Raw genomic sequence first — 114,908 nt, 5'->3', positions numbered from 1 at the left:
AAACTTCATTGTAGCCATTTTCAATCTGTAGGTATTTACCTTATTAGTCCTCTAAATGCTGTGGACTCAACAATTAATATGAAGCATGTTGTAAACAACTTACCTATCAGTCTGTTGAGTCTGGGCCTACAGATACTGGAGCTGGTGGTGATTTAAAATCGAGCCGGCTGTTTGTGTGGAGTGGCTCCTGGTTGGTCTGCTGAACTGACGTGAGCTCCACCTGGCTCACCAGTGTCTGCAGCACTGGGCTCTCTGACAGCTAGTGTTATTTAGCTTGGTGCTTCGGGACATCAGAATGAATATCCTTGTTGGTAGAAAAAGTATCCCTTCCTGCACATAGACTACAACTCATCTCTATATTTGTGTTGTTTAACTCAAGCAGGGAAAAATAATGTCAGTAATTCCAAGTCAGAAAGCTCATAGCCTGAATGATCATCAGCATGTTTGTCTGTTTACGGGGCGTGATATTTTTATTCCCAGGATGCTAATGTTCTGACATAAGTGCAACCTTGGCTGCAGAATTGATATCAATAAATCTTTATCCTATGTTGTTGTCAGCTATATAGCGTAAAATAACAAGTGCTTTTTTAATGTGATAGTAATGGAGTTATTGAATCTCTAAAGTAACTCGATACTCTGCTAGTTACTGCAAACAGTAATAAGTTACTTACAACTAATGTTGTATTCAAGACCACTAACCAAGACCAGAGGGCTCCAAGGCCGATACAAGAGGAAGACGTTTAGGGATCGAGATCAAGTTGAGTCGAAGACCAGGGCAGAGCGAGACCGTGACGAGACAAGAACAAGGCAGTAAATATCAAAGGGGTGCTACCTTCTATTCACAGCGTTGACGTGGAAAAATAACTTATCAGTGGTGGTCTTGACCATTCTTGATTTAAAAACTGGAGTCCGCCCAGTCTTAGTCTGAGACAAGACCAAGTAAAAATGTTTTCGGTTGATAAAGTGGTCTGGAGACCAAAACCGATTTCAACTCTCCTACTCACAACACTGTGAAGCACACAGCACATTTCCACAGCAATGCACAACAAAGTGGGAGGAAGGAAGGTTCATGGTGACTTAAACCCAATCATTCAGACTAAACACGATTTTGCAGTCCAAGTACGATGAGATTCACAACAATCATATTTAAGATCCAATATTTGAGTTGTTGATTCTTGCTGCATTTGTCACAGGTTTCCATCTAGATATGTATCAATAACTGTAATATACCCAAAGATAATCTCCTTCCCATCTTTGGCTCTCTCCGTCTGTATTAGCTAAGTAAGCCACATTGCGTACTCTGCATTGATTATGGGAGGATTTTTCCGATGTCCCTCTTGCCTCTATTTCTTCCTAATGCTTCGCGATGAGGCTTGGCAGAAGCATTAAGAACGTGTAGACTAAAAATGGATCTCACAGCGACTGAGCTGCTTTTCATCTGGCTGAAAGAACGAGGGGAGAGCAGGGGGGGGGGGCAGACTTGGTTTAAAAGAGGAGGGGAAGAGGCTTCTTTATTTACTTCATTAGTCATGTTGTTGAAGCCTGTGGCAGGCAGCAAATGAGGAGTGGAGCAGTGTATTGACGGCGTGTATACATATAGTCCCAGCAGGAGACTTTTAGAGCAATGAAATGAGACGTGTCAAAACAAAACAAAAAGGAAGCAGCTCTAGACAGATGTACATGATTCATAGGGATTATTTCAGTTTTTAACCCCATATCCTGTAAGTGATACAAGTGTTTTGCAACTCTAAGCAATATCTAAGAATTTATGAATTAAAAATCATGCAGGAATAAATTAATTACTAAAGGTCTATGAAATCTTGCATCTGTTTACATCATATCTGTTTTTGTTCTTTTCCTCTCAAAAATGTTTCCACGTCATGTTTTCTATGTTTATTTGTTTTTCGGCCTCCCTCTGGTGTGAACTGTGCTCTGATTCAGACTGCAGGGAGCAGCAGTTATTATTTCCAGCTTACAGAGAGATTACTCTGCGTCAGATCCAACTATGGGATGTCTTGTTTGATTTAATAACAGATAGTCCTCATAGGCAAAGTCCACAGCAATGAAGCGAGTAATGTTTCTTCCTGACCGCCAGCTCCGTTGAGACAGATATTATTGATATGAGACAAGCCCTGCATAGGAGAGCTCTCAATGCAACATAAGACTTTGTTTTTGCAGTAAGGTCAGCCACGAGGCTGGAGATAGATGTGTGTTTGATAGATTTGCTTTGTCTGCACAGCTTTTGTTAAAGAGAAACACAGGGGAGGGGCAGTTAACACTCAGGGAACCTTGACAGTTCTAAGAGTCACTGAAAGTCATCAGCTGACGCTAACCAACATTATATGTGTTTTATAATAATACATAATGACTGAAGATTATCAGACCATGCCTTGAAAACTTGTTGAACTGGTTAATGTCATCATGACGTTATCTTAACAGCTGAAGACTTAACAATACCTGTAGCCATTAATCTTGCAATAAACAAAACTAACGAGAGCATCAATACATTTGTTTTGGTCTAGTGTAGTCATAGACTGTATATACATGGACGTACTCTCAGTGAGGTTTCTGAAGTGCATTTTTGAAGCCAAACAATGACAGTTTCCATATTGGAAATGCTCTCTCAAGCTAACCTTCGTATAACCCATAATAACAGGAAAAGAGAAGGAGCTGAGGCAGGACTCTAGCCTCCTGAAAAACTACAACAAGCCTTCCTGTAAGTCAGATGAGCCACGCCCCTTCATATGAAAAACTGTTATTCTATGTCAAATCCAATTGGATAAGTTTTACAACAATTCACTGTCCATACAGTGTGAGCAAATAAAGAATTTACACCAAAATCCTTCTTTTTACCAGACTGTACATATTTATCTTGATTAGCAACCCTTGGTGCCTTCCCAAAATCCTCAACTATGATTGGCCACTGGCCTTGTCTTAGACCGATGTCAAATCTACTTTTTGGGCATGTTGCAAGAGGTATTGGAGATACATTTTTTTTTTATTTAGCTGAGCATCTTCACACATCCTCGTGTTTTTTCAGCCGCTTATAGTTTGAAAATATAAATACAGGAATATGGCATCACTAATACACTTTAATGTCAGTTAAATAAGATATGATTAGTGTGCCTTAAAGGGTACATCAGTGGTTTAGATTTGTGTATGTGTGCAAACATACTTCATGCTATCGCTGCATAAGTACATGACCTAGATTGGCCAACATGGTTAATAAAGTCTATGCACACGCCTACCTTGGTGCAGAGAAACCAGCCTTACTGAGATTGCCAAAGGGCTCTGCGTTCTCCCTGCATCATGTTCTGCAAAATATGCCCAATTGGATGCAGCCCATCCAGATATTTCTGGCTTTTACAATCGCTTTTAATCCAAACAATAAGAGGTTACTTTTGTCTACAATGAATGTCAAAAAGGACAACTTACGTTTCAGCTCAATTTCAAATTTCCTGTGTTTGGATAGATCAGAGTATGCAAAGACATGACTGTGTGTGGCTTTTAGGTGCAATTCCTTCCGAAGCCATCAGTTGCTCAAATCTATGCTGTCAATGTGAAATGCTTCACTCACCGAGACAATCTTCAAAGAATGCTGGATTGCATGATGATCCTGAACCCATTATTCTCAATATGAATTCATCAGCAGATGGGTCACAGCCCATTACATCTTTCCGCCTTGGGTCCATGCAGACAAAGCTTAGACAGTCAAGAGAAGAAGAGAGATGATTAAAATGGGTTTAAAGCGTTGGCTTTGCATTGCATGATGGGATTGCATCACCTCTGAAGGAGCATATTATTTGTGCAGCGGAGCAGAATAGCTTGTTAGGGTGAATCACAGCAATTTGGCAAAATTTGTTGAGAAGATGGCCTGTAATTTCAGACTGTAATGTAATCATTTCAGCATAGCTCTGTCAGCATAGCCCTCCTGACTGTAAACGTGGACTGGTTAATGTTCCCTCACAGGCCCTGACACGTGAACCAGCTGCATCAATTTAATTTTGTCATCCCTGAATCTGTGACATGGAGACTGTACCTGAGGATTTAGCTCTTCAGGAGCTGCTATCAGGGAGAGAAAGTTCAAAATGTGGAACTTTTTTCAAGGTTTTCCTGTCACTGCATTTCAATTTAGAGGGGAAATCAGATTTATATTCAGAGGTACAGGTGAATGAATCTTCCAATGCAAACTTTTATGAGCTGTGATCATTGAATTGCCAATAAACTCAAGGAAATTGGCAGCAGACGTACAACAGCTGTTGCAGAAAGCACTTCAAGGAGACAATATATCCAAACTGTCTGCAAATATGAAATAAAACCTTATGTGAATGTTAAAAGCACAGCCTGTCATTCTACTACCAGAACAAAGTCATCCATAAGCAAGAATGGCAATAATACAGCACAAAACCTTAAATCACTGTTTTAGCTCTCACTCTCTCTCTCTCTCCCTCTCTCTCTCTCTCAAGGCCTAAACAGCGATCCTTCAGCACAGAAATATAGGTCATATAGGTCTGTACATTAGGAGGATGAACAGAAAATAGAAAATTAAACGGAAACCAAAACAAAACTGAGCTACAACATAAAAAGCAAAGAGCTGCTGGTACATCAGGAACATCAGAGACATTTGTTTACTGGGAGAATGAACGCAGACGATAAAGGTGCATGAAAAATAATTACAAAAAACAGAGTTACAATTAGTGTTGTTGTTTGCATTTTATCAAATGATCAAATTTGTTTCTACAGTGTTCTACAGAGTCAAGTGTTGGAGTGACATTGTGCTTCCCTCATTGATTGTAAACATTCATGGATGAAGCCTGTGACGTCACCCCTCGGAGTCACATCGATGGTGGTTGGCAGGTGGGTAGATCTTAAATCAGCGTTTCAGAAAGATGTCTAAAGACATCAATACTTAGAGTTAAACACAATAAGATGCAAAATAAGAACTTGTGCATGCACTTTTAGGCCCGTGACTCAGTTAAGAAGCTTAAGTCTGATTATGTATGCTTTTAAATGAACAATCCTCTCAGAGAGACGCTGCCTTAAAACTTGCCAGAATATGCAAAGACTTCATGAATGTCTTTATCATGTCTGTTCTTTTTTCATTTCCTGCTTTAAATATTGCAGTGTTACCACAATCATAACTAGAAATGGAACACAGGCCTTAATTGCATATTAAAGCCTTTGTACTCTTTTTCTACATGAAGTAATTGTGTTAGCTGGAAATCCCCCGAGGCACCTTTGGTTGATATTAACCCAAGGACGCAAATCCATTTTAATTGAGTTTCACTGGAATGTTCCTGTAATGTTTTCATGCAGTCTGACACATTCATGCTGAGTGCCCATCTTTTTTTTCAACAAAGAGAAAGTGCACCGCCTATAAAGTGTGCCATAAGTGAATTTAAGTGTCACACTTCTTCCAAACCAGCTGGGTAAGAAGGAGGCAGTTATGTTTCTAACAGTTGTATTCACGTGTGTTTACATCTTGGTGAAGGAGGGGGAAAAAAAACATCACATAGGCTATGATGCTAAAAGCACAGCAATGTTTAGTGAATTCTGAAGAGCTCTTTGAAATTAATCAAGCATGTTCAATGAGCTGACATTGGAGGAAAGATTCATAAAAGAAAACATAGAAAGTAGGAGGATACTTGACATCATTGCATATGATTTAGGGGATAAGTTTAATTATAAATGGTTTGATTTAGAGAAAAAAGGGTGTTTTTTTTGTTTAAATCAATTCAGTTCTAGGAAACTTGATCAAAGAAATAATTCTCTAAAAGATGAGGGCTAATCTAAGAGCTTCTCACTGTCCAATTAGTGTGAGCTCGATGGGTTTTTGCAAACTACATTTTAATTTACCACTTTTTTTCAAAGTGGTAAATGGACTTGAGCTTGTAGGCTGCTTTTTTAGACTTCATCTGGTGACTCAAATCACTTTTAAAACCCACACCTACACATTAACACACTGACAGAAGAGGCTGCTGTGTAAAATAGCTAACCCCATTCATACGCTGCGGGAGATATTCTGAGTGTCTTTTCCAGCAACATCGGACATGTTGCTGCAGGAACTGGGATTGAACCCAAGACCTTCCGGTTGAGAGCACAGCCACCCCGATCATGAGGCTCCATTAATATGAATGTGTTACTTGAAGCTATGTCCTTACTGTTTCCTCCTCTCTAGGCCCTTGCTTATGTTGTACTTATAGTACACATATACAACCCTTTGTACAGTCATTACTCAGGTAACGGATGCAGGCTATAAACAGTGATGTGCAGTCTAATGTTGTGTTATTTCCTCTGGATATCCAAGCAACAGCAGTTAATATTTCAGCCCCAGGTAAGGGAGCGTTGCTATATTCCTCTCTGTCAGAGTTCACAACAGATTCAACGTTTCAAACATGTCAGCAGGAGGGGTGTGCCGCAGCGAAAGACTTAACTGTTTGGGCATTGCAGATGGTGTGATTGGTGAGGGTAATTGTTGTGAACGTTACTGTGGCACTACTTCACATCAAAGTGCGCTGGTCATTGAGAGACCCCCGAGCCCTGGGAAAGTGCAAAAACATTGTTCAGAGGCGGATAATGAATTCACCAGGTGGTTACAGAATCCAGCTGGACAGTTTCACATTAAAAGCAACAGGTGTTACCGCTTTGACTCATGCTCTGTACTGTAATTTATGTCACCACATATTTTAACCTGTACTATCTGCTCTCTTTTGACCCTCATACAGTTGCAGCCTTTGACAAACTTCTACTGCTGACTCATTACGTTAATTATTAATCTGAAAGTTAACTTACTAACTGGAATATTGTGTAAATCGTTGCCTGTTTTGTTAAATTTCATACTCACACTATTTGAATTTTCCAAAGGGGCAGTGTTATTTGAGAAAGTATTCAAAGACAGATGGAAAGCCTGTGGCAAAACAATTAGCTTCATCACTTTTCTTGCTGAACCAAACGTACCGAGTTGTGACACCTACCGTAAGTCAAGAGAAATGTTTTCATTTTAACTGGAGACTGCAGCAGAGGATTTCTATTTGACGCAAGTAACTGCAAGTGTGTTATAAGAGGCAAACAGGGTATGACAGGATGGAGTGGTCTTAAAGAGGGCTTAATCCAAGTCTTTAGGGGAAACAGGACAGAGAATGATGGCTTTAAAACCTACATTTAGCAACTGTGTGCACTTCTTTTACTATTCATGAGTTTATGGATTAGAAGTAGGATCATTTATACAAGGATGAGCTGTAGGAGTCAGTCCATAAACAATGTGTATTTATATAACAGTAAATCAAAAAGTTCTTGTATGACACTTTCCTCAGTTCGATAAAAGGCAAACAGAACTAAGGCAGGCCTTGAGCTTCCTGACTAACAACTGAAACACACCCACCTGTCAGTCAACTACGCCATGCCCTAATTATGAACATGTTCTCACAGTGAACAAATAAATATACATGTTATTTTTACCTTTTTGAGCCAGGCTGGAAAAAAGTGTACTTCTGTTTCTAAATCTGGAATTTTAATAGAGGACTTTATGGAGACTCCTCAGCTTTGCTGCCAGCCTCAAAGGGATAGTAGAGTATCTGCAGTATTTTGCTCTTCATTTTTTAAACTCTGGAGGTTGTTGCTTGGATTTAGCCTGTACTGCAAATCATTCTTAGAGACCCAAACTAAACCAACAACATGTAAGTGCGGCAAGAAAACAAATCTGTTTTTACTTCATTGCACTCATTGGTGGACAACCATCAACCATGACCAGCTTGGCCCATCGGTCTGTAAAATTAGAGGCAGTTCAGACCTGATGTAAACATGTTGTTGTGACCCCCCCCCCCCCCCCCCCCCCCCCCCCCAGCTGCTGTGGTTGTTAACCTTTGTATTCAACTGATCTTAGAATCAATAAACTTTTGTCTGGCGATATCAGAGTCTTTGGGAGTGATGGCTTATTTTCAGGGCTTCTTTTGTGTAACCATCAGTTATCAATAACATACACTGAACATAACTCTTTCAATCTATTCACTGAGTTTACAGTCTGACAAACAACTTTGTTGTAGAGAGAAAATGCCAAAGAGTGTATTTTTATCTGAACTTGCTGAAGATAGCTGCTGGCTATCATTAATTCATGCTAAATTGTAATTGAAAGACCATTAATAGCCAACAGGATTACATCACAGAAGATTTCTTTCCACCTGTTTTGCCCTTCAGCATTTCTTTTTTAATGATATGCCTGCTAAAGGCATATAAAGGCTATTGACGGAGATTATTCTAACAAGCGAATAACCAAAACACTTCAAACGTTGTCTTGCACAGATCCTCAAATCTGTAAATAGGAATAAATACTTATCCACATGAAATGTTAACATAATTCACTGGCTTAATTCAGTATTTCTGTATTTCTTTTACATGTATCTTTCATAAAAATGTTAAATATTTGATGACTTATTCTGTACTCAGGGGGGGGTTTAATAATTTTTTGAGCATTAAAAACCTTTTACGAAGCTTATAATCAATAATTGACAAAGAGTTAATACAAGTGGGGTTTGCCTTCAGCATGTTGGACTTAGTTATACTGTATTATAGACCACATAAAATGTGACACATAAAGTCTCCAAAGCCAATGTAGAAATCTTGTGTTTCATTTTGGCGCCTGATTCTGATATCGATATTGTAGATATCTTCATTTCCTGGACTCTAATGAAGTCATGAAACCCCCATTTGTCTCTTAGGTTACTGTGCAGCCAGCTGTTCGGAGGACATCTCCTCCAACACATTGCTTTTATAATATTGAGGACAGGATTTCATGGGAAAATTAGCACACAGGAAATTCCATCAGAGCTTTACTGTGCATTTGACCATGTGACTCGGTCTTTCTTTAAATGTTTCCATGTAGAAGGTGGCAGACCACCAAGACAACGTTTCCCTGAAAACGGTGAGTAATAACACTTAACACTTAAGTCTCACAGACAGGCACATTCCTGTTCACTGACAACACACACTTTCAGGAATCATGGCCTTTTCTTTTCTTTTCACTTGACCTAATGTGCTCATCCCCATTTTTAAACTCATACTGTATAGTGTTACAATGCTGGATGCCTATTCATAACATGGGCATAGTTTCAGCTCATGAGGTAAACGTATGTTTGAGTACTCTCACGATGAGTCTGCAGAGGGCAGTAAACGACTTGTTCTGCATGTCGTGTGATAGTTTCCCGATATGACCAAAAATTTCACCTTAAAGCATACTCCTTTGAAACCTCTTACATAAACTATATTCTCCAAGACCGGAAGAGCAGCCCACCCATGGCAGCCCTGAAGCCTGCTACCCACCCAGCAGGTCTAAGAGAGCTGCCCAATCAGAAGAACGTTGGCATGTAGTAGGCGGGCCTTATAGAGACAGCACCTAAAACAAAGTGTTTCAGCCAGGGGCTGAAATGAGGGATTCTACTAAGTCCAGTATACTAAGATAAATCAGGGTTTTTTGCAGCAAATCATGCACAGCTACTCTATAAATTTTACACAATGACAACAATAAATGTGAAGTTTTAAGATTAACTCACTGATTTAAGAGCTGGCTTGTAAACCATTGCATTATTGATGTAACACAACAGTATATACAACATACTGCTGAAGGTTTGTCCTCTTCAGACTCTACCTTCCCCATGCTACTTGAAAGTAGGTTAAGTTGTGTCACAAATCCCTGCTTCTTGTACACCGCAGGATATCAAACCTTGATCAACAATGACACACTATTGCTCAAGCAAAGTATTTCTCAGGTAGATTCTGGATCATGCTTATAAAGTAGTCATAGTTTACTCAAGGCGGATTTTTGTGATTTTTCTGACTAATGCAGGTAATTGCAGCTCCATGGAAGTATCTGGATCGATTGTTTTGATAACATATTGACAGATATGTCACACATATCTAATAAATCAATGTATTTCTAAATCTCTGTTCTTCAAAGGAAGGCCCAGAGTATCTGTTTTCATTTCCTACTCCGCCTCACACTTTAAAGTCCCACTTGGTCCACCCTTGGAGGTGACCAACATGACCACAGTCTTCTGCTGCTGGCTGCTTACGAGCGCCAAGAGAGCAATTTTGGCTTTGGGAGGCTGGCTTCATGACATCTCAGCGTTACATCACATCACATATTCATTTTCCCTGCTCAGATTTTACCAGATGTTCTGGACCGTTAGACCATGACCAACTGTCTCACTCTGGTCCAGACAGAGAGAGAACTGTGGCAGAAAAAGCGTGACTGTGGGCATCCGATTTGGAACAATGTCAATTTGTAATACCTTTTTATTAATCTTTCATTTATTTGAATTACTTTCACTTTCTCTGTTACTTTAGACAGATACAAACAGACTAAACCCCATACAAGCATTTTAGAATCAATTGGACATCTCTATGAGTTGCTTTGATTTAAAGCCAAAAAGCTATTTGAGACCAAATTAACTTGTTATACGGTACAGTCTTGAACTGTTTAGATAAAAGAAATAAAAACCTTCACATACCAGTGCATGGTAAAGGAAAAATTTGGAACTATAAAACATTGTTATTGAATCACTTTTTCCAAAAGTAGTCCACAAAACGCTTCAACTGGGCTGCAGGAATTTACTCCAATTTAGCCACGGAAGGATTAGTGGGGTTATGCCGTTTTGTTGGGAGCTAATCCCTGACTCAAGGGGATCCTTTTTTCTTATTAGATGTGGGATATAAGGTCTGGGCTGTGTGAAGGTCATTTGAGTTCTCCCCTGGCTGAATTATAAAGAGCAGTTCTTTAAGGTGCTGCTCTTTGCTCTGATAAACTATCATGTTCTGTAAAGAGTTGTCTGTGTTGTTACCATTACAATAAATACAACTAGAAGCACAGCCAACATTTATTAAAAGATTCAAATGACAACATAGATACAAGTTTTAACCCTGTGAATTAATTATAAAGGCACCACTAACTTTAACGAAGGTTTGGTATTTTTTTAAAAAACAGCATGATATTGAAAGTAGCATTCCTGCAGTGCTCTGTCTACACCATAGACTGTAAATATGAATGCCTGAGTGATGTCAGCCATCTTTTATGGCAGGGTGCTCTGGAGGCTAATCCATCGCCACTTTCAGAGAGCTGTCTTTTTTTTTTTTACCAGGCTGTGAACAAGTTTATTTATGCTGTAAATGTGTCATATGTAAGTGATTTCAGGTGTTCCTGCCTGAGTCAGCCAACACTCAACAAAATGCAAGATTTTGCACATCTGACTTTGCTTTATATTTCAAGACCAGAGGTTCCTGCTTGGTCTACACCCGCCCCCATCCACTCTGTTCTCCACAATAAGCCACGCCCCTCCATTACATGCACAAGAGTTGTGCTCCTGAAGTGAACCTCAGCTTACAGCTTGCACTGTGTAGAAACTGTGTTGTCTCATTTCTCATTCACCGTTAAGTAAACTCTAAACCCTATCATAATAGATGTAAAAAAAACAACAACACATGACTTAATGAAAAACTCACAGTATAAACTAAGTCATCCTTCGATGAGGCATGATTGGTTCATCAAATTGGTCCCTTGTGACAGACAATGGTCGAAGTGTTTACGTGTTTACAACTGCTACAGATGAAAGATCTCTTCTTTTCTTTTTCAGAGCACATGAGTTATTTATTTTCTGTGAGGACCAAAAGACAATTTCAACCAAAATCTTAATTTATTTATTTTATCTATTTAAACTTTATTTAACCAGGCTGGTCCCATTGAGATTAAACAACTATTTTCCAAGGGAGACCTGGCCAAGACAGGCAGCAGCCAAAAAAAAAAAAAACCCCACAAAGTTACAGACGGAGACACAGAGAGATACAAAAGTACAGTTCGCAAAAGCACAGCACCGTGGATTAAATTAGAGCCATATGAATCATAAAAGAGCTAACCCAGTTTTAAGCTCAGCTTTTTTTTTCTCTTTTCTTTTTTTTTTTTTTACCAGCGCCAGAACATGTGGTTTAAAATTGAGGGAGTCATCAATCAATATGCCCAGGTATTTGTGACAGTGAACAACCTCAAGTACCTGTTTGTGACCCACTTTCAGTAAAGGGAGGACAAAGGCAGACTTCCAAATCCTTGGAATTTCTTTGGAGATCACTGTGAGGTTAAAAAGATATGCAAGTGGCTCTGCTACAAAATGCACAGCGAGCTTTAAGAAATAAAGATCCAACAAGTCTGGTCCTTATGTTTTTCTGGGATCTCGCTTGTTTAAGGCAGTTTGAACATAATGCACAGAGAAAGGGCACAAAATTGAAAGTCGGGGCGGTACACACTGACACATCAGTACTGGGTTTTGCCGCATTAGAGCAAGATGAATCAAATATGGATCCAGAAGAAACAAAATGGTTGTTAAAACAATTCATTAATTCCATTTTGTCATCAATAGCAACAGAATCCCTCATATCAAAAGTGGGCAAAGCTGGAGAATTGTTGCTGACAGAAAGTGATTTTATAACTTTCCAAAATCTTTGTGGATCATTTAAATGTTTTCTAGTGACAGACAAATAACATTCAGATGTGTGTTATCTGACTAACAGCTCTAAATGATAAAAACGTACATCCAATAACTTACTGGTTTAAGCTTTAGAGAAAAACTGTTAAATGTTACATCTTGAATGGATAATGAGATAAGATGTGTGTTGTTTTGACCTATAACTTCTTCTGGTCTTTGTAATTTGAGCGGCTGGTGGTGTTTGTGTGCAGCTATATGTTTTAGGATACTGAGGTTTGGATTGTCTTAGCTCTGTCGTGGACATGGGGGGTCTCTAAGAACTACAGTAGTTTCCTCTGCGCGTTCTACCTTTGACTTTTCTTTCATCACAAAACCTGAAGACTCACTATTAATTATAAATCCTAATCACTAAACTGTCTCAGTGAACTTCTTCCTTCTGTACAAACAGATAACCATCTTTAATCAGAGAGAGGCAGATTTTTATATGCTGGTCAATCCCCAGCTGTGTGTCAACCCATGCAGTATTTAACAGAATGTAATGAATCCATTCAATTCATAAAAGTATAGGGGTGTGAAACTGCTGGGAGTCTATAATTTCAGCGTATATCTACCAGCGTGAAGCACAATTACAGCACGTGTCAGAGGCAAAGACCTGAATCAGTTCAAACCTCCCCAAAGGTTATAACTCAGGTAAGAGTTTCCTGAATGAAACAGACAGTGGAGTGTGGGTAAATGGCTCCACAAGAACATTTCTCATCACTTGGAGATGAATTGCTGCAGATTAAAGTGTCATTGAGGGGCTGAAATAAAAAGCTAAGAGGTTCAAGTTTTCTGCTGGGATGTGGATGTACTTTTTGTCTACAAACCTCTTAAATAAAAATATAGGTTATAAAAACAAAGAGGTTTCAAATGAACATTCTTGAAGGTTAAATTCTTGGTTTAATAGACAGGAAACTATCACAACTAAAAAAGCATGCAAGGAAACCACTAGTGAGATAACAAATAAAAAATAGTATTTCTGATTCAATGTAATTCCTTGGAAAACGTAAGGGGAAGGGGAATTTTATATCGTTGAAATTTTAGGGAATTTCAATTTCATTACGCCTGCTGAATGGCAAAGTGTTATCAGGAAGTACGCACCCACACACACAGACACACGCGCACACACCACACACCCAAAAACACACGCTCACAAATATACACTTCAGCCATTCAACCCAAGAGTGTATAAGTTTCCCTCTAAACTTCACTCACACACACAAACGGATCAGCCCCCCGTTAAGCAGCAGCAGCAGCAGCAGCAATGGCTCTTTTCAACAAGTGGTGGATTTTGTGCGCCGTTTCGCTCTCCTATTTCGCTCGTTTTGGGTCTTGCAGACAACATGGGCAAGGTAAGATGACTGAAAAAGTTCGACATGTGTATATTCATTTTTAGTTTTACAGAGTTCACTCGTCCTTAAAGCTCGCTTCGTCGTTGAACGGCAGAGAAAGTGGAAAGTTTTCATCACGGAATTCGTGCGTAAAGTTGGAGAGTTGTTACAGTTTGGACGAATGTGTCACATCTATAAAGTGTAATGTTATCTGTATAATTCACATGATATTTAGAGTGTTTTGTTGTCATTATTGCTTTGATTTAATTTTGTGTAAAACAACTTTGGACGCGTATCATTTGCGCTTTAGAAGGACTCTTGGGCAGTTTTGCTAAAAACAAAAAAATAAATAACGAAAAAACCCCATGTAATATATTGTGCTCTGTCACAACACCGTGGTTTACGCTACACTGAGATTGTTGTGTTGTGTTGGAATCCTGTTTAAATCATTATTAGTGAGAAGAGTGTGTGTGGCGTCAGGCAGGGCCAAAGTCCAAACCAACAGCAGTTCCTACACCTGATCCGCCTGGCACCTCCTCTAGTCCTGTCATGTTGCAACCACTCTCTTGCAGGCGTTAATGAGGCTGTTGGGATTGGATGTCAGATAGTCTGCAGGCTGAGAAAGGTCTTTAGAAGAGACAGGTCTGGGTAGAAATTGTATTAGTTGCTCTTCTACTCCTCCTATCCTGAGACCAAAAGAAGAGCCGGTCAGACTTCACTAAAGAAAGCCCCATAGTTCAGAGGAAAGTCCAGAGAGATCATTCTAAATCTGTCAGGTCAGACATTGGCCTAAAGGCAGTTGAGAGGTTCAGTGATGAACTAAAACATTTAATGTCAATGTCAGCCATCTCTTATCTCTAAGAGACATACAGCTGCTTCTATGCATCATTTCCCCTCATTGATGGAACATTTAGAATCTGTGAGCCAAGTTTGTACAAAAGCATAAAAACTGGAAACTTAATATTGCCATAGTGTTATCTATGTGTTACATACTTTCCTGTCATTTAAGCTGGGATGTCCATACTGTAAATGACCGTATTTGTCTCAGAAAGTTTAGTCATTGTAGCATATCTGTTGTCTGTGCTGTGTCCCATATGTGACTGGCCTATGTACACAAATTGTGTTGTGCATGGCCCAGAGTACAATACATTGATGGGAAATAAGTTTTATTTTCCTGATTACTTACTGTATGTTTTTATGATTAGTAGAAACATGTTACCTTGACATACAGTATATGAGTCCTTTATCAACAGCTAGTTCTTGATGAGTGTATAAGAGATGTATTAACCCAAGCTGTTGTGTATGCTGCACATATGGTTCAGATGCACTTTAATCCAGAATTGTTTTTTTGCTTACACATGGTGTAATGCCAAATGCTATATTTGCTTAGGTTACAGAAAATGGTGTGTCTTAAGTTGGAAAAGTACATGTGGTAGGTTACTCCAACTGTTCAAATGAAAATACTCAAATGAAAAGCAGTATGAGTTGTTTGAAAGTCATTCTTTTACACAGCCTTGAAATAATTCTGAAGATTGCAAAGTGATTCGGTTGTATTGTGTTGTTGGAGGATGCATCACGTGTTTATTCATTGTGAGTTATAATAAACTTGATAATAATCCGCTTCAGCATTTATTTTCCAAGTTTTATATCTTTTCCTTAACTAAACAGTTAACATTGGTTTTTTTTTAAGATGCTTAGGTTCCCAATAAGCCACATTTAGCCTTTTTAACCTTAAAGCAAATTAGGAAATATACATATTTTAATGTTCTTGTACAATAATCAAGTCTCCTGGCAGTTTCAAAAACACATTACGATTTGGAAATTAAACTGTGCATCCATCAAAGAGGCATTCATACAATCCATGGGTAAATACAAAGAGGCAATTTGAGCTACTTTACAGCGGCCTTTCAATTGTTTTTTTACCCACAAAAGAACATTAGCTCTTAGCATTTGCATTTAATTTAGGTATGTGTGAGAAGGAAAACAATAATGGACTCCTCAAGCCTCTGTGAGACCTAGCATCAGTATCAGTATTACACGGTCTTGCTAGCTTCACTAATCGTGTCGCAGAGGCGTAAACATTGTGTCTCATTAATTTGCGGAGAAATTTAATTAGATGCTCATTTGCTGTTTGAAGTGGTCCTTTTATTAGGGAGCCTAGGGCCATGGATAGACAGGAAAGTGTGGAGTGTGTGCCATCTTAATTAGCAGTTGCAATGAAGAGAAGACTTAAGAATAGTATTCTCCTAAACTGTCACTAAAAACCATTTGAGTCCATTAGATCAATACACCTTTAAATGGAAGGTGTAGACACTTCCCTGACTTCGTAAATTAGATGGTACCTAATGTTTTTCTGCACCACTATGAAGGCCTTTGGTTTTTTAATGATAATGTCTGTTGGGTCTGAACATGAATCTAAACTTAAGACAGTTTCACTGCAGCAAAAGTAGCAGTTTTTGTTTGAGGCAACACAAGCATAATAATACAGCTAATGAATGAACTAACAATGTAAAAATGTTCTTGAATGATGTAATCCTTACCAAGTGTCATTGCCGTTGCAGTAGTATAGTTCATGCTGACATCATGGAACGCCTTTTATCCTAAGAGTCAGCACAATTTGTTTTGAATTAAAAATTGAATTGTGAGGTTGTGGATGATACCCAGCTCTATGGACATGGTGCTTTATGTGACTCTATGCTGATGCTATGCACATGTTATCCTATGTATGTACTGTATATTTAATAAATCAGTTAATATTATTGAAAGTTGACTTCAGGTTTGAGAAGGGAAATGAACCCTCTCTGACTGACTTACACTCTGTGGCCCTATAAGCCTTGTAGAGAACTTTGTAGTTGCAGAAAATAAATAAATACTTTAAAATTCTGGGTAGTCATGTATCTCTGTCTACACTCTTTGTTAATGGCCGAATGTTTTTCCTCAGTGACATGTTGAACAATCCTGCTTTTTCTGGCTCTGGTTGAAGACTACATGGATTAAATTTAAATTGCCAGTAATTAACATGAGTTGTTTTTATGAGTCATAAAACCAACAAGAAACACATCATCTTCACTTCAACAGAGCTGCAAATGTGGCCACAAATTAGAGCCTCCTTCAGTCATCATCTTTCTCACCATTACTGCCTTGCACATTACTTAGAACCTCAACATGTGACATTGTTTTCAAATTCAAAAGTAAAACTTTTATTAATCCCATCGTTGCATCTGGCCTTGTATTGACATCCCCAGCTTGCTTCCAACACAGCACGGCTGACGCCTCTAGCTAATGGGCGTCTTGTCTCATTATCTTGTGTTTGTGTCCGTCGTTTCTACCCACTGTCTCGTTTTATTACTGTGACAGTACAGTGGATACTCGGATGTAGCTGATTTAGAATAAGTGAGCTGATACTGTACTGAGTAAAGATGCCCCCCAGCTGAGTTGGATCCATGAACTCATCATGACTCCCTCCCTCATTATGTAATGTGAGTGACTGTGAACAACTTGTGATTTCGTGCGACTTAAACAATTATAGAGTGCTGCAGAGTTCAAAAGTCCAAGCTGAATCATCTGCCTGAGAGTAGGAAACAAAAGTCACTGTGGTATATAACTGGACAGAGGGAGTGCTGCTTTAGTGTTGTCATAGTTTTTGGGCGGGAGTAGTGAAACAAAGAGCGGAATATGAAGCCTGCTAATTTAGCCAGTGAACTCCCGACAATTTACTGAACCATACAGAGTAAACAATAGACCATGACCATCCCCATGTTAACTGTATTATAATCTCGAACAAAGACTTTTCTCTGGGGAAATTGGTCTTGATTGTTGAACCGCTGAATCACTATACAGTTCAAGATAAGGAGGTGGCTACATAGCAGCATGGTGAAGCTATCTGCCTCGTGTGAGTAAACGCCTGTCTGATGGAGGTTGACACAGCACTTGAGATGACAAATGTGGTCGCAGGAGTATGAGCCATAGGTTAAGATGTGTGTCCTGTGCACTTCCACCAAAGGAAACATCCCTGGCTCTAAACTTCACGAAAACAAGCTTCATCTTCAGTTTATTTTGACTCTAACTTGATATGATAGATATATGAAGTAAGCCTTTTTGTGCAGCAACAGGCAGTGTAACCAAAGAAATCAGCGCAGTTCAATAGCAAACTTGTTTCCGAAACTGAGAGCCAAGAAATCTTTGTGCTATCTTATTTGCTTATAGTAGAAGAAGAAAGCACAGCTCCCAGGCCGTTGGCTAATATGTTTTCGTTTGAAAGTGGTTTGCTGATATGATGGCTCTGTTGGAATAGTATGGCCGTACACTTGTTTTTTTTGTTTTTGAACGTCTAAAATGTCAGAAAAGATCATTTAGCATTTTCAGCTTTCCTTCCTGTCACATCCATTGGCGGCAACATCTCCCAAAATAGAAATCTGGATTGAGTTTGGTTTGCTTTAGCAGCATGCCAAAACATTTCAAGAATGTGATGGAAAGTTGTGTTTGAAGAAACTTGTGTACAGTTAAAGCACCTTCCCTGTCCACTAATCAAATATCCTCTTTATGAGAAAACTTTTTGGTAGCTCTGAAATCAGCGGTAAATTACATTTTTGGCTCCCTCGGATTCATTATTATGTTGGGCCAGAAAAAGAAAGCACACAAAGTCATTTCTCGGGTAAATACACAGAGCACGGTGTTGTTTCAGCTTCTGCAATGTGGGGATTTGCTGCATTTGTTTTTTAATACCTCCTTGCTGGTGATGATCATAGCTGGAGGCATTTTGTTTGGGAGCGAGAGTAAGAGTGTTTCATAAACTGGAATGGTTCGTGGAGGCATATAACCTCAAGACAGTCATTTTAAGATTCTCTTATCATCGGTAATTCAATATGTATATTTGGGTTTCTGGCTGTTAGAGCATTGATGAATCACTTTAGATTCCACATTTCCATTTTTCAATAGTCTGGCACTTTTTATTAAATAATTCATTTCTGAAAGTAGTTGATTGAAAAAACTCAACACATTTTGGGAGCATAGATATCTTGTGTTGTTTTGTTTTGTGGTCTTGATCAAGTTTCTCCATAGAAATAAAACAAACCAAACCAAGAATAAGATTTGAATGAGTAAAACATTTAGTGCTCATAGAGGAAATTGATTTGAACTGAAAGCATAAAAACACAATACAAGTGAGAAAAGAGGTGGAAAACATACAGGACAGCACATAACGACAATGTAATTAAAAAAAGAAAAACATTCAAAGTGTCACATGGTGGAATTTCAAGTAGCTAGTTCAGTAAAGTGCACTCTGCACGACGCTAACGAGAGATCAGAGCTTGTGATGTTCAAACTCTTACTGTACACTTTCTCACAAGAAGAAGAGATTTGCTTCTTTTATAAATCCATGCCAGACTTTGTCAGATGTCTACAGAAGAGGATCAGGGCTTTCTTCTTCTTCCTTTCAACTGACTGACCAATGAGGATTTCCTAAAGTGATAAGCGTTATACCAGTTACACACGTCTTTTTGAACTTGTGTTTAATATTCCACTGATACTACACTGCTACTGCTATAAAGTTTCACATTTTAATGAACTTAAACTGTTGGGGTTGTTTTGTTGGATGCATTGTCTCCTGTGGTGCCTGTGTAACCTATACTGTCTTTTTTTAAAGTTATGTTGCTTCATTATTCCAGCAGCACAAACAGAGAGTGCATGTCTGCCTGCATGCACTGTGTCGTTCCTTAATGGACAGTGTCTGCAGCTAATGAAACATTGTTAGTGTGTTTACACGAAACTCTAATCTCTTTATGTTGCCACATAATTGGATAAATATTTCACATTTTGTACAGAGTTGAATGACACGGCAAGGACACTAATTAGGGATATGGCCCTGTGTTATTTCAGTTTCCTTGCTAACTGAAAAAAGATACTGATATCTTGTCTGAGCCTGGGAAATTCAACCGTCCATCTGCAGATGGATAAGACTATGTTAGTTTTTCCTGTGAGTTGCACTTGTGATAATTGTAAGGTTTATTTTAGGTGGAGAGTTCAGGAAGTGATGTGTTTTAACAGAATGCTGAACTTGTGGAAAATAACTGGGAGTCACTTGGAAAAGAGAAATGTTGAGGTGCTTAAAAAAAGAAACATACGTTTCTTTTCTAGTGTAATCACTTACTTTTATACGTACAGTATATGTAAGTTCAGGAAAGAAAAACTGAGGATTTCTGATGAAATTCAGTGGAATAATTCTCGATATCATTCAGCAGAAAGCACCTACCTGCTGTCAGAAGAGGGTGTGCAGACTAATTGTAAGCTTTGCACTCAACCATGGCAGCTACTGTCAGCGGAGTGAACAAAAGGTTTAGGGAAGAATAGCAAGAGGTAAGCTAAGTCTGAACTTGTTGAAGGAGTGCTCAGAGAAAGTGTGTGATGAAAGAGTGAACATTTTGTCTTAGCTTCGTGCCAGTTCAGAAGAGGTGGGAGTGGATTTTTTTATATATATAGTTTGCTGTTGATTGTCCTTGACGTTGGGATTTCTGCTATGCTGTGCTTCAGAATTAATTGATTTGCTGAAAATCAAGCATAAAGGACTTGTGCTAGATGGATGAAACCCAACACGTTGAGGTTGAGTTAATATATCAAGTGTAACTGACAAACATCTGACAACATCTGTATGGGATGCAAATGGTTTGATACTGCATTTTGATGACGAGTTGTTTCAGGGTTTTTTTTTTTCCTGTGCACAATGTTTTGTTTACTTAAAGGCAACATAATTGTGCAAAATACACTTTACCATGTTTTTCTAACACTTCTAACCACATGTGTCCATAGTCTGTAAACTATGAGAGAAGTCCATCCTCTCCATCGTTTGCCTGCTCCAAAATGTCTGCTGAAGATGCTAAACACATATAAAGCATAGAGCAACCTGTTTAACTAATTTGATCACCTAGCTGAAAGGTTACAGCTACAGCTTACAGAGTTGCCACGGCAGAGGGTCAACACGTTTATCAAAAACCACTCATGTGCTGAAAAGAGTATTCAACTATTTGCTTTATTCAGAAAAATTGCCAAAGTAGCAAAGGTACTGTAGCTGTAAGCTAGCGAGAAATGGCCACCGATTGTTTTTGTGAGAATGAATGTTTTTACTTTCCATTAGTCTGACCTTAATTTGAACTCACATGAACTTTAGCTTGTCTTCCTTTTGCCCTTCTTCTCTGTATGTATGAGGCAGATGTATACGTTTGTGGCAGCTCTGCAAACTTTATACTTTGGTTGAAACATTTTCAACTCGCACTCACGCATCTTCCCATCAATTTGTGTCACCTCGGGCAAATTCTCATCCTCCCATTGAAGTTTCAAGCAATCGCACCGCCTATAAAATTCACATCTTGTACTGTCAGAACACATGATAAGTCCTTTTTATCTGTAACAATGATTTGCCCCTCAGGTGTGATCCAGGCAGCAGACGCAGGGTTAATCCCTCTCATGAAAACCCACGTTCAATCTCAATTTACTCAGTCTTATGAAAGCTCACCAACTGCCAATGAAAAAAAACCCCACACCTTTTCTCATTTATGTTGTTTGAATGATAGCCTGCTTTGCAGAAAAGGACCGCTGTATTGATCTGCTCATCTAATCAAGAGTGCATCTACAGTACAATCGAACGAGGATGACATTTGCACAGAGGAGGGAAATGAGCCACTTGCTCTTACTTTCTCTCTGTGTCGCATTGATTCAGCAGTGTAATCACATCCACAGCATGGGGGAGGAGGATAAGACACAAACATCCATGTCTGCAACCTGTAGAGACTTTGAGGGCCCATTCAATGCTTGACAATTGATGGCTTTATTGTATGTGAGGTATTGATGATGCCTTTTGAAGAATAGGCTTTTAGCTTCTCAGGCTGCACAGAATAGCAAATGCCACACTGCACTGCGCAACACAACAGGTACTGTTGTCAACATGGTAAAAGCTCTGAGAGGTGGTTCAAAGGCCACTGACATGGTCTCATCTTGTAGGGCTGCAACCAAAGATTGTTTTTTATGTCGACTAATCTATTGATTACCCTAACCCTAAGATAAAATGTTCCCAAACTTTGGAAGCCGTGGGTTGTCACTTTCTATCATCTGTGCTTTCCACTAATATTAAACTTTTTCGTCTCTGTTTTTGTGAAAATTGTAAGCAGTGGGAGCGGTGCTGCCCCCACCACTTCCTGTAGTGAACTGCAAGTACAGATGTGTTTTTATCAGCCAGTATTTGATTTTACTAATGAAGAAAACAATAATAGGACAACTCATTTTTATAGTCCTCTTAATCGATTATGTCATTTAATTGTTGCAGCACTATCAACAAGTGAAAATTATTGGCTTGCAAAAGTGATTTTCTGAAAGCAGATAAAGGCGAGTCGGGGCAGCGCTCTGGAAACACTGCTCACACTGATCACAGTGGTGTGATAGTGTAGATAGAGAGAAGGCCTTCATCAAATTCAAGATATTGCAATATGTGATAACCCAATATCACAGCATTGCAGTCCATATTGCAATGCTGCAAAATATACACTTTAAAATTCCTGTTTCAATGAATTCTGATGAAAAACGTAAACCTCAGGAAAAAAAAACAAACAGATCTTACAATGTGTCTCACTGGGAGCGTAATAGCCTTTCTATCACACCTCCCTCACAATCTTATTAAGTCAACAATCACTGTATGCATTTTGTGTTGTTTGCCTGCATTTCAAGTACTGCTTATAGGTTTGTTTTGGCTCCAGGGAAAATCAGAGAGCAAGCATTTGTTTGGGGATTGTATCTTTAGATTTTTTATTTTACCCTGAACAGCTCTTTGAAACTGACTTTGTGCAGCATTAATAATGTATGCAACAGTTAGGTTGAACCAAGCAATTTGATTGGACAAAGGCAATCCCTCCTTCGAAGCTATCAGTTCTGACTAGCCTTAATTTACAGGTGACAGAGATTTAGAAGGCATCACTTTGTAACAGGCTTTTGTAACAGCAGAAATTAAAGTGATTTAGTTGCCACATAGCAGATTAATTTGCTTAAGTTTTGCCCTGTTGCATGCACATTTTGACAAATTTGCTCTCCACCCTGCATCTGATCCCTGATCTGATGGGGAGCTACAGAGGGCGGGATCGTCCGAGTATAGCTCCTGATGGCACAGTGGTACAGTACATGGGGGTGAGCCACCTGCAATGCTTTAAGCTGAACTGGGGATCACAAAGTTGTAATTCCTTGCCATCCTTTCTTTCAATGATTTAGACTCAGCAATTCAAATTTTAGAGGAGTTTACTGTGACTCAAGTCTCTGTTTTAAAGATATGGGACATTTGCTAGGTGAACAGTACCAAGAAACCTGAGCAGAAGCAAGTAGGTGGAGAAAAATCCCAAATGATCCCGAAGCAGATAATACTCAGAGGCTTCATAGACCCTGTAAGAAAACCAGAGTAAAATATTTTAGAAACTGTCAAAGATTTTACTGCCTGAAGTCTTGAAAGTAGTTCTTAAAAGTCTGTCAGCCTGGCTGGCCAGGGACTGAATCCCATTGAGGCTTTTCTCTAATCTGTTTCATCTATTCCTCATAGCTCTCGTCTGTGCCCATTTGAAATCGATCTTTGTTTTGTGGGACCAGGATTTTGTTTAGACATGCTTCTGGCCTACATTTCTAAATGTGACACTAATTAAATTAACCACTGAATTGTAAAGTTGTTTAAAAATACACTACTGTGCTGACAGAACACATTCTTGATACATATAATTTGAATCTTGATATATATATATATATATATATAAATGTTTTTGCCTCATTGCTGTAACTTACAAACAAGCAGCTGCTCACAAATTGTTACTTTCCCGTATTGTGTAGGAATTGAATTCATGTAGTTAGATTTTATGCAACATTAGAATTTCTTAATTAAAATCACAGTTCTTCAGAGCCCTTGTAGCACTGCAGGCAGCTGCTGAAAAATTAATTTAATCACATTGCAATACACTTGCACTCTTTGTATTCAAAGCCTTTTTTCCCATCCTTGAACATTTTCTATTACTGGTTTGAACACCTCCACTCTTGTGAATCATTGCACTGTTATTGCATGTGACGTGATGAATAATTCACGGAGTGTTTTGTAATTGGGATCTTCCCAAATTGGCAGATGGTGTCTTGGTACTTTATCCCCCTTCAGGCTTGTGCAACTTATGGCAAACTTATTCACACATCATTGCTTGCCATATGCTTCTTTTGGGCTGACAAATCGCCATCTTTTGTACAAATCAAAGGGCTAAACATTTCGCTACTACAGATGCATGCCTGATTTCTTCTGAACGCATGGCTGGTTTTCAGGATATGGGTTCCCAACCTGCAGCTTAGCTAGTCTGATACGCTTCCATTAACGTGCAGTCTGGAAACAAGTTTCGTCCAATCGATTGTCTGAGAATCAGTCGAGACAAACTTTAATTGGCACTGAGTAGGATTGTTCGGTTCACCAGCTCCCGGACTTTGCAAATGTCAGTGCCGGATTTGGAAGAATCACTGAAGCAAAAAGGGATTGAAGGTTCCCACTGTTGTTTTGTTATCCAGACCGGGTGGGAAACAGGTAGGGGCTCAACTTAGATATTGCCAGGAAAAGATAATGCCATCAAAAGGGGAGAGTGTACAGATTTACTTCACTGCGCAGAAATAATGTTAGCTGATGAAAGCAGCTACTCAGGTTTGCTACTACTCAGCTGCTCGGAAGGTGAGTCGAAAAAATGAAAAGGCAGACTGAAAATTGGATTTATTTTTGTTCAAACATCCAGAGCCTCCTGTTTGAAGGAGCAAAATGAGAAACCCTTCAGGTATGGGTTGGAATGAAAAAGTTGAAACAAATGTTTAATCAATTTTAGCAAAGACTAATAGGTCTACAAAAGCTATCGAGTTGTGGAGCCACAATTAACTTGCTAGTTGCATCGCTCCACCCTCATCAGCTGCCATGCCAACATGCAGTCTCTGATTAAAAATGTATAGGTCTCACAAGCCTTTTATATAATTAAGAAGGTTTCTTTGCAGTGCTAGAAAGCAACAACAGGAACACAATCAGTAATGGCTTCTGTAAAGACCTGAAAGCTAATTGTATGGTACTAGAGTGTTATTATTCATGGAACTGTACAACAAGTGCAAAGTTGTTCCATTTTGCTGGCTCCGGCAGCAATTAAACCAGTGGTCATTGTTTATTGCATGCTTTATGTACTGAGCCATACAGCACTAATTTTACAGTAGATTATTCCTAATCTCAAACACATTCACTAACCACCCAGTAACCCCAGTCTGTTAAAGTATGAGCTCCCATTGCTCTCAGTGGCAACAGATTTGTCCTGCCGGCACAGTAACTCAGTGTTTCAGGGGGATTCCTTTGAAGTGCTTGAGAAAGTGCTTGGGCAAGTGCTTAAATCCCACTTTGATCTGCCATCTTCACGAGCTACAGGAAGTGCTGTCCTTGTTTGTAATATTGCTACAGGAAGGAGGTCTATCGCTCTATCTTGCCTTAATGAGCTGCATTTAGGGGTGGACTGCACAACTGTCCTGTTATTGTGTATTTAGAATCTCGGTATAACACCCTGTATTCAGGTTCACCCTTGTAAAGATGATCATTTTTCTGTCTCGTTTAAGGTACCAAACGTCCCAGCTGATCCCAAGTCTCAAAAAACTTGTGTACATGTAGAAGGACGTACGAGGAAAAAGGCTGTTTTTTAAAAAGGCTCTGAGAGGGTTCTTACTCACTGACTCCACAATGTCTATTCGTTCAGTACCCTGCAGTGAGAAGGCGTTTATTGTATCCGTTGCGTGGAAAAGAACTCTGAGGGGTGTTAAGCACTCAGTTAAATGTCCTGCATCCTGATAAAATTCCTTCACTGCGTTCAAGAGCAAACACATGAGCACATGCAAGTACAATAAGGGTCCTAGCTTAAATGTTTAAGGGTAAGGCCACCCAAGGATGAAGACACAGTTTTTACTTTTGCTGCCCATGGCAGGTGACCGACCTTTGCCTGAATGGATGTGATGGTATATTTAAATGGGGGGCTCCGGTGCATAGGTGGTGAATCCCTATCTTGAGGTATCAGAAAAAAGGGTGATGTCTTTGCCCAACAAAAACCTTGGCCTTTAACCACAATGATGCATACATTTAACATGTTGCTCCTTTTCCCAGATATTAAGGTTTGAGGATAAGTCAACTAAATGATTAAAAACATTGTGATCCTTCAGCAGCAGAATTATTAGTCGGCTAAGCTCATTTTAAATATTATTTAAATGCCTGCAATTCCAGTGGATCTTGCGATATTGTAATATATGTAAGATGTAGCAGCGTCCTCCCACTATGGTAGCCAGGGTGGAGCCTAGATTGATGGGCCTGCACTCCTCACTTTACAGGCCCAGACGTAAACCAGCACAGTGGCAGGATGGTATCTCCTAGGAGCAGCTGTGTCAGGTTAAACGGGCATATAATCAGTCACATGCTCGCACTCCTAACCTGCTTGGTTTAAAAAGATAACACAGCTTATCACGACAATGACTACTCAAGATAGATGGTGTTTTCTCACTGTTGTTAACTGGTCTGAATTTAAATTTCTGTTTAATCGACTGAAATTAGTCACGAGACACATCTTTAATGAATATTAGTGCATCTTCTGGTGTTTAGTTAAACCCATCTCCTGGGATCATTTTACTGATCTGTTCTTTTGATGCCAAAGTATAACAGGCCCCCTGCCTCCTCTTTCTTCACCTGGTTCACCACAGGAAGACCCTTCTCTCTCTCCCGCCTGGCCAAAAACTTAAGCTTGAGACAGAGACCAAGCTCTCCCTGAGGAACTATCTCTCTGATGCTCACACAAAAACAAAGACATTTTTAACACATTGTTGTTATTTTGTTTCAAGATTGAAGGATTTTGTGCTTTGAGTGCCTCCGTCAGAGAGAGAGAGAGGACAGTGGGTGGAGTTGGTCAATGGTCAAAATTCAAATTTGAACCCATGCTGCCGGTGATGAGTACTACAGCCTTTGTCAATGGGGTGTGCAAACTCACCCCTCGGCTACAGGCGGCCTGATGACATTGTTTCTCAGTAAAAAGTTAATGTGAGATATCCACCTTCTTGCTTTGGTGGGCATTCTTTCCTTTTCATCCTTTTTTCCCAGCCACATACTTGCTCTCCTGACCACTCTCCATCATTTCTTGAGCAAGGAACAATCTGACAGACTTCCCCGGTGAGCCTGCCAACCTCTAACATGACATACAGTAACACAGTATTGGGACTCTTGACAGGTGAAATAGCTGCAGTAATAAGGTTGGGACACTGTCCAGTTTTATGGATACTTTTTTCATTCACTGGACCTTGAGCCACCAAGTAACTGAACTTAGAGTTTACGTTCTGAAAAGACTCAGAAACAGAAATGCATTAGTGCATAAACAGATGGAAACGAGTAAGCTGAGCAACATTAATGCTATAAATAACTTTTATTCCACCACTATTTCAAAGGAAGGTCACTCAATAACAAAGGAGTTTTTTGTGCTTTCTTAATTAAAATGTTGCAGAGAAAAATATCTAGTCCTTGAATTCAATAAAAGCTTTTCAACTCGTCAAAGAATAAACAAAGAAAAAAGAGAAAATGGTGTGTTCCATTAAGGGCTCTTTCTGTACAAAACAGACTGTACACCTTTTTCCTCCTTCATACAAATCAGACAAATAGAGCTGCAGTTTCAAAATCCCACACTGAAATTCATATAAGGGTGGCTTCATTGGTTCAGTTGTTTAACCTTGGGACAGGCCGTGACCCACCCTCTGCCTTTCGTTACTAATTCCTACATTACAGGCCTGACATGGATGATGCACGCTCACTGCGCAAAACAAGCTTTTCAACCCTGCTTACTTTTATTTGATGAAGCTTGTACTTATTGTTTCATAAACCTTTTAGTAAAGTGACTAAAGACATTTTAGTAACGATTAATATATAACTAAGGGATACAATTCATCTCTGAGTTGTTCAATGCCATTGTGTTGGCAAATTGATCCATGTTTTTACTGTCTCCCTTCTCGACATGTCAACGAAGTCACTGATTTGGGATTGTTGAATAATGATGTTTGAAATGTTGGTGATATACAAACCGTTTTAAATTTAAAGGTTTTAACAATTCCCGCTTAACAGAATGTGACCGTATTCTAAAACAACACATGGCTATGACCTAATGAGGCAGAAAAGCTTTTCAAAAATGTCTGTGCCGTCTTGTATCCAGCATTTGCAATACACAATGAATGTTGGCATGGTTTCTGCCTTGTCGGCTCATGTTTCAGCTTTTTATACTGGTGTATTGGCCGTGCCACTGTTTAGGACGCAGCCATCATGCAAATTAAAAGTGCATCTTAAACACCAAAGTTTACTTTTCATTATTTCTATAAACACTGTTGTCTGAATAAGGGCACTTATTATACTTCTTCAACTTCGTCCGCATTATATTTTTGCTAACACGCGTACTTTTTTCCACCGTTTTTTTGTGCTCAGTTTTTCCCTTTCATTTATACAGCATGGGAAATGGGGAGAAGGACACCCTTAAGAAGCAAAGAAAGAATGTGAAGTCATAAGTTCAGACTGCACATGACAAGAGCACTTTGAGCCGTCAGACTCTGGCATTTCTCTATTCCTTTTCTCTGTTTCTGTCTGAATGTGTCTCACTTTCTCTTGCTGTTGTATCGTGCTTAACTGTCAATCTGATAACACTGTGTGCTCTTTGGTGTTTTCTTTTTCCCTGAGTCCTACATAATAGATAGTTTTTTGGTTCTCTTCTAATCCCTGGCTGCTGTGCATTTATCTTTTTAATTCTCTTTCACTAAAACAGCTAGAAATGGAGCTACAGGATTATCCTCTGGTGCAAGAAACGTGCCAGGACTGGGCCTCCGTCTGACTCAACCTGCCCATCTCGGGAATTACAGAGAGGCTTGGCATGGTTCACATGTTGGGCAACTCAGATCTTTATCCAAATGTGTGAGTTTGTGTGCAAAACTTGGCATAGCTGAGCCCGTCACAAATACTCTGATTTTAGGTGCGTCACAGTTCCATTGGCAGCTAGCCTCCTGTTTTCACCATTCAGCAGTGATTTTTTTTGTCTGTTTCCAGGTCATTGTCTGAGTAGGAATGTATTACCTTGTATCCAACAACATGCAGGAGTACTGTTGTCGGTTTGACTGACTGTTTGACTTGCTTTGACTCAGCATTGTGGTTTGGGTTCAGAGTTGTTGCAGAAGTCTTACATACTATTTTATTTTTAACTTTAAAGACTAATTTCTCATTGGTCTGCAAACCTAATTATTACTGTTTGAACGAGCTGTGGTTCATGCAGACGAACTTAACTGCATGGGAACAAAGTGTTTCAGCTTAAACGTCTGTCCTTTCCTGGAGAAGTGAAGGTTTTACTGAAAAGTGGACTTGTGTGTGCGCAAGATTTCTTGAGGGTGCATGTTTGCGTGCGTCTGGATTGTTTCTACAAGGTTTGTTTCTATGCTTTAATTTGACTGACTCACAATGCCTTTGTGGGGATATTGGACACACAAGGGGTCGGTCTCAATAAAGACAAGCAGAAATCAATAGAGTGAACATTTTCTTCTCTTTCCTTTGTTGACCCAGTGATGGCTTAATAAACGATGTTATTTTTAAGATTCACATAAAAGAACTCAACAACATGTCTGTATGTTTTATCCTGAAGGAGGATGGCTCTGTTCGTTGCCATGGTAGCCTTAGGCATCTACTAACAAAGAAAAGAGCCAACGATCTGAATGTGTAAATGAAACTCCCTGAAGTTTGTTCAGTGAGCTTCACAAAAGGAGTCTGTGTGTTAGGAGGGTCGGGTACTAGTTGGAGAGCCAGATTGCCTGTGTCGCTGTGTAATATGTCCCCTGCCAGACAACCCAATCTTCTCCTGCTTATCAGAGACGCCAGAAAGAACATGAATAAAAATACAGCAAGTCTCCACTGCCCTCACTTTACCTCACACTTGCTTTAGCAATAGCACATATTGGCGGGAAGGAAGTAGATTGGGAGAATCTGATTGGAGTCTCAAATTCCTGGCAATAAGAGTGGAGGGGGTGGAGGTAATGGTGAGCTGCTGCCCTTATTACCTCACCTGGCACTGGGACTGTTTACTGACTGCTGTGCTGAAAGAACAGTTCAGGGTGATTCCCATCAGAATATGGGCTTTACTGAACTTTGAACCTTTCTGGAAAGGGAGAAGGCATTATGATTTCCAATCACACCAAAAAAACCAAATAGAATTACATAATGATTGAACTGCCTCGAAGCAAATGATAAAAACGTAAAAAAAAAGGATTATCTAATCTTAGCTTGACTTACGCAAAGAGCTGCTTTGAGCTATATGCTCATCTTATCATTTTAACATCTCCTGTTAGCTTGTTAAAAGTCTCATGTTTACCCAAGTGCAAAATTTAAATGTCTGTAATGGCTAATATTAATTAATTCTGATGTATGCAGTTTGTCTATCAACAGAAAAAGAAAGAAAGAAATTCCAAACGAGGTTGAAGGTGATAAAGAAACATCTTCACTTTATCCATCAGACAGCACTTTCAGTTTTGAATCCTGTCTATAAAATGTTCTGTTTGGTTTGTCTGTTTCCTCTTTTAATGTTTCCATTTTACATGGATTTAAATTTTCAATGGGGATTTTTTTTGGCCCTGAGAATGGAGCTTTTCTTAGGATGTTCTTGCTTCTTGTTATTTCTTCATCGCAATTTGCAAACGTTTGATTTTCTCTTTTTTTTAAAAAAAGGTTACAATCAGTTAGATTTATAGTGAAACATTTTATGTCAATCATTTCCTCATATTTTGAGTCAAATCGAGTGAAACATCCGGAGGGTATTAAACTAATTTAGCAACGTATTCAATCAGCAGCAGAAGAAAAATAAAGGCTGAGGTGAACACAGCAGTCAGAAGGTTTCTCCATCTGTGAAACATGTACCATCAAATCAACAATACAAGTGACACAGGTATATAAGACACTGTCTCTCCTACTGTGGTCTTAAAAGTGCATTGTATTTTATGTTAAATCAGCACAAATAGATTAGTTGTATCATATTGCATATAATGCATGTGGTTGACTGATTGACTGATGGACAATCGCTGCTTCACAGAGACTCATTAACCTTTCTAAAAAAAGACCACATTAACAGTCAGCTCATCACATTGTTAAAACTATTCCTTCTACACTCCTTTTATGTGCCTTTTCACGACGCACTGGGAAGTCAAGCTCTTGAAACATTTGATTGCTGGAGTGGAATTAAAACCAAGGTTATTAAATATTTACTGGTGCCATGCAGAACGACATGTTTAGAAACTGTCAGTCTTGTTCTGACTATCTGCGAATCCTAGTGGAGAGAGATCCCTCTCTTCTCACTGGGTTTCAAAGTAACTGCACTGCCAAAAGCGTACACTACAGAGTCCTGACCTGAAAAACAGCAGGGATGAGGGCAGAGAAAGCCATTTCCCAGCAGCACACTGAAACAGTAATGTAACACTGGCAACAGTAGTAAGAGAAACTCAAAGAATGTTTTTGTCCCCTTTTTCCTGGATTTCACCAAGGCAGCTTTTGTGAATGATAATGTCTTTCTGTGATCCTTTGTCCACAGCTGTATCTGATCCTAACAATGGAAAATGGTGGGAGTACTGTCTTTGTCCTGCAGAGTAATAACCATAAAACCAAGCAGGCAAACTGTTAAAAAAAACATTGATTGTTGAGACACAGTGTGCAATAGGAGCACGCTCTCCCAGAGTGTCAGATACAGCTTGGTCAGTGGCCCAGCACATCAAAATATGACTCCTTTGGTTCCCCTTTCAGAGTCAACTCTGGGTGGATTATCTTTGAGTTTTGATCATGAGATGAGGAAGTTGAGGTGTAAAAGTTCAGTCAATCACACATTTATTCAGAATACTGTGAATGGGGTGTATATGTGAGCCCAAGAGGACACTCGACGGACTGCAGCATTTTTCCATTCTGCATCAGTTTCATTTTTCAACTACGGAGCTTGTAACCTGTTTCGGGCCTGTGTGTGTGAAGTGTGTCTCACAAAACCAGAGTGAAAATGTAGAGTTCCCTCAGATTTAATAAAGACTAAAGAATGAAATAAATCAATTCAAGTGACTGCATAGTTTGAGTGGATGTATAAATTACGTTCAAAAACGTAACTTGACTACTGAGCCCTGCACATGCCTAACTGATGTAAAAGTGGTGTAGTGGTGATATTTTGAAGCTTTGGGCCACAGACCGGCTCTATTTGAAGAGCTGGGAGTGAAAATATGTTGACTTTATATTTCCTTATCTTGCTGAGGTTCAAACTATTGCTGTGTGCTGCATTCTGTGAGATTTCCCCTGTTTTCACTCGCTCTTTTCCTGCTAGCTACCACCTACCTGCATCTGCTTTTGTGTACCGGGGGGATTTGGGAGCTCCCTGATGGTTCCGTATGCTTCGGGCAAGAACAAAAAAAAAAAAAAACACCTGTAGGCCTAAAACAGAAGCTATTTATTAAGTTATATGAAAATGTGTAAAAAAAGTTGAAAATCTTAACTTTTAAAATGTCATATTTGTAACTACATGTAAAGGTTCAGGCAGGTCGCAGAGTTCCTCATACTTTGCAGCTAATAAATCCATCACACAGTCTTCCTCTGCAGCAGAGCCTCTCAAAACAGTGAGCTGTCAAACTTTTCACTGAAGTCTTATGGAAATTATACAGCAATGCAACTTTACCTTATCGCAAAGCCCTGGGTTAGAGTTTGATGCTTTGACCTAATTTCTCCCACTCACACACTGAAGCAAAAAAAAAAAAAAAAAATCCCTTTGAACAAATGCCAGAAAAAGCACAGCACTAACACTTGTCTCTTTCTCTTCGACCTCCGCAGATGGAGCACAATCCGAGCCCTTAATCTTCGACGAGCTGTGCGCCCTGAAGGACGAGCCGGGGCCCTGCAAGGCCATTAAGGAGCGATTCTTCTTCAACGTTAACACAGGGTTGTGTGAGCTATTTGAATATGGAGGATGTGGGGGAAACGCCAACAATTTCCTGACCTTAGACGATTGCGAGGAGAAGTGCGTGGTCTCAGGTGGGTGCCAATCTTTGGCCGACGCACTCAAAACACACACTCTTGGAGAAGTCCCCCTTGACATCGTCAATATAAGTTAACAGCAAAAGTCATGACTTTTCTCATGAGAAGGCTCAAGACATACGTAGATGTATTTTTCATTGCTTTACATTGTTATGTTGTTAACAAATGATAAGTTTTGTTTTCAAGGACGGCTGTTCCTCGTTAGACTTTATTGCCACCTTGGGCATAAAATCCTATTACAAAGTCATTCTGTTGTTGTGCAGCTAAAATGGAACAATGCCAACACATTAATTCTCAACAGTTTTCCTGGAGGCAACTACTTAATGGAAAAATATGGCTCTTTTAAGGAGGGAGGCTGCTATTGTATTATTTATCAGCTGCATTTACTAAACTGATGATAAACTGAAGATATGAAATTAGCTGATCATGATGAATAACAGAGTCTTCAAACAATTTGATTTCCCATTTCTCTTTTCCCAGCCCAAGAACGGAATTTCAGATCATTAAAAGAACTAACAAGATATCGTATAATGTGAAATTCTAAGTGAATCAAAACAACCCATAATAGATTTGGATGTGTGGAGCCCTGTGGACACCCACCGTGGTGTTTAAGCTCATTTGAATGTTATGGCTTTAGTCTTGACTACTGAAAACGTCACACTGTCAGAAGTAGAATCAAAGTGATGCCACCAAGGGAAAGACACTCGTCTGGCAAATTTAAGCTACTTTGCAAAAGTACTTCAAACTTCAATTATTGTTCTCCATAACCAAGGAAAAATATCTATCTAGAGAATGCAGAAAATTACACGATGTCCATTATTTAGGCTGGCTACACCTTACCAACACAATTTTTAAATGTCAACCGATTTTAACCCAGCACAAGGACAGTTTCAACCGATGTTTAACATTATAGCTGTAAAAGTATGTAACAAATGGTTGGTGATGCTCCATGATCCGCTCGCTCTGATTGGCGTTTGAAGGTATTCCGTTGGAGACAGTCTGATCTGGAAGTCGAAAATATCGAATATGTTTGATATGAATGATTTGAGATCATACATCCTCTGACTCCATCAGGAGCAGTAAAATGATATTGACACCACACACTTGAAGATTATTCGGACAAATAATCAAGACAAATCAACCCCCCCCCCCCCCCCCCCATCAGCTCCATTTGATCTTTAAAAGGAGCTCATTCCATGTTAACTTCAAACAGATTTTGGGCAGTTCAAATTGAAGATTCTGAGTTACATGTTGGGAAAATGTGTGAACTTAGTGCCAGTGGTGCTCGGTTTAACTTCACAGTGTGCAGTGATGGACACCTGGATTCTTATTGATTGGCAAAGTTGCAGAAAGTAAGCTTCCTGCATCCCAGTCTCCCACAGGGAGGTGCATTTTTTTATGAAAGTCTGCATCATACATGTTCATGATCACACTGTCCAAATCTGAAGCCCCAGTTTGTCTTTAGGAAGGGGAGCGGTAGCTGGAGCAGGCAATTTCAGTGCATTAAGGGATTTGTATTATCCGTGGTGTGCATGTTTTATACTGGATAAAAGGCAGTTATGAGATAAATACGATATTATCTCACCTATCATCGGCCTTGATTTTATCGCCCGTGTTTTATAGCCCACACCTGCAACACAAGTACGGGACTGAAACGAGCATCTCTGTTACATTTCATATTCATCTAATCATATCTTGCTTCATAGGTTCTCTTTTGATCCATGCAAAACAAAGATGAATACCTCAGTGAAGTTCAAACATGTCATGTGGCAGCTGTAAAAGTTTTTTGTTGAGAAAAAAAACAGATCAGCCAAAAAAAGCTCAATCCTACACTACGCCCCTCACAAAAATGTGATATTTTCAACGACACAAAAAGCCCCTGAAAAGAATCGACAGGATAGAGTCAGGATTGTTTGTCCACATTTTGAAGGGACAGATTTTAAAAGAAGTTTGCAACATCTTCTCAACCAGTCAGTGGGAACGCAAGGGTGATTTCTACTTTGATAGAGTGTATGTGACTCACTATGCAGCATTTTACTTTTGTTCAGCAGGATTTCAGGGACATAATAGAAACGCTACCCCTTAAAAAGCAATCAAAAAAGCAATAACTTGACCTTTTAGCGCTGGTATCGGTATATGCAAAGTAAGAGGACTGACTGGATTGTCAGTTCAAAAGCACTCGAGGTGAGCCGAGAGGAGCAAAGAGATGGAGAAGGAAGAGAAAAAAAATAGACAGCATGTCGACAGCAGGAAAAGAAGAGAAGAAGGTAGAAAGGTAGAAAAACACCTTTCATGTTGCGTAACAGCTGCACAGATCCTGTAATGGGATCTGTCATCTGGAGCAGGAAAACAATACATCTTTAATTCTCTGTGCAACATGAAATATGCCCTCACATATAGAACCACTGCACATCGATCAATGTATCTACTGTACATGGCGGGGTATTCTGTGCTGTGACTAAGTGCTTTCTCCCACTGGCAAAGAATAACCTTCACCTCTTTATTGCATGCCATGGGATACATTATGCAGTCAGACAAGGAGATCATAAATACATTTGCATCCTGAAGGCACTGTCATATACAGTGGGAGCATCCATTTTTTAAAGTCACTATTCTGTTTGCACACAAACAAATCTGCACTTCAAAGAGAAGAGGTGTTTCCAGCTCTCACGCATCCACAGAGGCCTTCAAGTGAATGCTAACAGTGTCTCGTTTTAAGGATGCTCCATTTGAAGCTTTTCTATATGTACAACATTACTCATATGTAAACTTGCTGCTTTTTCATTGCTTTTATGAATCACACAAACAGCAGGTGGGGATTGGCTTAATGACTACAATAATGAATCAGCAAAAAAAAACTTCAAATGCATTGCTGTAGTTACCTGATAGCTGCGTTAGCCCTGAGTGTGTTCACGTCGACGGTAACTCAATTGAACATACCATGTGGAGTTCTGGCCACTTTGAGACCTATTGAGAATTGTTTTAATGAGCCAGTGCCTGCTTGTTTTATGCTCACACAGTATGGGAAAGTGCAGATGCATGTGCATGAGCTTGTGAGGAACACAATAAATCTTCCTTCCTCCAGCTGCTGCTGATTTGATTCAACATAACAGTCTGTGGTAACTTGCAGAGAGTTGTTGCAATAAGGCAGCAAGGGGAAGAGAACAGCCTCAACCTGGATTCTTTTTTTTTAAGATATGAAAATGATTGTTAAAAAAAGGATTTTTTTTGCATGTTTTAAGGATACACATACTGTCTCTGCCGAGAATCACTGAATATAAACCGATTTGGACAGTATTGTTCATAAAGCACAAAGAAACAAGGGCTTCTCGCAGTTATAAAAAAGTCAAACAGAATGTAGATGGTAGGTCTGACTCAGAGGAACAAAACTCGGTTGTGTATAACAGCCTTCTGGCTGTGACTGATTTATTATATTTGAATTACTCGTGCACACAAATGCCCAACCCTCAATTGGTTACAAGTCACCAGAAATATAGTTTTAGTGGTCCAACAATGCAATCCAAGTCAGCGCTAAGTTCCTTTTATAGCTCGGCATGCCACAGAAAAATGTTTCCTCTTTCAAAACACAGCAACATGTTCTGCATAGTCACAGAAACTGAAGAAATCAACATGAATGTAAAACATATTTCTGAAGTGTACCTCCCTTTTGTCATCATAGGTGGAACGGTTTAACATGAGAGTGAATTTATTCTCATTTTCACCTCACTCCCACATTAAACACACTCCTCTGCAGTGGCATTAAACCTGCTGATCCTTAAAGTAAATTAAATTGCAACTTCTGGATTAAGACATTATGCACACTGGCGCAACTTGTATTCTTCTTACTCACAATCATTTAAAAAGTAAGCAGCTACATTGCATACAAAAACATGATCATCCCAAACACCCCAAAGTAACCCCTTTCATCAGCATGTAATGCATTTGCTCGTAGTTGTAGGAGTTGTATAATTTAGTCATTTTATTCCCTGCCTACATACAGGGAGCCCACAGAAAGTCAGACAGTTCTGCCAGTGGAGTCTTGGGTGTGCATGCTCTAAATTAGCTCTGCAGGAAGGGGAGCTACATAACACACCCATGGGTGATAGAGTGAAGCAAAGTTCTTTAGAGAAATATAATAGAAGAGGAAATGTATCTGTCTTTATTGATAGTTTTGCTAAAGTGTAAAGTACAACATGTATGTGCCTAAAATGGTTAACTAAATGATTTGGTGTACTCAAACTGAATAGACAGTGAACCCGACTATTTGAAGAGGGTTTTTTTTTTTTTTTAGCAGCTACAGACATTTAAAAATATCACCACATTTCTAACCGACAGAAAGGACTGATCTTTTGCAGGAGGGCTGATTAAATCAGTGACATTTTATTTCTTTTAAAAGGAATCTGAAAAAAAAAATCAGCTTGTTATCACACACTCTTATTTGATATATGCCACCAATCTTTAGTTGTATCTGTTCATGTTTTGTACACATGATGTCACGACCACTGACAACTTAACACCAATGTTTTTGGAAACCAATGTGAAAATAAAGTGGCTTACTGTCAGGAAGGCTTTCGATCTCTGAGACTGTAGACGTGCAGACTTGGACTCAAACTCCTCCTCTGATGTCCCTTTTACAGCTCGGCCTGCAGAGGTCTGACACAAACACAGGACTTCTCTGGGACCCTTTTTTGTCCTGAGCTCTGCTTGTCTTCTTCCCAGTCTGATAGTGCTAAAAAGAAAGTCGGAGTAGAAAAACAAAGTTTTTGCTGTTTTCCTGCCAAAATAGAGTTAACATTTACTGAAGTTGTTTCAAGTTGCATTTGAACAAAAACAAGTATATACCTCGGGCATTGATAATCAACATGATATGCAGCTTTCAGAGTAGATGCCAACGTCCCACTTCAGTGTTAGTCTTTCAGACCAAAACAGAACTTCTCTTTGGCTGTGTCTCCACTGTCCCTCAGCGCTAACGCTGGCTGTAGCAGTGACTAATGGGTTATAATATATTGCCCCCTGTTTATTTACGTGCTGATTGCGAGGGTTCAGGCTAATAAATTTAAACTGGTGTTCAAAATAACAGTTAAAATAACAGTCGATGCAGATGTTTTCATGACTTATTTTGGTGTTCCACTCCCACAATGCCAACTTTTTCTCTCATGTTTGATCATAAAAAAGACTTTAACCAACAGTTACTGTCGGCCAGTAAAACATGCTCTTCTCTGAATCAGTAGTTAGTGAGGACAAAACAGATACACACCATCTCCAGACATTGGTCCATGCTAAATTGAATCCCTGCTTATAATATGGAGTACAGCTATGGTTCAGTCACATCCTTGATAACCTATAATGTATTGAATAAATGTGCCCTTAAGTTATCCTTTCAATAACTCCAATAATGGAGATCATAACAGGCTGTGATATTAAACTTGTTGTTTAGCGCCCACCAGAGGGAAGAGGGGACAACCCTGAAAAGGTAGCGCAGTAATCTGAAATAAAACAGTCCTTTGATTATACCTGCTCAGGATGAGATCACTCATTGGGTGAGATTATTTCTTGGTTATTGGACAACATCTGTCTCCATCCAGTGGCAATATCTATTTTTACGCCTGACTTATTTCATTGAAATGTATATTCCAGATGGAGAAGGTTGTCTTTTTTTTCCACTGGAGGCCTGACCAAGGTGGTGTCAGCACTTTTGGAGACAGAGCAACCAAACTGAAAAATATGTTGAAATATACCAAAGACAACTAACCACAAAAACTAGAACAAGATGGGGAATGGCTGATACAGAGTGTAGCCTAAACATTGGCAGTTTTCAAACGGTGCATTGCGCATCATCCTAAAATCTCATCTCTCCCATCTGTTGTAGTACGGCACTGAAAAGGGCCAAACAACATATCATATGGGTTTGTCACACCCACAAAGCAGTCATCTGAGGACATCTTAAATGTTCGCTTCTGTTTTGCTGAAATATTTAGTTTCTCTCTAGAAAGCAGCCAAAGCTTTCTGGAACAATGCACTATATGATTCTGGGCCTTGAAAAACAATTGACCGATATCTCTCCTTAAAGCACAGATCAGCTCTTCCACCTTCACAGCTTTGACGGAGAACTATGTTCCTGAATTATTCATCTTTGGTTCAAAGTCACCTCTTTACAACGTATTCAGATCTTTCCATGCTAGCGTTAAAATGTGGTCACCCTTCTGTGGATTGTGGTTACTCAAAGACTTAACAGATAAACCTAACAGAGTGTGCAGCAGGTGTGAAACATCCTCATGCAACCCCATTCACTCCCCTTCACAGAGGTCCCAACACAATTCTTATTTAGTTTCTTACAGATTTTTTTTTCTTCAAATCAAGCTCTCCGGTGACAGGTTTTAAAGAAGCTAATGGATGAATGTGACAGTTTAAGGCAATGATGCATCATTTGGGAGAACATGCTATTCCCTGACTGAAAAGTTAAACCACTCTGGTATGGGTCCATTAAACATGGGACTACAGCCTGTGAGTTTGTCAGCCATCACTGGTTTGCCTGCCCTGCCCTGTACACAAGCAGTGCCTCTGACTGCAGCTAGCAGGCTACCTAAGCTTATTTTAAAGACTGGAAACTGTTTATTAAACTCAATTATTTCCCAAAGGAGGAAAAAAATCAGACATAGTTACCTTTGTTTAATGATGCTATTAGACCAGTATAGGCTCCATGTATAATATTTAATCATCAATGTAGCAACAAAGACCTTATTTTTTTATACATTTGGTTCCAACAATAGAGACTTGAGCATAGCTTCCAATTTTTACTAGTTTATAAAGTATTGCAGCAAACAAAAACATTCCAAAAAAAGCATTTTTCCCAAAGACCACCACAAAAAGAGAGGCACCTGTAAAAGTGTTGACAAGATGAATCTATTTTTGAATTGTGACATGACCGAGGAAAGGTGGATGCCCCCCATTGTGCCTTGGCATCAGGTGCAGGTGCAGTAGAGAGGAAATGATGCGGGGTCGAGAGAGCATCATCAAAGTGTAAGTGATTTCTCCTGAAGCAATCTGAAAACACTTTAGACTGCACCCGAGAAAATCTTGTCGAATCTTTGACTGCATGCTGCATAACCTTAAACTCCTGGAACATGGTGGTGGTTTTTGTTGGTCGTAAATGTTCAAAGGCCTATTCAGAAAAGTCTTTTTTCTTTAAGAACTCTCAACCTCAACTGTGCCCGACAGAAGGTGGTAATACAGACAGATAAAGCCCTCGTTTTGTGTGTTAATATCACTTTCTGCTGCATTTAACAGCCTTAAGCCATCAGGCAGACAAAACATTTTCAGTACATTCCACTGGGTGAACACGCTTTTAAAAAAACTCATTCTCTGACTGCCAAGGACAGTCAGTATAAACAAGCTAGGAGTGCTAAGCCCGAGCTTATACAATAAAGATGAGACAATGATTCTTCTTAGAACTAACTGATTGTTTTATATGTTGGATTAGCAACTAAAACAAACACAATAAAAAACATGTTGTATTTTTTAAATGCTATTTTTGTCACAGCCTTAGCTGTAGCATCCTCTTCCATTTACTTTAGTAGTGTAAATGTGTGACAGGTGTCAGTGCAGCCCCCCCCCCCCCCCCCCCCCCCCCACTGATCATTAGGAACAACAACTTCTGATCAATGACACAACTACTGAGAGAAGCTAAGAAAGTAACTGAGCATCTCTGAACTTTAATCGCAAGCCAAGGAAATTGAATTATGTGTTAGCATCAAGCTAAAAAACGTAGATGTGTGTGTTGGTCCATCTGGACCCCAGTCTCCATCTGGAATAATGCATCAGCAGCCACTGATGAAAAGCCATCTAGTAAGGAATGTCTTTAGTTTTGGGTATGACACAATCACACTCACATAATTCAAAGAGATGTGTAACACATTTATTACTTTTTTCTAGGCTTAATGCCCCCTTGGCAAGTAAGCTGTTAGCACATCTCACTAGCAGACAGGTGTTAAAGGTGATGAATACAGCGCTGCTCTGAGGTCCCCAGGGAAGTGGTTTCCCATAAGATTAGAAACAGAACTGTTTGTTGCTTTCATGTTTTAAAGTGGCACACCTGCATTAGGTAATGACTTCATCATTGCTTTTTCAAGCTGCTTTTGTTGACCAAAAGTTCCTGCTTGAGGCCTTTACGGAGAAAGGAACAACAATGTAAGGGTTTAAATTTCCCAAAGTTCGCTGACATTGTTTAGAAGTCGGATTTTTTTGTTTTGTTTTTCCTTCTCAAGATTTCTTTGAGATTCAAAGTTATAGCTGGTGATGCTTGGCCTTTATTTGACTCTGACAGATGTTCTGTGCTGTTTCAGAATTCTTAAAGTTGTCCTTTATAGCACCAGTGTTGTGTATAGCCCGTCTTTTTCAATCATTCTCTGTCTGCAATGTGCTGTTGACCTTTGGCTAAGGGCCAGTGATTTACTTTTTTTCAGTGTTTTCATGACATGGTATGATTTTTTTTGAATGTGTCTGCCACCATCTAAAAACAAAAACATGTCTCTACTTTACCAGCCTGCTATTTGTTTTTTTTGTCTTTGAAAAGGGATTTACTTACACACTAGTTTCTGCGTGTTTGATGGCAATGCTCCAGTATCATTCACCCGGACCTATCGAGCACAAATGTTCTCCTCCTCACCTATTATTTTACATGGATGCATTAGATTCAATCTGTCGTTCACTGTGTCTTTGAAGAGGCGACAAGTGACAGAAAAGAGTTCAACAAATGTTCTTCTGAAACATATTAAACTTACCAATACAACTTTAACGATCCCTCAGGTTTGTGCAATCCACAAAAAAACCCCCCAAAAACCCGACATATTAACAGAAAGAAAGCCTTTCTCTCGTCTTTTTAAAATGTGAAAATATCTCAGCGTTACCATGAAGTGAATGTGCAGACTTTCACTATTGCATATCACAATGTCCATATTATAGGCTCTAAAAGAATTTAAAAACTGCCATCCTTTCAGATAAACAAATCATTTTCCATCTGTGTGGGGGACCATAGCAGCCATTACACTCTCTGTGGTTGGATGCACTCTGATGTTGTTGATCATGCAGTCACGGCCTGTCAGGCTGCACCTGTCTACTGAAAATGAAGTCTGTTCAAAACACTGCCAGTCCACTGGAAGTGATGCATTTCACACCGTGGCTGTGATTGTTACAGAGTCAAATCAAGCGTGAGTCTGTCATGACATGTATTTATTTGTCTTTATTTATTTATTTATTCTCAAATAAACAGCGAGGTTCCTGACAACGCTCAACAACAGCTCTGCTGTCTTTGCTATCAAGTGTTACAGAATAAAAAGGAATACCCCTAAAACAAACTTTCCTCTTCCATATTCCTGCCAGACTTCTTTTTGTATATGTTTTTGAAATGAACTGATGCGTGTGCTGCTGACATAACAGTGGGAGTAACTCGGGGTTAAGTGTCATGATTAAGGACACATTTGACGTGGCTGCAGGAGGCTGGGATTGAACCCCCGGCCCTGGCTGTATCACTGAGCCACAGTTTTGATTTTGTAAAGGTGTTTAATGTCACTTCATTGGGTCAATGTGTAGGTTGTTGTTGCCGTAGAACATAAACCAATACACATGTAATACCTTTTTCTATTATTTTCTCACCATTTCTTGAATTTCCCTCGGGATCAATAAAGTATCTATCAATCTATCTATCTATCTATCTATCTATCTATCTATCTATCTATCTATCCATGACATTTTCCTTTCAAATGCATAAAGACTGGAAGACTGGATTGCCTGATTATAAAATGTACCTTCAAGGAAAGGCAGACTAGCAGCAGGATAAAAGGTGCTATTACACAACCGTACAGTAAGCATACATAATGTAAGATGTAGAATGTAGATGAGAACCAAACTTAGAGCCCTGATCTCAATACTGCAAGACCCGGGGGTTATAATGAATGCAACGACTGGCAAGAAGTGAAACATGGGAGCTTAGCTCAGAGAAAGCAGAGAAGAAGAGCATATCAGAAGAGGGGACGTGCTTGACTGGAGACAAGCTAAGAGAATAAAGATGTTCTAGCTGGAAGTGTTGACTTTTTGGCTCTGGAGAGGATCTAAAACCTGTCAGGAGCTGAAATGTCACAGCACTGCTGGGGACATGAGTGGGCTGGCTGTGACCAAGTGGCCATAGATTGTAATGTCATGGTCTGACCTGATGCTGTTCCATGTACAATCTCTCCAAATGCCTTTCATTTGTTGTGCTCTTTTATGTCTTTACTCGAGAACAGGACAGTAGGAGATCAGGGTATGACATGCAGGAAAGAAGCCGCAGGTCGGGTTCGAACCCAGGCTGCCCGCTTTGAGGACTTTTCAAATGTGACATTCAAGCTCAAAGCCTTGAGTCATATAAATAAATGAACCAAAAACTTCCAGGGCTTTGTTTCAAACTTTGAAAAAGTTTCTTATTGATAAGTGCTGAGACTCCATCATGACAAAAGTGTAAACGAAGTCAGGGCGATGAAGTACATCATCCATTTCTTTTCTTCTATTGGTTTTCATTTCACTTTCTGCAGGAACGTCGATGTTAAGGTCAGTGGTGCTTTGATGTAGAAAAATACAAAAGTTGAAAAGTATCATCAATCAATAAAAACAAAGGGAACAAGAATGTTTATGTGGAATTTAGATCCCAACTTCACTCAAGAAGTTCATTTTTTTTTCATCAAAAGGTATTCAAGTAATATTTAAGATATCTATATCTATTATCTATTTTGACTAGAAGAAAGCTTAATGTCTTTCATATCATTGCTCTCTCTCTCCTCATCTTAGATTCCAAGAATCCGTGTCATCTGCCTGAAGCTCCAGGACCCTGCCGCAGCTTGATCACGCGTTACTTCTTCGACACCGTGAGCCAGCAATGCAAGCATTTCTTTTACGGCGGCTGCTTCGGCAACGCAAACAACTTCAGGAGCATGGTGGATTGCCAGGCAAAGTGTCAGAACCCAGGTAAGTCAGGTCCAACTTCTTTCACAGTAAAGACAGATACCTGAGCAGTGCAGACTGCAGCTATAGTGAGTTAGGCAGCTGTGAATGAAAAGATGTCGCCATTATATGAACATTTTAATTTCCATCCATCCATTATTTTTTTCTGCTTTCCCCGTTTGGGGTCTCGGGGGACTGGAGCTGATCCCAGCTGTCATTGAGTGAGAGGCGGGATACACCCTGTACTGGTTGCCTGTCAATCACAGGGCTGACATATAGAGACAGACAACCAGCCACACTCACATTCACGCCTACGGGCAATGTAGAGTCACCAGTTGACCTAATGAGTATGTCTTTGGGCTGGAAGGGAGGAAGGCGGCGTACCCGTAGAGAACCCACACATGCATGTGGAGAACATGTAAACTCCACATAGGGGTTCAAACCAGGAACCTCCTCCACTGTGCAGCCCTAAAATTGTAATGTGCCTTGGAAAAAATTCATTATTCTTAGCCAACACACATTTTCACTTTGACACTGAAATTCAGCAATGCATGCCTGAAGAATGGACTTCACCAGTTTTACCCTATAATGTAGGTTTTTATATTAGGCCCAAACATAACTAATTACTTTTCCTGCCTTTAACTCAAATCAATATCCATGGACTGAATTATATACCTCTGGGCTCATGGGCAGCCAATGCAAAGGTTATTACATTTGCTGCACAACAAATGAAAACTCATTTCAGAGCAGGGACATAATCAAAATATTTTCACCTCTAGAAAATTAACTTTCTGATGAATTTTAGCTGACCATGAAATCACATCCCAGCATGCTTTAGCATTTAAATCGCTTTAAAGTGACCAAAGCACACTCAATTATGCCAGACTTAGGCACGACTTAGAAGTCATTTAGATATTGAAATTATCAAAGAAAATAAGGCGGAGTCACTCAGCTGTGAACAAGTCTGCCTGCGGCACATGTTGTTGTGAAAATCAATTGGAAAGCTTTGTGGGATTTCTCTTTTATGGATAAGAACTTCAGATGGATGACCGTGTCTGCTTTCATTAGTGGATAATATCTGTTTGCAGACCAACACCCTCTGTAGTCCGATACTAATGATATTAAAGCTAGTTTAATTATGATCGATCACAGGGATTTTAATGAGATCTGTTTCTACATGTAGGTCGATCAATCTGTGAGTCCCTTTTTATTCCTTTTTCTTTATAGTTATTCCCACGAAGGCACCAGAAGTCGACACTCACTCTGCTCTGTTGGTGCAGCCAAGCATCGAAGCAGGTAAGACTGAACACACACTCTACATAAATGATCATATACATCTATAAACTTTTCAATCATATGCATATTTGTTATGTATTACACATGACAAACTGTTTTCAAAAAGGTTCATTTGTTTACTCAGCTAAATCAATAATTAAACAACTGCGAAGTTATTTTTGCATTACTGTGTTTTTCAGGTTTGAATTGTGTCCTTTAAAACAGAGCGTGAAACGTTTTTTTTGTTTGTTTGTTTGTTTTTCTGAGTGGAGGATGATATGGTTATCCCAAGCTTCATGTGGAATTGTTGCATCAATCTTCTTATCACGCTCATGGACCGTATAAGAACTGGATATCCACAAAGTGCAGGAGCCTTAAACCTGCATTGTTACTTACGACCAGCAGGGGGCAACCATAATGGTTTCAAACTGAAACTTGCCTGCTATACTTGCTTGATTTATTGACCTATGAAAATGTTTTAGTGGTATGACTTTGGTCTGTATAGTATTTTCTCTGTCATCCAAATATGGTCATTACTTAAAAAAAAAAAAAAAAAAGAGATGGTGATGACAAAGTTTCCAAACTCAGGACCTTAATGTGTTGTCATACTTGTGTTTACCCAGTCTTTAATTTACTCTGGGAGTCCCAGTAACACATTTTTTCCACCATTTTAACTCTTCCTGAAAACTAATGATCCATTGCAATGCATTTAGTCTTAGAACGACTGACTGCAGGTGAACCTGAGACGAGCAGGAATGAAACCAACCAAGAGCTAAAAGGTAAGGATACATGACTGTGTTTAAATGCAATATCTGAATCCACTGGCTCAGCTCTGATATAACAAATATCTCAGGGTTCAAGTGAAGCAACAGGGTTCTTTAGGTAGCAGATTTAAGATGTTCAGATCAGGCCCTCCACTTGTGTCTGCTACTTATTAACCTCAGATCAACTAGCTATTTAAGAAACAGATTTTTATCTGCATCCATAAGCAGATGTCCGTTTATCAAAGTTGATAAAAAAAAACATGTTTTGTTTGTCAGATGACCGCTGATGGGTTCAAGGATTGTATTTTGGCAAATGCATTCTGTCTCTTTTCCATATAGACTGCTTTCCCGCATACAACAAAAGCCAGCTCAAAGCTGAGGGGTCAATCCTACACTGACTCTATTTTAGATGTAGTGTGATTGCATGCTCTGCCAGTGGAGACATACAGTGAACCTAAAATGTACTGGTCAGTAAGTCTCTGGGGTTTTTTTCCAAATTAATCACACAGAGCCATGTCCAAATTTGATCCTGTCTTCTTGTTCAAATGAATTTGCAGTTCAGTAACCTTGTTCAGTGAAGAAAATGAATTTGTTTTTCTCAGGATGAGACAGAAAATCTTTTTTTGCCCCTATTAATACATTGCAAGCAAATGGGCAGAAAGCCAGAAGAAAGCATGTGATGTTTATTCAGTGAAGAAAATACAGCGCACAAGTTATGATTAAATCAATCATGTCCTCAGAGGACCAACCAGACCAAGCTGGAGGCTGAATTATGCTGGAACTTTGAAGTAAGCAAATCGAGTTCAGTTATTGAAACAGTGAGTTGCAAATAATATGAGTGTGATAAAACAAAATAAAATGTCAAATGCAGTGATGCATTGAACAGTTTGGGAAATTGCTTCCGTTTTGTGGAGACAAAGAGCAGGAACAGAGTGCCACAGCGTCGCCCTCCCACAGCCCATTCGTCACACAGTCCCACTTAGTAGTTTTGGGTTTATTGGGAGTGATAGATCATATGTCACATTGGTTCTGGTCCAAGGTTCTTCTGTGCAACTGCAGAAAAGCATAGGGAGAGCCTCATTTGCTTTCTTCAACTCATTCAAGAAGTTACCATTTTAAGAATTCAATTTCACTCTTGTCAGAAAAACAGACAAGGAACGATTACGCTCAAGTTAGCTTCAACAGGGTCGCCTAAATAGATCAATCATTTGTTCATTTCCCTGATAAGATGTTGAGGATGTGACAAAAGCCTCTCACGGGAACAATGCTGGCACAGAAGTCATCCCGCCCAGTGTTAGAATAAATAATCCAGATCTAACATCAGACGGTTACCGAGGTAATGATTCACTAATAATAAATAAATGGGGTGGGATATTTTTCCATACAGACATTAAAAGGTGCCGTTTCAAAGTCACAAAATTGCATGGACGTACTAACAATGGTGTCACTCTCCAGAGCTAGTGTTGACATTTTAAAATCAAAGAGTGACATCTTGTGGCCAAACACGGATGTACAGCTATAAATGTGACTGGGAGAAGTTTTTATTTGTGTTTTATTTGTGTTTGACATAAACGAATCCCAAACTACAGCAGCTGTGAGTAAACAAACATATTTGCTTTGTCAGCAGTAGGCGATAAATACTTCATAATCATGGTGGTGAAAAGAATGAGAGGAGGACAGTCTGTGAGTTAGTAAGTTCATAAATTAAAAAATTAACCATTTAAATAGATAGTGAGTCAGCCAGTAAAGAGAACAGCTACACTGTCCTATTTCACAAAAGCTATTTCAAATATAAATGGAACATAAAAATAATGTTATGTCAACACTGAAGGTTTTGAAAAATTAAAAAAAAAGAAAATAGTATATAAAAACAGTATATAAATCAATGAACATTTGAGTAACTCCTTCTGATATCACAGTTCTGGCTTTCAAGAGGGAAAATGTGAAAATGCAGTTGTGCAAATGTAACGTCAATAATAGACATATTACAATCAAATAATTTATCAATGTAGAAATAAAAAGAGGAAACATTTTCAATATTTAAGTCTTTCAATTATATTTGTGTGTAGCCTTTAATAATACTGAACTAAAGAGTAAAGTAAAAGACATTTCTGCTGGTAAAAAATCTCTAAAGTTATGATGCCCAATACTTTCATTCTTTTCATTGTACCATTTTTTAAAACATTTCTATTTTTTGACGACAAATCTATTTCACCATTTTGTCAATTTTCCAAACGAACCCTCCAAGATCAAAGCAGTATATTTTGAAGATCTTTAAAGTCATCGTTAGTAATGATGAGAATCAACGTCCTTTACTCTTCAGTACTCTCATTATAGTTACAGTAACAAGCTGATAACCACAGCTGAGTCTCCACACACGACTATGATGTAAAGACGATTTGAAGGGGGATGATTTAGGACACAGGGAGGATGAACGTGCAGCCGACATTTTTAACCTCTAATCTCCCTGTCTTTTACAGGTATGAAGCCCACAGATCAATGCTCCCAGCCCGTAGAGAGAGGGAACTGTGACGGAGCAGTGAAGAGGTTTGCATACAGCCCACAGAGCAGGAGGTGCCACATGTTTCGTTACACTGGCTGCGGGGGGAACGAGAACAACTTCACAAGTCGGAAAGATTGCAGTATCACGTGTACTCGACGCAGAAAGGGTGGGAATATCTCAGAATGCCATTTCTAAAATACAACGTGCAATTCATTGCTTAGCTTTGCTCAACTGTACAAAGAAAACATTTTAAGATTTTGTCCACAGAAGAAGCTGGACATTATTTGCTGTTGTATTTGCAGTTTTCTTTTGTAACTTTTAACTTCAACAGAGAGTGTTTGAAATCAAATAGTATCATTTGGTTACTTTTGCAGGTCATGGGAGGAAGATGATCAGGATAAGGAAGAAAAACCTGGACATCATTCACCGCTCAGCCTGAACACTCCTCATTCGATCCTGCTCTGCTGTGGAGCCAGCTGTATTTATGTCCATACTTTATTTGTAGCTTCCCTAAAATCTGATGTTTGCTTTTGTAGAAAAAAAAAAGGATTTGCTGTAAGGGTGAATCAGCATTACAGAGGTTGAATGAATATTCATATCTTCAACATGCCATGAATTAATTTGTCATTGACAACAAACACAATTGTTAGGCTGATGTCTATAACCTCCATAATAATGCTTTTGTATAAATAATGTCTTTATGTTTTAAGGCTAGGAGGTCATAATCAAACTTTTTATGCAAAAAAACACCAAAGTAGCAGCACCTTTTCCTCCAGAATGAAATGTGTATGTACAGTAACTGGTTTAGCTCCAATCGTATTAATCAATGTAAGCAGCAGCAGCATTAGCAGATTACACAGCTGGACAAGCCCTTCCCGGATGAAAACTGGCTACAGAGCGTTTCACAGTAAACCCATTCATCAGGTTGACCATGTCCTCACAGCTATAAATCAATGTTTACCAGGCACTGACTGCTTTATTTCTGTCAGATTAAACATAAGCACTCACTTCTTACTCTTTATAATTCATGTTATGTAGTTCTATAAATCACTTTAGCAGCCCTGCTGGTGTTGTCGGCGAGGAGGAGGAACACAAGGGGGCAGTGTTGTGTCGTTGAAAGGTTGAGGTCCTCTGCAAAGGATTTGCATTGCAGTATTTGCTGTTTTATAATCATGGCTTTGATGTATTAGACTGTAAGAGTTCATATAATAAAGTTCAACAATCATAATCTCTAACTCCTCTTGGTTTGATTAAACAGTTGTTTCAAAGTAAGAAAAGTCTAATCAAAGAAATATCTTTGTTCTCACATCGAACATACAAAAGTCCCTAAATCTCCAAAATCAATTTATTATTGCACATGCAGGGAAACATAAGGATTGAGAAAACTGTATCAGTCTTACAATTGTAAACAATGGGGATTAAGAGGAAATATAGTACAAGGGGTAAGGGGATTTTACAAGACGTAAGATCAACAAGATATGAGACAGACAGACAGACAGAAAAAAAATGTAGATGCAATGATCAAGAATCATTCTTTTTCAAGCACCTTTTCATTGAAACTTGTCCTTTTTTTTCTAAGAGTATGGGTCGAAAGTTTGGCTTTTATTGGTTGCTTATAAGCATGACATTATAAGTTTAATTGGAAATGTTTGCGTTAGTGGAGTTATGGCTGCTTATGATGTGTTGGTTGAGAACGAGCAGACTATGTGTTGTCTCTTTTATATAAAGATGGCCATTTAATGAGAGGATACCTTATTCTCATCACTGAGCCACAGGCAAGCTCAGTGATCACGTCACAAGTGTTATTCTGCTGCAGTATAATCACCATGAGTAAAATGCAATCAGAGGTCAACATATACCTACATTTTTAGCAAATTAAGTCAAAATTATCCATAATAGACATTTTGGGTGCCGAAAGAGTCGGTTATTTTCTACCGAGATGAGCCATTTGATCCCAATCACTAAAGAAAGAGCCGGAATTCCCATCACAAAATGATCCATTACTGTAGGCTTCTTCCACCAAAGTTTCAATGAGAGTGTGGGAGTTTCTCGGCCACCTTTCCTGCAGACTGCAGTGAGTATGTGAGCACAGCCCGCAGCTCCTCAGCTGGAGCTCGCTGTGATGTAACAGGAAGTAGTGGGTTGCCTTCCAACGTCAACCTGACAGCCGCTTCAGCTGCGCTCATTCAGCGCCGGAGATCCGCCGTGTTTGCTGCTCTGCGCCGGAGCCGAAGACCAAGCACACTTTTTGGGGATTGCACTGAGACTTTACTCCCGTTCAGAGCTCCGCGCTGCTGGTGGATTTTATTCCCTGGTAAGACTGAGTATGAATATGTGCCACAGCGCTGCGTTACTCCTTTTAGTTCGGTCCACTTTGAGCTCCAGCAGCGTCGACTAGAATTAATGTACTCAGTTGACAAAGCATTTTGTCCATGATTGTATTGAGGTCATTTCACTTATATCTGCATGGATTACAGAGTCGTGGCATGTGGATTAACAGAATAGGCTGTAATGTTCCTAAGCCATTAAAAAAAAATCGCAGAAATAATAACCGGTGTGGACATCCGTAACTGAGTCCAGATAATCTGCAATGTCCTTATGCCAAGAGCTGCATGTGAAAAATATGGATTTGATATGAAAACACGGGGGAAGCAGAAGTGTTTTGTGGGTTTTAGACATCATCATGCCATAAGAGCGTGGGTGCATGATCATAGATGTCCTTATAAAGACTATATCCATAGTTGTCAAAGATGTCTGGACTCATCCTCATCTGTTTTACGGAGCTTTTATTCAAGATGCACTCTACTCATTTTATTCAGTTGCTACCCGTGCATGCATGCCCTATGGAAATGTGTTAAAAAAACCTATTGAATGATTCAAATTAACAGCTTTTGCTTTTTTTAAAATATCAAATAACAGTAGATATTTTAACATCAGCTTCCATGCATGGCAGACTCAGCCGAATATAGCTGAAAATACAACCTTGCACAGAACTGCAATCCATCCTATAGAAAGGAATCATCATTAGACGGAAGTGTAGGGCTTTTCAGGCTCACTGAGCAGGACATCAACAGTGATTCAGCTCCATTCAGCTCTGAGGCTTTGATGAAGTGGTGCTCACTCTCTGCTAAATCATCTGCAGGGTTACATAAACGGCATATTTGGACATGCTGAAAGTTTGTGGGCTGGGCAGTAAAAAAAGATAACGATAGCGGTGATGAGGATGGTGTGTAGGTGGAGGATGTGAGCGCGGTGGTCACTGTTGGTAGAGTATACAGGGTGCTGGTGAAAGATGGACAGGAGAGGAGGATTCACAGCCAACGTTGTAGACTTTTTGTTTTTCCGTCAACACGATCAATGTGATAAGGTTGTGTTGCAAGCTGTTGATTTCTACTGGAGTTTTACAGTCATGACATGGTTTTGTGTCCAGGAAGCGAGTTCCTTTTTTTTCACATATTAGATGAATAAGAGGGGGAAATGTTCAGTTTGAAAGAATGAAATAGATAATATAATCAAGTAAATGTCTCATTGTTGTTGCAATGCCTTGCTGCAGCTTTACTTTGCTCCTACTTATTGAAAACCAAGAAGAAATTATTTTAAAACAATTGTGGGTGGTTGTGGATGAGTTGGTCGTCTCCTGATGATTCAGACTTTGACCCCCTGCTCCTGCAGCCACATGTCCCATGAGTCCTTGGGGAAGGCACTTAACCCCAAGTTGTTCCCACTACTTTGGCAGCAGCGTGTGAATGTGATTACCGTAAATTCCGGACTATAAGCCGCTACTTTTTTCTCACACTTCGAGCACTGCGGCTTCTACTCCGGTGCGGCTAATGCATGGATTTTTTATGGGGGACAATGAGCTTCAGCCGCAAAAACATTTGACTTCGTCACGTCGGATCTTAATATCAGTCATTTTGCGCATCATACACGCACCCTCATGATGGAAAACACACGGAGAAATACATATGATGCAGCTTTCATGTTAAAGGCGATCGACCTGGCTGTCAAAGAAGCTAACAGAGCTGCTGCACGTTAAGATGACACTGACAGCGACAACAGAGACTGAGGAAGTGAGTAATGAAGTCATTCTGAGGCAGTGAATGGATGGACTTTTTCTTGTGAAATATATTACGGTCATCTTTTTCATCAGACGTGTTACAGACACCGTCGGCTAGGCTTCGTATTGTAACGGTTCATGTTGTAAAATCAGTAGTTGATAATGTGTTCATAATTCCGATTATGTGGAGAGTCAGTGAATGCACCAGCGAGAACGTGTTGAGTGGCTGTATGAGAGAACGCTGGGGGAGAGAGTTGGATTGTTACGGCAAGTTATGGTTTTGCTCTCTGCTGTAAACGGCGTGGTCACGGCCGACAGTGATCGGGTTATTAAAAGTTATTATTTGAACGCTCTCGTCGTCCTTTAACGTCTGTACGGACGCTACAGTATTTGCAGATGTTACCGGTAGCCTACGTCTGTGTAAATAGCTCTTGTTATAGCGTGGACACCTGCGGCTTATAATCAAGTGCGGCTTATATATGTACAAATACATTTATTTACTTATTTTTAGCCGGTGCGGCTTATATCCAGGTGCGCTCAATAGTACGGAATTTACGGTAATTACTTCTGATGGTCACTTAACATAGCAGCCATTCAAATGTGTGAATGTGTGTGACCTGCGGTTTAAAAGCTCTTAGAGGAGTCAGAAGAGAAGAAAAGCTCAAGTCTATTTAGGATACTTAAATATGTTCTTTTATTTCCTGACCACATATTTAACAACAGACTGCGTTCATTGTAACGTTTTCAAGAAAAAGACCAATTTGACCCTTACAGCCTACATGCTTGGTGTCAAATTGTTTACTTTGGTAAAACATCATATTGGCCTAATAAAGAGCAATCAAGAGTTTTAGTAATGTAAAAGCCCACATTATAACTTATCTGCTGCACTGCTTTATCATAGCGTGTGTGGGTGTGGTTTGATCAGATTTAATTAAGTGTAGCCTGGCAACACTAATGGTCCCAAGACTGTCATCAACTTAGAATAAAACCATTGGCTACCAAAGGCCATGATGTCACCTCCTGATTCAAACTGAAACATAAATCCTCATGAGAAGTCACCAAAACAGTTTCTGCCATTGGCATCTCAGATTTTTTTTTAACCCCTTTGTACCCGGCAACCCAAATGATCTGTAGTATCACCCTGTACTCGTCACAACGTAAAGCTTCTCCGTCTTTTGTGAGTTACATTTTGTATCTGTTTCCTCTTTGCTTAGATACAGCATCCAGCAAACATGAGTTCCTGCAGCCAAATTGCAGTCGCCATGCTGCCTGCACATTTCTTAACACGTTTGCATTGCTTACATTAGCTTTGGCACGTTAGCGTTTTCTGCAAAAGGAAAGAAGGAGCTAGTGTTCCAGTGTTCTCGCTCTTTAATTATCGTTTTTGATGCATATTTTTTTCTACACTTCTATTTTTAATCTATTTTAACTTTTTGCACTGTGATTTTCCTGCTGTAACACTAAATTTCTCCACTTGCGAGATGAATAAAGGATTATCTTATCTTATGGATTTCACACATCTTTATTATTTTGATCAATGATCTTGTTGCAAATGGAAATGAGAGTTACATTACATTTGCTTTTAGAGGCCTTACGAGGTATAATTATCCAGGAATTCACAAAACAACAAACAACTTTTAGGATGATGGTACGGAAGAATAAACTGTTAAGTCAGGCACCAATAAAACCAATCTGCAGCTTCGCTTTTCCCTTCATGATGAGAAGTGCATTACTTTTTACTGACACAAAATACTTTCAGTTCATAATGATGATGTATTCCATTGTAATGTAATGTTTATTCACTTGCTTGTGATTTTTTAGTTGACATAATTGACATAAAGTGATATAATTATTCAAAATACCAAACAGTCAGCCCACTTAAACTGTGTTTTCACTTTACTGTCCATGCATGTCATCCGACAGGACACTCGGGACAGCAAACAAGCTGAAGCTGCCAGTTGGCAGCGCTGTCAGATGAGTCTGTGAGGCTTTTTTCTCCCTCTCTCTGCCATCTTCCAGTGGCTCAGGCCTTTTTCTGAGTACATGAGCCGATTGTGCAGTGAGAAAGTCATGACGCAACCCCATCAGATTCAGCCCTAAAACCATCCTGCTGTTTACAGCCCAAGTCCTGAAAAAAAAAAAGATTTGAAATGTGGGTGAGACAAAGGTGTTGGCAGCACAGCTCTCAGAGCTTTGCGATCTTTATGATATGGTGGATCTGCTCCTGAAGTGATGGCATTTCGACATTAGTGCCAGAGGAATCTCATTCACACTGAAGTTGATACGGTCACACTGTCGCTCTGAGCTGTATTGGGGCTAAATTTGGGAGCAGTTCTGTGCAGCTAAGGGGGGGGGGGATTGTCTTTTTACTTTCTTCTTATAGGAGCAGTGATATTAAAAAAAAAGCCGCAGTGACACTGTGGGGATATTGAGCAGTGATTGCATTTGTATTTATTGCGACTATGAGGGATTTGCCTCCCCACAAACACCACTGGCAACAAACTGCCGAGCGCAAAGGGCACCTGATTCAAAGCCACAAGAGTTATGAAGATTCTGATGAAAGTCAACCCCTCATAAATCACAGAGGCATGCTGGGCTTTTGTAGCCTGCGTCTTATTGATTTATCTCCGACACTCCTTGTCCTGTGGTAAAAGCTCTCGCCCATGTTTATTAATGGATGCCATTGCCAATTCCACACTCTTCTATCATCTTTAAACCTTTGAGACTGACCCCCAGAGGATCCTCTTTAGATCAGTCAGTAAAAAGTGTCAAGCTTTACTCTTTTACGCACTTCCATCTTTTGCACCATGATGTTGTAAACATTTTCATAACTTCACAGACGGCTGCAAAGACAAAGGGAAAGCTTCCCCCTGAGTTGCGTTACGTACCGTGAGATGCAAACATACATGCACGGGTTGTGAGAATTAGAGCTGATACTTGTATCAATCTTACTGACAGCTACTGACAATTGTTCATGGGTCGACGTCTGTCAACATGGCCTGTATCTGCCAAAACTGATGTGAAACCGATACATCTGTGTATCCGTAATAAAATCCAGAGATGTGAAGCAATACTCCAAGAAATGACATCACAAGTAACAAGAACTACGTGGGCCCTCCGATTCAATCACAGATAACACTATTTAAAGAAGTATTATGGAAATATTGTGTACGTATCCCCTGGCAGACTCATTCCTACTGCACAGTTTGAATTTATCCTCAAACTCATTCGAGTTGAACCCTCATTGTGTTTCCGCTCTGATGAGATCATCTCCCTAAATATACATTATGTATTTATTTTCCCCATTTGCTTCCCCGAGGCTGAAGTTATCATATTACACTAAAGCACAATGATGTACACTCGTACCGGTCTCAGAGGCTCCCCTCAGGTTCTGGGTTCAGTATCGGGGCTGTGAAGTCCTTTGAGGTGATTTTTCCGCTCATACATTATGGAGGGTCATTTTTCTCCACTTTAATCTCAGCACACAGGGTGGCTGACAAAGCTGTCATGGGTAAGCCTCTTGAGAAACAGCATCTGAGGAGCGCTGTGGTGTGTGAGCTGCAGTGCTTTCCGGAGGATAGAGGACAGTGGAAAGAGGCTGTGTGGTTTCTAAGGGTGTTCCATGTTTGTGTGAGCTAAACAAACCGTCAGTGACACAGGCTTCCTGATTTACTGTGCGGGAGGGGGCCTCTGGCACACGGAATAGAGGAAATAGGTCCCCGGGAAGCTCTGGGTGTCTTTGTCTTCCAAAAGGTGAACATGCAGTCCTTCACATTATTTTCATGTTTGACTCTTTTCGTGTTGGGAAAAAATAAGCATATAGCATCTTTTTTTTTTTTTTTTACTTGAACCTAAAACAATTATATTCATTCAAATGTAAAACTGCTGTTGAAAAGCTCATTTGCAGACTGTTCTTCCAAGCTGCATTTTCTGCTGCGATGAGCAAATGTCTGCTGCAAACATTTGTCGAATCTCCAATTAGCTAAGTTACTCTACTGTGAAAATGGGACTATTATTATTGTCAAACTGGAGCTGCCGTGAGCCGTGCCATAATCCTCCCCATATGATTGCAGTTAATTGGTTTCCAAGGTTAATTAAAGTCCCAAATTACTCTGCACCCTTTAGAAACCACATTGTGTTATTGTCCTTTCTTCATGTTGGTCATTAACACAAATCATTGCGTGACTTGGATGTAGACTTGGACGTTGCTCTTGTTTTTTGCAGTTAAGCCAGAAAACTTTTTCAGAGGTTTATTTTCTACTCACTCATAAGCGTGCAACACGTAAAGGTTGGTTATTGCCTTTAAATACGTTGTCATTTCACTCATGCAATGTAAGACCATCTGAGAAAGAAGAATTGAAGAAGAACTTCAAATTTGTTGAGAACAAATAAAATGACAGAAAACCTCTGAAAGTCAATGACCTGTGCACTTTCACACTTATTGCATAGTATCTCACTTAAATGTTTTTGTTACACAAACCCAACTGGGCAACTTGAGCCTGTTGGTTGTGACGTGAATAGCTCCCTTGGAGGTCAAGTCTAGGGCCCTCAGCGAGCACATGGAGGATATTCCCTCGCTTCCTCTGGGCCGTCTTAAAGCGGCTGTGAACTTGACCATGTTCCAGGGTTATTTTTGTCGTGGCAATTCCAGTAGGGAACCTCTCATATCAGTCCCGGAAGACCCTGTGTGTACTTTGTGGTCAGACTCTGAGCATACGGCCCAAAAAGCCCATATCCTTTAGAGTTTATGTTTTATATACACACTGACAGCTCTTTAGAGGACGCTCTATATGCTCTGTAATCAAAGTTTGTCCAGATTAGTGTCTGTATGGAGGCTGCAATGATCAATGAATTCCGAGACAATGTGAAGATTTGTCACTTAAACTCTTCATGTATGATAGTAGAGGAAGAGATGTTGGACTGTTGGTTTGGACAAACAGAGTGATACGATATGATTTGAATATGACACACTGGGGATTTGAATGTGACACACTGGGGTCTTGCAAATCGTGGTGAACGTTTATCACAATTTGTGGGTGTTTTTAAGGGATAAAGAATTTTCGATTAATCGAATAATGGAAAATGGAAATGGTTAGCGATGCACGAATTGGGAAAATCAGGGACAATATCTATTTTTAGACAATTAAGATGATTTGTCAGTTCCAAAACCAATGTTTTTGTTTTACTTCTTTTGGTGTAAGACCTCGTATCCACCTAGCGTTTGTTCTGTGCAGGAAGGTGCTGGCTGTGTGCAGGAGAAAAGCCTTGCACGTCCATCCTGTCTCTATGACAACAGTTTGTTGAAAACGGAAGCTGTATGACCGACACGGCTCCGTTACTTGATGGATGTAGGTTTAAGATACGCGCTGGTGACGTCAACAACGCCTTTCGGAAAAGTTAAAAGCTTTTAACTGGCGCGCTCAAAGCGGCCGCACCACAACGGCAGAGCGCTTGTTCAACAGATGCTGCACTTTTCATTCAGACGGCCGCTTCTCATTGATGACAACTGAAAAAAGACGCTGGCACAGTTTAACAAGCACTCGATGGACGGGGGGGCTAAGACTCCCACAATGCCACCATTTTCATGCATGTTTGACAATGAAAACAGGTCAGAATTCATTCAACAGGTTACTTCTTCTGTTGGATAATCCTTCTCCGAAGCAGTAGTTAGACGTACCAGATACCAGCATTAAATTGATTTGGCACAAAAAGTAAACATCAGCTGCTGACCTCGGTTTATGCTGCGTTATTTGCAGATTTGCCAATGTTATCCAATGGACGATTTTTGCTGATACAGATATTGATACAATCCATCGGTGCATCCCTACAGATAATCATTATTTACAGTTAAAGAAAGTATTACCACATACGCTGGGAGTTGAAAAATGCTTTTTGCTAATGTAGTCGGTGAGTGCAGTGTGGGACGTTGGACATGTTTGGATGGATAAGGTGTTTTTTTCTGACATGCTTGTTCAGAGACCCATGAGGATAATTTAGCTTCTAAATGTTTCCAAGTCCAAGGGGGAAACATGATAATATAATGTAAGAATAGCAACTGTTGGAACTCTCAGAAATCTTAAAACCCCTTAAAGACCACTAATCTGTGTAACAAAGAGCCATGAGAGTGGAACAGATACCCTGCTGAGGCTGTCAGCCTGTCAGTGCCCCTCATGCCCTTCACAAAGAAAGTTGAGTGACCTGTGAAAACGTGGATCCTTGTCGCGGAAATAATTGGTGGAATTAGCAACACTTTCACATCAGACTTTACAGTACGCGCCTAAAGTTGAGCAGCGAGCACATGCTCGGCAGGTTATTTTAATCAGTGCCCGGAAAAGCTCTATAGCTCCATCAAAACATTTACATTAACACCATGGAGAATCACTCGCTCCGTGCAGGTGCAACGCAGGATGGAGCCCGCTTTATTTTTAACCTGTGTATTTTTATCAAAGTATTTGTGCTATTTTTTCCTTTGCGTAGACTAGAGGCCCCTGGAATAGGATCCTTGTCCTACCGTAAGACCTTTAGCACTCTTAACCTGCTTATAGCGTAACCAGAGAGGACCATGCTGTTTGTGTCCTGCTAAAATAATGATGCATGCTATTGAATCTAATTGCAATCCAAGATTAACAGGGAACGCTTTCTGCAACTTTGCCTTTTGTCATTGAGCAGCACAGAAACACAGAAACAGTTTAAGATTCAGGAAAATGCATCTTTACATTACATTTGAGCATGCAGTGTGGAGTTATCTTAGCTCAACATTAAGACTGGAAACATTGGAAAACATTCAGCCAAACTCTGATCAAAAAGTAGAGCAGCTCTATCTGCCAATCTGAGCTTCTAAAGCTGATTAGCAGGTAAAAGTGTAAAAACATTCACATTTGGCTTCATGGGGAGTTGCACTGCACTGGACTATAATTGTTGTTTCTGTTCTTTTCATTTAATTGGATTTAAAAGTTTGAAAAACATGCTGATTAGTGAGCGTAGAGTGGCCGACAGGGAGCATTTGGAGCCTCATGGAAGCAGCAGACAGAGAGGTACTGACACATATCTTGTACTGAAGTAAGAAAACAAGATATATATCGTAAATTCCGTACTATTGAGCGCACCTGGATATAAGCCGCACCGGCTAAAAATAAGTAAATAAATGTATTTGTACATATATAAGCCGCACTTGATTATAAGCCGCAGGTGTCCACGCTATAACAAGAGCTACACAGACGTAGGCTACCGGTAACATCCGCAAATACTGTAGCGTCCGTACGGACGTTAAAGGACGACGAGAGCGTTCAAATAATAACTTTTAATAACCCGATCACTGTCGGCCGTGACCACGCCGTTTACAGCAGAGAGCAACACATAACTTGCCGTAACAATCCAACTCTCTCCCCCAGCGTTCTCTCATACAGCCACTCAACACGTTCTCGCTGGTGCATTCACTGACTCTCCACATAATCGGAATTATGAACACATTATCAACTACTGACTTTACAACATGAACCGTTACAATACGAAGCCTAGCCGACGGTGTCTGTAACACGGCTGATGAAAAAGATGACCGTAATATATTTCACAAGAAAAAGTCCATCCATTCACTGCCTCAGAATGACTTCATTACTCACTTCCTCAGTCTCTGTTGTCGCTGTCAGTGTCATCTTAACGTGCAGCAGCTCTGTTAGCTTCTTTGACAGCCAGGTCGATCGCCTTTAACATGAAAGCTGCATCATATGTATTTCTCCGTGTGTTTTCCATCATGAGGGTGCGTGCATGAAGCGCAAAATGACTGATATTAAGATCCGACGTGACGAAGTCAAATGTTTTTGCGGCTGAAGCTCATTGTCCCCCATAAAAAATCCATGCATTAGCCGCACCGGAGTAGAAGCCGCAGTGCTCGAAGTGTGAGAAAAAAGTAGCGGCTTATAGTCCGGAATTTACGGTACATCTTAAATCCCTAATAAAGTGAAAGAACTAGAACATTAGCAGCATTATATTTTGTATCAGAAGCAAAACTTAAGCAGGAACTCTGCCTCTGTGAATGATTAATGACACTGCTGTTAAACTGTAGCCGGTGCAAGTGGAGCTAATTTTTCAGTACTTGATGTCAGGCCCCCTCCAAAGGATCATAAAATAAACCTCTGGATCTTTATATGATTAATGAGGTTGGACAAAAGAAAAAAACTTTTCCTCTTCTCTGTTTTGTTTTTTGTTTTTTTCTGTGGAAAATGGAGTTTGTTTTTTACTCTTTGGACTGAAAGCAGTTATTTAACAATAATAATAATAGTAACAACAAAAAAAACATCTGAGAAGTAAGTAGGCTGAAACAAATCTGAGATCTGTGAAGAGTTCCAGAAGGACACAGTTTATTTGTTTTCTTTTTTTAAGCTATAAAGTTTCTGAATTTCAATTTCATGATTAGAGGAAAAAAATAGAGCTACCGACGTTGGCCAAGTTTTATAGGGGCTACTTTTTCTTCTAGTATTTTGGATATTGGAAGAACCATGAAGCAACGGCACTCGCAGGCGCTCTGCCTGAGGACAGAGTTGTGTGATATAAAGCAGAATTCTTTCTATAAAAAACAGCTCATGTACCTCCATATCAGTGAGCTGTGACTGCTGTCCACTGTTCCTCCCTGATGTTTGGAATAAAGTTGCAGAATTTCAATCATTTATCATGATTAATTGTTTTGTTGATGTGTTGAATGCAAATGATACTGTACTTCCTGTTTGGTTACAACCCTGCTTTTAATTTGCATTAAAATAAGGAACTTATGTCGCAAACATGTTAGCATTGACAGCTCTATTATTTTCCTCTAATCATGAAATATGAGGTGCAATAAATTGCAGTTTCTCAAACTCGAGGCTGTAAAAGCCAAAGAATCCTTGTTAATTTTTTACAAATATTCACACTTACAACCTGCCTAAAAAAACTGCTACGATATCAATGGCTTTATAGGTAAAAACAGTTTGAGGCTGATTTTTTCATCACTCAGTTATTTTTTTTTGCCTTATGTGTTTCATTTATTTGCATAATTTGGGGAGTGGCTGTGCTGACTGACAGGTGGATGTGTTGTAGCACTTTTCCTGGAGGTTTAAGGCACCGCCATAGCTCCACCTCTTTGCAAGTGTCCAGATTGACCAAAAGTTAGGTTGAGATAGCTTTTCAAAAGTCACTGCTTTTGTTGGCCTTCAAAATGTCTTTTTTTAATATTTTATTTGAGTTTTTCATCGTTAAACAAAACAACAGAGCTCAGATGCGTAAATTATCACAAGTCGGTGATAAACAGATGACTGAAACAGTACTGAAGGAAGGCAGAGGACAAAGTTGTCAGGACGGGAGCACAGTTAACTTATTTTGGCCTTTTCAAAATGAGCAAGAAATGGATTCCACATGCTGGTTAAAGTGTTCTATGAGCCAGTACGCAAAACGTCTCTGAAGAAACTAGAAATAGGAGACGTTCTTCCACATGCTTCATATATGCAGAAGAGTATCATTCCTTCCAAATGTACAATATAGTGAAACACCACAAACGTTGACTCATGTGCTCTACTTCAGAAGGTGTACCTGGTTTCATACTGTGCAAGGCTAGTTTTTTTTTTTTTTTTGCTTTGCTTTCAGTCCTCATGCTAACCTAAGCCGACAAGCTGTTGGCTGTAGCAACGTTTTAACTGCGGGAGTGAAAACAATCCTCTCATGTAAATATCTGCAAGAATGTGGATAAGTGTCAAACTGTTTCCTCAGGAAATGTTTGTAGTTGGAGGTAAGTTGCAAGCTGGAAGAAGATAAAAGTGTTTGGATGGTGCTGGGATCAAAGTGAGGAAATGAGCCCATACTCAGGTTTACAGGGGCTACTTTTTCTTCTAGCATTTTGGATATTGGAAGAACCATGAAGCAACAGCACTCGCAGCCGCTGTCTGCACTCTGCCTGAGGACAGAGTTGTGTGATATAAAGCAGAATTCTTTCTATAAAAACAGCTCATATCAGTGAGCTGTGACTGCTGTCCACTGTTCCTCCTTGATGCTTTGTTTGGCAGCTTTCCACTTCTCACACCTCAAGAGCATAGAATAGATATGGGTTTTTATGACTCACCTACTGTCGAATGTAGGCACTGAATATCTAGGATTGTTGGGACAGTGTTAGCTGATCCGTGATGTTTTCAGATCTCCCATTGAACAGGTAGACCAAGTGTAAAGCTGAAGGACGCTTGACATTCAGCAAAGGATGACTCACCTGTGTTTGTGTCTTTTTTTAAGGATACTTGTTTAGTGTAGTTCAATATTTTGGAATAAAGATCTTAAATCCTATCCGGCAGGAGGCACATGAATCTTTACATCATGACATGACTTACCACCACCTTTATTTTGGTCTTAAGCATTCTTTTAATACTTGAGCAAAATAACACTTTAATGGCATGACGGACAAATTAATAGCTTCTATTTGTTTCATTCGTTTTTTTTAAATCTTGTAACAGTACACTATTTAAACCACTTCTCTTTTTTTAACTTTCACTATTACATTATTCTCAGTATCACAAGTTGCTCAGCAGGCATTTTCTGCATTTTACTGGCATTCTGTGAATGTGTTTTTCAATTAGCTGAGCAGGAGAGTGAAACATAGAGACATTAATGCTCTGTTGAAATAAGTGCACATAAATTAGGTCAATTCCATGAAGTGTTGTGTGTGTTTCTTTTGGAGGGGCGGGAGGTTACAAAATAAATAGTAGCAGAAACACTGCATGTGCATGCAGACTTCGAGTGTCATCGCCAACGTTGAACGGCGTCCAGAGAAGAAAGAGAAAGCCAACTCTGCAGATTTATTAACTGATGGGAAAGTTTCCTCCCTGTAGCATCATCTCTAACGTCAGGCGTAGAGAGCACACATTTCCACCGTCACACTTTTCCATCTGGTTTTGAACCATTCCAAAAACACAGTTTTCTTAATTGCTAACCAACTAAGCTCGTTAGATTTTTGTTGTGAATCGGTGAAACTCGAGAGATGTCATTAAGGTTCACCGTATAGAGAGTCAGAAAGACGCGTCAGTTTTGTGTTTTTGGGTTGTTTCAGTCTGGGCACAAAGCAGCCTCACCAACGTGAAGGTTCGAGCCACAAAGAAAAAAATCTGCTGACCACAGTCCAACATTTCTTCAGGTATTACTTCGATATTCGATGATTCAATGAAAACAAGTTGTCATTCTCTGCCTGCATTTAATGTGAATACAATTTCAATGTGTCTAAAAGGAGTTTGATTTAAAGATGGTTGACATTACAAAATCATAAAAAAAATGAAGGTGTTTTTACTACCTGTCGTGTAAATGGACAAGAACTTCATTGACGCATTCTATCGTCCACAAACACCATCCCGCACTCATTTACAACACACTCTAATACTGAAAAGGGCACACCATGTTCTGCTCTGGCACGGGAAGAAAACCGAGTGTGACAGAATCTTTCAATATTCATAAGTCCTGCGGACACCGGGCTGCATCATCCGTCCTTATAGCGTTAAAGCCTCGAGGCCTTGACTGACCACCGCAAAAGGCTGTATCTAACACAAAGCTCACATCTCACATGTTTACCACCAGTATGAGCCTCTTCTCTCTCCTTTCATTACAACCCTGCAGCCTTTGACTCATCTGAGCACCGTTGTTGTAAGCGGATCCATGTGCTCGCCCTGAGAACGTTGGCATGCCGGCATTGAGGGCGTGAATGCAGTGACATGAATTGTCAGGCATCTGGGCTGATTTCTGCACTGAAGCGCAGCCCTCCCTCTCGCCGTGTTAATGCAAAGAATATTGCGTGCATGGGTCAGAGTGGTGTGGGGTGGGGGGGGGTGTAGTGATTCAGAGTTGAGGAGGTCCTTTCATGCAACAAAGAGGACTCCTCCCTCACATCTGTGTGGGATTGTTGTTGTTTTCTCTGACATCTGGATGTGCCCTTGGCAACTTGGAGGCCTGCATGAAGTCTGCTCTCATGTCCTGGGCCTTTGGTAAAATCTGAGCCTGACATGAACAATGCTAATTCAGCTGATTTTTTTTCAGTCCCAAGGGAATGATTTGTATTTTAAATGTACAGCCGACCCCGCGGTGAATATGCACACGCTATATTTGGTCTTGTTGATTGAGGAAGGAAGCCTGAGAGGGGCCATGTTTTCACGCTATTCTTAAAATAATGTTCTTCTTGTGTTACTTGGGTTCACATGGCCAACTTCTCCTTCAGTCAGCAATGGGTTTGTTTCTCAGAATTTCCGGTTCCATGGATCCCCCCTCTATCTTATTAGTTCAATCTTCAGCTCCCTTGTTCTCACAGAAAACAGTGGGAGACCAAACTGGCGGGAAACAGAACGTGTTCTTTCCTACCTCTCATGTGCAGGCTTCCTCGCTCATAAATCCCCCATCATTGTGTTTATTTGAAATTGTGTCTTTTATCTTTCAGACTTGTGTTTGTGCAGGATGTTGTTTCCTCGTCACTTTGAGGTGATACTGCAGTAACACCTGCTCTCGTCATGCTGTTTCCCATTAAACCGTGTCGACGATGAGGTCCCGTTACCCTCCCTGATAAAGACTAGGACCTCGAACATGTTGCACATGCTGCATGGAAAGCGAAACTTGTTGGCGTCATAACAAACCTCATGATACATACTTTGATACAGCCTGTGTTATTGGAGGTGAAAGGAGAGTCTGTGTATTTGAAAAGGTTGCAGATTATGTGTTGACCTCTCAGTGGGAGCAGATTAGGATACTGCCAAAAGGGTACAATCAGCACATTTTGTCTAGTTCAGATAGTTTCATCCGTAGAATTTGTTTTTTCTCAAACTTGTTTGGTCACATGTTTCAGTATCGTTAGTAGCCCAACTCTGTGAAGGTTTTATTCCCCTCTCCATTCATTCACCTGTTGTCGGCCTCAGTTTCCGGGATACTTCCCCGGCTTCTGAACCGCTCACTGTGAGCTGCTACTATTTATAAAGGCACAATTAAAGCTGGTGTTCGACAGACCCAGACTTGTGCTAGTCTTTGAATGTGCAGCACAAACAGTCTTGGTGTTAAATATCAGCTTGTGAGTAGTGTCTGGTTGACAACCTTTGTAAAAGGGACTAGGAGAAAATGACAAACTTTTATCGGTAGTTGTGTCCTGCGTGTGAGAGCCCCCCAGTGGTGAGACTGACAGACAGTACTGTGCATTTAAAAATGTATTAGCATTTTTAATCAAAGTGTACATGAGACGGGGGCCTGAACTGAAGGTTTCCTGACTCCCTCTGCTTGTCTGAATGATTTAAGACTGCAGGTCCTCTGCACCACAAAGCTCAACTGCACTACTTATTTTCCGAGCCAAGTTTTTTTTAGTCTCTTGTTTATACAACGAGCTCAAGATACTCCAGTGACCAGTATCTATTGGTCTGGCTTTCAAAGGCTGAGAAGAGAATCAAGTAAACACTGCAGTGTTTATGTTTGGCTACCTCACAACACGCTTGATACATCATAATGACTGTAGAATCAGCTGAGGATATCTTTTTGGGGAGGAGGAATATTTTGCAAAGTATTTTCACTCTGAAAAATAAGAATATGAGAAATCAAGGTGATACTGTTGGATACTTTTGATACCGCATGTTTGAAAAATCTACCACCAGCCAAATAGACATCCGAATGCCGCTGAGCAGAAGTTGCAGAATGGGGCGCCAAACATCCTGTGAGGGCAGAAGGATGTTTACAGCACAGGCGCAGCACAACATCTCTCAGCGGCAGCGAATAGTGCGGGCCGATCTCTGGCACTGCACGGCCAGAACACAGCAGCTGTTATAGACAGGCTGGGGTTTTTTCCCAGGTATCTTTTCTGCACGCTGACAGACGTAATCGATGATGTCAGCTCTTGAGCAAAGTCGACATGACTAACCACTTATGTGAAACACTCCGAGGCACTACACATAATAGTGGACCACCTACAGTTCACGCTGTGATTGGGTGAAGTTGACCCAAAAAGATCGAGTGTTATGCCTTTGTTGAGGTTGCTGGATTACCTCTGAGTTGAAAGTAGCGAAGGATTGTTTTCATCATCATGCAATGGAGTGTTTTTTTTTTTACATGGTCTCCAGTTGTTGAAAATGCATGTTCACTTACATAATGAGGTAGAAGGAAAAGGTAACTTTAATGGCTGCTTGAAGCTTCAACTAAGTTATATTTTGATGAGCTACCAAATGTGATTGAAATTCATGTAGAGAATAAAACATCTTCCTCCTAAAGACTTTTACATTCATCTGCAGCAAGTCTGCTGCAGGAGAATCACTAAAGCTAATGATATTCAGCATTGCTCTCAAGTAGCTGTCAAAAATACAGTGCAACACACAAGAACATATCGCAGTTAACTCGTGCATTTATATGCGGCAGTAAATGTAAAACGACTGCAGATTCAATAAAGGAAAAACAATCATATCTTCCATACTATGTCTCAAAAGTCACTGAAAATAGCTTTAAATGTATTCCTGCAATTATTAGCAAAGAGAAAAGAAGCTTTCAGTAAGCCAAAATTCATCAAGTAGACGTTTTGTTTAATCGTTCTGAACATCTACGTAAAACTTTTAGTGTGATTTTTTTTTTGAACTCACGACACTCGTGCTGAACATGCAAAATGTCAACATGACAGAAATACGTCTTCAAAGTTCCCAAAGACAAGATCAGAGCTGAAGTCCAGCGACAGAATGAAGAACCTCATGGCATCCAGGAGAAGAGCTCCAATGGGACAACAGTGCTGCTGAAGTCACCTGCTCGCAGAACTGATCAAAAATACATTTCATTTCTAGTGTATTTTTCATAAAAGCAGATCTCAAACAAAAATCTGTTGTTTTAAAATCTCACACAAATATGTTAAGGTTGGACTAGGACACCAATCGTGCTTTTCTGGCACTTAAGCCTGTTTAACATAGACAACAATGAGAACAGGTTGCTTTAGGACACAAAGAATTCAAACCATTTCTCTTGTGTAAGACAGAGAGTCATCTAATACAACTACTCCAAACATGCTTCCAAGAGAAAAGAACACTGCAAGGGTGACTAACTTTTTCTAGAAGTTTCAGTTTAGAAGTTTAAATTTCTGTTTTTTAATACAAAGGAGCTGCTCTGCTCCTCTGTAATGGTTGTTTGATACCAACAATGACCACAGCCAAGCTGTGTCTCTCCATGTGTATTTGTGCTTCACCCTGACAGTATGAGGGACAGTTCCATCATAAACAAAGGTATTTATAGAGGAAGTGATCACAAGGTTATGCTGGAAATTCTCACCATGGCAGATGGATTCCTTTTACATGGAATGACTCAGGGTGTTTTCTTCACCACTGGGTTAAAGATGTGTTTAATGTTACTCAGATGCTCCTCAAGGAAAGACAACAAACAAAGAGGGTCAACTCAGTTTGAGCAGGATTCAAGCAGCTATAGGGACACAAATCTATAACTAGGTCCATCCTCTGCAAGACAAGATGATGTATGAAAAAAGGCATTTGCCAAGAAACAGCTGGGGGACTTGGCAACAGAGCCGTGTGTGAGAGAGTGTGTGTGCGTGCGTGTGTGTGCGTGCATTTGTGTGTGTGCGTGCGTACTTGTGTGTGTGTGTGCATTTTGGTGTGATTTGCATGCAGCATGTGACAGAGCAGCTGATCTTTCTCCAGCTGTTTCTAATTTGCACATCACCATAATGTTTTACAATCCCACTTTCAGTAAGCCCCCTGCCTCCCTCCACTGTGTGATGCATTTTTAAACACTGGAGGACACATGTTAAGAATCTGCCGGGTCAAATCTCTGAGCGATGAACAGACTGATGCCCACCCCCCGTGTCCACTTTGTCACTGTTTTGACTGAACTACGGTTTTGTCCGTGATTAGTTTTGGCAACTAAACAATGGGTATTGAGAGCTTTGGCAACACTTAAGATACATGAAGCTGCAGTTTGTGAATAATTAGTAGCTTTGGACATAGAACTGCACAAAACAATTATTATCAAATTGATGGGCAATTACAGAAAAAGTTTCCTGTTCTGCACATTTTACATGTGTTTGACACATGTTTCCCTGGAATAATGACCACAACAAAGTCTTTATCAGCTTCATGTTTTATTTATCTGACCGCAATTCTCATATAATTCCATCATGCCACATTCCGTCAACGATGAAGAGCAGATTTCATATCTAGCACACGCAGCGGTCGGTCTCTGCCAGCAGGGCCAATCAGCTCTGCTGTCTTACAAATAAGCACCGCCTCCAATTCTGTTTTGTAGCACATTGCCAGCAATGGGTCAAGCTGAATTTAGCATATCAACTAGAACGAGATGTCAGGCAAGGTAACGCTCAGAGCATCCAGATCAAGATACAACATAATATAGAGAAGTCTGATTGTTTATCCTATCACGTTATGAACATTACGTCACAACAGGCAAATAAAAAAAACAAATCAACCTCAGAAAGACAAAGCAAGCTTTTTATTCACGCGTGATCTTGCACTTCTCGTGCGATGGTAGCCCACATTATTGCAATTTTTTAAATGGCAGTTCCCATGTATTCAGGGCTCCATCTTATAGGTCAAATGTTTTTTGTTCTCATCCATTTTAGTCCAGTCAGTCTTTTGCAGTTTGTCTCTCTAAGGGTTTATTAATGTTATCGTTAGGGTTAATTAATTATCATAATGTTGTTAACAAATCCTGGTCTCAGCTCTGTAAGATACCAGTCACATTTGTGGAAGTATTGGTACAATTGTCTTCTACCTATGTTTTAACCTGTGTGTTGCTGTATGTTTGTGTGTGTGTTTTCAAATGGACCTCGAGTCTTTCAATAAATAATTATTATTATTAAACCATATTTACATAATATGGCTTCTAACATTTCTATGCTTTGGTCCCCACATATTTTGAATGCTTGCCTCATAAGTGCCTTTTAACATTTTCCCTTTGCATTCCATTCCACTAATTTTAATTAGACTTGGGATGATGCAAATACAATGATGACCTGGTTCCTTTGAGATATGAGAGACTTTATTAACCATCACTTATGAATCAGGTGTAATCCTCTCCTGAACACCAAGTACCTACATTTACTGTACGTCATCCTCAGTTTCCTCTTTTTCTCTTCTTTTTGGTAACTTTATGTTCATCTGACACTAACAAACAGAAATGTTCTTTATATAGGTTCACAGTGAAAGCAGTGCTGCCTCCAAGCTTTAAGATGAGCCTGTTAAAGGGTATCCTGTTTTCTTGAGACTATGAAACTCTCAGGTCATGCTCTGACACATTTATGGTAAAAACAAGAGCAAGAAAGCAGTTTACAGATATACAGATATACAGATTGTTTAAGGCAGGTAGAAAAGGACTTTGATTGTCTACAAACACCAACCAAGAACAGAGGCTCCCTAGTCCAGAACAGTTTCAGACCTTAAACTCTTTAAAAAGTTGATCGCCAGCTTTATCAGTCAGGCTTAAACTAACCATACATGTACATTACTGGAGCTCACCCACAGTTTTGCAATGCAGATCTGTACAACCTGGAGGATGCGTTTACAGTACATTTCCATTTTTACTCATTGACTATGCAGCAGCAGCAGTGACATGAAATCCCAGCGGCCTGAATCTGTGCAGAGAAAAAACTCTCTGGGTTTCTGCTCCGACGAGACACCGGCTTCACCTCTTAAATGGCAACTGTGCAATGAATCCACTGAGCCATTCAAGATAATGTCACAAAATAGAGAACTACAGTAAGTCGATTTGACTCGATCAACAGATGGCGAGATTCTACGTCTCAGATGTTTCATCCAGGAAACAGATGCATTTTAGATCTGTAGGGTTTGTTAGGATATCTTTATATATTTCCATCTTTGATAAGTTGGACCGCATTTCAGTTGTTGCCTAGTGAGCAGACTCCGCAGTTGTCCACCTGCCATTCATTGTGCAGTCCACTGCTTGAAATCGCACATGGCCTTCTTTCTAAATGTCAAGGCTGCGATGGAACCAGAAAATCTTGCAGACTAAAGGTCACCTTCGTTTACTTAAGCACTGTGATGAGATTTAGAGTTTTTGATCTCCCCCTCTTTTAATGATCTTGTAATCTCTATAAGATGCTGAAGTAACTTTTGTGCGCTGATGGCCCAGATTTCTGATTCAGAGTGTCTGTTTACAGCTTAATTCATGGCCATGACAGACGTCACAGCAGCAACATTTCAGAAGATTAAAGAGACAAGGGAAACATTTACCAGCAGAGCGGAGATGTGGAGTGCTGTGAAGCGGCCTTTATGACAGGATTTTATTGCAGTTTAATGTCGGGGCTAATTGTTTATCCTCTCTTCCAGATCTGCTGTTGGTGGATGATCAAGCAGCTTTGATATGGCCAAAAGCAGGATGGAGAGTATCGGACGGAGCTGGACTGTGGCCCTCATACTGCTGTGTAATCTGACAGAGGTGGATTTGTCTATATTTGATTTGATTTTAATCCTAATGTTGGAGAGTAGTTTAACCCTTTATAGGGCAAGTGACTATTTTTGATAATTTCCACAAACATTACATATGGTCACCCTTCTGCACCTCAATAAGGTCGAGAAGTATGTGATCCTCACGCAGCCAATCAGAAGAGATCACCCTATGTCACTGATCCTGCTATTGTGGCATTTGAACCAAATATGGTAACTTTGTAAATGCTTATTACACTTGCAATTTTTGAAAAATGTTTAACAGAAATAAAGTTATGTCCCTGAGTAACACTATGAGGTTGACTTTTTTGAATTTCAAAGTATTTTAATGAGTGCCCTGTAAAGGGTTAACAAAGTATTTGAGTTTATTTTTCAGCATTGACTTAATTTGACTCATTAATCATTTCATCCATTACAGTTTATGTTGGCGATTATTTGGAGATTCAAAAAGCTGCTTCAGGGTGCCGTCTGCAGTGTTGTAAATTAGACATATCTGTTTGGCAGCATTTCTGCATACATGTCATACTTTCCATTTAGATTAATTGGATTCATGTGTATGTTTTACTGCAGTTCTTGCTTTCCATCTTAATTCAAAAACTCCTGATTGAGGATAAACGCGCTCAAAATATGGTCTCTGTTGTTCAACTTGTAATTGGAAATAGCTGCTTCTCTGATACATTTGGACAAGTGCTCTTGGCACACATCATTATAAATTTAAAAAGTAAACAAAAGGTTTCTTTACCTTTTTTTTCCTCCTTCTTGGCAGATCTTTGTGAAGGCAAGCATGGAGGTCAATGAAACCCAACAGCAGCATCCCACCAACGTGTATCATGACATGGGACTCACCAGGAACAAGATAGTGACAGCTCAGTTTGAGTGCTATCAGAAGATCATGAAAGATGATGCCAACAGCAGAGAAGGTGACTTGTTAACTGTTATGCTAGGCTTGGTTTTGTGTATTCAGGGGTTATCGAGGATTCTCCATACGAGATATCCACATTCAGTTCATCTGAGTATGTTAACACCTTTGCTGTGCTTTCAGAGGCTATGTGTAATCGAACTTGGGATGGCTGGCTGTGTTGGGATGACACCAGGTCAGGTTTTACATCAGAGCAACACTGTCCGGATTACTTCCAGGATTTTGATCCTTCAGGTAAGACTTGGGACTTACAAAAGCTCTCTAAAGGGTCACTTACACCAAGCTTGGGTTGGTTGGATCTTAAGTTAGTACCTAAGTATTATCCAGCATCGTCAAAATTGAAGTAGGTAAGGGAGGGTTATTTTGATTTTTTGTTTTTTTGGGGCAAAGCTACAAAAACTGTGAGTCCTACAAGTCGCATAATGCAAACTAAAGCCTGATTTTATTGGATCGTTTATATTTGGTTAGACAAACTGAAGTAGTGGTAGTAGAAGTCAATTTACATCATCCTCATGCACAATAATTATCATGGCATGTATTTGTTGTCTAGTAGTAGTTATGTTGATGTACCGTATAAATGTCTTCCAAGAATATCTGTTACTTATTTCTGGAGGCTTCTGAGTGAAAACCTGGTTGAGGAGAGAGAATTTGTTTCAGTCCCTCTAATGATTGCTTGCAGTGGTTCCATGTTTTTTATGGTGTTTCTTTCTTTTATGGATTTGGTAACTGGATGAGAACTTTATTGGGCTTTGGGGGGGACTAAAATAAATCTTTCACTGTCAGGTTGTGTGTCATAGAGCATCTTCATTTTCCCTTTGAAATCTGTGTGTGACATATTTACCCACTTGTGTTTCAAACGGATTTGCTGAAATAATACACTCAACAAAAATATAAACGCAACACTTTTGTTTTTGCTCCCATTTGTCATGAGATGGACTCAAAGATCTAAAATTCATTCCAGATACACAATATTACCATTTCTCTCAAACATTGTTCATAAATCTGTCTAAATGTGTGATAGTGAGCACTTTTGCTTTGCTGAGACAATCCATCCCACCTCACAGGTGTGCCACATCAAGATGCTCATCAGACACCATGATTAGTGCATAGGTGTACCTTAGACTGTCCACAATAAAAGGCCACCCTGAAATGTGCAGTTTTTGCTTTATTGAGGGTCTGGGGACTCAGAACCAGTCAGTATCTGGTGTGACCACCATTTGCCTCATGCAGTGCAACACATCTTCTTCGCATAGAGTTTATCAGATTGTCAATTGTGGCCTGTGGAATGTTGGTCCACTCCTCTTCAATGGCTGTGCGAAGTTGCTGGATATTAGTGGGAACTGGTACGCGCTGTCGTATACGCCGGTCAAGCACATCCCAAACATGCTCAATGGGTGACATGTCCGGTGAGTATGCTGGCCATGCAAGAACTGGGACATTTTCAGCTTCCAAGAATTGTGTACAGATCCTTGCAACATGGGGCCGTGCATTATCTTGCTGAAACATGAGGTGATGTTCATGGATGTATGGCACAACAATGGGCCTCAGGATCTCATCACGGTATCTCTGTGCATTCAAAATGCCATCAATAAAATGCACCTGTGTTCTTCGTCCATAACAGATGCCTGCCCATACCATAACCCCACCACCACCATGGGCCACTCGATCCACAACATTGACATCAGCAAAGCGCTCACCCACACGACGCCACACACGCTGTCTGCCATCTGCCCTGAACAATGTAAACCGAGATTCATCCGTGAAGAGAACACCTCTCCAACGTGCCAGACGCCATCGAATGTGAGCATTTGCCCACTCAAGTCTGTTACGGCGACGATCTGGAGTCAGGTTAAGACCCCGATGAGGACGACGAGCATGCAGTTGAGCTTCCCTGAGACGGTTTCTGACAGTTTGTGCAGAAATTCTTTGGTTATGCAAACCAATTGTTTCAGCAGCTGTCTGAGTAGCTGGTCTCAGACGATCTTGGAGGTGAACCTGCTGGATGTGGAGGTCCTGGGCTGGTGTGGTTACACGTGGTCTGCGGTTGTGAGGCCGGTTGGATGTACTGCCATATTCTCTGAAACGCCTTTGGAGACGGCTTATGGTGGAGAAATGAACATTCAATGCCCGAGCAACAGATCTGGTTGACATTCCTGCTGTCAGCATGCCAATTGCACGCTCCCTCAATGCTTGCGCCATCTGTGGCATTTTGCTGTGAGACAAAACTGCACATTTCAGAGTGGCCTTTTATTGTGGGCAGTATAAGGTACACCTGTGCACTAATCATGGTGTCTGATGAGCATCTTGATGTGGCACACCTGTGAGGTGGGATGGATTATCTCAGCAAAGCAAAAGTGCTCACTATCACACATTTAGACAGATTTGTGAACAATGTTTGAGAGAAATGGTAATATTGTGTATCTGGAATGAATTTTAGATCTTTGAGTCCATCTCATGACAAATGGGAGCAAAAACAAAAGTGTTGCGTTTATATTTTTGTTGAGTATATATACAAAAAACATTTCTGTTTAAAATCAATAAGTACTTTAATGCTTTATGTATTGTTTCTCTGTACAGAGATGGTGACAAAGATTTGCACCGACAGTGGTCACTGGTTTCTGCATCCAGAGAGCAACCGGACTTGGACCAACTACACTCGCTGCAATGAACACACTAATGAAGGCAGAGTGGTAGGTCACTTGGTAACTTGGCATTAAATGCATGCAGAATATAAATGAAGGCTATTGTTAGCACTAACCTTTAACATGTGTTTAGATAACGCATGTGTATTCAAAGTGCTAAGAGATGACGAAGCAGTAAGATTGTGCATACTGCATAAAGTTGTCATTGTATTAAGATTGCAGTACACTGCTCAAAAAAATAAAGGGAACACTAAAATAACACGTCCTAGATCTAAACAAGTATTCTTATTATATACTTTGTTTTTTACATGGTTGAATGTGCCGACAACAAAGTCATAGAAAAATGATCAATGGAAATCAAATTTATTAACCAATGGAGGTCTAGATTTGGAGTGACACTCAAAATTAAAGTGGAAAAACACACTACAGGCAGATCCAACTTTCACGTCCTTAAAACAAGTCAAAATATAACTCCTGGACAGTCTGTGGTGCATTGTGGCATTGGTGGATGGAGCCAGACATAATGTCCCAGATGTGCTCAGTTGGATTTGGGTCTGGGGAACGGACGGGTCAGTCCATAGCATCAATGCCTTCATCTTGCAGGAACTGCTGAAACACTCCAGCCACATGAGGTCTAGCATTGTCTTGCATTAGGAAGAACCCAGGGCCAACCGCACCAGCATATGGTCTCACAGGGAGTCTAAGGATTTTATCTCGTTACCTAATGGCAGTCAGGCTACCTCTAGCGAGCACATGGAGGGCAGTGCAGCCCCCCAAAGAAATGCCATCCCACACCATTACTGACCCACCGCCAAACCGGTCATTCTGGAGGATGTTGCAGGCAGCAGAACGTTCTCCACAGCGTCTCCAGACTCTGTCATGTCTGTCACATGTGCTCAGTGTGAACTTGCTTTCATCTGTGAAGAGCACAGGGCGCCAGTGGCCAATTTGCCAATCTTGGTGTTCTCTGGCAAATGCCAAACATCTTGCACAGTGTTGGGCTGTATGCACAACCCCCAACTGTAGATGTCTGGCCCTCATACCACCCTCATGGAGTCTGTTGCTGACTGTTTGAGCAGACACATTTGTGGCCTGCTGGAGGTCATTTTGCAGGGCTCTGGCAGTGCTCCTCCTGTTCCTCCTTGCACAAAGACAGAGGTAGCGGTCCTGCTGCTGGGTTGTTGCCCTCCTACGGCCTCCTTCACGTCTCCTGATGTACTGGCCTGTCTCCTGGTAGCCTTCATGCTCTGGACACTATGCTGACAGACAAACTTTCCTGCCACAGCTTGCATTGATGTGCCATCCTGGATGAACTGCTCTACCTCATCTGTTGTAGACTCCGTCTCATGCTACCATGAGAGTGAACACACCGGTAGCATTCAAGAGTGACCAAAACATCAACCAGAAAGCATCGGAACTGAGAAGTGGTCTGGGGTCAGCACCTGCAGAACTAATCCTTTATTGGGGGTGTCTTGCTAATTGCCTATAATTTCCACCTGTTGTCTATTCCATTTGCACAACAGCATGTCAAATTAATTGTCAAACAGTGTTGCTGCCTAAGTGGACAGTTTGATTTCACAGAAATGTGATTGACTTGAAATTACATTGTGTTGTTTAAGTGTTGCCTTTATTTTGTTAACCAGTAAAATGGACCAAAATGACCTATTAGTGAAACTTAACATGACCACAATGTTCTGAAGCTGGCCCAAGAGAAGCAGACATGGGACTTTAGAGATGGGAAAGATCCAATCTAATATAGGTATTGGGTCTGATATTGACCCAAATTACATATCGGACAACGCAGATCCAAGTCTCAGATCCAGAATCCAGCACAATTGTAACGATAGCTTCACAACAGTCTGGAACTCCAAAAATGTGAATTGGTGAATCTCTATATTTAATGCAATAAAATAGAATCAAGATATATCTCTTTAGGCACATAGGGGATTCTCACAGTGATGTCAGAGGATTAAAACCTAAGAGTTTATTGTTCTGAAATCTGGATGATGAAAATCTGGATTTAACAGCAGCAGCTTAGTTTGGTAAAGATGCGTGGATCAGAGGGACCTCTTCATGGAGGTTTTTTCCTTGAGCCTGCAACTGTGTTAAATGTTTTAGTCTTTCTTTCTCATGGTGGATTCATGTTCATGGTATTTGTAGATAAGAATGTGTACAGTCTTTAAGCTGCTCTTTTTATAAGTGTCTAGAGATAACATTTGATATGAATTGGCGCAATCCAAATAAAGATCGATTGATTCTCAGTCTTTGAAACTTACGGAGTATCTTTGCATGACTTGCAGCTAAACAACTTGTGTCAATAGAAATCCTCATTTTAGATTTCAGGCTCAAGTAGACACTTGAAGCTGTCTCGTTTAACTCTTGGTTCCACATCAGGGAACAATCGTGTGCATGTTCAGAGGCAAAAACAACTGTTTGCAGATGCACAGTCATTAATACCAGACTTCACTTTCTCTTACTCCACTATCATGAAAATGTTTTTTTCTAAACAGTGAGCTAGCACAGTGAAGTTGCAGTGGAAACCAAAGAACTCTGACCAAATCTTTGAGCAGGGGAAATGCAATCACTTTGAAACCAATTAGCTTATATCTAAATAAATACTTTAATTCAGATGATTTATTATTATTTATTTATCAGTAACGAGCTTGTCAGTTGTGTTGATGTCTTGTATTGCAGCACTCTGTTGAGATTTATCGCTGCCGTAATCTGACCCTCTCACTTTTATATTGATCTAAATATAACAAAACCAGCTGTTGGTCTTTTGTCACACATTTTCTGACAAAAAAATAAAATCTTAAATGTGTTATTCTTAAATAATTAGTGATTCCCTGTTTGAGTATACGAGTTCTGTTTCACTCCATTATTATTTTAGTCTTTAACATGATTCGCCAACAGGATGTCCTAATGACCTAATTTGTCTTTTTTTTTTCTTCCAGACTGCGATGAATCTTTTCTACTTGGCTCTCATAGGACATGGACTTTCTCTGACATCTCTCTTCGTCTCACTCGGAATATTCTTCCATTTCAAGTGAGTCGCCAAACATCATCTTAGCCTACCTTCATACAGCTCTTATCCTCTGAAGATTAATGATGTCCTCCTTCTCTTCTTGCAGGAGTTTAAGTTGCCAAAGGATCACGCTTCACAAAAACCTCTTCTTTTCTTTTGTTCTGAACTCTGTGATCACCATTATTTGGTTGTCAGCCGTGGCAAATAATCAGGAGCTGGTGCAGAGGAACCCGGTGAGTTCATGGATTTAATCTTGGTTTCTTTCAATCGTAAAATTAACATTTATTCATCCGCTGTCGATTTCTTTTTGTTCCTTTTGTCGTCCTAGTTTTTGTGTTGAAAGATAATCAGGCAAGAGCTACGTAGCGGCACTTCAGGCATTAAGGCTTAATGTGATTTAGTTATTTAATTTATTCATTTCACAATAGCGAACAAAGAAGTGCTCCTTGCATAAAAATAACAGAATTAAAATAAAAACATGAAACATTGTGTGTGTTTCTCTTTCTTAGACCAGCTGTAAAGTGTCACAGTTCATCCATCTGTACCTGTTTGGTTGTAATTACTTCTGGATGCTGTGCGAGGGAATATACCTGCACACACTCATCGTGGTGGCTGTGTTTGCTGAGAAGCAACACCTGATGTGGTACTATCTCTTAGGCTGGGGTAAGTCACAATGAAGTGATGCATCTTTGGCAGTCGCTCTCTCTCCTCTGTGATTTTTATATTGGGTTATGCTGCAGTCAGTTATTGCTCAAAAATCCATTTATTTCAAATGGAGAAAACAAAGGAAGTTAAAATATTAGTAAAGTTCGGAGGTCTTGAAGTGATAGAAACCATTTTTGAGTAGCTCGATAACTAAGACTGCAGAAACATTACTTAACCAGGTCGTTGATCAAGGATAATGTGGAACCTGTTGATAAGATAAAGACTTTCAAGTTACGAGACTGTTTTAAGTCTAACTCTGAACTTTCACTAATTGTGCACAGTTTACTTGTGCATTGTTGGGCATTATTAAAGACATTTCTAATGGATGCATTTGGAAGGCAACCTCTGTTGGAGAGATCCATTTAAATTGTCAGCTTGTTTGCAGTAATGTTGCTCTGTTGCCTTACCGCAGCTATTATAAACTGTATTTTTGGTTTCATTTTAGGCTTTCCCCTAATTCCGGCTTCCATTCACGCAATCGCGAGGAGTTACTACTACAACGACAAGTAAGCAAGACACTGCATGAGAAGGTTGTGTTACGGCTTATGTTATACATGTAGTAAGAACAAAAGACAAGAATAATATGAAAAAGGATGACGTTTAAACACTTACAATGAAATACTGTTGTCAAAACTTTTAGTACTTTTTTGATATATATGTAAAGCTATACAATCTCCTTTACTTTCATGATCAAATGTATGGGAAATTAAAAACAAATGAATTACCAGTATGATATTAAAGTTTAAAATAACATTTTTGTGCTCGACCAAAGACTGGGTCCCTGAAAGCCTCAGTGAATAGGCTCACCAGATGTGATGTATTAACATTAAAGGTCCCATATTCTCCTTTTTGTGCTTTTATATGCTCTAAGTTTGTTTTCAAGGTGTCTTGTGCATGTTTAGGCACATCTATTTGCAAATAATTCTCTCTGTGGAAACACTGCTTCTCCTACTGCTCTCCTACCTGCACCTGTTAGCAGTAGCTGCATGAAACACTCTCCCTTGCCCACCTCGATGAAAATGTGTGGTGTGACATCACAAGAAAAAGACGTTACTGATCCAAGACAGTAAAAAATATGGTAAAAGGCACGGGAAATATCAGAGAAAAAAGCCGAATGACTGACCAATTACAAGAGAGCAGATCAAACTGACCAATCAGATCAGACTTGGCACCGGTTGGGACCCTTTTTCCTTGTTTGGTTTTTCTGACTGGAGTCGAGTCTGTGCGTTAGAAATACAGGCAGATTTGAGATCCTGCATGGAGCGGCAGTACATCAAAACTTCTTGTAAACATTGGTTAATATACACATAAATTAGATATATGAACCCCAAAAAGGGCATAATATGGGACCTTTGACACCTGCAAAGTGCTCGCCTCCTGGCTAACATTGGCCTCCTTCGATTGGCTCTGGTCAGCTTTTGGAGCTACAATGTTGGTCAACAAGTCATTTTTAAGGTCAAATTCTTCTCCTTTCTTATCTGAGAATCCCAACTGAAATCCCCCCCAGTCAACCTCATATTCTAAGTGTCCTCTCCTCTTTGCTGTAGCTGTTGGATTAGCTCGAAAACATCTCTACTCTACATCATCCATGGTCCCATCTGTGCTGCGCTTCTGGTGAGGCTTTTTCATCAGTTCTCTTACACCAATCAACAACGCCAAAGTAAATCTGGTCAATGTTTATCCACTGAATAAACTAAGTGATTTAACTGGTTTTATCTGGCAATGAAGAAAAACTGTGTGTGTGTGTGTGTGTGTGTGTGTGTGTGGGGAGGGGGGGGGGGGGGGGTGTTTGTGTTCTTGTGAGAGGACGTTGTGGGGGAGCCTGGAAGCAGTTTCATGGCAGGCATAATCATGTTTATCTTGTGGAATCAATGCATCTGCCCCTCTGAGGGTCAGCCAGCTGCTCCCCTGGCCTATGTTGTATTCTAGGAATTCACCTAATCAGCACAGGCACACATGCTTCAGAGAAAACAGGTCCCTCAAGTCTCCCACAGTACATGCAAAGCACTGAAATAACTCTTTATTTTGCTCAAGTATTTTTAACCTTTATACCAGATACTTAAGAAACCTTATTACAGTTTAGTTTCCATCAGCACATATTACGAAGATCTTTTATTCAACACCAGCTTGTAGAAGCTTACACCCAGACTAATATACAGATGTATTGATTTATGCTGATTTTTCTGCTGTCCCCCTCAGGTCAATTTGTTTTTCCTGCTAAACATTGTGCGAGTGCTCATCACCAAACTGAAGGTGACCCACCAAGCAGAGTCCAGTCTCTACATGAAGGCTGTGAGAGCCACCCTCATCCTGGTCCCCCTGCTGGGAATCCAGTACGTCCTGCTCCCCTACAAGCCAGAGGGACGGGTCTCCTCGGAAATCTACGACTACATCATGCACATACTGATGCATTACCAGGTGAGGCTGTCACTGTTGCACACACTCTTTGATTCAAGTCGTTGCTGCTGAGTCGTTTTTACCGGCTCTTAGAATGTTTCCATTTGCTAAACACACAAACAGCTGTACATTGTGTCACACTTGTGAATACATGCTTAGAGTATATTTTTAGAATGGTATTCAAAGTTTACAGTGTGTTGTATGCGCCGCAGTGTGTCTGTGCTATGTGTGTATAGTCCTTTTGTCCTTGTCACGTGTGTTTCTTTGATAGTGAAACCTCATTACATGTTTGTGGCCTTCTGCTGCGATGACAAACATATTTATTATTCTGAAAGGAACTGTTGCATAAGCAGCGCTATTTTCTCAGCTCTCAGAAGAAGCCATTAGCCAGAGATGTTTTGTTTGTGTTGTACAGCAAGGGAAGAACAGCAGGAAGGAAGGCATGAATCTTATCTGAGCTGAAAAGGGGCCGAAATCAGTTGGATTTTACGAACGTGTTATCTGATCGTCCTGTGCCGTCCCAGCAGGGGCAGCTCAGGGAGAACCTCTTGAGCAACCGGCCCAATGAGATGCTTAAATTAATTATTACACTTTTTAGTTTTGTGCCTCATAGTACCACACAAGAAAAAGTAAAGTTAATGCTTAAGACCAGATATTTAGACGTAAATCATCTTTCTTTATTTTTTTATTTCAGGGTCTGCTGGTGGCCACCATTTTCTGCTTTTTCAATGGAGAGGTAAGATTGAACCCTTACTCTCTTTTCTCCCATGAGATATTTATGCACATACACATCCTCATCCACACGTCCCTTCGTGATAAGGGATTAACCCGTCCTCTGTTTTCTGCATGACCCACAAATGAGCAGAGCGTTGAATTAGAGGGATGTCATGACAGACTCAGGCCTCTAGAGCTTTGCTCGGGACTAAAGGTTATTTACAGCCATCGACTGTGCACTGATTGCTATAAATATGGAGGACATTGATCTGCACACATCATAGCTTCTATCTATCTATCTATCTATCTATCTATCTATCTATCTATCTATCTATCTATCTACAAATATAGACAGAGGATATTTAGTTTAGAACACCTGATAACTATAACATATGGGGGGTCATTTTATGACATATATGTAAAGGTTGAACACATGGCAAATACACTAATTGCTTTTACTCGGAGACTGAGAAGATAATCACACTCCTGTCTCTGTGCATTAATTACGGAGCTGTGGCTGATAAACCATCAGCCCATTAGCTTTACAGAAAGTTTGGAAGCAGGGGAATGGGTAGCTTCGCTTTCGCTGCTTTTAGACGAGTATTATTGCTTAAACACTGGATAGATAAATAATTGTTTTTATGCCCATAATAAGCTCCAAAGACACAGGCAGTTTACATCATCATTTATAATGATTCATTAGCAGTCCTATCAATATTTGACATGTGGTTTCTCTGGTTAGGTGCAAGCAGTGCTGAGGAGACACTGGAACCAGTATAATATCCAGTTTGGCAGCAGCGTAGGAAACCACTCAGACGCCATGCGTTCAGCCTCCTACACGGCGTCCTCCATCACAGAGGTGCAGGGCTGCTACAGCATCGACGGCCACTCAGAACACATGAACGGAAAGGGCTGCTTCGACACAGACACCCCAATGTTAAAGTCAGACAGTCCCTTCGCCTGACCGCCACACCCCAACCTCCGCCCCTAAAGACTGCAGCATGTTCGGACCTATGGATATCGGTGGCAGCAAGGCAGGAAAATGACTGTGAATCTATGCTCTCACCCACCTGACAGACATTGTCACCTCTCTGTCACATTTGGAACATAACTGTACGGTGAGCTTAATACAACTGTTCTTGCAATGTGTTCGTCTACAATTTGCAACTGAGCTGCTTGACATGAACTGAGATGCATTTGGAAATCCACAATATATTTCTGCCTGACGAAATTGTTTTTATATGGACGAATATTTACTGCTTGACTGTCTTTCTGGCATCATGCTGTGCACAAAAAGCCTTTGGTTACACTGTATTTTTTTTTTTTTTTTTACACATTTAGTGCCAAACTTAGACATCCCTGCCTGTCGCTTTATTTTTATTTTTTTCCACAACAACTCTGAACAGAAATAGGTCATCTAACCGGTGCATAATATTATATCAGAGTTATATTGTATCTTTTATATGTAAACTTAATTTATCTAAACATATTGTTTATGAAATAAATATGAAATAAATACCACACAGTATTTATTAAAGTTGACATTTTGTAAAAGTAGTTAATTAATACTGATACTGAGGATTTAAGCTTTATTTATGATTCTGTGTGAAATCTACGCCGTAGCTCGAGGTGCTGCTCCTTAAAAATCTAACAACTCGTCGAGATGAACACAAGGTTTAGCCCTGTGATTGGCTACTGGCATTTTGCGTGTTCTCCTTCGTGAGATAAACGGCTGCAGGCGACGAACCAATTTGTCAAGTCCACTTGTTGTCATCAACAACCTTAAACTTTAGTGTTGATGCACATAGCAGCCATGTTGGATTTGAACATTGGCTACTGAAGGTTCTCAGTGTTTCCAAGTCAAAATTCCGACTTCAGGTGGGGTGTTCCAGGTCGCGTATCAGACTGGAAACTTTTGGAATTTCAGACTTCCAAGATGAAATGGGATGCACCAATAGCCACAGCGTAGATTTGACTCCGAAGTGTAAATCAGGCTTCAATGCCAGTGTCATGTTAACTTTCTGTGTACTCTGTTTAAGTGTTTGTGTTGCAATAATAGAGATGGTTGACAGAATCATAGCTTTCAGCCTTCTTTTTTAGATTTTTGTTTTCAAGATATCATCATGGTAAAGTTTGACTGTTTTCAAATGATCCTTATCCTTACTGACATGGGCATCCTTTGTATTATCACACAGAAGCCACTGTGAAGTGAAATCTATCGACTCATTACACTTGAATGTAACAGTTAAAGACTTGGATCAGTTCATACGTTATACAGTATGGATCACATTCCCATTCACCCCAGTATTTAGCCTCAATCCTCTCCTGTACTACCATAAAACCACTATACGAGAACTGGCAGGTGTTCAGACAGACAACCCACTGTAGTATCCATGCTTTCACACATTAGGGCTGTTTCTCCTTATTTGTCGCCTCCGCCTCTTCTTTTCTATTTCCATTAAAATACCAAGGGCTGACAACACCAGCGCCAATTTAACTTTTTATCAGACATTATTCTCAATTAGAAGGTTACCTATATTACGAGAGGGGACAGACAGTAGTGTGAAAATGGTCTCCTCATATTATAACAACAGACCACAGCCACCTGCTGATGACGCTACAGTCAGTATTCATCGCCACTATTTCTTTGCCGTCTTGGTGTGTCAGGACCTTAAAGTGACTGTCCCGTTAAGGGTAAAATAGAAGATGAAGAATTCTAAAGTCTACTACAACTGTAATCATGTCTGAAACAACAAATGTTATTTTAGTGTAACAAAGTCTATCTATCCAAACAACAAATTCTGCCTCCACAAATCAAGAGGGACAGAGAAAGTGAAAGATAGTAGTCCAAAACTGTAGTCCAAAAACTAGTGAGGGATATCATGGCTATGTGGATACATCCACTTTTTATTATAGTGTAAGGCTGTAAGAAAACAAAGCCACTGTAGTCTCAACACGTTGACGTGATGATTTTATCATGCATCAAAAAACCTGCATAATATGAAGTACCCCCCCAGAAAAAGTCTTGCTGAAGCATTTAGCAACATCAGGCCGATATTTGCACCTGGTCGGAAATCGTCGGACATCTAATCAGCTTTCATTTCATCCACCTCAACGCAACACCTCTCTCTTTCTTCTTCAGTTTACAACATTTTAACACACAGTCTACAATGCTGGGAACATAAGTCACAATCAGCTGATGTACTTTTTTTTTTTTTATGAATCTAGAGTTTTTGAAAAATGTAAACGTTAAAAAGTTAAACGTGTGTGTGCATTATGTATGTATGTATATATATATATATATATATATATATATATATATTTACACACAGTATTTATGACTATGTTTAACTCTGGTGTTTAACTCTTATGTGACAGTGTGTGGGGTGCTGATACAGATGTGTTCTACTGATGTGTTGGAAAAAGGAAGGGGTGGGGTAACGTGTTTGAGTTGCCAATGAAGGCTTGTAACAAACTTCTGTGTTTGTCTGCGGATGTTATTTTTCACTCTGTCTGAACTTCTTTCTCTTTAAGTGGTCCGTGTTGCATAACCAATTGAAGAGTATTGGAAACAAATTTGACATGGTCTTTTTTCTGAGAATATTTTGGTCTTTATTTAAATTCAAAACAGAGATCTGATACAGGAAGTTCATATTTCTTCTTGTTCCTCAAGAGGTAAAAGTCAAACGTTGATGTCTCTTAAATTTCATCCAGGTTTAAATATTTTATGTACAAGATATGATAGAAACAATAACATGTAAGGGTTTAAATGTCTTACCTTTCAGAGTCCATCGCAGTAGATTAGTAGTATTAGTAGTTGTATTTCTCCCCCGTTTCACTGCCCAACTAGCATGAGCTGCTAACTTTCAGGGATTATTGAGAGGTTTCAAAATCTAGTATTTCAGTTAAAAAATGTTTTCTTTTGAGCCTGTTTCAAACCTGTTGATGCAAATTCTTAGATAGTCTGAAAGTGGTATCTTGCAACCAAATATCAACGACTTTTAATCTTTGCATAATGAATCAAACCTGACCTAACTGGCTTGTCTGGTTTTAGATTATTTTTTTAATCTCTCAATTTCTTCTCAAGTCTCAATGAACATTTAGAAACACACGAAAGCTCTTTATTCTTCACAGAGCAGGTACATCAATCAATTTTTAAGAAACCCATATTTTCACCTTTAAAAAGTATTCTTGGCAGCCAGTACAAATACAGGTGGGATGCTTCACAGGTCACGAGAAATTAAACTGAACTGAGGTCGCTTTTCATTTAGGACTGTCACTGCTGTGTTTTTCATCAAGTTCGCCGTGCAGTGATGCATCCTGAACAGCAATGAAGCTGCAGTCCAGTAAGCACAAGCCAGAGACGACGGCCCTGTGTATTTACTCCATTTTAGTCGTGTATTTATGTATGAAATATTTTAGTGTGATTCTCCAAAGGGTTTGTGAAGTCTCAGTAAAACTTTGGTGACGTGTATGAAACGTGTGACAAAAAGCATTATGGATGATTTCTGTAGTTTTTTTTTTTTTTTTTTTGTCCGTGTAGTTCTGTACTGTAATTGACTTTGGTCGTCTCGACACATTGACTGAACACTGCTGTTTGAATGTAACGTGTTTTATTCTCTGAATATGTAAAAACAAACATATATTTGTATATACAGTATATGACATATAATGTCTCTTTTTTATTTTTGGACTGAATTAGACAATGTTGCTATCTTGTGTGTATTTGAATACTAATACAGTTTAGCACAGCACCAGCTCGTCACCTCTAGTATTTTTATTTATGTTTCACTTCTGAGAGGACTGCACATTAATACACAATGCCATGCCTTGGGTTCTTCTTCTTCTTTTGACTTAATGTTGTTTGATCAGTCTAGGGTTTGGCAAAATAGTCCAAAAATCATATTTTGATTGTTTTTAAGCTGAATGGTGATACATAATATATATCTCAATCAATAGAAATAAAATAAAAGTCGGTTCTGAGTCAACTAAACATGGGTCAAATGCCAAACAGGTCCTTTTATTAACAGCCAGCTGCACATGTTAGCATTAACATTAAAATAAAATAAACTATCAGAGGCACAGGTAGCTTAGCATTTAGTGCACAAGCCCATGTAAAGAGGCCTAAGTCCTCAAGAGCAGGCAGCCTGGGTTTGGATCTAACCTGGCTCCTTTCCAGCACGTGGATCCCCACTCCCTCTCTCTCCCTGGTTTCTAACTATCCAATGTCATATCGCTAAGACGAAACAAAGTCATTAAAAGCCCCAAAAACATATTTTTAAAATAAACTACCTGAGGAAAAAGATTTCTCCATGTATGGAAGCTAAAGTCGTGGTATCGTAGCGACCGTAGGTTCGAATGCCACGTTGGCCCTTTGCCACATGCCATCCCCCGATCTCTCCTCCAAACATTTCCTGTCTCTCTTCAACTGTCCTATCCTTTAAAGGCAAAACATGGGCCAAAAAGAGTATTTAAAAGTAAAATAATTACCTGCTTGTGAAATAAGGAATATTAAATATAAACGTTATTTGCTTTTGCCTTTGCTCTTTAGGCAATAAATACAAATATGTTCCATTCCTGCATAACAAATACTTACGGCTGTGTATTTTGTTCTGTAGGCGGTTATCAGTGGACTTTCAGTAGAGAGGAGGTGCAGGGTGAAGAGGGACGGACAGTGAGAGAAGCAAAAGGTTAACTCGCAGCTTTACAGAAGAAACGCATAGAAGTATTTTAATGCAACAAAAACTGTGGATATAAAAGATTTTGTCTTAACCTAGATCACATTTGAAATATGTCGACATATCTTTAAGACTTGACATATTGTCCAGCCCTAGCCATAGTCTTTTACGCAGAGTTTTTCATTTTCAAAGCGCTAACTGTTTCTGTGGTTTAATATTGAGCTGCAAAGTGAATTCAATCTAGGTACTACAGCTAATGTGGAAGTAGATAGTTGCTCACGGTCAATCTGCCAAAGATTCAAGAACACAGTGTAACTATTTGTTGAGGCTGAATTGACATTGGTGTAGCTTTGGTAGGGCGTTGTAATGAAAAACATCTGTTATATTGGCAAAGAGGCCCCACAGTATGTGTCAAGTGGAACAAACAAGGTTGTTTTTTTTTTTTCAGGTCCCTAGATCCCCTTTGTAGTAAACAGTTTGCAGAGAGTAAGTCAAAAAGAAAAACCTCATTATTTAAAGGTCTTGGGAACGAGTGTTACATGCAGCTACTTCTACAGCTAACATGAGGATATAGGAGAAGACATTTTTCCGCGGACTTGAAATTTGTGCACATAGATGTCCCTAATCAGGCACAAGACACCTGGAAAACACACTTAAGAGCATACGAAACCAGAAAAAGCAGAATATGGGACCATTGAGCTGGTTAGCCCGTCTCTGTACGGTTTGATACAACGGCTGAGGCGAATAGGGAGAGGAGGGTTAGGGATGAAGCTTAAAAGAGAAGGAGAAAGACTGACCGAGCAAGAATATCCCTGCAGGTATTATTGGTCACAGATTTTTTTATTTGCATGCGTCATCATTGTCTTGTGGATAGTAGCTTTACCGGATGTACATCTCACCAGAGTTATGTCACAGGTTTGTATACCAATAAATAAAATAATCCATCTCACACTAACGTCCTACAAACCTATCTCAACTATTATGAGATAAATGAGCATCTCCGCTGTAGCCGTAGTTACCATGGCAACAACTGAATATGAATACTCCACGTGCAAACAACAGGCTTCCAGTGCCATAAATGTTAGTGTGACTGTACCTCGTCAGTCGATATGGTTGTTTGGCTTCCCACGTCTTCTTCAGCTTTGCACCATCTGATTGGAAACAATAAAAAAGGGGGAGGAGTCAAAGCACTGTGTCTTACAACAGTGTCAGTTGCACACAGAAACCTTATAAGGGCACCAATGCAAACCAAACCAAATGTGCTTTTGTTTTTGTTTTCATGCTTTAAGACTATGTAAACAAACCGTAAAATACACAACACAAACAATACAAAAACCAACTGAACAAATGAAGCACACATTTTGTCAAGCCATGGATAGATGTTAATGTTCAGTATTACCGTTACCTGGTTTTAATAAATTAGTATCATGACATAAGTTCTTGTAGTATGAGCAGAGTATAGTCCTCATAGCAGACGGCTCGGGTACAAGTTTGACCTGTGGTTCCTTTCCCACACTACATTCCCCACTCTCTACCAATGATCTCTTGGAGCCACAGTTCTTTCAAAATAAAGGCAAAATGCTCAAAAATGAATTTAAAAATTGTTTAAAAAAATAATAAAACTTATTCCCTGGAAAGCAGAAAGAATTTGGCCCTTCTAGGATGAACATATACTCAAAGATTCATAAATACAACAAATAATGTGAAATATTTAATATTATAAAAAACTTGCCCACCCTTTATCACAGCCACATTATAACATGTTCACTCTATCAGTAAATCGCTTCATTCAGTTTCCCCTTTCTGTACATAATTTAGAATTTTTAATCCACTTAAGTCTTTCACAGTTGCTGCCCGAGTGTAAGGCTTCACATTTATACTACATAAATAGTGTGCCTGTGATACATAATTGATGAAGATTCAGAATGAGTGTAGTCCTTATAGAATATTTACTATTGTGAAATTATTTATAAGTCTGTAATGAACATGAAAACAGGAGAGCTAGATGATGCCCTGGAAGAAGTTTTACCATAACAAATACTAACAACATGCTTCATCTCCAAGCTCCACAAACTTCATTCACAAAAGGGGTCCTAATGATTTGTTGATACTTTTTTTTCCCAGTATCTGCTTTAAAACAAAGACTTCCACCCACACAGGGACGGCACAGTTCCTATTTAATATTCTCAACAAGAATGCATTCATCCTTTTATTTCACTGGCTGCTCTCCGATGAGTTCAAAAGTTCATTCACAACTCTATCTGTACTTTGCACAACAACACATGGCTAAAGACATGTTACTACCACCAGCCCCCACTGTATCCCATTCAGTCCAATAATAACTCCTTGTAGCACTCACTTACTGCCGCTCCACTGCCTCCAACCAGCCTGGGCTGACATGTGGAATTTCTTACGACCCATATCTTGCCTTCAAGAACAGGCAGCTTATCTAAGACACAGCATGTCATCTCGGTAAAAGTTGTCAAAATGTAAGAAAATTCACTCACTGAGGAAAATGTTGTGAGGAAACAGACAAACCACCAGCTGCTGGCCTCTTACGTGACCTGAAAAAGTAAGTCTGACCTCCACTGGCTGGTTAAAAAAAAGAAGAAGAAGAAAAAGCGAGGAGAGGCTGCTTAAGGGCGCTGTCGCCTGCACTTAGCCTCAAAAGCAGTGATACATTTGTACAGTGCAAAAGTGCAACACGGGGCTATTACATTCTTCTCTCATTTATGCTTTGTGACTGGAGAGGAATTGTTTTTTTGTGACTCAAAGTAAGAAATACATTCCTCACAAGGATTATAGCACTAGAAATTGCTTGTCGTAAAATATCCATTGATGTACTATTTCCCATGTTAAGTGTGAACTATTGTGTAAAGGGAATACAATTATGACATTGTCTATATTTTAGATTTTTAAATTTAGAGTTGAAACATTAAACTATCAGTCTTACATATTTTCTGATGGACAGAGATCTGACTCTGAATGAATACCATTACTGCACTGGTAATCCATAATAAGCAACCACTTGTCAACACATTTACCACATTAACCACTCCCCCCCCCCCCCCCCCCCTCCCCGTTTGCGCACACGCACACACACACACACACACACACACACACGTGACACGTAGTGTAAAAGTGCTTTGAGTAGTCAGAAGAAAAGAACAGCACTGTACCAGTTCAAGTCCATGTATCTGTGCCAAGTGGCACTCCTTCGTTTCAACAAAATTATTACAGATTATATTATCTGATCCTCCATCACTGAATGATACAGAAAGGCAGGAAAATGTACTCCCACCATCAAACCACTTTCTTTCTTTCTGATTCACAAAGTATACGGTAGGCATCGCAGTAGTAGACATTTACCCTTGGACAATGTGTTTAGCCTAAAGTGAACTCTCTTTGCTGAAATCATCAATGAAACAAGCAGTTGAGATGAAGAAATTATTTTTGGGACCCTGCAGCTCTGGCAAATCTTGATTTCATTCCAGGCAAGGGAAAAGAGAACTATTTTGCAACCGTCATTACACAATCCGACCAAGACACACACAGTGCAGCAACAACACATTACTCAGAGGGTTTGTAACAACGTTTGTTCGTGAGCTGTCCAACAAGGGAAAAACGTTGCCCACTTGATCATGGGTCCAGTGTTTTACTCTACCACACTGGAGGCTGCTCCACAGGATGAGAAGGCGCCAATGGTTGCGCTTGTCGCAATCTAATCACCCCATCCGGCACCCCTCCATGACAGCAGAGGAAACGGGACGAAGGCAGGTCTTTGGCTTAATGAAAACATTTACCCTGTCGTGTATAGATAGCTGTTGTTGTGTATATGTAGGAGAAGAGCCAACTTCAGTGGAAATACGCTGTATTTATTATCTTACGAGTAAGACTGTTTACTTTTGGGGAATATCGGAAATAAGTGTCAACAGGTCAGACAATCTAACTTTAAAAGAGTGCAGACAAAGTGCAGAAAAGATGTGAGTCAGGGAACCATGACTAGCTGTTACTCTAGGATGTTTCTTTGTTTTCTGATCAAGACAATCTTTTTCTCGAAGATGCTGTTTTAGCCCCACTTTTTAATCCATAAGGGTTAAAGCTATCAGACAGGAAACTCAAATTCTGAAAGTCAGGTTGTTCAAATGGAAAAAAAGAAAGAAAGTTGGCTGTATTCAGACTGGATTACAAAAACCAGGTCTTTTATCTGGATGACACAATGTGAATAGCCTGGCTTGGAAACTCAGTTGGATATTCAGATGGGATTCATTGGATTATTAGTTACATTTTGCAAAAAAAAAGAAAAAAAGTAAGTCCTACAACACGCTCTCCTTGTGATGTCACAGTGGGATTCTAGTAAAAAAAAAAAAAAAGAAACTCCCCCCCTGGTGTGTCCGCCTATTGACTCCACCTTCATCAGTAAAATGTTTGCGCAGGTCTGCCATTTCTATTCTTGCTAGTGAAGTAGTAGTAGTAGTAGTCTACTGGTTTATACTGGGTCACAAACATGCTGTGGTGCTTGATTCATGTTATGGCTGAAAAGGTGGAGAAGGGGGATGATATGTCCTCTTTAGGTCTCTTCATGTGCTCTTACTGATGTTGTTTCCTCTTTTAGAAGTACTTGTCTGTGTTGTACTTACTTTCTGATACACTATACGTCACTCTGAATAAAAGTGTCTGCTAAATTATGTAGTAAATTTTGTAATAATTGTAGAATTGCTGTATTCTATAGACCCTGATCGTTTCAGGTAAGTAGCTCCTACAACAGGATTCTGTGCTATCTTATGGTGGTTTCCCCCTGCTAAAGGTAGAAGCTAATCTTTATTCGCGTCCAAATATGCTTTGGTTTTATGTTTCTGTAATTGTTATAATGTAATGTTAATGTCCTAACATGAAGTACAAAACTGTCATACCACTGCATGTTATAAGAGGTTGTCATCTACAGTGGCTTGACTGTTTTTTAAAGAAGAGGCAATACTGGAAAGTTATTACTTGTGCAACATCCAGGAAATTGAGTCTGACTTTGACTGACCTTTTCCCAGCATTCTCTTTGCTCTTGGTCAAAGTATTTCTCTCTTAATGCTACCTAACTTAAGAATCTATTCTGCAACTTCTCAGAAGAGGCCTCCTCAGGATCCCAGCATGGACAGGTGCAGATATGTGGAAGTCTTTCTGTGGCTTCTCTCCCTTCAACTGTTACTTCACATAGCTTGGGGAACACCCATTGGCGTAGGGGTGATTGGTTTACAGGATGTTCATTTTGAAATGGAGAAAACTGGAAAATAATGCTCTTTACTTGTCAGAATGATCTTTCATATAATCGGGCACAGTGTTTTAGTGGTATTCACATGGAGTGGGAAAAGCCCTACCTCCACAGTTTTAAGTGTTGGTGTGGGCAGGAGTTCAGAGTCAGCTAATGTGAGACTGCAGATGGAGCAAACCTGGTGTGGAAAGAAGAGAATGTGTCACTAAGAGGTGCCACTTTGGTGTGAAGTAATCCTAACTGAGGATTGGCTGACTGAGAGTGAGAGTCTGCGACAAAACAGGCAGCAGAGATCTTATTATTACAGGATTTTGGAGGCTGTGACATAGATGATACTCGTGCATTAGTTGAGTCTAATGCATCCAAATCTGTTTGGGCTAAGGTGTCAAATGACTATAACCCAATACATATCACAGAGAGGAAGGAGAAACACATGGGCACTTAAGAAAAATGCAGCTTGATATTAGCAGCAGAAATGCTTCTATTCTTTTTCAGTGCTGTTTACCTAAAGCCAAACTGCGTGCATTTGGATTTGTCATCAGTCAGTATGCATGCAGTGTTCACTCTGCTGACATTGCAATCAGAACAAAATGTTTTCTGATTGAAATAATAGAAGTTTGAAAACTTGTCTAAAACGGAGGGAGGTTATCATAAATATCCCCAGATAAGTGGCTTCATACCAACATAACCACCTCTGAGTAGCTCTTTTGTTTAAGAAAAGTAGCAGCTGGTAGTTTTCGTGGTCAGTCTGTGAAAGTGTGACATGTCTGTGGGTCTATATCCATCTTGTAGAGCTTCCAGGAAGCAGCTAATGCACATCAGCCAGAAAGCTGCGTGTCAGCTGATGTGGGCAGTGTGATGACAGGTGTAGCGTAACAGCAGCATGAACGCTGCAGCAACTGAGAACAGAAGGGTAAACGTTGAAAGAGCTTTTTGCGTGTTTATGACACCCTTGTGTGTGTTGGTGCATGCAATTATTCTAGCATGCTTCTTTCTTATTTATTTGCATATAACTTCTTTTATGTGCATGATGTAATGCATGTGCATGCTGCAAAACCGTCTAGTGCAAGAAAGCATTTCAGCTCTGAAGCGTTTTGTGCAAAGCTATATCAAGTCATTAAGAATATCATGTTGTGCAGTTTTGCAGTCCATGCATGTTGTGCACTTATCTCCAAACATACACTCACTGTTTGCTGTAACCGCCATACTTCCTTTGCCCTTGGACCTGACACCAGAGTTTTAGTGATTTAACTCCCGCGCTAAATCCGTCCCCTGGAACCTGACAGAGATCAACACTTCAACTGACACCAGCAGCTTCAGAACTCGTTTATATCCTGACAGAGAGCAGAGTGATTCCAAATCTGCTTTGTATTTGCAAAAGTCATTCCCACTGGTACTACTCCTAGTTCTACTTCTGTTTGAAAATATAATTCACAAACACAAAACACCCAATACATATCTTGAACCAATGACGATGCTTTCTTTCTTTGCTGCTCTACACAACAGCATCATCGTTAGCAAGCACTGTTTGTAGTTCTGCAAGGCTTGTTAGCCCATCCACTACATTGATCTACAATAAGATTCCCAGATGAACTGCCATGGAATTTTGACTTCCACTGCTCTGCATCTAAAAAAAACATTTGTTATGAATTGGTACTATACAAATAATGATTGATTGATTGATTGTCCATGCTTTGCAGAGGTGAACACACCAATCCGCAGCTCTGCTCCAAATACATGCAGAGTCTTTATCAACAGTTTGCATGTGAGGTCTTGTGAACCCTTTGCAGGAGGATAGAGGAAAAACTTAGCAGAGACCTAGATTGGAAACCACCAGTTAGTTCACTTTTATAACTTTTCGTCCACGATTAGACTTAATCCATCGGTGGATTTGCACAAAACAAAGTTATTCTACCAAACAATATAAAGGATATGTACTCTTTTGGTTTCCCTGACTTTTCTGTGGCATTAATTGTAATAATAATAATAATAATAATAATAATAATAATATAATGTTAACCTTTAATCCAAGACTGATTGTTCACATTAAACTTGGGAGCTGAATTACTCGAATGCGCTGAAATGCTGCAGTACCCCCCACACTGCTCGTTTCTTCTGATTTCTGTTTATTCTACTTTATGTCGACATGAGTCACAACCTTCTCCACCACAGTTGGTCTACCCACACATAGCTTGTTTTCACATGTAAACTGCATTTGATTGAAAAAAAAGGAGTGGGATCACACACATTCTATTTGTTATTAAGATATCACTCATTTATCTCTACCAGACATGTAGTTTGAAAAGATGAAAAACGATCAGCCAGCATTGTGCGGCCTGCCTCTCATTAGTGTAGGTATGAGCAGCATCATGGATCATTGTGTTGCAAATGGCTTGACAATGGATTTTAATGCAATGGTATTTTCTAACCTAATGGCTTTTCTTGGTTGTTAAACAATTTGTCCACCTTGCCTCATGACGACAAAGCAAGGTTTCTTCATGAATGGTCAGTCAATCAGCATGCCTTGCAGGAATGTCCGACAGTTTACAATCAATCCTCTCGGATCTGTGTAGAAAAGAGGAAGACGAGGCTTGTTTGTGGAGCCGACAATTCAGGACGTCTACTAACAAGACAGGCTGCAGAGTGCAGCTCTGCTATCACACGAGGAAACGTCTGCCCAGGGAGCACACTGCTGAGAAGGCCACGAGCACTAAAGAGTCTTCCTGCTATTGTCAAAAATGACTGCCTTCAAGCGTAAACCCTCTTTGCTTGAAGTCCTGATGACAGTTATTTTCTCCACCCAGATGTTACCCAGACCCACTGTGTTGTTGGGTGCTGATTTGAGGGGAAAAAATACATTAGGAAAAGACAAACGTGCAATTTACTGCTCACTTTTCCCAAGTGAAAAAGACTGTTAGTGTCTTCAAGGTGGTTTCCTGTCCATTTCTAGAGAGCATCAACTACTATATGTTCAATTGGACCTTATTTCAAATTTATCTGGAGCGTTGAATTGAAATGTCATAAAGATGAAATATATAAAGCAGAGTCTGTGTTGGAGCATGTGTCACCCTGGAAATCCGGATCTATCCTTGTTAGCTTATTATTACACTTTGTAATCCTCTTCAGCCATCTGACCTTGTTCCAAAAGTCAACGTAACAACAAAGCATCAGGCAGGCGTCTCTTTACTCCTGCAGACCCTTTTAATCACATTGAGTTGGAACTAATTGTAGTGCAGTTCTTTCATATTTATTTATGACTTTCTGCAAACACTCGGCACACCGAAGAGACGGATCAACAACAGAACCGGAGGAGGCAGCTCTTTATTGAGTAATGGGCTGATCAGTAATAGCAAGATCAATGCGCTCCAACCAGCTTGATGTGAACCTCGGTTATTCAAATGAGTCATACAGACGAGCGACAGGATACGAGCATGAATCCTAATTAAGCTCCACCTTTCACCGAAGATAGCCAGAAGATACAGAAAGAGAGATGAGGGAAGGCTAAACTATCATATGAATGAAATGTTTACCTGGTGTTACATTAAGCACAGCCATCTCAATGACGGATGACTGAAGGTGTATTTGTTACCCATGCTCAAGGAAAGGTTTAAATCCTACATTTGGGGTTACAGAAGTATTATCTTCCTGATTGACTTTAAATATTTAAACCAAAGACATGTTTGTAGAAATGTTGCCTCTGGGACTAAAACAGTCAAAGTAATACTTAAATACTGTTGCTCATGTTAATGCAGCCGTTTTTTAAAACAGTGAAGGTCAAGCTATTTTTGACTGCCTGAAGGCCTTTTGTACGTTTACCAATTATTTGCCCTGGCAGCTCTCACTACCTTCATTTCAGACTGCTTCTCGCTGTTGCCTACTGTTTCTAGCCTCAGAAGTTAGCATCCCTGGGCAGTGATCATAGGATTTGTTTTAAATTGCTCTCTATTGTTAATGTTTGCTTTAATTCAATGAAATTTCACCAAAAAAAAAATAAAAAATAGAGAGAGAGAGAGGATTCCTGTCTTGGCATGAGCAGCATCTTTATCCCTGTAAATTGTATCCAAGAAAAGGCGGATCATTTTCTCTTCCCCCTTTTTTGTTGACTAAGTTAAGATCCTGATCCAGACCCTTCTGGATTTTGACTGGTCTGACACTGCTGGCGCACCAAAAGTTTGACTATTTCGAATGAGAGCGCCGTGAGCTCAGCAAGCAAACACAGCGGACACTTTGGGTGTCTTTACACAAAGGATACCAAACGCATAAAAGCTGAACCATTTTTGTTCAGAAAAAAGTGATGCCAGTAAAAAATAAACTGCATTAGGGGCTCTGTCGCTCAGTCTATAAACGTCTGTCAGGAGGTAAGTCAACCGTTGTTCTGTTGTAATCCTACATGTCCGTCTGTTTGTTGTCGTTATTAGTGGGGTGCAGGATTTTTCTATGCCCTAAACTTTTATTAAAGTGAAATAACTTCAGTTGTTCCTGGGTGAAATATCTCGGGTTGATCTGCTGGTAACAGCTCACCATGAAATAGTAAAAGCTATTGACAAAGGGCCCTTTCTAGAGATTCAATTTGGTGGTTTTCATTTTAGCTGTACGTCTAAAAAAGGCAGAGAAATAATGCAAATAGACCAAAAATAAGCCAAAACTTAAGGCTGCACAATTCGTGCTATTTTATTTATTCTCATACGAGCATGTCTAATAAACTAGCAAAGGTTTTTTTTTTTCTTTTCTTCCAGTACATGCACTTTCTATTGACACAAGCATGCCGAGCCAACCAGAATGAAGCCTCATACATGGGCCATGCATTCGGAGGATTTTGTCAATCCAGTGCAGCCCCAGCCGACCACAAAGCACTTATCATTGATCATAGCCAGTTAAAAATCTTTCACAGTGGCTTTAACATACAGCGATGAACTCTATTGTTGTTTTCTTTGTCTTTCCATCAAATCTGCTGCATGCCACACAATTCAAAGTTGAAATGAAGGGTAAATGCAGATTTCATATTGTCAAGGTTCACAGTGCTTTCATTACAGATAAATAAAGTCTGCAGTATTTCACGAGGAAAAAGGAAACGTTGAGGAATGCCAGAAAAAATCAACGTAAATTATGATTAGCAGAAATGTTTTGTCTTCTTCTTTCCTATCGTATTAATCATCTCGTGAACCTCCCCTCAGATTTGTCTTCCTTTTGGCCTTTTGACCCCAAGCTGACATGTGAGACTGCACAGGAGGTGTAAATCCTACATGTAACTGCATGGCTTCAATATAAAAAATAACTCTGGATGGTGACCTGTAATACAATGAAAATATGTTCTAAAACAATGTGGAAGCAACATATTAAAACCTGCAGAGCCAATGTCATGAACAAATTCTTTGAAAAAGCACGGTTGGAATGTAATGTTTACAATTAAACTTACTGCTTCAGTGAATTACAACGTCTTTTCCTCTTCCCAAACAACACATATTTTGTTTAATCTGCTGCACATCCCTTGATAAGACATTCTGTAAACAGAGGAAGGATTGTTTACCAAATCCCTGCTCTCCAGTTTGCCCTCTGCACGTAATTGAATGCAATAAAGGAAATGATATTGAATTAATGTTGACTTAAAGTGTGGGAGTTCTGCCGGGCTTTGACTCAGTTTTGGTTCATTTGAAATGTGTCATGGATTATCTGGAAACCTGTGGCAGGAGGTGTTTGCGAAAGGTAGAATCTGAAAACACATGCTGCTGGGTAAGGGCTTTTTGAAATACACAGAAGTGGAGTTCATTTGTGGTTCGAGCTCGTCTTTACAGCGTTTGGTCAGGAGCAGTGCTGTGCACGGAAAGCCTATCTAATCGCAAACTCAACTCTCTTTTGAATTTTAGCAATTTGATTTAAAAAAATAAATAAATAAAAGAATAATGATACAACTCAAATATATTCAAGAGACACTCAGCAAAGTTTGTTCAACTGATTGACTTAAAACAGAAAAAGAACCTATTAGTTTCCCCTCATAGACAGCTTATCATAACATTTTCAAGTACTTGAAGCTTTTCACTTTAAGAGGCAGTATGCCACTACTTACTGCCAAATCAGCTTTTATCTTAAGAGGTCTGTCCCTTGAGGGACACCCTCTTATTTACACCAGGGAGACACGTATTATATAACACATTTTATTTGTGTGTGTGTGTGTGTGCCTTTACGTGCCTCTCTATAACGTCCTACTTCCCAGTTGTGCAGTCCTAACAACAACATACTGTACATGCATTCAAGGGCTCTAGTCAGGAAAGAGCAACAAAAGTGGAGGTTAGAAGTAAGGTTATTTTTTTCATGGCTGATGTTTAATTATCAAAAGCATGTGCTTAGGCTGCACAATGAAGACGAACATAGAATTCACATCAGGTAAATGATAATGTTGCATGCAAGTTACAAGTAGCTTGAGTGCTCTTAACAGATGCATGCACTAAGATGTGCAACTAAAAAAATAAATGAAAACTACTAAATAAGGACAAAGATAGAACAGTCAACAAGTGTTGACACTGTTTCAAGCTTTCCACCATTTTTGCTGCCCAGATATTTCACGCAAACGCCACAACTCTGCGATTTGGGTATCATCAACATTTCCCATGCACTTTCCCTCCCTTCATTATGAGTTTGGAGGGCCGTTCATGTGGTCATGCAATCGTTAATACTGTAAATATGTTTTCAAGGAGCGCATGAAAACAGACCTTTTTGGTGATGAGATTACACACAAAACCGAGTGTGCAACATCCTGCACTACAAGTGTTAGAATTATTCTTTGTATTTATACCTTTAGAAATGATGAAGCAGATGTGCACACGATGCTCGTCAGAGATGACAGGTCATTCTCAGTGATCGAAGGGATCAAGGAAGCCCAACGCAAGTTCCACTTTCTAGATTTTCCTGAAGCATCTTTTGCTAATAGATAGAGTTACCTCTTTTGCCATGATGATCTGTTGATGTACAATGATTATCTCATCCACAAGTCGATGGCTACTCAGCTTATATGTATGAATTTAAAACTGATCACATTCTACTGACCATTCATGATATGATTGGAAGTTCCAGAAAGACTTAGTTGGAATTCTCAGAGTTGAGTTTTTTTTTGTGTTTTTTTTGGTAAGGTTTTGCAACCTGACTGACTGGATGCTTTATAAGTTTGAGGACACCTGAATGTTTTAACCTGGGCCCTTCGAAGACATCAAAAATAGATATCTATTGTAGTTAAGTATCTGACGCAGAGTTCTTTTCCCATTTGTTTCAGCATTGCAGCATGAATGAGTCATCATAACAATGACTAACATGACCTCTGAGCCCACTTAAAGTGACAGTCAACTTGCTGAAAAAACCGTATTTGCTCTCACACTGGTGCATTGTGCAAAATAAAGGCAACTCAGCCCGCCCACGATTTCAAGTACTCGACACACAGGTTTCAGGAAAAGTCCGGCCTCCCCCACTCAATGCTCATGCTCAGTATGAAATCATGTCCAACAATTGATTTCTGTTTTTGTATAACTTCATGTGTATTATCAATCCAAAAGAAAAAAAATAATTTCATTAAGTTTTATTTTTAACTAAAAAGTTAATTAAATGCCTCTGACGGTATCATGCATTCAAGTGTTTTCTAACTAAAGAGAAATAATAAGTGGTATGTCACTGCTGTACAACAGTTCAACCTTTTTTATGCTTCTTCTTGCTGAAATATTGGCTTGTCATTGATATTGCTAATGTAGAGTTTAGTAAATTTAAATACGTATATGGAAGTAGTTTGATTTGATAATCAACACCTTTGACATCATTGTTGTTTTAATGGATGCAGCACTTTACCAAACAGTTTCTAAGAGGGTGATACATAAAGCTGAGGGAAAACAGCAAAGAGGTGTTGGTACAACAGTGGTACATCACTTAAATGGAGCCCTTTGACGAGAGCATGTTGTCTACAGTATTGAGAAGAGTTGTTTAACCAATGGACTGAAACCTCAGAAAATGCTCTAATTGGTCCACACGGTGGACAAAATAAAGACTATAATTTTCATGTCTCAAACCTTGGTGTGCTTATGCACTATTTCTCAGAAGGCACAATAGGACAAGGTAAATGGACTTAAGCTTGTTTCGCTAGTCTTCTGACTATTGAAAGCGCTTTTATACTGCAGGCTACACCTCATTCCCAACCATTCACATACTGATGGCAGAGGCTGCAATGTTAAGTGTCCATCAGCATCAACGTATCAATTTACACACAATCACACCAAGGAGCAACTTAGGGTTAAGTGTTCAGTTCAGATACAACACACTCTACCACTGAGCTACAAGCACCCTCAGCATTCATTGCGTCAGCATTCAATCTAAAATTCACAGGGCGAAATCTCATGACATCAGTTCTTGGCAGTCCTGCCTCACTATGTCGTGCCACACTAAACGTTTGTCGCATGCAAAAGACAATGAATCAATTCATGCCTTTTTGTTTTACAAATAATTGTTATAAGATTTACAATAAGCATCATTGTGTTTGTCACAATCTGCTTCCTGCAACCTTGCTGATTATTTTAAAACAATCTTGATCTGACAGCTCCAATAAATACATCAGATATGAGAATAGTTTCTTCTGTGTGGGTCTGATACTAGATTTTCTAATATTCAGGAGATGGCTTTGCTTACTTAAATGTTGCTGATATTTTAATGTCTGATGTGTTTTTTTTCTATTGTAATCACAATTAAAATGTACTTATTAAGATTTGTTTTATTTTCTTGTTTTCATTCCATCATTTAATTCGTCAAAGTTTTACACCATAGACTTAATGACATCACCCGTTGGATTCTGAAGTGGACTTTGAAGACCATACAGAAAATACTGCCTTAATCATACTTTCGGTCAACCTAGTGACAATCCATGAGCTGGAGTTTAGGCGGGTTTTAAGTCTTGGGACAAACGGTTACAGAGGTTAGATTCTTGGGGCGAGTTCCAGACCAGCCCAGCCACAAGTTAAAGCCAAGTCTATAATGTTTGGGCCCAATCCATGCTCTAGTAACAGCTACAATACGCCCTGCTGTCAGTCAGATAAATGCCAAGGATTTGTTGTGCCAAAGCAGCCGCTTCCACTTGTAAGGGCTGTAGCGTTAATAACTACTTCTAGACAGCAATACTGCTCTACTACCTGGATGTAAGACCAGAGCAGTGGACTGATGGCATTTCAATTCATGGATTGGTTTGGCTGTATTTTGATTAAGATAAAGATAAAGGAGATAAAGTAGTAAGTAGGCTGTGTCAGGGTAAAGCAGCATATAATCACAGGACCAGAGCAATGCATAACCAACACATGCTTTAACACTTTAACCTGTAAGGAGAACCGGAGGCAGGTAGTGCTAGCAATGCTAAAATTAGCCACAGTTGACCAACCAATTTTATATTGTTTATCAGCAGATGCTGTGATCAAATGTTTAGCCATGCTAAATCAATTGCGCTCAGTTTTTTAGTGTTGTCTCAACTTCATGCTAGTCAAGTAGTCTGAATTCAAATGTGCATTTCATGACAGTAAAACTGGTCATTAGGAACATTTCTACAATAGACCATATGTTTTCTTTATGGCTATGATCTAGACAACCCATGCCTATTTTATAAATTTTAACATTTTATTTCAGTTTTAGTTATAGAGTCTTACTCATCGCCTTCCTGCAATTTTCCTTGCAATGGGGTAAAACTTGGAAGAAGTTAAAGATTCATGAACTGGATTGCTGGAAAAAAAACATGGGTAAGTGGAAAATATAAACTGTTCTGCAGCAGTGAGGTTCTTGAAAGATGAATACACTTTGGCAGTAAAACATAGGTGTGGTGGGTGAAGATGAGAACGTTGTGTGTCCTCAAGGCGCATGGTTGGATGGGCAGGAAGGATAAGGTGGAGCTAAGACAAACTAAGAGACAACGACACACAACCAAGTGAACGTCATACTGAGGTCAAACGTGTGCGTCACCTGGTGTAATGTGGAGCACGTTATGTGTTGCTTACATAGCCACAAGGTATCAGTGATAGAATAGAAGGTTTCATAATACTGCCCAACTTCTCCCAAGGCTGTTTAAACATGCTGTCATATACTGCTGTCCAAAAATGAGTGCATTACAATGCTCTGAATCACATAGGCCTCCTCTCATGTTCAACATTAAATATACAATGTTTTAGTATTTTCTAATCTTCCATTCAGCCAGTCTTGGACTATGCATGGCATATACCCCAGAGATGAACTGGAACCCAAATTCCTCATGGACTGTTGCTTTGAGTGTGTCATGTGAAACCAGATACAACAAACCAACCTCTTAAACAAATTCACAGCAAATGTTGAAAGGAAATGGGAGTTGGTGGAGGTATTAAAGGGAATTAACAGTGTAAGTGGTGCGCCGACATTAGGGGAAGGCCTCTGGAAACTTCCTGCATTTGTTGAAAATGTTCCCGAACCCTTGATTTAGAGGAATGCTGCCCTCTACCCCTACTTTCTCCTTTTAATGGATCAGTAGCCTCCCATTACTGTCCTTTAACGACTCGAAGCGTGCTTTATACTTAAGAGATCATTGAGGGGCATTCTTCATTTACAGTGACATTAATTCAGTCTCTCTTTTATCACATTGTGCTAAGAGCTGGACAGGGAGGGGTTCATGTGAAGGAAACAGTTTGAGCCTACGAGTGAAACACAAACAAGCTGAAGGAAGCACCATCCTTTTAGTGCGAACACTGTACTGAAAACAAAGCTGAGGCCTAGCTAACAACCTGTGTCTTTTGTGGGTAATGAAGTGTGCAACAAACTATATTACTGAGGCTAAATTTATTCTGTTTATCATCCATCTGCCGTCAACTCATTTTTAAATTCCTCCTCTACAAAACAGTTCTGCTACTGAAATATAAAGCTTTAGGAGAGTTCTCTAATTCATAATTTCAAACCTTTAATGTTGTGCATGTTTATGTCTCTAGTTTTCTACTGACAAGCCAATGCTATCATCTCTGTAATCCTGGGAATTCTCACCTGATTTCATTACACACTGTAGGGCCTAACAGATATGCGTGTGTGTGTGTGTGTGTGTGTGTGTGTGTGCGTGCATCTATGCTCACATGCCGTAGAGTGTTGAAGCCTGTTGTAATCTGCGATAAACTGATACAGTTAGTCACTTGATTATCGGCTGGCCAATTAACATCTGTGAGTCTGATTGTTGGACTCTAGCTCCAGCTGTTAGCTCACAAAAGTGACCATTGTTAGATTATTGGAGACTTGCATATACTGTCCGCCTCATTAAAACTTACATTGATGGTAATTCTTTGTTGTAAAAACACTTCATTAACTACTGTAGAAACTTGGCTGTTTGTGCTTGCATTGTGTATTCCATAGGCATTTCTGTCTTTTCGTTGTTCCGTGTGTGACCTCTCACCTCAGAGCTGACAGTCCCCCAGCTGTCTGCACTTGGCTCAGTTATTGTGCTACAGTGAACTCTCACCGCCCTTCCAACCATTCTTGCAGCTGTTATTGTTTCGTCCAGTCAACAGATAATTTCACATGGACATCCCAAATAATGAACAGATTCTTTTGGTTTGTGCATTGTTAAAGGACATTGTTGTATTACAATCAACATCATGGCAGACATTGTTACAGACAATGGATAAATAAATACACAACAAAAGACAGTTTCAACAAAAACACCTTGTTAAATGTGCGGGAAAAATATGCACGATACACACTGGTATTTAGCTCAACAGTGTGCATGCTACATAGCCTGTTGCATGTAGAAACCAAATTCTTGTTTGTGCTGTTCTTACTCATTGTACATGGCTTTGGACAAAAAGCATCTGATGAATCATTATAGAATTCATAAGGGTAAGTTCATACTCGGTGACGCTGATCTTGGGTTTCTTGTTTGAGCTTAAGCTGTCTCCAGACTTAAAATTAGAAAAGTAAAGGTTAATGTTTTTTTTTCTTCTGTCCTCAGACAGGGTTCTGACAGAACTGACATTATGTCGTGTTCTCAAAAATAGAATAACATCACAGTGGAAGATTGGTCCAAGGTTTAAGGAAAAGTCTTGGAGGAAATCACTGCCTCTCACAGTGCAAATAGATATATATCTTGGCTCTGTTGTTAATGTCAGCAGTACTTTAAAAAAGGCAACTTCCTCAGATCCATGCTGGACACTAACAGGTGCATCCACTTTCACTCTAAAAACAGATGTCTCTGGAAATATTTAGGAATAGAAAGGAAGTCCTAAAATATAAAACCTTTTAGTCTTAAAGAGGAAGATGACTAGAAAAAAATAGACAGATACTGTGGCTTTGGTTAGCAGGTTGAATTAAGAAAACATGTGTTCTTAGCTGTAACTTCAAACCTCAAAGCAAAATCTTGTTCAGCCTGCTCCCAAATCGATTCCACGCCCTTAATAGATTTTGCACACATAACACTGGATTGAAAAATGTAGCTGGTAGAGTCTGTGGTCTCTTATCTAGAAGGCCGGGGGTTGAAAACCAAGTTACTCTTTCTGCTGCATCAGCAGCTTGTGTATGTGTATGAATGGATTAGTCAAAACTGATACCATGTGTTGATTATCGATGGTCCAAAACTAACTCACGCTTGCAAAAACTTGTTGATGGCTTAATTTTCAAACCCCCAGACAGAGGAGCCCTGAAATGAAGAAATGACACCAAAGGGTTCACTTCTGTAGATTGACTTTTTTATACTGTATAAAAAAGCTGTTGATGGAGCTGTTACATCCAAATAGTTCTTTGCTTTTATTGCAGTAATTGTCTTCCCATATACTTCCTCGCCTACAAACATCAAGCATTCTGCTCAGTCTGCTCCTTCTCAAGACAGGGCGGAAGGTACAACGAGTGCTCAGGGTGATGCTGTATTATGAATGACCAGGCTTGTCCCCAAACAGCCCAAAGGGGAAAATCAGATAGAACAATAGAAATAGAAAGTGTGGAAGTTGGCTTTTCCTGTTCTTTTGTCCCCTCTTTAGGTGAAAGAGACTGCCACAGACAGACTCTGGGTCTGCTCTTTTTTAAAGTTGGCAGTGGAGTTTAGAAGGAGTTGAAACCTTTACCCTTTAAGATGCAGGAAATGGTCTTAAATATTTGTGAGTTCTGCTGGGAAGACAGAGTCAGCCCACAGGATAAGTTTCAGCGTCCCACTTTAAAGACCGGGTAAACAAACAAAGTAGCACTGTTAACGTACGTTGCAGACAACATTAGTTGAAAGAAAGAAGAAAGGAAAGCAGTTAATGGAGGAAGGAAGTGATCATGGTGCCGACTGTCTGCTGACTGGATGGTTGAGCTGATAATAATCTGTCAAACGGTGGAGAAGAGGCTTTCAGGTTATTTTTCCAAGAACATTATATTCTCAGATAGGCCAGTTATGCATGGCTAAAAACCCTCTTCTCATTACCCACCATTAACACAATGTTAGACTTCAAGCCCTAAAAGCATTTCAATCAAATACAGTATTCAAGTGGTATTTTATTGTCTTCATTTTCATTTCTAGGCCATGAAAGAAAATAATCTTATTAAGTGGAGGTGATTGTTCCATCGCTGGGTAGAGGAATAGTCACGTCCATCATGTTCATATTGATTTTAGGAACATGATAAAACAAGTCAGAAGTTTTATCTGTGTGGTGGTTGGACAACCTTTAGAAAAATGTTCCCCTGGTTTTGCTAAGCTAATTAGCCACTCGTCTCAGCCACATGTTGAAAGTAGTGTTTATTTCTTTAATTTATCTGTTTGTTCAAACACCTTAAAACGTGCAACACATTTTTGATTTTTCTAGATATACTTCTTGTGGGATTGAAAAGTAATGTACATTTTTTAGAATGAATTGAAGATATCGTACGGATCCTAAATAGACACTGTATATCAGTGAATAATACTTTATAATAATAATAATAATAATTTTTGCTAAAAAATCAAACAATATCTTGACTTCTTGTTTGGCCTCTTCAGCTTGATTTTTACATATTTAAGAGGCTGAAATATAGTTCACTCACGTGAACTCCTTCCTGTCGAACCTTTAGCCCTGCCACCACATGGGGGAAGAGAGACAGCCTCGCCCACTCGGAGATGCTGTCAGTAAAGGCATATTGGTGGAGTTTTGTTTGACGAGTAGTACAGTCAAGCAGAAACAGCAGACTTTTCAAACCTAAGAAAATACCTTTTTGGGGTATGAAATAGGTTAGAGACATAAGAAGTGAGTCAACTTTGGACTGCATATCTGAATGGAGATCAGTCGAGAGTCGGCCGCACTCAGTCGGAACACTAAGGGAGTGGGAGGAGAGGAAGCGGTGCGCTGAGGGGAGCCCTGAAGAAAAAAGTCAGCAGGAATTCAAGGTGAGCTGTTGTTTGAACTGCGCCAGTAATAGTCTGGAACATTCGCTGTAAGGGAGGGAGTGAGGGCAAGACATCGCTCATGTTGAGCTGATTTCTGTTGCTTTATACTCTTTACTGCTCACTCAGATGCCTGAATTCTGTTTTTCTCCTTTGGTGTTGTTGTTGTGGGAAGGTCCTGAAACACATTGTATTGCAGAAACAGTCGCAATTACTGAAGACTTCTCCCGCAAGTGCATCTCGCTCTGACGCTCTCTTGCTGTATGGTAGGCAGTTCTGGAAAAATAAATAAGGACCTTAATGTCCTGACATGATCAAGAAATCATGATGATCTCATGTGTGAAAGGAGCTACAAAGCTCAAAGCCACTGCACAGCAAAAAAATGGTTCCCATCGCTAAAGGATTTCTCCTTTCATTTGCCCTTCATCTGTATCTCTACAGAAAGGGCAGCAGGTCCCGGCTTCAAAACCGAGCTCCATGAAATGATGTCCAGATGTTACCCCAGAAAATTCTCACAGAAGGAAAAAAATCTATGCATCTCAAGGGGAAAACACTAAACCAAAGGGATATACCATAAATTATAGATATTTCCTATGGCTGACATGAGACAACTACATTTTTCTTTCCCAGCTTTTCACCGGGTCATTTTCAGTGTAGTCGATCTCAGACTGTTTTTAGAACTTTATCAAAATTTGTATGACTAGTGCTGAGTGTTTCCGACACATTATCACTCTCGACCACTTTCTAAAAACAGAGAGCCACGTTCCTTTTTTTTTTTCATAAATGTCAGCACCTGAAACCTTTACAGCCAAAAACACAGCCAGTGTGCTCTGTTTCCAGGACAACGGCTGACCTGCTTGCATGTGTTGGTTGAACCTTTGCATGCACCCTTCCTGTGAGGCCTTTGGGTTGGGGAGGAAACACATTACACACTGCAGGCTCTGAGTGGCCACCACAGTATTAACAGAATCAGGCCCAGCACAGAATTACACATTACAACGTGTTTGCTAAATGGGATGTCTGAATGTCATGTCCTGTTTGACATTTCATACAAAAAAAATCCCACGTGATAAGCAGTAGCAGTAATAAGAGAAGAAAAGATGAGGCGTTGGAAAAAAAATAAAATAATAATAATTATATCTACCGGTATATAATTCTTAGGAATCCCAATGTGGCTGGTAAATGGACGTCTGTCGTCTTCTAACTATTCAAAGCACTTTTACATTGCTGGTCACACCTTCGCATCCATACACTGATAAAAGCGGTTGCTATTTAGTGAGACCATCAGAAGTAACTAATCACATTCATACACATCAATACGCCGCTGACGAAGCAGTGGGGGCAAGTCGGGGTTAAAGGGATACTTCACCCATTTAAACCATAGTTTTCTTCATGTGATGCAAAAAGCGTCATATTGCATCACATGAAGAAAACTTCCAGGCAAAGAAAAACATATTTTTCTCTTCTCAGGGCAAAATGAGGGCTGGATTCACGACCAATCAACACTACTACCATGTTTCTAATGATACACAGCTTCATGCAAATGGGTGACGTATCCCTTTAAGTGTCTTGCCAAAGGGCACATCAGACATAAGGCTCGTTTCAACCAAGCGGTCCGGTATGGATCAGTAAATATTGGTACGGTTTGGTTTGGTAAAGCTTGATCCTGTTTGCGTTTCCACAGCCTTGCCCTATTTTTTAGGCGACGTTTAAGACGGATGCAGACAGTTGTGTCAGCTTCATAATATTATGATCAGCACGACACAGTGTACACCGCTAATAAATTCAACAAAGAAGAAAAAACTTGAGTAGATTTTTGCATTATGTATTTAATGTAACAGTAAATGTAAAGTACAAGAAAAGTAGAAAATAGATGAAGCTATATTTGTGTGAGGTTGAACATCCCGACACTGACCTCTTGGCTCCGAAGGCGCTGGAGCTATAATCAACATAAACACTATTCCAGCTTGCAAAAACCTGATATGCAGAATGTGTTTAAAACAATATGTGCCTTCACTACTTGTGCAAATATCAAGAACTTTAGCTCTATGTCTCATTGCCGTCATTGGGAGCACACAGGAAAACAAACCACTTTGTTCCCTGCAGCTCTATAATCAATCCTCCACGATCAAACAGCCTGACACCACACCAGATCAATAAACATAATAGTCTTTGGCTAGAGGCGCAATTAGCTATAAATCGGGTCCTCTGATGAAGCGATGCCAAATGAATAGACAAGCTCACACCCTATATTCCCCTTTTTAATGCTAATTGTGATTTTAAACACCACTTAATCACTGAATACAACACATTGGCTGCAGTAGCCTCAACCTATGTAGCATCAGCAGAGCTCTGGATGTGTACTGGCACTGAACCCTTCACATAGTGACAGACCCTCTTGTGTGTTTAAATGTATTTTTTCTGATGAAAAACAGCTACTTCAAGACAAATCCCATATCAGTCAGGCCATTGAAAAGAGAATATATAAACTGGTTGAATGACTTAATCTGCATTTTAATTGTCTGCATTGACTGTTCAATGTCTGTTCTCAAACCACTTGCACTACCTTGACTGTACATAAATTATCAACACATACAGTACTTCTAGAAGGTCAGTACTTTGTTTCTGAGGTTCCAGAGGTCTCACATAATGTTTTCTCTCCTGCACAGGTTATGGACATGTCTTGATACCAGTCTGAGGATATTTACTTCTGATGGTGTCACTATAGAGCAACCACCAACTGCCATCAGTGTGTGAATGCGTAGGTGTGACATGTGGTGTAAATGCGCTATGAGAAAACTGGAAAAGCTATACCGGCTCAAGTCCATTTACCATTTACTAACCCTCACCTTAACCAAACTGAGTATTTCCATTAGTTGTCAACACATCTTGAACTGTTGATCTAACACTATTTGAAACGCATGTATAAGGGTGTGTTCAGAAAATGTCAATTTACAGATTTTGAGTTCTTGGCATCGCTTATGTGTCCCAACATTGCTGTGAATGTCAGATAAACGGTCACATAAAAATGTGCATTATGGAAAGGCTTCAGCTGTGGCTTCATCTAGATTTTCCCCTTAATTTAACTCTAATGTCATTAATGAGAAGCTTATTATCTCTTCATTGCTGCAATATGTCCAACATTGACAGCAGCTCCTGTGAGGCAGCTGTTGCGATTCCAGAAGAAAATAGTCTCTGGCAGGGAAACAAAAGAGCCTGAGGGCAGTAAAAACGCTCGACTCGGGGTTTGCTTGTATTCAGATCGTATCTTTTTTCCCTTTTATTTCTTTCCCCCCACCCCCAAGCAGCACCCTGCTGACTCGAGATAACAGTTCTGTCTGGGAGACGGCAATGTCCTGAGGATCGGGGAGCCGAGAGAGACAGAGGGGAGAGATACAGTTCAGGGTTGCAAAATTGCCAACAACACAGTTAGCATATATCAGTGGCTATTTTGTCACAGTATACATTGTATTATCCTGAGGTACTTGATATTACCTTCAGGAAAGTGACTGTCATTTTATGCCAGTAAACCACAGAGCACTTTGTGCTAAAATGGTATAATGCTACATTACAGGCCAGTATAGCTAAATGAGATCATTAGGAGGCTGACATACTTTATGACCATAGAACATTGGCTTACATTAGTGTCATATAAAAATGTCCATTTGTAAATGTTTCAGTGATGATGCCCGACAGGAGAGGGAAGTCAGATTGTGAAATGAGCCGTGTAGCCGGACCAACAACTCACATCACCACTCGTCTTTGGGGATATTTGAGAGGAGTTTTAAAATGCAAAAAGCACTTGTTTTTGTACTTTGTTCCAATACATTCAGTTCCTAAAGGAGTTAAGAGGACTTTACTCTCACTGCTTATGGTTTTGTTTTTACTTGTCATTTCACAACAATATCAGCTTGAATCAAATCGCTGGGATAGACACCATTTATTATTCATATTATTCATATTATTGGCATAGCCTTCATTTGACAGGGCAGCTGTAGACAGAATGGACATGAGGAGAGAGAAGGTGGGCTTTAGCATCAGAAACAGTGAGTAAAACCAGGGACCAGTGCAACCAGGACTGCAGCCTCTGTGTACAGTACATGGAGCACCTGCCATCGTACCAAATGAGTTAAACCAGAGCCTGTAGACACGTTTTTAAGGCCCTACGTTTAATGGCAGGTACAGTGTGGGTGGTCATAATAATAACGTTTGTAAAATCAATTAAGGAAATATACGGTAGACTTTTATTCATGTTTAATTTGTTGGAGCTATATCACAACCAAATGTGTTTTATTACTCTTTTTCCGTTGCACTGTTTTAATAGACACAAAAGCCCGTCTCGGGACAGGTAATAGCATCCACTATATACACTATGATACATTGGATTGCCGTTTTCAGGTTGTCCATCTATATTGTATCCGTCTCTATAAAATAAAAAATACAACAACAATTATAATGCCCTGTGTTGCAATGCTCCTAATTTAAATATTCATTTATTCAACTGGGAAAGTCCTCTCTTTACCTTTTACCAATTTAGAGTCAAGGTCCCTAACTTCAGTCAGTGTTGATTCAAAGTTTAAAAGGAGATGGCAAAACCTTCAGAAAAACAATTGGAAAAGGTAATTGTGCAAATTGTGTTTTCCAAGTTCTGTTGGGAAAATGCCAGGTTGGAACTACCTGGAGCTGGTTCATGACCAATCATTTGCTGTTAATGATTTAGTCTTTGCTCGTGCATGTGGGGAGGAATGAGAATGTTTGTGATACTTGTTGCATTAAGGACTTGTTGGCCACATGTTATATACTGTTATATCCATTTGATATCAAGATGCATCATGCTGGGCGGAGTCTTCACATTTCTGTATCACTAAACCTGGCCACTTTTTCATCAAACACATGCAGACATACATTGACTCTTTTTTTCTCTTTATTTGGTAGGTGCTTTATCAATCATCGTTTTCATCATCAAAGCCAACATTTTCAACATTAAATTGTCAACAAAAATAAATGGATTACCAAGTTAAAGCCTTAGATGCAAAAATCAACATACATTATGCAGTAATTAATCATGTCCTGTTAGTGCATCAATGCAGGATAGTCCACATCAGCATCGGGATGCATGGTAGAGTTTACTTAACCTATTTTGAGCCCTGTAAATATTGTGTTTATAACCAACCATATAAAGTCCAAAGTCAAAGTTAATGACAGTGTAAAGGGCCAATCAGTGTTTTCCAAATTGTAAACTGATGATTAATATAATGTATTAATTGCTGCATTCGTGTTCAGAAAATAAAAATATGTTCAGTGCAAGAATGATGTGCTGTCAACAGTAATGAATGCCCTGCACTAAATGGTTATGCTCATGCTTATTTAAATGGTCGATGTGAATGATAATAACAGACAGATTTACCAAAGAGAAATCTCTTCTGACTTAAATGTGACAGGACTTTGCTTTTCTAAGAGAGACGCAGACTGTCAAAGAAACAAAGCACACAGATTGGGAAAATTGAAACAATGAAGTTATGTTTTTCATACATGTTAAACTGTAACAAAAGACCAAAAGAGAAGCATGAGAGAAGGGCAGCAGACCAATTTTTCTTTTTTCAGCTGATGGAAATAAAACTGTGTGGTTGTACAGTCCCTCCTCTCCCAGACAGACACAGCCATAGGCTCATTAATACTACAGTGGAGGGCTTATTCTCACACTTGGAGTGCTTCTATATTAATGCATACTCTCACATCTGAAGTAGAAAATGATGAATCACAGTTGTGTTGGAAGAACTTACACATATCTAAGCACAATACTGTGCATAGGAGCAGTATATTAATGAGACTCCAGGTCAGCCAGCTGTCAGAAACCCATAGGCTGTTAAAAAAACACAACACTGAAACTTCTTAACGCACCAGAAAACTAGTTGTCCACACCAACTAAATCGAATAGCAAGCAGGTTCATTGACACATGCTGTAATTGCAGCAAGTGAAAATGAGTAATGCAAGAAAAAAAAAAGCATTTATTTTTTATTTTTTTTATTTTTTTATCAACCACATTCACAAAGAAGCCATTTTGTTCATTTACTAGTTCTGGATGTTCTTATGCCAACAAAATGCTGTACAACTGTTGTCCAGGTTTTATATTGTAGAAATAAATGCTACCTTACAAATCGTAAGAAACAGCACTGACATAGCAAATGAAAAGACAATGGGGCGGCTGTGGTCTGTTGGAGAGTCTTAACTGGAAAGTCAGTTGATCCCTTGACTCTTAACCCCAAATTGCACCCGCTGTGTGAATGTGTAGGTGTGACCTGTGGTGTAAAAGTTTTTGAGTAGTCAGAAGGCTAGAAAAGTGATCTAAAAGCTAAAGTCCGTTTAACATTTGCAACTCCAAAGCACTGGACACATCAACATTTGGAGCTCAGGTTCCTTCAAATTGAGAGAGGACCATCTCTACCAGTGAGCCATAGACATCAAATTTAGCTGCCATTCTGTAGATTCAGAATGACACTCCTTTTCCTAATTGTGAAGCAGGATATATAGCTGATGATTGCTTAAATGCTATTTATATATTGTAGTTACACTATTAGCTACCAGTGCATTCTCCCATGTGCCTGAATATAAATAGACCTTCTGCACAAGGTTGTAAAATGTAAACAATTATATAATGTTTTTAGTGCTTGGAAAGCTGCATGACTGCATGCTTTAAGAGAGAACCTGCACATTCCCTCATTTATCTGAGGGGAATCTATTTAAGTAAAAACAGACAGTGGTGCCAGTGCTTCCCCCAGGTTTATCTGTTAGGGGTGGTGGTCTGGTGTCCTGGTCCCCAGCTCCTTGTTGCTTTTTTGCTTTTTGTAAATTCAGAAAGGAAACAAGATAAAATCCTTAAAAGAAAGACATGCATGCTCTGATGAAATAAAACAACTTCTCATATTAGGCCTTTTTTTTTGAGGGGGGGATATCACTTGGGGTGATGGGCCAAAAATGTGAGAAGTTGGGAAAACAATGGGTGCTAGAAAAGACCAAACCCCTTTTTTAACATATTTAAATAATGTATAGTATATATTCAGTATCTCAAACTGTCAAAGCTGCATAAGAGAGAATTGTACTGTGTGATTATAACTTCAGTATGCCCACACTGTTAAATATAACCTCCATGGCCTCTCTGTGATAACACAAAGCAAATTATTTGGCTCTATTAAGCTGACATTTGAAACTTTGCCTCAGACTCATATTATCCAATTTGGAGCCGCAGCTGCATGTAGACACTATCATCCATGTCCAGCCACCAATTTGCAGTTTAGCCCCATCTCTGTAGCTTGGAGGAAAGATTCATTTCCTGTTTTTTCAAAGCCAAATGCTTCCTGCATGCTTATTGTTCTGCTGATAAACTTGTGCTGGCTTGCCTTCAAAAGAATAATTAAAAAAAAAAAAAAATTTATTCAAGCTTTCATCATCGGGGCTATTTAATTCCTTCTATCTAAAAAGCTGTGAAACAGATGTGTTTTAAACTGAACAAATCCAGGAAACAAACACAGTTCATGTAACCAAAACCTTGAGCTCTCCTTTTCTGACCCTTATCGCCCTTCATACAGGTGTCACACCACAAACATGGCAACTCAAACACACCACCGCAGCGTGTAGCCTGCTTCCTTTTATTTGTACAGCTGAAGCCCCAGTCACCTTGGTTGAAAGGCACTGATGATGTACTTGCATTACCAAACAGATGAGAGACCTTTGCAGCCAGAACGAGCATGAGAAAATCAAGTAAAACAAACATGTGTCCTGCCTTTGACTCGCCATGTTGTGACTCTTTCAATCCTTTACAAAGTGCTGTCGGCCGTTTAATTTTCAGAGTCAGTTTAACATGCTCACATAATTACATTTCTCATTTCCTCATGCCTCAAACTCACCTCTTTCACAGTGAAGACACGTTTCCTTCTCAACCAAGCAACTCATTTAAATAACTTTATGCCAGGCGTAGTAGCAGAATAAGTGTATTTATTCTGTAATAAAAACATAGATTATGCCCATAAATGAGCAGCAGAAACAAGCTGGGAAGAAAAACCTCTCAAACCTGTGCTCATCGCCCCGCAGTGATAGACATGTGATAGATTTCCTAAAGAATGCAAGCTTTCAATAGCATACAATCAGCCCTGCCCTTACATAGACAATAAAACGTAAAGACATACACGACACACATATAGGAACAGGATCTACTGAGCAGATGAGAATGAGAGTGGAGCAGAAACATACACACCATCAAAACTAATACCACACGCCGGTTAG

At 39.7% G+C, this 114,908-nt stretch overlaps 2 protein-coding genes across 2 annotated transcripts; both read left to right on the top strand.

Moving 5' to 3' along the window:
- Positions 1 to 13,626: 13,626 nt before the first annotated feature.
- On the top strand, positions 13,627 to 49,686 carry LOC306832481 (carboxypeptidase inhibitor SmCI-like). The gene is made up of 7 exons (XM_079357210.1): positions 13,627 to 13,855; positions 32,742 to 32,942; positions 43,764 to 43,940; positions 45,144 to 45,212; positions 45,905 to 45,970; positions 48,436 to 48,624; positions 48,833 to 49,686. The coding sequence occupies exons 1-7, from the start codon at positions 13,768 to 13,770 to the stop codon at positions 48,895 to 48,897; spliced, it is 855 nt and encodes a 284-aa protein (XP_079213336.1). The 5' UTR covers positions 13,627 to 13,767; the 3' UTR covers positions 48,898 to 49,686.
- Positions 49,687 to 50,520: 834 nt separating this feature from the next.
- On the top strand, positions 50,521 to 84,590 carry calcrla (calcitonin receptor-like a). The gene is made up of 13 exons (XM_079357204.1): positions 50,521 to 50,772; positions 70,824 to 70,932; positions 71,707 to 71,860; positions 71,983 to 72,093; positions 74,437 to 74,549; positions 77,456 to 77,547; positions 77,633 to 77,759; positions 78,036 to 78,189; positions 78,677 to 78,737; positions 79,779 to 79,845; positions 80,431 to 80,649; positions 81,323 to 81,364; positions 82,085 to 84,590. The coding sequence occupies exons 2-13, from the start codon at positions 70,858 to 70,860 to the stop codon at positions 82,304 to 82,306; spliced, it is 1,437 nt and encodes a 478-aa protein (XP_079213330.1). The 5' UTR covers positions 50,521 to 50,772; positions 70,824 to 70,857; the 3' UTR covers positions 82,307 to 84,590.
- The last annotated feature ends 30,318 nt before the right edge of the window (positions 84,591 to 114,908 follow it).

Source organism: Symphodus melops, assembly GCF_947650265.1.
Source record: "Symphodus melops genome assembly, chromosome: 12".
In the NCBI taxonomy this organism is placed as follows: Eukaryota; Metazoa; Chordata; class Actinopteri; order Labriformes; family Labridae; genus Symphodus; species Symphodus melops.
This window is presented reverse-complemented; position numbering and strand designations above follow the sequence as displayed.

What these genes read in the sequence shown, in the direction of transcription:
- LOC306832481 (XM_079357210.1), top strand. Translation starts at nt 13,768, where the DNA reads ATGGCTCTTTTCAACAAGTGGTGGATTTTGTGCGCCGTTTCGCTCTCC. An exon ending in TTGCAGACAACATGGGCAAG is followed by an intron (nt 13,856 to 32,741) that starts GTAAGATGACTG and finishes CGACCTCCGCAG; the next exon opens with ATGGAGCACAATCCGAGCCC. An exon ending in GGAGAAGTGCGTGGTCTCAG is followed by an intron (nt 32,943 to 43,763) that starts GTGGGTGCCAAT and finishes TCCTCATCTTAG; the next exon opens with ATTCCAAGAATCCGTGTCAT.
- calcrla (XM_079357204.1), top strand. Translation starts at nt 70,858, where the DNA reads ATGGCCAAAAGCAGGATGGAGAGTATCGGACGGAGCTGGACTGTGGCC. An exon ending in ACACTAATGAAGGCAGAGTG is followed by an intron (nt 74,550 to 77,455) that starts GTAGGTCACTTG and finishes TTTTTCTTCCAG; the next exon opens with ACTGCGATGAATCTTTTCTA. An exon ending in CCATCTGTGCTGCGCTTCTG is followed by an intron (nt 79,846 to 80,430) that starts GTGAGGCTTTTT and finishes TGTCCCCCTCAG; the next exon opens with GTCAATTTGTTTTTCCTGCT.